The sequence below is a fragment of the Festucalex cinctus genome, chromosome 1 (assembly GCF_051991245.1).
Source record: "Festucalex cinctus isolate MCC-2025b chromosome 1, RoL_Fcin_1.0, whole genome shotgun sequence".
NCBI lineage: Eukaryota > Metazoa > Chordata > Actinopteri > Syngnathiformes > Syngnathidae > Festucalex > Festucalex cinctus.
Genome location: NC_135411.1, coordinates 55,713,767 through 55,856,266, shown reverse-complemented (window position 1 = coordinate 55,856,266; position 142,500 = coordinate 55,713,767). Strand labels below are relative to the sequence as shown.

The 142,500-nt window shown below is 42.9% G+C and overlaps 6 protein-coding genes and 1 long non-coding RNA gene across 12 annotated transcripts in view; 4 read left to right on the top strand and 3 right to left on the bottom strand.

Moving 5' to 3' along the window:
• Positions 1–31,377, bottom strand: part of cacnb1 (calcium channel, voltage-dependent, beta 1 subunit) — a 44,226-nt gene extending 12,849 nt beyond the window's left edge. Inside the window, exons 1-8 of one of the 2 annotated variants that reach the window (XM_077495682.1) lie at positions 31,105–31,377; positions 25,998–26,084; positions 12,926–13,045; positions 12,569–12,691; positions 12,360–12,496; positions 11,014–11,081; positions 9,198–9,358; positions 5,383–5,463 (exon numbers count right to left, since the gene is read on the bottom strand). In XM_077495682.1, the coding sequence (XP_077351808.1) occupies positions 5,383–5,463; positions 9,198–9,358; positions 11,014–11,081; positions 12,360–12,496; positions 12,569–12,691; positions 12,926–13,045; positions 25,998–26,084; positions 31,105–31,194 (867 nt within the window). In that variant the 5' untranslated portion in view covers positions 31,195–31,377. Of the gene's footprint in view, positions 1–5,382; positions 5,464–8,845; positions 8,875–9,197; positions 9,359–11,013; positions 11,082–12,359; positions 12,497–12,568; positions 12,692–12,925; positions 13,046–25,997; positions 26,085–31,104 lie in introns of both variants that reach the window. The other variant, XM_077495675.1, reaches the window with a different exon arrangement.
• LOC144001410 (uncharacterized) lies at positions 9,460–26,610 on the top strand. The gene is made up of 3 exons (XR_013278478.1): positions 9,460–9,576; positions 13,684–13,781; positions 25,961–26,610. It is a non-coding gene; the product is annotated as an uncharacterized LOC144001410 (long non-coding RNA).
• Positions 31,378–38,396: 7,019 nt separating the features above from the next.
• On the top strand, positions 38,397–40,325 carry rpl19 (ribosomal protein L19). Of its 2 annotated transcripts, none has more exons than XM_077495654.1 (6): positions 38,397–38,508; positions 38,838–38,944; positions 39,320–39,442; positions 39,523–39,643; positions 39,940–40,050; positions 40,135–40,325. In XM_077495654.1, exons 1-6 carry the CDS (start codon positions 38,504–38,506, stop codon positions 40,256–40,258), a joined length of 591 nt encoding a protein of 196 aa, XP_077351780.1. In that variant the 5' UTR covers positions 38,397–38,503; the 3' UTR covers positions 40,259–40,325. The 2 variants fall into 2 exon arrangements, with proteins under 2 accessions (XP_077351780.1, XP_077351790.1); XM_077495664.1 differs by lacking the exon at positions 38,397–38,508 and adding an exon at positions 38,526–38,720.
• Positions 40,326–45,766: 5,441 nt separating this feature from the next.
• On the top strand, positions 45,767–51,658 carry LOC144001369 (alpha-2,8-sialyltransferase 8E-like). Of its 4 annotated transcripts, none has more exons than XM_077495624.1 (6): positions 45,768–46,052; positions 46,520–46,588; positions 46,844–46,918; positions 47,288–47,399; positions 49,175–49,380; positions 50,925–51,658. In XM_077495624.1, the coding sequence occupies exons 1-6, from the start codon at positions 45,949–45,951 to the stop codon at positions 51,400–51,402; spliced, it is 1,044 nt and encodes a 347-aa protein (XP_077351750.1). In that variant the 5' UTR covers positions 45,768–45,948; the 3' UTR covers positions 51,403–51,658. The 4 variants fall into 4 exon arrangements, with proteins under 4 accessions (XP_077351769.1, XP_077351750.1, XP_077351758.1 ...); XM_077495615.1 differs by having other exon boundaries at positions 45,770–46,052; positions 47,288–47,432; XM_077495643.1 differs by lacking the exon at positions 46,844–46,918 and having other exon boundaries at positions 45,767–46,052.
• Positions 51,659–56,827: 5,169 nt separating this feature from the next.
• LOC144001361 (alpha-2,8-sialyltransferase 8E-like) lies at positions 56,828–70,045 on the top strand. Its single transcript, XM_077495603.1, has 6 exons — positions 56,828–57,244; positions 61,102–61,176; positions 61,275–61,349; positions 61,458–61,602; positions 65,421–65,626; positions 66,908–70,045. Exons 1-6 carry the CDS (start codon positions 57,081–57,083, stop codon positions 67,377–67,379), a joined length of 1,137 nt encoding a protein of 378 aa, XP_077351729.1. The 5' UTR covers positions 56,828–57,080; the 3' UTR covers positions 67,380–70,045.
• A 1,927-nt stretch (positions 70,046–71,972) lies between these two features.
• On the bottom strand, positions 71,973–138,037 carry gjc1 (gap junction protein gamma 1). Its single transcript, XM_077495591.1, has 2 exons — positions 137,362–138,037; positions 71,973–76,031 (listed from the first exon to the last, which is right to left on the bottom strand). The coding sequence occupies exon 2, from the start codon at positions 75,975–75,977 to the stop codon at positions 74,532–74,534; it is 1,446 nt and encodes a 481-aa protein (XP_077351717.1). The 5' UTR covers positions 75,978–76,031; positions 137,362–138,037; the 3' UTR covers positions 71,973–74,531.
• Positions 138,038–141,300: 3,263 nt separating this feature from the next.
• eftud2 (elongation factor Tu GTP binding domain containing 2) overlaps positions 141,301–142,500 on the bottom strand; it is a 23,132-nt gene continuing 21,932 nt past the window's right edge. The window contains exons 27-28 of the mRNA XM_077495568.1: positions 142,357–142,464; positions 141,301–141,600 (exon numbers count right to left, since the gene is read on the bottom strand). Of these exons, the coding sequence (XP_077351694.1) occupies positions 141,505–141,600; positions 142,357–142,464 (204 nt within the window). The 3' untranslated portion in view covers positions 141,301–141,504. The remainder of the gene's footprint in view (positions 141,601–142,356; positions 142,465–142,500) is intronic.

Here is a 142,500-nt window from a genome sequence, read left to right as displayed (position 1 = left end):
CCCGGCTTGACAACCAGGACCGGATCCAACAAGCCATGTTGTCGCAGATTGGGGAATTGACCAGCCAGGTCCACGAGCTGGTGAGCCTCTCACGGCGTCGAGCGCCAGCTCCCACCGGACAACTTCCTCATCCTGAGTTCCCCGTCCCGACCACGCCATTCACCGGGGTAGGATTAAGACTGGCCTCCCCAGAACGATACTCCGGTGAACCCGGGCGCTGTCAGACTTTCCTCACGGAGTGTGACATACATTTCGAACACTTACCACAGGCATTTCCCACAGCCCGGTCCCGAGTGGCCTTCATGGTGTCGCACCTGACTGGACGGGGTAAAACCTGGGCGACCGCGGAATGGGCCAGGGGTTCCTCGGTCTGTCAAAACTTACAGGACTTTCAAGTCGCCTTGCGCCAAGTCTTCGACCCCGAGAACAATGACCGAGAGAAGGCACAAGCTTTGAGCCGGCTCCAACAAGGCAAAGAACCTGTCAGCGATTACGCAATCCGCTTTCGAACGTTGGCAACGAACAGTGGCTGGAACGCCATAGCGCTACACGATCATTTCTTGAAAGGACTCTCACCTGCCATTCAAGAACTCCTGATTCCCGTAGAACTCCCCACGGACTTGGACGCTTTGATTTCCCTCGCGATCCGCACCGATCATCGTCGCCAGGAACTGGCTAAGATCGGCGGACTCCGAAGGAGAGAGGAACCCACCCCCTGGTCACGGCCACCGGAGGCAGGGAGGCCACAACCCATCCTCCCTCCCCGACTGGAACCAGGAGAGGTGGGTCTCGCCAGAGAGGAACCCATGCAACTTGGAAGGGCTCGGCTTATGCCCGAGGAGCGACAGCGCCACCGCCGAGAAGGCCGTTGCTTCTATTGTGGGGGCCTTGGCCACCTGGTGGGAACCTGCACCACGAAGGGTGGCTCACCGGTGAGTTCCTCGTCATCCCGACCCGCCAAGAACCACAGGCTCACGCAGATTCAGATAACCCACCACAATATCACTACAGATCTGCCAGCCCTCATCGACTCCGGTTCCGACGAGAGCCTCATGGACTGGGAGCTCGTAAGGCAAATACGAGCCTCCACCGAACCCCTTTCCTCGACCATCCAGGCTAGAGCGCTGAACGGCAAGGAACTCTTCAAGATCACTCACATCACTGAACCCCTGGGAGTCCGAATCGGACAGCACTCCGAGACTCTCCGCTTCCATGTTTTCCACGCTTCCTCCCCCACTTTGGTTCTGGGCCACCCTTGGTTGCGTCTACATAACCCCAGAATTGACTGGAACTTGGGAACCATTCTGGAGTGGGGAAAGGAATGCAACACTCACGGATTGGAACAACCCGCACCCCGGAACACCACAGCCCAGGTCCACCAGGTGACTCTCGCTCCACCAGCTCAAGAAGAATACCCTAACCTGCACACCGTTCCCTCCTGCTACCACCACCTGCGGGAGGTTTTCAGTAAGACCAAGACTATGACTCTTCCTCCACACCGACCGTATGACTGCCCGATTGACTTGATTCCCGGTTCAACCATCCCCAAGGGGAGACTGTACTCGGTCTCAGGACCCGAACGCCAGGCCATGAACAATTACATTGACGACTCCTTGAAAGCCGGCCTCATCCGACCGTCTTCCTCACCTGCTGGCGCAGGTTTTTTCTTCGTGAGTAAAAAGGATGGATCCCTACGCCCCTGCATTGATTACAGTCCCTTGAATGATATCACTGTTAAGAACCGGTACCCATTGCCCTTGATGTCCTCGGTGTTCGATCAGCTGCAACAAGCTAAGATCTTCACCAAGCTCGATCTCCGGGAACGCCTATCACCTCATTCGGATCCGTGAGGGAGATGAATGGAAGACAGGCTTCAACACTCCCCGGTGACATTACGAGTACCTGGTCATGCCTTTCGGTCTCACGAACGCTCCAGCCGTCTTCCAGGCCATGATAAATGAGGTACTCAAAGATTTCATTGACCACTTTGTATACGTATACTTGGACGATATCTTGATATACTCCCCTGACATAATGAGCCACCAAGATCACGTGAACCAAGTCCTGCAACGGCTTCTGGATCACCAATTGTACGTGAAGGCCGAGAAGAGCCTGTTCCACGTGGACACAATTTCCTTCTTGGGATTCGTCGTGTCGCCCGGGAGGGTGGAAATGGATCCAGACAAGGTCTGCGCCGTACGAGATTGGCCCACGCCGGACTCAAGGAAAAAAGTCCAACAATTCCTCGGATTCGCCAACTTTTACCGGCGGTTTATCAGAAACTTCAGCACCATTGCCGCCCCCCTGCACGCCTTGACCTCCCCACAGGTTCGATTTAGGTGGAACACGGAAGCCGAAAGAGCATTCAAGGACTTAAAAGCTCGCTTCACTAATGCCCCAATCCTCAGAGTTCCTGACCCCAAACGCCAGTTCGTGGTGGAGGTGGACGCCTCGAGTATTGGTATTGGGGCAGTTCTGTCCCAGCGTTGTCAAGAGGACGGCAAGACACATCCCTGCGCCTTCCTCTCACGAAAATTATCTAAAGCTGAACACAACTACTCGGTCGGTGATCGGGAGCTCCTAGCTGTAAAAGTGGCTCTCGAAGAGTGGAGAAACTGGTTGGAAGGAGCCGAACTCCCCTTCGTGATCTGGACCGACCACCGAAATCTGGAATACTTACGCCAGGCCAAAAGACTCAACCCTCGACAGGCCAGATGGTCTTTGTTTTTTAACCGCTTCGTATTCTCTCTGACCTACAGACCCGGCAGTAAGAATGTCAAGGCTGACGCTTTGTCAAGAATCCACGAGTCCGAGCCATTGGAAGCCGAGCCTGAGACCATTCTGCCCCGGGACTGCATAGTCGGGGCCATGAGATGGCAAATTGAGGACGACGTCAAGGAGGCACTACGGAACGTCACTCCTCCCACGTCATGCCCACCACGTCGACTCTTTGTGCCTGAGGAACTGAGGGCCCAGGTAATACACTGGGCCCACACTTCACGATTATTTTGCCATCCTGGAGTCCGCAGGACCATGTATGCTGTCGCCCGGAGATTCTGGTGGCCGGCAATGGAAACCACAATCAAGGACTACGTAGCTGCCTGTCCTACCTGTGCCCGCAACAAGACGTCCAATCAGTCCCGGATGGGTCTGCTCCAGCCACTACCAATCCCATCCAGACCATGGGCAGAAATATCAGTAGACTTCGTAACCGGACTGCCCCCATCTCACGGTAAAACCACAATCCTCACAGTTGTTGACAGATTCTCTAAAATGGTTCGCTTCATCCCACTAACCAAGCTCCCATCCGCCAAGACCACAGCAGATATCATGATTCATCACATTTTCCGGTTCTATGGTTTCCCATTACACATCGTCTCAGACCGTGGACCACAGTTCGTCTCCCGATTCTGGGCACAATTTTGTAAAGCCCTAGGTGCCAAAGCCAACCTGACTTCTGGGTACCATACTGAGGCCAATGGGCAGGCAGAACGGCTGAACCAGCAGCTCGAAACCGGTCTCCGATGCCTCGTCTCCCAGAACCCGACAACCTGGAGCAAGTATCTGGTATGGGTCGAGCTCGCACACAACTCTTTGCCCACATCTGCCACAGGTCTCACCCCGTTTAAATGCGTCCACGGCTACGATCCACCATTCTTCGCCGAACTGGAAGAGGAGGCAACGGTCACCTCGGTCCAGGCCATGATCCGTCGGTGCCACAAGGTCTGGTCGGCGGCCCGGACGGCGCTTCAACGCCAGGGAGACCGGGTGAAGAGGGCCGCCGACCGGAAAAGGAGACCGGCACCCGAATACCGCCCAGGCCAGCGGGTGTGGCTATCAGCCAAACACCTCAGACTCAAAGTACCATGTCCAAAGCTGGCCCCGCGATTTGTGGGGCCTTTTCCAGTAAACAAGGCCATAGGTCCTGCTGCAGTTCGTCTTCGCCTGCCAAGATCCCTCAAAGTCCATCCCACGTTCCATGTCAGCCAAGTAAAACCGGTCCACGAAAGCCCACTTGTGCCCTCCGAAACCGACCCACCCCCCCCGGAGATGATTGAAGGCGGCCTCGTTTACAAGGTCAGAAAACTTTTGGATGTTCGTAATCGGGGCCGCGGAAGACAGTATCTAGTAGACTGGGAGGGATACGGCCCGGAGGAAAGGCAATGGGTTACCTCCTGGTTCATCGTTGATCCCTCCCTCATTGACGACTTTTACGCTGAACACCCTGACATTCCTGGGCCGTCAAGAGCCGGCCGTTGAGGGGGGGGTACTGTCACGCCGCCACCGGCGTGGCGGTCCATGCTTTTATTTTTGTGTCCATGTTTCCTGTATTACTTTGAAATCCTAACTCTCCTCTCACCCCAGGTCACTTGCCCTTCCTGCCGCTCACTCATTACCGGTCCCCGCCCATGATTATCACCACCTGCCACCAATCAACCCACACAATAAAAGCCATCTGCATTCTCCCCTCCGTTGCCTAAGTGTCACAGTCAGTGCATGGAAGCGTCCCACAGTCCTCATGACCTCGTTCATGTTGCCTTGTGTTTTTGCCTTGTTTTTGTGCCTTTTCCTCCCCAGTGGAGCGCCTTTAGTTACCCCTTTTGCCTTGTGCCCTTTTTCCTCCCTAGCGGAGCGCCTTTTGTTGTCCCCAGTACCTTTTGCCTGTTTTTTTCCTCCCTAGTGGAGCGCTTTTTGTTCTCCACTTTCTTGATTCCCCGTTCTCCTCTCGGTTTGAGAGGAGACAGCTGTTGGCCGGAAATACACCTGTTGCCTTGGTGGCCTACCTTACTCCTGCGTCTGAGTCCTACCTTACCCCGCCTTGTCAATACCAATAACCGGGACATCGGACATGGACATAGGTCATTGGGACCAAGTACTTGGCACATTAGTCTAACATCAAAGTATCCCAATACATTCGTAGACCGATTCAAATGTGTAAAAAAGTATTGGGATGCATTTGTGTACAAAGTAACATACACAAGTCCTAATATATTTGCTCACATTTATACCGATTCAAATGAGTGCAAGTACTGGGCCACATAATGCGCTAATGCTAACATGGAGTCAACTTTTGGGGTGCATGGATGTTAGGCCCATACGAACGTGGACAAAAGTGTTATATATTAAACTGATACAAATTTGGACAAAAGTATTAGGAGACATGGTTGCTACATATGTGGACTAAATATTTGGACACATTCCGCCAAGTGAGAAGTGGAGTTAGTCCCAATTATTTTTCAGCTGTGGCAGCTTCCACGCTTGTGTGAAGATTTTCTTTTTATACAATTAGCGTCAATCAAATCTGGGCATTGTCTTAGTCGTGGCGGAATTCCTCATTTTGGCTATTATGTACGTAATGAAGTGTCCCGTGAGCATGCTCACCTCGTAGCCTTTGAGCGACGGTCCGACCAGGATGATGGGTCTCATAGAAGGAACCACGTCATAGGGAGGCACATGCTCCATCTGTGGGAAGGGACATCTTTTCATATACTCATAAAAGAGCCACATCCTTCACATATGAAAGCAGTCAAATCAATACATGGTACACTTCTATCATGATTTAGTAACTACTGTGAGTCACTTACACACACATTACTGGAACTTCTATTCCTCTCTCTGCTGTCTCACTTAATTAAAGTCTGCATAATTATCCCCAGTGTGTCAGGGGAGCTGGCTTTTTACACTCACTGGCCACAGCATAAGGTACATCCGCTAAAAGTAATCAGCTCCAATATAATCGTGGACATTGAACATTCATTTTCAGACATTTTTAGCATTCAAACCATATAGTATCTTACTATAATAACACAAATATGACTTTTAGACATTCTAACTTCTGCATTTATTGTCGTAGTATTTCCCAGCAATCCAGTGTACCGTTAAACTGTGAATATTTAGTTTGCACAAAATGTTCTGCTTATGCCCCCACTATTTTAAGTTGTGCTCCTGGTAAAATGAGAAAAATAATGCAACCTGATCTGGTCACAGAGCACATACACATAAACATCCATTCACACCCACAGATGAAGCAACCATGCATATTTTGGAATGTGGGAGTAAGCTGGATCAAGTGCAGAAAACTTATGCAAGCATTGGGAGAACATGCAAACACAAGCCACACAGGAAGGTCGGAGTCCAGATTGGAACTCTTAACTCCTAACTGGGAAGTGGATATGCTAAATGCCCATCCACTGTGCCACCTGTAGTAAACACATTGTTAGAGTAAAACCTCCCTCCCTCAACTTTTACTGTTATGTTGCTATGTGACATGTTTTTTTGCCCAGGTCGTACATGGTGCTCTCCCACAGGAGTATATTTTGGGAATAGTCCCCTACCCCACCCCTCTCTTTGTTCACCTTGCTTTTCTCTTTCTCATCTGTGAGGTCTCATTGTCAGGTGTCATTTTTATGTTCCTTGGACAGGTTGAACCTGTAAAATGTATTTCATTTTACACCTCCCATACACTTTGAATATATTGATTGAAACTTAGAAAATTGCAAGTATAAAATGGAACGCACGTCTCTGTACATACATGCGCCTTTAAGAGGCGGGGCTTGGTGTGTGTGTGTGTGTGTGTGTGTGTGTGTATTTGATTTCGGAAAGTCTCAGAGTGATTGTATGTGCTCATTATGTTTATGAATTGAAAACCCATTTAGAAATTACGAGTAGTCTAAAAAGCTGCAGGCTGCGAAAAGCGAACCACAAAATAATGAGGCAACACTGTCAAGACAGACTTTTTGATACAGTTACAATCTCAGTGATTTGCGCAAGTGTACCCGGGGGTTTTAAAAGGAACATATAAGCATGTTTGCACTCTGTGATGATGACACTGAAAAAAAATGGTTACATTGAGCCTGCAACACGTATACCCAATGCCCACGCATAGATGAGCCATGCTTTAAGCTTATTCTTACATTGTGACTCATGACAAGCATGATTCATCCATATAAGTGCTTTCCCTCTTCAAAAGTCCCTTTTCTTTTACGCACCACCACCCAGAATGGGGTGAAAACAATCCCTCCAGTATACATAGTGACGGCAAAAAAAATCCATATTCCCATCACGCCTCCTCTTTGTATTGAAATACATTTACATTATATTACATAAATCTCTTTCAGCCTCATTTGCATCCACACTGGCTATAAATACATATTTTAAAAGGCTCCTAATGGCTCTCGTCTGCTCGGGGCCCAGCGCTGGAGTGGTGTACATAACCGCGGTGTATTAATAGTGTTCGCACAGTGCACAGTGGACCGCATGGTGTCATGTACGGTGTACAGTAACGCCGTCCACTCCATCGGCGCGCTTACATGCATTTCGACTTCAGTGATCCGCTTTGGCATTGAAGAAAGAGCTTGCAGAATATCTGCTCCGTTATCGCTGCACCCTGACTCAAGTTTGCTAAATGATGATTACAGTATGTGTGTATAGTTTTATACAGCTCAGTCAGATATGCTAATAATATATATAGCTCAGGATTATCCCTTCCGCCATTCTGTGTGTTGTACAGAATAGTAATTAAGATTTTTGATTGGGTCTAATGGGGGCACGTGTGAAGCGTGCACCTGTGCACTCACTTTTCTGATGAGGTTAAATTCTTTTAACAGAAATGATTGCATTACATATTCATGTTCGTCAAAACTGGACACTTTCAATTCTAGAAATTCGGAATACATACATTTTATTTATTTATTTATTTATTTATTTTTTGTGGGGGGGGGGGCATATATATATAACGATCATAAGCTCTTGCCCTTGTATTGGATCTAATTTGAATTTACCTAATGTTGTGGCCACTTCAAAATGTTAATGCAGAGATATTTCTGTCCTGTTATTATGTTCAAACAGATCTGCCTGTGGAGCCTCCGTCTCCCACTTTGGTCACAAATGGAGATGAAGGCGAGATGGGATGCATCAATGGACGTGCACCTGCAGCGTCGCCATGGCGGCAAGAAGTCGCGAGGTGGTTGGCATTTGTCTGTGTTGGGATTGGGAATCACTCCCTAACCACTGAGTGAGTTTCTCATTTGGTTCTGCTCTGTGAATGTATGTCTTGAAAAGTAGTCAACAGCTAAGCTAACTAACTAACTAATGCAAAATATTTTCCATTCTTTGGGTATTGTTTAATTTTTCGCATGAAGTTGTGTGACCCTTAGAATTACAGTAACATATATGCAAATTTCCTTTAGTCTATTTAAAGGCGTTTCACATTATATGTTAGCATTAAAGCAAGAGGACTTTTAATAATGTAATGTTTGTTTGAATATTTCAGTGTTTTAAGCTACATTTTAGTAGCAGTTGTTTAAAGTTTTGTAATTACACTAGCGTTTATGCTAATTTCTATGAGCCAATGTATGGGGTTTTGCATTATATGTTAGCATTAAGCTAGCAAATGTTCATTACGATACAGTTTGTTTGAACATTTCAGTGTTTCAAAATACAATGTTTAATTATCTTTTATGTGTCACAGAACTGTACAAGTGAGAGAGTGAGAACAAAGGAGTATTTTAAAAAGTACTACATATTGTGTACAGCAGTGGTGTCCAAGTTCGGTCCTTGAGAGCCCCTATGCAGCCTGTTTTCCATGTTTCTCTCCACCAACACACCTGATTCATGATCAGGATCGTTAGCAGGCTTCTGCAAAGCTTGCTGATGAGCTCATCATTAGATTCAGCTGTGTTGAAGGATAGAGAGACCAAACTTGGGCACCACTGGTGTACAGTAATTTGGAATATTGGAATATTGGAATAATGAGTAATTCGCTAAAATGTCCCCATTTATTTTTTTTATCTCTCAAATAAGGCTGAAGATGTTAGTCTGGTTAGGAAAGGAAAAGCGCACTCACCGACTTCTGTTTCTGTTTAGCAGGCCCGCCTACGGAAGCATTCCACAGAACATGCCAGAAGACACACAAAAACACACACAAGAGCATGGTTAGTCATTGGCAGGTTAGAAATCGAGGGGAGGGAGTGTACCGCCACCGGGGGTACAGTTAATAGCGCCTTCCTATTAGAGTTTCAGGCAGCTGTGAGGTGTTAGTGGAGGCATCTTGGAAGCGTTATGGGCAGAGGGGAGATGGGGGGGCAAATGCAGGCAGGTGGGAGGAGGAAGGGAGGGAGGGGTGTTGGCCAAGGCGAGAAGCATCCCGGACCCCCCACGCCCCCCACTCCCACCCAAACTCCACTTCCTTGTGTTACCTTCTTAAAGAAAGGCAGCCGGTGCGTGTTGGCCTGAGGCGAGGTCACGCTGCCGGACATGCCCTTGGGGGAGCGAGGGTCCCCCTGCGATTCAGGGAGCTCCTCGGCATCCAGGTCCAGGGGGTCAACGTCATCGGTCACCGTGGGGTTGTCCACGTGTGCTGATTGGTATGGGGGCAGGGCGGTTGGGGGCGCGCAAAGGAAAAGAAGCGAAAGAGCAGAGACAGTGACAGAAATAAGGAAAAAGGGGGAAGATAGAAGACGAGATGTGAGATGCGTCAGGACGGAAGCGCCAAAGGAAAACGTGGAGATGACATTGACAGGAGTGTGAGGAAGAAAAGTGCAATGCTGCATGAATGCTGAGAGATGCTTGAAGAAGGTAATGAATCGACGACAACAAGCATTTCGGACACTGCACAGACTGAAAGCTAAAATCATTTCTAGTCATTTGTTCATGTGGTGTTGTTGAATATACATAAACAATTATCTGTTGAGGCGGCACGGTAGTCGAGTGGTTAGCACGTCCGCTTCCCAGTTCTGAGGTCTCCGGTTCGAGTCCAGGCTCGGACCTTCCTGGGTGGAGTTTGCATGTTCTCCCCGTGCCCGCGTGGGTCTTCTCCGGGTACTCCGGTCTCCTCCCACATTCCAAAGACATGCATGGCAGGTTAATTGGGCGCTCCGAATTGTCCCTAGGTATGCGTGTGAGTGTGGATGGTTGTTCGTCTCTGTGTGCCCTGCGATTGGTTGGCAACCAGTCCAGGGTGTCCCCCGCCTACTGCCCAGAGCCAGCTGAGATAGGCGCCAGCAGCCCCCGCGACCCTTGTGAGGAATAAGCGGTCAAGAAAATGGATGGATGGATGAATTATCTGTTGACGAGTTTCGAAAGGCCTGAGTGATGAATAGAATCTTGGTTGATGGAATTTGGCTGGCCAGGTTGAGGATACATTTTGATGGTTAGTTTCATAAACGTTTGTTTTGTGATTGTGCAGTCATAATTTGCAATAACATTGATGGATAGATGCTCACCTGATCGGAATGTCAAAGAAACAAATTGATTGATGACAATACCTCACCGTTTATAAAGCAACAGAACACGTTTGCGGCTGGAGGTAGTATCCAATTTCATGTTTTTGTTATGTTTGTGGTTATGTTGTCACGTAAGGTTGGAGGCAAAAATGTGCATAACCAATCACCTGTTCACTAGTGCAGTGGTTAGCACATAAAAGAGAAAAGCCTCATCTTTGCTGATAATCGTCTCCCCAGATGTTGAGATGTTTCTACCACGAAAAGTAATAGCTCACTCTTTCTAACTGAGCCTCGCATTTTGCTCTTTCATCAGGTTCCAATCTGCTGTGCCGCTATTACATACAATAAAAACGTGTGTCAGTAAAAAGATCGGGGGGGAAAAAATCCCAGAGGTGATTGTGAGTTCATACTAAAATATGTCATCAGTGCGCATAGAGTAAATGCAAAAGAATGAGTATTCTAACAATGGTTAATTGTGAATGCCTGTCTAAGAATTTGCACTATTAATGACATGTCAGTGTGGCAATAAAACAGCACAGGAGAGCCTTAATTAAGGCAACAAAAGCTGAGCAACGTGAACAGAAAACAGCGACAGGAGAAGGAAGATATCGAGGAATGGACGGGGGTGTTTGTGTCAGAACCACATGATTTAACACGGGCTGGGAAGATCTGTTTCCAGACAGAACCCCCCCCCCCCCCCCCCCCCAGAACACTTGACCAGGTGGTCCGCTTACTGATGCTGTGATTTGCCAGTATGCAAACATACACACATTTTCCTCAGTGCCCTCACCTGTGCCGGGTGGGGTCGGCCTCCGCGTTCCTGTGGCAACATCCAGGCTCGAGCTTCCTCCGGATTTACTAAGACAGAACAAAAGGACATACATTAGCGTTAGCATTTTTGGTGTTTTACAGACAGGCAAGTCTGAATTTAAAGCGGCATTGCCTTCAGTATAGTACCGCAATATGTTGGGCAGAGAGTCCAACTCGACAGCCAGTGGTGTGGCTGCTTTAAAGCATCTTGTGGTCACAGCGTGTAAAAGCAACATCCCGGGGGAATATATTCCTGACACCAGAGATTTTAGGCAGATATATTCTAGTTTCCAAGAAAATGTTGCGAATAAAATTAGTATTATCTTTAATCATAGCTATACTGACCACCTCGTTACCCATTTCTTGGGAGCTTTAACTCATCAGTATGTGTAGTTTGTTTTATTTTTATTTATTTATTTATTTTGTTATTTTTACCCAATGTTGGATCAAAATCTTGACCCTATGTGCTGGGTCAAATCCTCAACCTACTGTGCTAGGTCAGTGGTTCTCAAATGGGGGCATGTACCCCTGGGGGTACGTGAAGGCACTCCAAGGGGTATGTGAAATTTGAAAACATATATTTTTTTTTTATGTAAATATTTAAAAAGATATATATATGTTCTTAAAATGAATTTCATATTCAGTACAATTTCAGTGTCCTAAAAAAACAGTATCTCCCCCATACCAGAATAGTTTGACCCAACTTGTCATACGCCACCTAGAATAACCTGTCAATCATCCATCCATCCATTTTCTGAGCCACTTTTCCTCACAAGGGTTGTGAGGTTGCTGGAGCCTATCCCAGCTGGCTTCGGGCAGTAGGCGGGGTACACCCTGAACTGGTTGCAAACCAATTGCAGACCTGTCAATCACTTTAAAACGATTTCAAATTTAGTTTATTATTTATTTTTTAGAACAGAGCTTTACTATGATTTCAAAAGATGACACCTTATGTTGATAATGATCTGTATATGCACAAATCTTGATTGATTCTAAAGTTATTTATTTATTTATTCATTTATTTTGTTAACTCTTCTTATTTCCAAATAGTTCACGAGACTGAGTTTGAAAGTTTAATAAATCAGACAATGATGGCATAGCGCTCGGTTTAATTTTTTTTTTTTTGCGCTGGTTAGGGTGTACTTGGCTGAAAAACTATTTCTCATGGGGTACGTCACAGTTGAGAACCACTATGCTAGGTAACCCAAAATTGGCTCTGTGACTGTTCCTTTTAGACCCAGTACTGGATTAGCCACTACACCCAATGTGGTTTTTGGCAATATTTGTAATCATTCCAATTTATCTTGATGGTGTGCTAATGCTGACCTGGAGCTGAGTCGGTTCTGCCTCATCCTCTGCTCCTGTAGAAGCCGGGTGTTCTCCAGCTTGACCGGGCTGGGTATGAAGCCCACCTCGCAGCCCTCCTTCACCAGACGCCCGATCCACCAATCGTTGTTGTACTTCTGCACGCATAAAACAGCCAGCCAGCCAGGCATTATTAGACGATCACTCACCGCAGGATGGTGCAAACAAACCTCTTTGATGTGTAGGAAGTCTTTGGCTTCGAAGGATATGGCCATGCCCTGCACAGGAACGTCGTCGCTGGGGCCCGGGTTGTAGCCCACGTTTGTCCGCACGGCAAACGCAACTGGTTTGGTCTGGACAAGAATAAGAAGCATTCAACATTGACACAGACATACACAGAGCGGCTATAAGGTGGCAAAAGTACTAACACATTGTATGTTCTGTAAATGATATAAATTTCTCTTAACTCTATTGCAATTTTGTTACATCGTGCTGTCCTTAGTGAATGTTGAAAAAGTAACACACCTATTTCCACAAATGTAAAAAGTAGAAGCTGAGTAAAGATAAAAGTCAGGCGGACCACTGACCTTTGCTTTCTCGAGCGTGGCGAGGGCCTGCCTATCCGCCTCCTTCCTCAGGGCCTCGGGATCCTCCTCCAGGGACACGTCGGAGTCCGACGGCCGGCTCGTGTAGGAGTCGGCCGAGCCCTGGCGCGCAAGAAGAAGAGCGTGAGGGATACTGCGTGTGCTCTTTTGCATTTTGGCCTTATTTTCCAGTCTCCTGCCTACTTATATGTGGCCTACATCGGCGCTCATATTAAGAACTGAAAGCTGACTCACTGTAATTTGAGGTGCTTTGGCCACACAACAAAAGGTAGAGTCAACCATGCAGATAAGCCAGCAAGTATACACCATCACATAATGGCCCGAAGACTGGACACTACATTAGGTAGGCCTGCACACTCTGATGAAAGCCAATCCAAGAGCTGTATCAAAGAAGTGGCCTTAACAAAAGGTAATAATGCTAAGTTATGTAAGAGAAACAAAATATTAAAAACAAAACAAAAAAAACCTCTCAATATTATGAAGTGCAATTCAATTTATTTTTTAAAATCATACATACTCAGTGTTTGTGAACATAATGCTTGTTTAGTTAGGTGTACCTAATGGAGTGTCTTGTGAGGGCATCTTTTTCATGCACGGTAACTTGACTCCGCAGACACCCATCCCACCCCATACGTGTCGCCCCACTTCTGCTGTAGCGTGAACTTCTACTATGCTGTGTTTAAGAGTCAAAATTTATATAACCGCCGCTCATTGTTTTTTTTTTTTTCTTTTCATTTTAGGCCCCCAGTGCTTTGTAGGTGGTGCTGACAAGAGCGCCGACAGCAGAGTGCGCCAAGCAGAACAAGTGAGTCATGAGGTGTGGGCCTCCAAAATAGAGGTGAGAGTACGCAAAAGATGACATAAGCCATATGTAACCGCAATGAACAAATTCTCTGCCGGCAAGTCATCCACACGTGTCAGGTTTGAAACACCATCTTCAATGACCATAATGATGTTCCATTAGATCTGTGTTTTCATGTCTATACTGTGGCATTTTGAATTTCAAATTTAATTTGTGCAGTGACCAAGCTTGTACCTTAATCTGCACATCACCTTCCAGACTACAGAAAACAAAAAAACAATATCCACAATATCTAAATACCCCTGAGGGATGTTTAAGGCACTTTTTTAAGGTCTTTAAACACATCAAATGTATTGAGAGAGGGCAAGAATCGCATTGGATAATAAAAATGTACCGCTGGCATTTGGCCGAAACCTCATAAATCCCAATTTAGCAACTTTTTCAAAAATGTGGACACATGGGTGTCATTTTTCCAAATTACTGACCATTGTAAAGTGTTGAAAATAGCTTGCTCTCTTTGATGATGCAATGTTAACGGTTGAATAAACACGCTGTTTTTTGGATTTCGGAGGTACAAGGTTTTGGCCCGACGCCAGCGATATGCAATTCAACAATGTACCAATCCCTGGGTTTAGAGTAAACAAATCCCCTTTTTTCCCAAACTAACTTACTTAAATTATCTCACAATATGTATCAGTAATCAAGCCCAATAATACATTATAAAATGAACCTACACCCAATGCTTTCTGTCGGCGTCAAAGGCAGGATGATAGACGATTGAAACATTCATTAATCTCTCTTCAGAAAAAATCAGGTTGACCTTTAAAATTCAGAACGTAAACCACAATTGTGTGCAGATGTCTAGTGGTTAAAAGTGGATTTACACCCCAAAATAAAGCACACAGTTTTGTTATAACTAGACAATTAAATCCGCTAAATAGCAGGACTGCGTACCCGGAACCCACAACGCAGGTTGTTTACAGTATTCGTATACAATTGAAATGAATTTAAATGCCTTTGATCTGTCTTAACTAAAAAAAATAAAAAATAAAAAAAACACACACACACACACACACACACACACACACACACACACACACACACACACACAGAAAATATTACTGTATTGTAAAATATAAACATGAAAAAGCATAATAAAAGTTAATGTAAATAAATAAACTGGTTTTGTAAAGTGTAGTGAAGCCAAAAATAACACATGCTGTACAATGCAGTTTATTTCTTCACATTATCTTTTGTTTTGCAATGTTTGGATACTTATATTTACTGTGCTTGTTTTCTTTCTTAAAAACCTCACCCCAAAAATGAAGAACATTGGGGGAGGTGTGGGGTGACGGGTTGCAATGAATTAATGGCACTTTGATTCATGTCAATAGGGAAGATGAATGAATGTTTGGTCACAGTCCCAGAACGAATTCAACTGTATTTGGGACTGGGAACTGGAAAGAAACAAGCACCTGGCATGCTTTTGGGTGTGCATGTACTCGAAGTGTGGAATAGATTTCTGCATGAGTGTAAAAGCATTATTATTATAATGAGGAATGGGATCGGATTCCAAACATGTTATTCTACTGGCAGCTTTGAGGATTTGGTTACTGGATGCTTCGGGGATGCTGTAGGAGGCAAAAACAACAGTGTGTGTGTGTGTGAAGAGTGCTTTCGCATGTGTGTGTGTGTTTAATGTCCCGCACTGCCTTTCATGACTATCCTCGTCTCTCTTTGTGCAGTTCCCAACCAAACGACAAACAGCAGAGTGTTGATTCTGGCTCAGCCACCTGTCGCATTGTGGCGCTCCGCAGACTCGCATGTAGACACTCCCTGTTGCCGGGGCGACGGCACCCTTGCTAACTCCCAGTCTTTCCCACATATACACGCTTAGCCACTTCCTGTTGCATCTCGGTGCATGTAATGAGGATGGCACCAGCCGCCCCCGCTGAGCAGCTCTGACTCATCCTCTGGGAGCATCCCGACAACACGGGAAGTTCAACGCAGATTCGAATGGCTGACCTTGGACCAAAATAAAAGGCCCCGGGATGACGTCTGAAATAACTGGCAAATGTTTGAGTCATGCAGCTTGCTGAGTCGTGCAACACCAAAAAAGATAAAACAGGCCCATCCATCGATATTCTATAGCACTAACTTCAAGATCACTTCATTAAACACTGCCAGCCATTTTAGAGCATTCTTACTTTTTCAAGATCCAAAAGAAAGAACAGACTCTCAACTTTAACCAGGGAAAAAAATATTCTTCCATTTGCTATTCTTTAAAATCAAACAAAATGCAGCCTTTTCTCTTAACGGACTCAAACTGGGCTGATCTCATATCGAAATGTATTGCTGCCATCTACTGGTGGTTGTTTGTCACTTAAGTTGTTTCTTAGCTTGAAATTTCCAACGGAGCAGTCTTAGACCCTACCCCACCCATTCCCATTGAAAAATGTAAGTATACAGTAGGGATAGTAGGGTAGGGATTGGGTTAGCCTGCAAATAGTGAAAATATTAATAATTAAAATAAAAAATTAAGACCCCCCCCCACCACCACCACCCCTAAAAAATAAATAATAAATAAATAAATGATAAATATTCGTCCTCCTATGTCCCGCTCACAAAAAAAAAGAAAAAAAAAAGATATACTTAAAAATATTGGGGGTTGAACAGAAACACTAATCACATGCACAACTATGGACAATTTAGTCTTCAATGAACCTAATGTGCATGTTTTTGAGATATGTGATGAAGAAATGTAGCTGGAGAAATGAGAAACTCTATGGAGTACAAAACAACAAAAGCCTCCAGGAACTCAAAGTCAACCAATCAGACGTTTTTAAATCTTCTTCTCGTTCCCCCTTTCGTCATCTCACCCTCATGTCACCGGGCCTGTGTCTCTAATTTAGCCGCTTGCTTCACGTCGCATACAGCTCCCCGTTCAAAATAGCTGTGGGTCACGTGACAGCTGAGCTGCTTTGCCATTGGCCGCTGCCAGGCTTGAGACCCCCACGGTATCATAGTAACCACCTCAGCCGCATCCGTGTGGAGGAGGAGATGGGAAACTTGAGGATGGTTGTGGATGAATTTGAATGTGTTTGAAATAATCCATCACACCAAATCTGCTTTCATGGCCTCAACATTAACATAGTGGGAATATTCCAGAGAATGCTGAAAAGGGGAGGTGGTCTGTCAGACGAGTTGCATGCATTGTGATGCATTCACACCATCTTAGGAGTCATATTTAATAACTGAGGCTTTAGCTAGACTTATCAGAGAGAGCATGGTGGCAAATGGAATAGAGCTTTGACTAATGAGGGTCGAGAAACATCGTCACTGCACGAAATATGAATTCACGGTATCTACGGGCGCTGGAGAAACGACTTTCAGGGAAGAGGCAGAACGTCAACACTAAAGGTGGCTTAGAATATTGGATTGAAAGAATAAAGGGGACAAGATGGAGCAGTGCCAAGAAACCTCCAAAATCCACCCCTATAGATCCCTACATCAATAAATATTTGCTGCCTTCTTGTACAAAATATGTTACAGAGTTTGGTACCAAACAGTCTGCAAACTCGGGGTATAAAGCCAAGTGATTGGCCCATTTCTGGTCTGGACAAGCTCAAAAGATGGAAGACATTTTATCCAAGTCAAGAGCAGGTCTAAAGTCTTTTAGTCCATGTTTCAAGTCTTCGGGTAATTTGGTCCCAATCCATGCGATCCAGACCTAAATTTATTTAATCCAAGTCTCAAGATTTTTGGCCCGAGTCCAAGTTAAACACTTAAATCATAATTTATCCAGTCTCATGCTGCATTCAAGGAAGGTCGGAAGTCAGAAAAATCCAAGTTGAATTTTCCCAGTTCCAATCTCAAAGCGTTTGAGGTGAAAGTAAACAAACAAAAAACGGAGGATAGTGATAAATTGTTTTTTATTTTGGTCCTCAAAACTCATTTTGACGTCCAGCAAACTTGCCTTCATGCAATTTTGCTTCATTTATTGTATTTATCTTATTTCATAAGAAGCCATACAGTTCAATAGTTCACCGTATATTTTCATGCAGAAAAATAGTGGCATTCTGTCATGTACGTTGTGTTACGTGAAGTTATGTCCAATATTTAGGATCGAAGAAAGCTATCTAGTTTTATTCTCCAAACGGGTCGCCATTGTAGAGTGACGTCACATTGTAGTCCGTCGGTGAAGTCAGGGTACTTTTTTCCCCGACTTGACAAGTACGATTTCCGAGTTCAAGGGGGCATTTCCGTACACACTTCCTGGTTTGAAAAGTTTGGAAAAGTCCGGCTTCTGACCATCCTCGAATGCAGCATTACTCCTGAGGTCAAAGTTGAAGGTCTTCTGGCACTACATAAAGTGCAAGCCATTTTTCTGAGGGTAACATCCAAAACATGCTGGACTGGTACCCTCGAGGAGCAGAGTTGGTGACCATTGGTCTAAAGCAAGTCCTAAGACAACAAGTCCAAGTTAAAAACATTTGATCAAAATGTAACATAATTGAGTCCAATCAATGTAATTTGTCTTAAAGACAAGCCTTAAGTCAGTTAGTCCAGGTTGTTCAGCTTTTGGTCTTACTGTCATACAGTAAGTCAATTGGCCCAAGTCTAATGTAACTATCAGGTCATTTAAAGCTCCAGTTTTAAGTTTGAAATCAACTATCAATATTAAAAGGCATGCAATCAAAGTCTGGAACAGTCATTTAGTCAGAGTCTAATGATTTTTGGTCCAAATCTCAAGCAACTCAATGACAAATTGATGTTAGTCTTCTTTCATTCTGTTTTTCCTGTAGACTACAATACAAGTGAATGCTAACAGTGAGGCAAATGATGCATACTTTTAACACAAGACACTGTCGTCCATAGAGCTGCTGCTGATGATAGCAACTGAACGCATACACCCACGTAGGGTAATTTGCTGCTGTGATATTCAAGAGCGAAGAATTCTAAAGTAAGACAAACTGAATGACCTCTTTGTTTTGTGCTTACAAGTGGTCCGAAAGACAAGACTGGAGTGCATGCATGCCACACAGGGGAAACAAAGCAACTGACAAAAACAAGTCATATCGAAAACACAAGGAGAGCGGCTGCGAGCAGCCATCTTTATTTGCTCTGTCACAGTGGTGCCATGGCAACCAAGTCTGAAGGGTGTGGAGCTCATTGGAGATGCGAGTCGTGCATTCAAGTTTGTTTCTTTTTTTCATGACAATGCTATAAATATGAAAACATAATTTCACTGGAAACTTCTTTACAAACTAAATTAATTAATCCCCCCAAAAATATTGCATTAATCATGTATTAACGCAGATTAATCCCACTATTAATTTTGAGCGCAGCTGATCCTTTAGTTGACAGCAGATGGTTACGTTAAAGATATCACAGGTTGTGTTTTCGAGCAATAAACATAACTACATACATTTAGTAATGCATTTAATAAATGTTTGCGTATGACATTCAGAATATTTGTTCATGTCAACTATCGACATCCTCATAACATTAAATGTCAAAAGAATTAACACAACAGGTGAGCTTTAAATTTGGCGAGCAAGAATGTTGATAAAAAGCCTTTTTAATTAAGTGATTAATTGTAATTAATCAAAATTCTAAGATGTGATTAATCTGATTTAAAAAATTTATCCTATTACAAACATCTACTGTATACCATATAATGTTTAAAAGCTGTATCTGAAAGGCAAATAAGGTAACAAAAATATTACAAACAGATCTTGGAATGATGCAGTATACTGTAGTTGTACACCACAGAAAAAACACAATAATATTAGTATTTTGAAATGAATACCTCTCTAACCGTGTCCATAAAAACTGAGCATTATTTCTTCTGTAAAGACAAAATTTTGGATGCAACTACAGTATCTCAGAAAAAGCCTTACAGATGTAAAGAATTCATAAAGCAAATACATTGTATAAAGCCAAGTGCAAACACATAATGAAAGCACAATAGAAAGTTATTAAAGTTAATGTTAGATGTAAAAGTGCAATTTTGGGAGAATTTCATTCATGTTTTAAAGCAAGTATGACATAAACTGAAGCTGAAACATCGGATTTCGAAATTAAATCAATTGCTATGAAAAGACATTTATCAAGTATATTTTTTGTAATTCAAGATTTGGAGGAAAGTAATATTAAATTGCATATACTGAGCTCAAAATAATTGTGTTACTAAAATAAATATTGACCATTCCAGTCTATGACTATAAATTCAATGTAAAATGAATAATTGAATCGGTTTAGTTTCTGCTGCTTTTACTACTTTGTGCACAAAAGACTGAAGCTGCCCCCCAAAAAACATCAACGTCCACATTGGTTGGATCAATGCATTCATAAAGTGGAAAGTCTCCCCTTGAAATGGCCACAGTGCAGTGCCGAAAAGCTGACTGGTCAGCGCGCATAGCACTAGACACAACCAGTGCGACTGGAAGTCTAAATTAAAAACACAGAGCCGTCCCAGCAGCTGTGGTCCACCCAAAATGGAATTACAAAGCAAGCCGCTGACCCAGAGTTACGGTGCTATTAGGACACAGGGGGCAAATTCATATTTCCAACCCCAGTTGCTACATATCAGAGCAAAAAAAAAAGGCACCCATCAAGACCTACGCTGTATTCCAACAAAAGGCCGCAGAAAATTCAACAACATTCTTCTTACCACGGCGGGCCGCTGAATCCGCTCAGTCCTCTCCATGCCTCCTTTGCCACGCTCTCCTCACCACGGCCGACCCAGGGGGGGCAGTGCCGGAGTCCACAGACCTTGTGTGTGTGTGAAGTGGCAACTAGTGTGTGTGTGTTAGCTTGACAAGTGTACATGAGCAGTGAAATCCAGAAAAGAGTGCAGTGTGTGTGAGAAAACCAGGAGACGCTCTCTTAACCTCCAGCCCACTCTCCCGTATACCTCCACAACCCAAAGGAACGTGAACCTTGTGTAAAGGAAGGGAACCGGAGCCAGCGGGACGGGGTCGGGTTGCAGGACTTGTGCTACATTTGCAAACTGGAGAAATATATTTAGCCGCGGTCCCGGCAGGAACAGGGACGTAAGTGCGCTGAGGCCAAGGAGGAGGCTTGGTATGCAGCCGTCAGCCATCCAATGCCCCAGCTGACGTGGGGTGGGATGGGGCAGCGCCCAGGGAAACCCCCCTCCCCTCTGCAGCTCACTCACTCACTCATTCTGCTTCTGATGGTCTCTTATGGACGCACAGAACCCTGTCCAGGACCACTTTGAAACAACTGGCTGCAGACAAATTCCACAAATTAGAGACCAAAGACCACTGATTCCCCATTCTAAAAATCAGTTGATCTAATTAATTTTTTTTGGTCACAATTCACAGTCACCTGTTACAACTCCAAAGTCATATGGCTCAAGTCTTGAGTCTTTAGTTACAAGTTGTAAATCCAAGCCATTTACCATAGTCCCAAGTGTGCCCCAAGCATTTAAAGCAGGTCTTAACTAGGGGTGCACCAGATTCCAGATTCTGGCCAACCACCGATCCTCGATCTTTAAAAAGTGACCAACCGATCCAGATTTATGATGATCCTGATTTTTTTCATAACCAACAGCATACACCTTCAATGTTCTAATCTTGTTTTATTGTAAAAAATAAAAATAAAATTGAACAGCACTTGTGAAACAATACAACAGGTTGTTTTAATCACACAAATTCAAATCAAAAAGAAAAGCTTATTAGTCATCTTATAGCAGAAGAGGACAGTGGCTGAGGTTATCAGACCTCTGCGGAGGGAAATGAGATCGGTGGCCAATATCGGTTTTATTTTAAGAGATCGGCCGCTCTCCGATCCCCCAAAATTAGGGAAATCATCTCGGGTAAAAAGTAATTTTGTCTAAAGTCATTATAGTCCCAATCTAAACCTTACTCTGAATTTCTTGATCAAGTCTTCAGCCATTAAACTTAAGTCAAAAGTCATTTTGTCCATGTCTACGATAGGTCTTAAGTCAAGAAATCCAAATTCCAGATCAAATTAAAAGTCATTTGTTTAAAGCAAGACATAATTGTTCAATTCCAAATCCTAAATCATCTGGACCAAAACATCAGGTCAATAGCCGTTTTGTCCAGGTCTAAACCTCGCTCAGATTCCAAATCCATTTTTTTTAACAAGTCTAGAGCAAATCTTAAATTTTTTGGCCCAAATTTAAAGCATATCTTAAGTTATTAGGCCCAAGTCCAAAATGTAACGCAAGTAACAAGTCGTTTATCAGATGTAAAGCGAATCATCTAATTAAATGTAAATCTACGACTCAAATTTTGTTTAATTTGGTTCAAGTCAGACTCAAGTCTTCAGTCAAGTTGTCCAAGTCCAAAACGTTTTGGGTGGGGTCTTTAAAATCAAATATCACCTGGTCCATATACACATATATATATATATATATATATATATATATATATATATATATATATATATATATATAATCCAACTCGGATTCTAAATCAATTTAATCTAAAACCCGTCCTTTCATTAGTTAAGTTTGGGGCCATTGTGTCCACTAGAGGGCAACACGTGACCCAATCAGCAGCCACCCGTAACTGATGACAGCACAGTCAGCAGGCGAGGGCGAAAGAATGGAGATCTACCAGTTGGTCTCACTTTGCAGCAAATGGGGCTCTGCTGGGATTCATGTGTCACCACTGGACAAACCTCTGGAAAAGTGAATCTCAAACTGGATCCTCTCTTCACAGCTATGTTGTTGATGTTAGCAGTACATGTCAGCTAGCCTAGCAATGATAAATATGCCATTTCATCAATAATTGGGTTGGAATGTTGAAAACATAAATAACTCCTATGAATGTTTAACTGGTGTTGCGCAATATCTGGAAAACTGTTGGTGTGTCCTCTGTATGTGCTTAAATGACACTCCATTGAACTGTCAGCTGTCAATCAAATACCACTATGTCTAAAATCTTTTTTATGTTTAATATATCTGCTTAAAGCCTCTGACAGCTGTAATTACATCTCACCGAGACTTAGCAGAGCTTTCCACTCCACAGCGAGAAGTGCTAGCCATCAGCTAGCTTTCAAGCTAGCAGGCTTCACGAGCTGACGCCACAGACAGGTGGCGGGCTCGACCGTTGCATCACTTCCTTGTTTGGTATTGTGCGTCCACATACACTACAAATACAAACACATACACCACAAAAAAAAAAAGAAAAAAAAAATGTCCACATACACTAATAGAGACAATTCAGAGAAAGTCAACCATTTAACACAGCGCCACATGCCTTTAAGTCTGTGGTTCACATCTAAGCGCATATTTCCTGCTAATTAATATAGTTATATACCAATGTTGTCTGCAACACAAAATACATAACAGTTGGGAATTTAAATGATGACACCAAGCTGTCCTATAAATTGTGGCATCCAGGAAATGAGCATTTCCGGGTGTCGGCATAGCTAGCTAGCCAACTACATGCAGTTGCAGTAGAAATTATTGTAGTGGGGAAGGGCGACTCATGCTGATTGCCCAAATGTGTCACTGGGCCACGTTTTTGCTATGACAAACAAACACACCCAAAAATCTGGCAGTCTTTGAACGTTCTCAGCAATTATCTTAAAACGTGTAATTACAAACAAATCTCTGAATTCACTGTAGGGTCTTGTAGTAAAATAAGTCTTAGTCCTAAATGAATGTGAATGTTTTGATACTATCATCAGTGTATCAGTAGTACAAAATCACATCCCCTCGCACCCGCAGTATGTCATTGCCCAGGAAAGCGCAGCACGCATCAGCAGCATGCGTGGCAGACAGTCATCTTCATCATGTTTTTGTTGAACTTGACGCGCGAACGAGGCTACGCAAACACGTAGGCCGCGGTGGCGCCCACGCACGAAAACAGAGCGCCATCGAAGCACCGTCTCCCTCGCATCTCCATCCCACTGTGGCTGCGCACGCGGGGAGATTCAGTGGCCTGGTTGCCATAGAAACCAAGCCCCGGTGTACCAGCCAGATCCGCCGACGGTTGATTGTGCGTGTGTGCGTGTTTGAATGAGTATGCTCTTGCATAGGTGTGTGAGAGACTATACAGTGAATCCTATACGGGGCCTGGCTTTGAGCAAAAAGAAATGAAATATGGAGTGAATGTATATGGTGTCTACAAGCTTGGTGGTTGTGTTTTCCATATGAAAAGACAGGAAGTTGAGTGCATGCCAAAAGCAACAGGTCCCACTATAAACCAGAATGAAAGATATGAACAACTCACAACTCTCACATGTCATTTGATCCAAGTCTTCAGTCATTATTAGTTTGGGGCCTAAAGCTCACATGAAGTCACTCACTCTAAGACTATAACAATATCCAAGTAAATTACGTAGTCCAAATTACTCCAGGTCTAAAATGTTTGTTCAATCAAAGTGTAAGCCCAACCGGAATTCCAAGGCCTTTGGGCAATGTATTATCAAATTCCAACTAACTTACTCTAAGTATAGCAGTCGCAAAAATCACCTAATCAAAGTCTAACACCAAAGTTTACAACATTTAATTCTAGTCCCAAACAAGTCTGAAGTAATTTGTCCAAAGTAATTTCATCCAAGCCTAAAATCATCCGCTAAATGAGTCCAAATGGAAAGCAAGATTAGAATAATCTGGTCCAAGTTTGAAAGTAATCTAAGCTCCAATTGACTTCAATTCATATAAAACATCTATAGAGCCTTACAGTCATGTGGTCTAAGTCTAAAGGAAGTCTGTAGCCGTTGCATCAAGTCTGATGAATCAAGAAACGTCGTCTGAAGTGCAGCCAAGTCCAAATTCAGAATAATGCAGTCAGAGTAAAGCATGTAAAAAATAATTCTAAAGTCAACATCAGTTCCAAGTAATACAAAAATAAAAAAATAGTACAAAGTTATGCTATCCTAGTTAAAAAGAATTCCAGAGTCCTTTTGACAATGTTGTTAGTCCTCTGTACTAAAGAAGATTCATTTAGTCTAAGTCTTAAGGAAGTCTGTGGTCATGAGCAAAGTTTAAAAAAGCTTTGCCCCAGTCTAAAGCAAATGCAAAGTTTTTGTCTTGAAATCCTAGTGAATGACACTTGTGTAAACTAAAAAACTTTTGCACTTATTGAGCCTACCTGAACAAATAGTATAGTGTGCTCGCTCTGTAAGCAGCAAGTCCCTGGTTTGAAACCAGTCCAGGTTTTTTTTCCCCCAGCTTCTTTCCTCTTTCTTCTTCTCTCTCCTCCATGATTTCTTGTGGCAAGGAGGCGTTTTGTTTCAAATGTTTATTGAAGAATTGGCTTGCGTCAAGTTGCATGGCGTACTCAGGAGTGCTCAAACGCATTGCTCCAACAGCAGACTGCAGTCTGCTCGCCGGGGGCGCGGCAATCAAACGGGGAGAGGTGGGGTTTTACCAAACCGGGAGTTTTACTTCCGTGTTGCAAAAATAACTAGCAAAACATCTAATATTTCATTAAAAAATTACATCGCCATAGTGTCAAAGGTAAGATTTAATCAGTATATGCCTATAGATAACTTTTGGAAGGGCTTAAAATACCGTGGTGTAATCCGTTTAAAGTCTAAAGCTAATGTAAATTTATATTGGTACCAGCCAGGTCAATTATTCCAAGTCAAAAGTAGGTTTCATATCATATGGTCCATGTTTAAATCCATCACAGGCTCAAAATAAACCACATCCATAGCATTAGTACCAAATTCTACATCGGATTTTTTCTGATCCTTGATCCCAAGTCTGAAGCAGTGAATCTTGAGTTACTGGGTCAAGTCAATTAAGTCTCAAGACAGTCTAAAGTCATTTAGGCCAAGTAGGATGAAGACCCAAGTGAAAAAAAACAACATATGTAATCCAAGTCTAAAGCCAAACTTTGTTCGAGCTCATTTGTTCCAAATCTATTGCAAGATCCAAGTCATTTAGTCCTAAATAAGTAATTGGTCATTCTATCAAAATCTAATCCAAGTCTACGCTCATCTGGTCTTGGTCGGAGGTCCTAAGTAATTTGCTCAAAGTCTGAATTAATGGGCACGACATTTGATCCAAGTCAAGAGAAAGTCTTAAATCGTCCAGTTTTTGTTTCGTCACGATGCTCTCACTACTTTGTCTCTAGTCTTGAGTGATTTGAGGAAACATTCACAGATTAAGATCAGCTTTATAACAGACAAAGTTGCAGTTTTTACTGTCGTTACATTTGTGCAACCACTATTATTTAACCCTGTGATGTGATTCTCAACAGGATAAGGGTCCAAGTAGCCAAGCAGCTTGAATGTAACCTGTCGGACGAAGCTGTTGGACGTGGTGTCGGACGAGGTGCTTCCATCGGAGCGTTTGAAGCGGCTCTTCCTCTTGGCGTACTTGCCCTGCGGAAAGCGAGAAGGGTGGGTGTGAGTTTGAAAGAAAAAGAAAAGTTTGCCTCCACACAGTCATTTATCTTAACAGATCGTTTTAAAAGCCCCGGCCGCTGTACTCGATGGAGTCGTGGATAAGGCGACATTAGCCTGAGAGGGAACACACGCGCACACAGTTCACGAGCAGCCAAGGCAACTCCTCATTTTTCATGTTCTCTTGCAACCCTCTAATCAGATTGGCGGACCCCTGCCAAATGGGTTCTATCCGGGTTGGGCAGAGGCCGCTCATTACATTAGAAGAAGCCCACCCTGCTCACATCGCCATGGTTACGCAATGCCGACTAATCACGTTTGCGGTGAGACGGCCTGTTCTTCTTCCCGTGTGAAGAGAGAGAAGAGCCGTTGCATCAGAACAAAACCACCTTTGCATTACACACACCGGACACTTTATTAGATACACCAGCGCAATCAAACCACACCTTATAAATGGCTCTCGGCGTGATGCAGTGCTCTTCTAGTACATGACAATCACAATTATAAGCATATTGGACAAAGAATACACCACTGACAGGGTCAGCTAAAAAAAAAAAAAAAAAAAAAAAAAAAAAAAAAAAAAAGAAGATCATCATTATGTTTAACTTGGCAGGTGTGCCTGATGAAATGTCCAGTGGGTGCACATTACTTGCCATTACATCAGGGCAGAATAGCAGGATTGCACGTACTTTACTTGTTCAGTTGATATAAAGAATTGCATTGATTTATTGCACATGTAATAATACTCCAGACCAGTGGGTGGCAGAAGTCTGTATTCATCGTTGATAAAATGCAGTCTGTACCTAGATGCCAGACTACTGACTTCTATAAGTCAAGTCAAGTCAAGTTAAGTCATCTTTATTTATATCGCGCTTTCAAACAGCTTAGCTGTCACAAAGCGCTTTACAGAAACACAACAAAACTAACATAACATAAAAGATTAGCAATACAGCAATACATTGTGAAATACAAAGCAAAGTTATTATTTGTTTGCACCTTTTTGGCGTTAACAAATGCATGTGGGTGCAGGTTGTATACACCGCAGAGGCAATGCAGCGATGGGGCGGCTCCTTTTCAGTGGAGAGGGGAAGAAAAAAAAAAAGGGCAGGCAAATGCCAGCAACAGGAAGCGCAGGGGGCTTCTTGTTGGTAAATGTCCCACCAGATTAAAAGGAGTGTATAATTAAAGAGGAAGCAAGCAGGGGTGTTTATTCAAGTGGAAGCCTGGTGGGACAAACTTCATTTCCTGGACTCGGGTGATATCTTCAAATCGATTAGATTAGTTGCATCACAGTTAGCTGTAATTCCTACAGTTTTGGTTGTCTCGATGAGTATCACAAAACAGTTGCGTCAAACTTTAGAGATGCATCGTCCTCCGGCGACCTGAATGAAGCTAAGTGGAGTAGTTGCTCCTTTATAATCCAAATGTTGCCCGGTGATCTTCAAAAGATCAAAGGCAACAACATTTTTGGTTTCTTGGCTACGTTTACACTGCAGGTCTTAATGCTCGATTCCGAATTTTTTGTGAAATCCGATTTTTTTGAGCAAGCGTTCACATTGCCTATTAATTGTGCCCTCAGTTTGTCTTCTGTGTGAACGTTATGCATCCGCATGACCCGCATGCGCAGAAGAAGATAAAATATCACTCACAATGGTGTGTTTGCGGAAGTAAATGAGTATGGTCCAGCGTGTCAGGGCCACGGACATTATAAGTCCGTCGTCGGGCATCATATTTCGTGAAAATGAGGAGAGCCTATTCGAGCTCCTCATCTCAGGGAGACCTCTCCTTTGTTTATCCCCTAACAATGATGTCACGTCATTGCCGCGCATAATAAATGGGCCGTCTGCGTGGCTATATTAATATCACCACAAATGTCAGCTTTAGGTTTCATGTTTCAAGTGGGATTAAATTAATATAAAGCCGCAACTGTTACTTGAAACAACTTTGCCGATTCGCGAACGTCTCCCAAGTAATGCTCCCGCCCGAGCGGACGCCACGGTGCGCATATTGTGGACTTTTAATGACGTAGAGGTCGGATATATGCGACCTGGCCGTTCAGACTGCGGTCGCATCGCAAACATTCGGATATGTATCCGATCTAGGACCACATATGAAAGTGACCCAGGTCGGATATGAAAAAAAAAAATCGGAATTGAGCCGTTCAGACTGACATAAAAAAGTCAAATACAGGTCGCATTTGGGCAAAAAAAATCCGATCTGGGTCACTTTTCCTGCAGTGTAAACGTACCCTTAGACACATCAGACACAAGATGCTGACGTAGCTTAAAACACTCGCCTCTTTAAACATCCTTTCCTGTTAAAAAGATTGGAAACGCCATTAATATGATCCAGACTCCCTAAGAAAACAAAAATCATTGTGTTGTGTATTTTAAGGAAAACAAGCACTCCATAATATTGTACTCCATAAAACAGTGTGATGACAGATTTTAAAGAAAGATCGCGTTTTTAAGACATCGTACATTGAGACATGTCTTCTCCTCTCAGATCGTCAGTAGAGCACTAATATTAGTCATTCTTCAGAGGATAAAAAATGACAGTGAGTAGTGTTATATTGTCTATGTACATGTGTTACTGCACCATTTGTGTTCAATCTGTTGCTTATAGGATCATAGCACCGCAACATAGATGGTATTTGGGATTAGCATTAAACTTGACAGAAAGCCTAAGCTATGTGGTTTTTAGGGTGAAGTACTACTGTACATAAGGTTCCATTCTCTTTTTGTTTACAATGACAGTAAACTTCAACTCGGGAGTGGCAATAGACAATTTTGAAAAACTCTTAAATGGAAACATTCGGAACTCAAGGCACCACTCTACACATATTTTGCATCTTTATGTGTCAAAAAAACAAACAAACAAACAGGTGCACTATTAGGTTTTAGTGACCTCAGCCTGGCTGACATTACTGGAGTCAAAGGTGGAGCTTGAGTAAATATTTTGTTAGTTGCAAGTTGGGACTCAAGTTCAAATTTTCAAGTTCAAATTTCCTGGAACATGGAAAAGTTTGAGGGGGCAGCGAGGATGAGGAGGATGGCAGGAGTGGGAGTGAAAGCACGGTTGGTTAGCGCTGGTTTCTCTTCCTGCGTGTGGAGAGACAATGAGTGTGCTCAGCGTGGGTGTGTTTGTTCCACTTTTTCACCAACAACAAAAAATACAGTGCTGTGTTGTGTTATGCTCCGTTCCAACACTCAATTCCCCCCCCACAAAAGAAAAGCACGGCCTAGTTGTGGCTGCCATGAAGTGACACCATGGAGAAGTGAGGAATATCAATTAATACTCACAATGATTGAAGCAAATACCAAATCAAAACACACTCACCTGCCACAATATTATGTATGCCTGCACAATCTAAAGCATGGGTCTCCATGCAAGTCAGGTCCTCGCGAGCCCCTATTTGACCTGCTTTTCATTTTCCCTTACAGCACAGCTGGATCAAATGATCAGCTCATTAGCAAGCTCTGCAGAAGCCTGATAACGATCCTGTTTATGTGATTCAGGTGTGTTGGAAGAGGGAGACTTGGAAAACAGGCTGGATAGGGGATGTCAAGGACCGGACTTGGGGACCCCTGATCTAAAGTAATTTAATTTGAGAAATAATACAATTAAATGAGGTTAAATGAGACATGATGTTATTTTCACAAACACGTTTTACTGTATTTGTATGCACTGCATAGATACATATGAATATAAATATAAATAACTAATATATAATAAATATGTAAATGTATGCTGTTTAAAATATATATTTTTTAATAGGTGGGTGTGACAATCAGTGGTACTTTAACTTAACTTTAAATAAATGTTTCAAAATATTTTCGACATTTTTCTTTTTTATGCATCCAACAGAGCTGCTTACCTCGTATCAGTCGAACCCCATTTTTCTCCATAAAAATTAAGGCCTAACCAATTAATTGGCCAGTTGATTTCATGATCACGTTTTTTTGTTGTTGTTTTGTTTTTTTTTCATATTAACAATTAAAACATGCAACAAAGACTTTCAAACACCATCCCCAAAGAAAAAAGAAATTGGCTTAAAAAGTTAAATACTTTTGTATTATCTATAAAATTGTAAAACAGTCAGGTTTTTTTGCTTGTAATCCATACATTTATTGTTGTTTATGGTGAGGGTAAAAAAAACACACATTTTAATCATCATATATATTTTTAATCAATTGATCGTTTTTGCTCTGTAAAAATAAGAAAACATTTATTTTATCATTCCAAATTGTTATTGTTTACTTACGTTTTTGTTTCTTTACTTTTGTATTAAAATATTTTATTTTGCTGTTTCAGTGTTCTACTATTTTTAAAGATTGAAAATAAGTATGTGTTCTTTGACAAAAAAAACATACAGTAAAAACAATACTGTTATTATTAATTATTTCTCCTAGTTGACCTTGTAACTAAACATGTTGATTCCAGCATTAGAAACAACATACAAAGAATAAATTACAATTTAAACTTAAATTACAACTTGAAATGTGAGCCTGATCACCTTTGGACGGCTCAGTAGATTGTGCAGGCCTACCCAATGAAGTGGCATCCACGTCTTTAAGATTGTAATGATTTTCTTTACAATAACGTGTTCTTATGTGCCTCCTACTTTCTGTAGACATGATATTGTGTATGTAAAGGCGTGGCTTTGCATCGCATCCAATAGACATCCTTGTATCGTTTATCACCCCGCTCTGTCCACAAACGCTGATTATCAACCACCAATTAGCCTACCATCTGCTCACATGCAAAAACACAATCATGTACTATAATATATGGAATGAAATTTGAAGTTAATTCTCAAATTGGAAAGCGTTCTCGTTGGCGAATCGGCTCATTCAAAGCAAATGTGCAAGTGGCAAACAACCTGTTAATCGTTTTTTGAAAACACACGCAACATTAAATTTGCTGCCAGAAAACGGTTGCAGTCTATTTGTCGTGTCTTTTTTCAACTTTTTCTTTCTTAATCCTCTCTTGTTCTTACCTGTGATTGAGGATGGGGGTCGAACATGTCCATTTGGATCTCCTGGGTCGAGGTGGAAGGCGTCCTGGACATACTACTTTTCTGTACCATTGATTTAACTTTTGGCCCTTTTCAAAGAATGTCTTTTAGGCGGGGAGATGTTTTACGTCGGTGTCCACGTACTCATCTTTGTCTTGTCAGTAGGGCTTGTCTCGCTGATGCTCAGTGGAATGGCAACAGCTGCCTTGCTGCGAGACAACCGACGAGAGCGGAGGAAGGAAGCACCGTGCTGCCAACTTAGCGGAAAACTAACTATAAACATCCGGTTGTAGCCTTCAAAATAAATGAAAGGCGCTTAATGTGCGAGTGACTAGTCCTGTTTTAGCCTTCCTTACAGTGTATTTATCATCATCATTATCATCATCATTATCATCATCATCATCATCATTATTATTATTATTATTATTATTATTATTAGCAGTAGCAGTAGCAGTAGTAGTAGTAGTAGTATGCATTTTATGTGTGCGTTATGAATTCATCTTTCTATGAATATGTCATCCCCTAAACAGGAATTTGCGGGGAGGTTTTTTTTCAACTAAAAATAAACATATTCAAATAAATTTTGTAATCTTTGGACTTATAGACCCTTCCAGTGTGACGTCACGTTAGTGCGCCCCTAGCGGTGATGGTCAGCGCGTCAATTCGAGTGAATTAGAAAACAATCAGTGTGCGCTAGAAAATAGGTCAAACAGTTGATAAATCAGCTACCAATGCTATGGTGAACTTGTGCGCGGCCGACGGATGCTCTAATAGCTCAAACAGAGATGAGATCATTCTTTCGGCTGCCGGCAGTGATTCTAAACCAGGCGGAAGACAGAAAAAGACTCGCACGGTGCTAGCACAGTGGCTAGTGTGAAAGTACGACGCAACTTTTTTTTTTTTTTCTTTTTTTTTTTCAGCTAGCAGCTTCAAACAACTGGATTCAATGATTCGCATTATTGTAGTGTCCTACTCGAGACATTTTTTTTGTTTGTTTTTTGTTTTGTTTTGTTTTTTGTGACACTTGACATATTTCCTTTATCTTTTAACGAAAATGCTCGCCGAAAATCAAGCTCTCTACATTCATTTGTTATGGGATGTTTGCCTTCCAGGAGGCACCGCGGACGTACAGCAAGACGAATTTATCCGGACACAAACGATTTCATGAATAACATTTTACACCAGTAACCCGTGCCAACCAAAAGATAAATAGAACATACCTTTGCTGCTACGAGACAAACATTGTTGTGTTGAACGCAGCCAACATCCTTAAACCATCCAGACACAAAATAGTTCTAAGAATCCAGGCTCTTGAAGGCGTCAAAGTCCTCCCATGTGTAGGCACTCTTCTTCACAATGAGATCATTTATAATATTGTGATATGTTATTTGACGGAACGTTGTGGCTTGCTTTGAGAAGGCCGATGGTGAAAGTAGATACGGATCTTTCCCTCCAACCAACTCCAGCTTTTGCCGATACCGGCTAAGAACGGCTGGTTCTAAGTGTGTCGCAGTAACTATGGACGTTTTTTTGGTACATTTGTCATGTTTAGACGAATCATTCACCAAAAACGCTGCTCCATTCGTGTCTTTCTACGGTTTGTTTGTCCATCAGGGTAAGCGGTTGCTAAGCATTCTGGGTAAAGTGACGTCAGCTGGAAGGGTCTATTGGGGTTTTGGTGCTGGGTGGGGCCTAACCCCCGTTTTTTGAGGAAAATACTGACTACTAACTAGAGCAGGGTTCCCCAATTCCGGTCCTCGAGGGCCGCAATCCTGCAGGTTTTCCATTTTTCCGCCTGCCAACGCACCTAATTCATATAATGAGCTCATCAGTGTGCCTGATAACGATCCTTATCTTGAATATCAGGTGTGTTGAAAAATTGAAAACTTGCAGGACTCCGGCCCCCGAGGAACGGAATTGGGGAATTCTGAACTAGAGGCTTATCCCCGTTTTTTCAAGAATGTTTTTCTTCCCACCATCAACCCAAGAGAGCCCTAAAAAAAAAATAGTAGGTGACTCATTTGTATGCTTTTATTTTAAAGGCCTGGAGTTCTAACTTCCCTGTGTGTTTGTGTACTTTGATATTGTTTCTCTATCCAGCTGGGAGCTTTAACACCCCCGCCCTGCTGGATAGAGCTCATCGAATGATGGGGGAGGCCACACCCACCCACAAAAAGTAGCTTGAAACCTCGTAATAACATTAACATTATATTAATATATACGGTACATGCAGGGCGGCACGGTAGTCGAGTGGTTAGCACGTCCGCTTCCCAGTTCTGAGGTCTCCGGTTCGAGTCCAGTCTCGGACCTTCCTGGGTGGAGTTTGCATGTTCTCCCCGTGCCCGCGTGGGTCTTCTCCGGATACTCTGGTCTCCTCCCACATTCCAAAGACATGCATGGCAGGTTAATCGGGCGCTCCGAATTGTCCCTAGGTGTGCGTGTGAGTGTGGATGGTTGTTCGTCTCTGTGTGCCCTGCGATTGGCTGGCAACCAGTTCAGGGTGTCCCCCGCCTACTGCCCAGAGCCAGCTGAGATAGGCGCCAGCAGCCCCCGTGACCCTTGTGAGGAATAAGCGGTCAGGAAAATGGATGGATGGATGGTACATGCAGCTAAACATATATAGTGGATATGAAACGGGGTTCCTGAATGTTACATTTTGCAACAATTGATTAATTTAGGAGAAATAAGCGGTCAAGAAAATGGATGGATGGATGGATGATTACTTTAGGTGACGATCCTATATGTAAGTGGCCACAATATTAGGTAGGCTATACCTGCACCATTTCATCCTTAGTTATTTTTTTAAGCATTTGAGTTGTATATGTAGGCTATTATAAAGTGCTATATAAATAAAGTTGAGTTGACTTATCCATATTACAATATAGTGGTTGCCTTATATTAAGAGTTTGGTTCATTGATTCTGTAACCATACTCAAAACTCAAAACAAATAGAATTAAATATTTTTTTTGTCACACTGAATCTACTGAATTGGCATTGTAGCGCTCCTTTTGGTGAGCCCACCTTGGCTGCCTTGGCAGTGTAAGACAGATGGATATAGTATACTGTTCAATACAGTTCATTGAGATGTCTTAACTCATTGCTCAGATCATCAGGCCAGCACTAATAATAGTCGTTTTCCTTAAATTTAAATTTATGACTATTTGTGAGGTCTGGTATATTGTCTGGCTGCCTGCCGTTGCTGCATCATATATAGCTGTTATAAAGTACAAGGTGTAAATGTCTCTGCTTTTTGTTTATTTTGACAGTAAACTTCAGCTGGGTGTTGCAATAATCAGCTGGAAGCCTCTTTTTTGAATAATTGTTCACTCATCTTCCGTGCTGACAAAATGTGGCTTGGTATTTTGAAGAATTGCGATATTCTTGCCGCAGCGTTTGCAGAACTTGCCCAAGCTACCCTTCATAGATGTACACTAGATTTAATATTGTGCTTGACTATGCTACATAAAATATGAATGTGATATCCTAAAGAGAGACTTTTCTGGTATCCTTTTGGGACCTCTGAGCGAGACTCAGCACATTTGTTGCCAAGTCCCTTGTTGGAATTGTTTTTTTGTTTTTGTTTAATTAGCATTATCATAATTAATATTTTATCATTTTCCTGTTTAGATTGCAGTTCTATTTAACAAAACTTCCCTTCTGCTAGATTTCTCCTTCAAACTTGTCACATTTCTAATGATCTATACTTATGATGAATTATTGCAATTTGGAGGATGGGAAAACAAGCCTGTCTCCTATTTTAAGGAACAATTTTACCACTGTGCATGATGCCATGGCAACTGCAATGGCTAATAGATTATATCACAGGCATCTCATATTTGTACATAGGATAACCTGATGGTCTGGATAAAGCATGAACATTTTGGTGAAAAGAATTAACTTACAGGCCTGTAGAAGAAATGGAAGCAGGAAATAAAAGTACAGTACATGAACATTAAAGTCATGTAATGTTAATGCTTATTAAAAAAGAAGGAAGAGGTTCCCTTTTGCAAAGTTTGCTTTAAACACTAGTACCCAGACTTACTGGATGCCATTGCCTAAATAGACTGCAGAAGAAATGGAAACTGGAGTACCTACAGGGTAGCAGTTTAACATCATTTAATGAAAAGTATTCTGGTGGGGGGGGCGGCACGGTGGTTGCCTGGTTAGCACGTCCGCCTCCCAGTTCTGAGGACTCGGGTTCAAGTTTAGGCTCCGGCCTTCCTGGGTGAAGTTTGCATGTTCTCCCCGTGCCGGCATGGGTCTTCTCCAGGTTCTCCAGTCTCCTCCCACATTCCAAAGACATGCATGGCAGGTTAATTGGGCGCTCCGAATTGTCCCTAGGTGTGCTTGTGAGTGTGGATGGTTGTTCGTCTCTGTGTGCCCTGCGATTGGCTGGCAACCAGTCCAGGGTGTCCCCCGCCTACTGCCCGAAGCCGGCTGGGATAGGCTCCATCATCCCCGCGACACTTGTGAGGAATAAGTGGTTAAGAAAATGGATGGATGGATATTCTGGTGGGATGCCGCTGCATAAACAGGCTGCAGAAATAAAATTAAAAGTAAGTAAAAGTACAAGCAGTGGTCATGTAATGCTAATGCTAAAAAAGAGAGAACAAAGTAGCGGAACCCTTTAAAAAAAAAAAAAAAATTGTGTCGTTAGTAGAAAGCAATCTTACTTTGTTGTATGGGCAATGCTGCTGCCTACACGGGCAGTGGAATTAAATTAAATTAACAGGCTGTAAGTAACTGGAAACGTGGATAGAGCAAAGTAGGGATGTCATTTAGTAAATATTGTTGTAAGTAAATATTATCTGCAGGTCTGCAAACAGTTGGGATGCTGCAGCCAAGAAGGTCTGTGTAGGAAGAAATGAAAACAGGTATTAAAAGTACATTGGGCTTGCCTCGAAGTTTAGATGGAGCAAAGTAGCAGTACACTTTTTATATTACCAACAGCTACACAGGTTGATGGAAAGAAAAGTAAATGTAAAAAAGTAACCGGAAGGGAACATATATGTACATGTAGCAGTTAAAGGTGAATTTAGTTGTTTCGCCACATTTTGATCAGGTGTTTATAGCTATATACCATATCCTGTGCAGATATTAAACGGACTAGCATCTTATCTTTGCAGAGAGATTATGATGGCGATATTGTCGGTTACCTGAGGTGAAGTAGTGCATGCATGCACCCACACTGCTGGCGCGTGCACTGTTGCCGTGGCAACGGCCTGCTACTGCTGGCGAGCTACGACTGTAGAGCAAACATATGCGGTAGAATGAGGAGCATCGTGTATACTCTATAACTGCAGTAGTTATGGGGCACAGGGATCACGGCTTGCGCGAATAGCAAAAATACATGATGACAACCCACTCCAAAAGGGTTAATTAAACTCCTGAACTCACTTCAAAATAGGTCCTTGACGTAAAGATTGCACAAGATGTTGGTAAATCACTACTTTTGTCAAAATAAAACTCCTCAACTATCTTCAACGTAGTTCCTTAACATCAACTGATGCATGATGTCAACAGTCATCCTTGCTTTTGCCGGAGCACAAAAACAGCGAGCAGGTGAGTTTTTCATCACATAACGTAGGATAGGTTACAACATACAAAGAAAATATGCAAAAATGTGAATGCCAATCAGCAAATAGGTGGAAGTTTACACTGGTCTTACGTTGGGTGAAGATTATGTATTCACATATTATGGTGTTAAATATACTATAAATAACAGTAACTGTTGTGATGCAAGAAAACGGAATTGATTCTGATTAAGAAAACGAGGTTTTGTAAGAAATCTCTTGTGGTATACTCATTTAATATACTGAATACTGTTGGTTTTTAAAAACCTACACTTTGATTTCTATGCAATGACGAGAATCTTGTCTCATCTGTGGTAGATGTTGAGATTAATCAGATTTCATTTATTTTTCAATTGAGACATTGGTTACGCTAGCGGTGGAACAGGTTTTGAATTGAATGATATTTGAACAGGGGTGTGTAAATTTTTTATTATTTTTTTTTTTTAATCCACTGTAGCTTCTCTTCCCGTTTTGTAAATAGTTTTATTAATAACTGTTGAGCGTATTGTAGTCAGCGGAAGAAAACAACAACAACAACAACTTCAGTTTTTTTCTGCATTTGTTTTTTTTTTTTCAGCGAACCCCCCCATGTTTCTGAATATTTTTCTCTGTTATTTCAGAATAATTTGTTTCTGTTTTTCAGTGAGCACAATACGCTGCCTTAGTCCTGAACTCTATGCTCTTGTGTAAATAAAACAAAACAAAACACGTGTTTGGGAGTGAAATGCAAAGTATTAAACGCTTTTGGGTTTAAATGTGAATTGTCAATTAAAAACTTTTTCTGTCATAAAATGGTCAAACAAAGAGGCTAAAAAAAAGGAAGGAGGCTAAAAGGAACCCCTTCTGTCATGACAAGTTTGTGTCCCAAAAAAACTACACAATTAACAGTTTCGGTATAAAATAAAATTACATTGTCAAGATCGTATAAAGAGAGGTTGATATGAGGTCTTGATTTAGACGTCTAAATCTGGTCAAAATATAAACCTCCGTAATCGTCCGGATTTGGTCAAAATAGAGTTGAAATGAGAACCTCATTTAGACGTCTAAATCAAGTCTAAATATGAACTACACTTACATGATCAATTGCTGCTTAAATCGTAGTAATTCAACATTTTGCCATCATTTATACAACCTACAGTTATTTTTTATGTTTAATAGTTAATATTTACTTGATTAATTGTATCGTCTAGATTTGGGCTAAAATATAGACCAATTATAGCTGGGCTAATTTCGGTCTAAACTTAGACTTGACGTCTAATAGACGTCTATGGCTCAGTGGGTATTAAATTTCTAACTTTTCCATGCGTTAATATCATTCAAAAATATGCTTCCTATTCAACTCAGGTTTAAACTACAGGTTTTCAACTACACCAAAAAAAATAAATAAATAAAAATCACGCAAGGTTCAAGCCAGGTAATCAGGTCGACCGTCCTTATCGATGAGGTGTCCCGTATTTATTTTTCAAGGAGTTGGCAACCCTAGCCATTGCCCTCGTGTGGTACAAGAGTAAACTACACCCTTACGACCCACAATGCACCGTTAGGAATGTGGTCGTAACCATTTTGATACGAAGGGGAGTCTCTTACAGATATTTTTAAGTAATATGAGTGTATCTATCATAAAAAAACTAAAAATGTATTTCTGTTGGGTCTGCTTAGACGTAGAAATGACTAAACTAGCCAGTACTGGTGTTACATTTAATCGGTCTTCCACAAAAGCTTTTCATGGATAGAGATGGACTTTCCTCCATAATGGTACATTCTTGCCAGTTGCCGAAATCTGCCTTTTTCTATCGAAGTAGCAGCCATGAGGTAGGATAGCCGCCGATAGAAGACAATTTTCATAATCAAATTGTCCTAAAGGGCATTTGACACAACGTGCTTCTTAATTGAAACATAATGTGTTACATTTAAATTACATGAGTTGTAATCCGCCCTCCAAATACTGCCGTGGCGTGTTTTATCGGGGCTTCGTGTCACACGATGTAGTCGAGTTAGAGGCCATGTTGCCAGCCCGGCTAACGGTTAGCAACATCAACAATTACCCGGAGCTCGAAGTCCACGTTAGAAATCCAACAATGTTTCTAATGCTAGATGTGTGTTTACCATGTTAAATTGTTTGGTGTGTTTGTATCATGTAGCATGCTCAGGCTCCAGAAGAGGCTCGCCGCCAGCGTGCTACGCTGTGGCAAGAAGAAGGTCTGGCTTGACCCAAACGAGACCAACGAGATCGCCAATGCTAATTCCCGTAAGTGGACCCGAAATGTCCTAACAAAAACACTGCTGTTTTCTATGGAAGCGCAATCTATTATTCAAGTTATGTTTAGCTGACCTTTTTGTTGTTATGCATCTCCGAGTTTTAAATATGTCATTTGCTTTTACTTTTTATTGAAAGGGGGAAAAATAATTTGGAATAAAAAATCTTGTGTGTCCGTAGTATTTTATTTTTTTATTTTTTTACATCGAAATTGGCCACTTCATCCACACAGATACATGCAATAGTTCTTGATTAGTGAGTGCAAGAGCGAATACATTTCCAGGCTTTCGCCCAGCGTTTTACTAGCCCGGCGGCCCCCATTCACTTGCAACTCCTCACTCGTCTTTCTTATGTTGTTTCTTCAAGGCCAGCAGGTGCGCAAGCTGGTGAAGGATGGTCTCATTATCCGCAAGCCTGTCACGGTCCACTCCAGGGCCCGCTGCCGCAAGAACACGCTGGCGCGTCGCAAGGGCAGACACATGGGCGTCGGTAGGTGCCGTGCATTGCCCGCTGCAGCTGGGAATTTGCACCAGGCCATTTTGTCCCATGTTTTGCCTTCCTGTCCACAGGCAAGAGAAAGGGTACCGCCAACGCCCGCATGCCCGAGAAGCTGATGTGGATGCGCCGCATGAGGATCCTGCGTCGCCTGCTGCGCCGCTACAGGGAGTCCAAGAAGATCGACAGGCACATGTAAGAACAGGCTTCGTGACAATAGTATTTAGCCACCCACAAGAAGTGAAACTCAACAATAGAGGATTTTTAAAAAAAATGTTTCCTCTTCCACAGACTTCAAGCAAATTTAAACCTGCATATTTGAACACCCTAAGACAAAAATGTATTGAAAGTACTTTACGGTGGTGCTGTGGGCTCTAAAATACCCTCTAGATCTCCGTTAGGATAATACAGTGGGATGGGATAATACAGTGGATGTGTAGCAAATTAATTCTAACAATAATTCTGGGTCCCCCCCCCCCCTTCCCCCCAAGGTACCACAGCCTATACTTGAGGGCAAAGGGTAACGTGTTCAAGAACAAGCGCATCCTCATGGAGCACATTCACAAGCTGAAGGCCGACAAAGCTCGCAAGAAGCTCCTGGCGTACGTCTGCAGCCTCACTTTGACGTCATTCTCACCAGCTTACCTGAAATTCACCAGTTACACCCCCCCCCCAATTTTTTGCAGTGATCAAGCCGAGGCCCGCCGTAACAAGACCAAGGAGGCCCGCAAGCGCCGAGAGGAACGTCTCCAGGCCAAGAAGGAGGAAATCATCAAGAACCTGTCCAAGGAGGATGAGGGCAAAAAGTAATCGGGCCTTGCCGTCTCCCGCCTATACGTGTGTGGATCGCTGAAAATAAAAAAAAGTGTACATAAGACACCCTTTGTCTGCTTGACTCAACGCAACTTTAAAAAAAAAAAAAAAAAAAAAAAAAAAGTTAGACAAGTGAGGGATATTTATTACTGAAAGAGGACAGGCGTTGGTACAGTATGTGATATCTGCTTACATACCTCAACAAGTAGTTTTATAAGTATTGTCTCATACTAGATCATATCTAGTTGAAAATGCTGTGAACTAAAAAAAACTTTAAAATTTATTAATGGGATTCTCCCCCCCCAATCCCCCCCCCCCGCCCCCCCCCCACACTGTTTTAGACCTTAAAGCCAAGGCACAATTTTTATATACAGAAAAATCTCACGGCACAGGAACAAACCAAAATGTCTCAAGATTAATTATACACTGTAATTTTCCAGAACCACAAACATTTCTGAAGTAAGGACCTGACCATTTATTTTAAAGCTTTATGACCCAACATTTGCCATATTCAAACCAGTCCCTCTACTCTTCATGTAATTTTAACAGGTGTGTAGTGACTGCATCTGCAAGTGCCATTATGCATTCCTCATCTACTGTATGTATGCATGAACAGCATTTTTTTTTTTTAAATAAAATAGTCAATGCTTATTATACTAGCAAACTAGTTAAAATATGACATTTATAAAACAGTCCCATGATACCGACCCCGCGCTCGCGGATTCTGTCAGTTTTGTCCAGCTACATTTGGTTATGCGGCACCGCCTCTTAGATGTCATTCCACTGTTGGCCACTAGATGGCAGCACACTTGTCTAACGTGAGCTAAATTCATCAGCTTGTCAAACAAAAACGAGATTTGTTTACTGTAAAGACAAAGAGGTTATGGTAGACTGATACCTACACTGGTTTTACAATATTTTTGTTCTTTTCTGTTGCTCTTACTCGGTCTAAATTTTGTTTGTAGTATTTTAAGTGTTTTTAAATACCTAAAATAAGTACTGTGAATGCTGTAAAAACATACCTATGGAATATTTAAATAGGGTACTCTATATCAAAGATTTCACTCGCGGGGGTGGTTTGGAACATAATCCCCACATTATATGTGTAACATTATCTTACTATAATGTTTGTATTTCTGTGTGGGCGGGGATATGACTGAATTGACACAACAAATATTACAAGACTCTTTATAATGTGAATGGTCAGTGGGCCGGGTTAAAGAAAATGGACAGGCAGGGCTCCAGACTGGTATTTTGCTCCTAAAATTTGAGACCGTGCAAGTAAATTTTCCATTGTTTTGCTCCTGTCAGACCTATACGTTTATAATGGAAAAAAAATAAAATAAATATGTGTGTATATATATATATATATATATATATATATATATGTATATATACATATAAGTAATGTATAAGTATATATATATAAGTAATATATAAGTATACTATTCTTCTGCTCCACACCTCAGCCCATTCATCAGTATTGAAAATGACTGGATTGAATATTTACTGCACAAGTGTGCCCCCATATTTACTTGGGCCACTGTGCTGCTAGTTTAAAAAAAAAAAAAAAAAGTCTGGAGCCCTGGCAGGCCATATAAGCCCGCCCCTTGTATAGATAAATGGGTGACATGTATTTGTCATGATCAAAATAAATCAATATTACACTTGAAAGCAGAGGAAGTTCCCCCACGTGCGAAATGGCACGTGAAACCTTGTTTTGCTGCTTGCACTGTGTCTCGCCTGACTTCCTGTTTCTTGATGCCACAGAAAACAACTTCCTCTTTCTTCTCTCATACACGCACACACACGCACACAATGATGGAGGGGGAAGTGGGTGATGGTTTTCTTACCTTTCTTTCTGTTTGTCCATTCCACAAAGTTCTTCTCCATGATGTCACAGACCCACAAAAGCAAGCACACTTCCTGTCAAGAAGAGCAAATAGGGAGGTTCTGTGTCACTTGCACAGACACAAGACACTTCTGTCAACTGTACGACTATTTATTTCTAACTATAACTTTCTCGTGACGTTACGACTATCTCGTAACTCTCAGACTTTAAGAGTAAATTTTCAATATATGCTCTCCAAAGTCTATGGAATAAGATGGTGTGTTGGAGAGCCGCAGGGATCAATTTTAGGCCTACCTTCGAATGTTTCAGATTTACTATTATTACAGACTATTGTATCTTTGGATCTGTCCAAATACAGGACTGTCTCAGAAAATTAGAATGATGTGTATAAGTCCATTATTTTCTGTAATGCAATTAAATAATCAAAAATGCCATACTTTCTGGATTCATTACAAATCAACTGAAATATTGCAAGCCTTTTATTGTTTTAATATTGCTGATTATGGCATTCTTTTACTTGGTCTGAGGAAATATAATATTTTGAGATAGGATATTTGGCTGAAAATGCCATAATCAGCAATATTAAAACTATAAAAGGCTTGCAATATTTCAGTTAATTTGTAATGAATCCAGAATGTATGGCATTTTGCTTATGTAATTGCATTACAGAAAATAATGGATTTTATCACAATATTCTAATTTTCTGAGACAGTCCTGTACATTGATACTTCGAGCTAATTGCGCGATGTGGCAACATGCACGCCCACCAAACATTTGTTTTGACCGATCACGGCAAGGGATGAAAATGTTGTTGTCATAGGTAAAAAACAAGCACAAACATCTTTACCAGCTAAAAATGCACAAGGTGTCTGTCTCTGTTCTTCGTTCAACCGTACGTTATTCTACGAGAACAGAATGGATTGCATTTGTCCACTGGTGTCACCATATCTGGTTTGTTTGATTCCTACAGCCTCAGCTCTTCTTGCTTTCGTCACAGCCCCAAACACAATATTGCTTTGTGATGGGTCCAAACCACCAGTGGTTCGGATTGGTCAAAATCAGCGGGATCGGTACAAGAAGGATTCTCTGGAGTTTGTGAAGTTGTGAACTCACAAATACTGCGAGAATCAAGCATGAAGGCAAGGTTAGACAAATTCGACCTTTGGAAGATGCATTTTATGTATTTGGACCATCTGAATATATGACTAGATAGCCGATAGCCCATACACGTCCTTGCAAGCCGTTGAAGCGACAGGGCGGCCATCTTGCACCTTCCATCTTGCAAGCAGACTACTGTATAAACTATACGGTATAGGTATACGTACAGATTAGACATATACAGCTCGTAGGCAGTTAGTAGAGGGATGGTCACTATTTTTTAACAAGTAAAAAAAATGAAATAATTAACAAGTGCTGCTTTGAAGACCCCCTTTTTCGTTTATCACTCAGTTCCTTAGACCCAATATTAGATTTGCCAGAGGAATCTTTTGTTGAATTACAGTTAGAATTCTTTAATATAAAACGGGTGGCGAGATCCGGTCCTCGAGGGCCGCAGTCCTGCAGGTTTTGGATATTCCCCTTCTTCAACACAGCTGATTCATGATCTGCTCATCAGTAAGCTCTGCAGAAGCCTGATAACGAGCCTCTTAATTGATATCAGCTGCACTTCGAATAGGGAAATCTATAAAACCTGCAGGACTCCGGCCCTCGAGGACTGCAGTTTGCCACCCCTGAAATAAACATCATTAAAGGCCCGGTCTGTCGGTTTCACTCAGGAGGCACTTTTTAAATACAGGATTTAACTACTTCTCAATTTACAGATCTGGGCTTCTCTTAATGTCTGATGGTGATTTTGTCCTAAGCCCCCACCCCCCCAGCTTGTATTTTGCCATTTTGTGTTTGTTTTGTAAACAGCGGGGCGTTTCTGTGGAAAGACAGTGTTTACACCCCTCCATCCAATCGCAGAGCGGGGGGTGGGGGGTGGGGGGGCGTGTCGCAAACGTGGCCGGGCGAATTTATCGACTGGGTGACGTCACTCCCGCGGCAATTTGACAGCATGCACAGATTTTTTTCACTCACTCATTCACACATGTAAGCAAGCTTCTGTGAGTGAATGAGTGAAAAAAAAACTAAAAATCCGTGCGTGATGTCAAATTCCCGCGAGAGTGACGTCAAGCAGCCGACAAATTCTCCCTGCCCCGTTTGCGACATGTCACCCCCCGCTCTGCGATTGGCTGGAGGGGTGTAAACACTGTCTTTCCACAGAATCGTCCCGCTGTTTACAAAACAAACACAAAATGGCAAAATACAACCTAGGGGTGTTGGGGGGGGGGGGTTAGGACAAACTCACCACCAGACATTAAGAGAAGCCCAGATCTGTAAATTGAGAAGTAGTTTGTTTGTTTAAATCCTGTATTTAAAAAGTGCCTTTTCCTGAGTAAAACCGGCAGACTGGGCCTTTAAGCATTTAATGTCCATGTGTTTAAGGCAGTGTTCCTCAATTCCGGTCCTCAGGGCTCCCTAGCCAGCCTGTTTTCTATGTCTCCCAATTGCAACGCAGGTGAGGGTCGTTATCAGGCTTCTCCAGAGCTGGCTGATTAGCTTTCATTGGAATCAGCTGCATTGGGAATTGGGAGACATGGAAAACAGGCTGGCTAGGGGGCCATGAGGACCGGAATTGAGAAACACTGGTTTAAAGCAAGTTGTAAAATGTCAGAAGTCCTCTTGTTTATGTTTCACAAATCTAAAACATCATAAATCATGCTGTTTTGACTAAGTACTGTCTCAAATGTTCGCCAATTTCAATAGGATCATATGCCGAGAAACATTTCTTGGGAGGAGCAATATGGCGGCATCGAGGCTTCAAATGTCTTGGCCTATCGGCTATTCAGTCATCAGATTTGGACACTGTGTCTTTTTTTATTTTTATTTTTTTATTTTTTATTAGCTGTTTGTGAAATTCTTGCATTCTTGCACTAATGTTCACTACACTTAGGGTGACCAACTTTGTCCCATGTAGCGCAGGATACACTGCGATTGTATTAATGGAACACGTGAATTGAGCTTCAAATGCTCTGCATTCACGCGCTACATGACTGTGTCCCGCATAGCGCGTGTACTAACAGCGTTTGAAGCTCAATTCACGTGTCCTGATACTTCAAAGGATGTGTGTTTACGCGCTATGTGGTCACCCCAGTTGGTCACCCTAACTACACCATGTGCATCTCCTCGGGCCTGGGGTTGCCCCTGTCCATAAATCATATAGTGACGCCCCTGCTCTTCACCAAAACCTGTATGTTTGTGTTAGCTTGTGTGCGCTCCCACGAAGCGCTTTATAAATAGTTTGGTTGACCGATTGATTCACTACAAGAGTAATAGAATAATAATGTGGAAATTTTGCTCTGACAGCAACAATATAACAATTACTTTAATGATTTTTAAAAAAGAAAAAAAAAGACAGAAAGAAAATCACAGTTTTTTTTCCCCCCCCCCCAACATTTAATGAACATAGAAGATTAGTACAAATACCAGTCAATCCAATTTACCATGAATCCCAAAATAAACAAAATACAAATTGGACAAAACGAAAATAAAATAAAATAAAATTAGTTATAGCCTAACTTTTTAACTTGAACGTTGTCGCGTGACGTCATCTAATTACTCATCACGCAACAGCTGTGTGAGCTGCTCGCCCTTGCCGAGCTGGGTGCGTGTACGCGCGGCCTTGGGAAATTCACATGTCGAGATAAAACAACAACAACACCAAAAAACACCGCCTGTCCCTGACGCCTTCCAGTTAGGGCCGTGAAATCGGCTCTCGTCTTCTCCTTGCCTTATGGTAAAGATGGCTTCTTGTGGTGGCTCGTTCAAGACGATAACGCTGCTGTGTTTAGGTAGTCTGTTGTCCAGCGTCACCTGGTACTTGATCGACGAGCAGAGGTTTGTCCCGAGCGGGTTTCAAGTCAACAAAATACTGTAAACGTTTTCCTTCCTTTTTTTTTAATTTATTTATTTTTATTTTTTGCCTCTTTGGCACGCACCAAACCAACACATAGGCCACGTTGTACAAAAAAATGTTGCTTGAATATTGATTGTTTATTTACTTTTTAATCAAGTTGTCCAGCTATGGTTATTTACTTGCATGCTTGAATGAAAACGGTTTATTGCTCAAAATTGGTAAATAAATGGTGAATTGTTAGAAAGTAATCAATATTTCTTCCCCTTTCAATGTCATGACCCCCTCACACACCACAACTTTGCTGGAATTATTCGCAATTTTCTTCCAACTTGCAGGCTTTTGGACTTTGGAAGATGCACTAAACAAAGATGTTGATTTTACACTCCCACCCCCATCGGTGGTGGTGATTTGTGAGGCTTGTTCCTCTCTGACTTTTGTTTCCCCACAGTGGGCTGGCTTCACACAAACCACCTGCTCAGAGGAAAAGTTCCCCATCTGTGCTTTGTAAAGGCTGCAGGTGAGGCAAATTTCCCCAGTCATTCATTGAAGTTATTTCCCAGACCTTACTCTGTGTATCGCTTTTGGGCTGCAACGAATGATTATGGTGGAAATCAGAGAATATTTGCAGATGAGACAAGTCTGAAATTCTGAGGATTTGGGCAATTTTAAATTAAACAAGCTTTCTAAATGATACATTGATCAAAAATGATTATCCATTCATTTGATAATCGATTAATTGTTGCACATCTGGCTCGAACTGCATGTGTCACAGGGCACTGATTGACGACGTGTTGAAGCGTCACTCTCAAAAGTGGGAGAAGAACGAGGAGAACTATCGGAATTTCACGTAAGACAGACGTGTGCAAATGTATGTAAAAGTGAGCTGCATGCAAAACAGCGTCATGCTAACATCATGTGATGGATGTTAATTGGAGGTGCTCAACTGACTCTCGAACAGTCGTTCTCAAATCTTTCTCAGGTACTGCCATAAAAAAAAATAAAGAAATAAATCTTTTAAAATCATTAATTTTAATCATCAATTATTGCAAGTCACTATAACATAATGCAGTTTGACCCTTTATACTAAAAAGTGAACTACATCTGAAATGCACTTTTGTACTAATTTTTTTCAACTACCACTAAAGGAAGTCAGTACCACAAATGGTACTAGTTCCACACTTTGCTCCAGGATACCAACCCAAGTGTTTGTTGTCAGGTCCAGGCTGAGCAGCTCGTGTCGAGGGTTCGAGAAGGCCATCATCACGCAGGCCAACACGCCCGTGGGAACCAAAATCGTCTACGAAGCTGAATCGACCAAGACACTGCGGGTGACGCCAACCATCTTCAAAACATTCATCAAGGCACGTCGCGTTGTGCACATGATAGACGACTAACTTTCCTCACATCTCAACGACTTTATATCTCAAACTTTATGACCATTTCCTTGCAATGCAAGTTTTTTTTCTTGTAATTGTGACCTTGTTGGAACTTTGACTTTTTTTTTTTTTTTTTTTTTTGTAACTTAACATAATTAGGACTTTTCTCAACTTTCCATGTCATTCAGTAAACTTGAACTTTTTTTTTTGACTATGACTTCTCACAACCACATTTTTTTTGTAGTTCTATTTAAAAACAAAAAAAAAGCATTATGACTAACTTGAACATTTTCACTATTTTACAATCACCTTTTTTTTAGGTCAATCTTTTTCTGGTTACGTCGCATCTTTATTCAGGTTTCTATTGAACTTTTCTCATGGCTTCTTATAACCTTAACAGTTTTCCCTCAACTTTTTCCTTGTAACCTTTTAGTAATCATAGGACGCAACTTTTTGACTTAAAACAAAAAACGAAAGATACAATATAATTGTCTTTCTATCAACTTTTTCCTGACTTTTTCTGAACTGAACCTTTCCTCATAACTATACAACTTTCTTAGTGTTAACGTTGTTGTTGCGTTCAGAGTTTTTCCATAACACCACTTTTACTCAACTTTTTAATAACATTACGACTTAATTTGATTGGTATTGATTTAATTGATGAGTTTTCTCATTTTATCTTTTCACATTACTTTGTGACTATCTCTTTTGTCATAACTAATTTTCACTTAATCTTCAAGGGGATGTCAACCAAAAATATGTTGTATGGGCCACCATAGTATAAACATGGTATTCTGATTAATATTGTATTTGTGGGAAGTTAGTTGAGCAGTAAACTCACCCTGTTTTGAACCATCTTGTGGTGTGGCCATTTTGCCACTTGATGCTGACTGAAAATGAAAAAAATTCCCTTTAAAAGGAATCCCGACTGTCATGACAAGTTTGCTCTATATTATTTATTTGGTTGTTACTAACATAACTATGAGATTAATTTTTCAAAAATAATTTCCAGTTTACGCCGCCATTGCTATTTACGTCGCAACACATTCTGTGCATAGTGACGTAGAATGGTGGTGGTTCTCTGCCGAGCAATGGGAAACGCCTATCAAAAAAGCAAGCGTGCAATGAGAAGAGTCACAGTCCCCCGTGCGGTGCTCTCGTCATTCAACAGACTCATTCAAGAGTTTTGATCGTCCCTTTTGGAACATAACATAGGCTTACCTTGCTTTTTTGATAGTCGTTTCACATCGCTCGGCAGAGAACCACCGCCATTCTAACGTCACTAGGCACGGAATGCGTTGCGACTTAAATAGCAATGGCGGCATAAACTGAAAATGATTTTCGAAAAATTAATCTCATAGTTATGTCCGTAACAACCAAATAATATAGAGCAAACTTGTCATGACAGCCAGAGTTCCTTTTAAGACTTTTCTCTCAATGTTTTTCTTGTAATATTGTGACTTTTTTTTTTTTCTCCAAACGTTACTATTCTCACTTTTATTTTTTAACTACTTTATTTCATAAAATTAAGCCTTTTCCTAGGTTTCTTTAACTTTTTTTTTTTTTTTTTTTCATACGTTAACTTTTTAGTAACATGCTGCTTTTCATTGTGATATTACGGCGTTTTTCTTGTAACGTTATCTTTTTTTCAATCTTTTTTAGCTTTATGCTCTTCGTCTGTGACTTCTGCCTTTTATGAAAACAAACCTGACCTTTTTGTTTTCCAGGAGCATCCATTCTCCAACAAGACATTTGACACCTGCGCCGTGGTGGGCAACGGTGGCATCCTGATGGACAGCGGCTGCGGAAAAATGATCGACTCTACTCGATTTGTGATGAGGTGCAATCTACCGCCTTTGAACAAAGAGTACAGCAAAGACGTTGGCTTCAGGACGGACCTCGTCACGGCCAACCCCAGCATCTTCAATGAAAAGTGAGCACAGCGACGAACTCTCTTTAACTGCGGTTTCTGCGAAAGCATTGCTACAATCAAGTCAAGTCAAGTTTATTTATATAGCCCTTAATTACGCAAAAGTCTCAAAGGGCATCACATGCCCACAGTTGACAAATAGCAACGACATTCCCTGTTCAAACCACAAAAGGGCAAGGAAAAACTTAAAAAAAAAAAAAAAAAAAAAAAAAAAAAGGGGGGGGGGGGGGGGAATGGGCGAGAAACCTTGAGAAGGGGCTGCAGATGTGGTAATCCACCTTCCAGCATGACCAGGCTGCAATAGATGCCGAATGGGCAACAATTTACTGTACATAATTTATGATACTTAACAATAAACATAGTAACTAGAATAGTGCAAAAGTCCATCGAGGAAGTTGAAGCATGTAAGAAGACGTCATCAAGGAAGTGGGTCATCATCCAAAACCAGCCCGGTCGATACAATGTCATCTCCGGTCTGCTACAATAATGTTCCTGTTCAAATTACATTGAAACCTCCAAGGTCGGATAGGAATTCAGTTATAATACAGAGGCAATTGTTTTTAAGTCACATTTTAACGTTCAAAAAGAGTCATAATTACTGTTCACCGTTGGAGAGCAAACAGACAGGGGTCTTCAACGCAAAACATTATTTATCTTTACCTTAATTAAAATTTGAATTCAATTAATTGTTCATATGGTATTGATCAGAGGTGGGTGGAGTAGCCAAAATTCTAATCAAAAGTAGCATTACTTCAAAATAATTACTCAAGTACAAGTTAAAAAGTAGTCATAAAAAAAATCACTCAAGTACAAATAAAGTATTTGCTGAAAAGAATATTCTAATATTGAGCAACTGCTTTAACATGAAGTCTGAATTATTATTGAAAACAATCTCATCAGACAGACAAATACATAAAATTATGTGCAACTGCTGGCATCTTCAAATTGTAAAAATAACTTTTTGCGCTCAAACGACAGTGCAAGCAGACATAGCCCAAGCATGCGCAATCCATTCACAAATTGTGGTGTCACGACCATAGGTGGCAGTAAAGCACCAAGACGTCATCTTTCAGTTGACTCTTTCGGGTTCTCATCATGCCTGCCAGTCTTCAACCAGGGTCGCATTTCTTGTGTATAAGAAATGCTCCCACACAGTCAATCAAGCGCTTACGTGAAAATACTGTAAATCTAATGTATGAATGGGTCAGCGGGTAACAACTCTAGTGTAGCCCAATATTGCGTAGTAAGAGCAGCGTTTCTTCTTCACACATCTACTCAAGTAAAAGTAAAAAATATTGTGTGCTGAAACTACTCAAGTAAATCTAACAGTAAATGTAACTCGTTACTACCCACCTCTGGTATTGAGCTGCCAGATGTGTTCTGATGTTGTAGTTCTATTTCCTGTTCTGTTACCGCCACTTAATCCCTTTACAAAATGGCAAATAGCAAAAGACTTTGATGGTCATCGATATTAGTGTTAGTCAGCAGCCACATTGCAAGCTTTGCGCTGTTGTGATGTTAATCCCACCTGCGGTTTTCCCTCACAGGTACAATTCTCTGTCGGGACGACGGCGGGGCGCCATGGAAAGACTTCAGAGCTACGGCAAGTCCCTCATTCTCCTTCCTGCCTTCTCTTTCGCCATGAACACGCAGGTGTCTCTGCGGGTGGCTTACACCCTGGAGGACTTTGGCAGCCCCTCTCACGCCGTCTTCTTCAACCCGGACTATCTGCGCAACCTGTCCCAGTTCTGGAACACCAACGGTCTCAAGTCCCGTCGACTCAGCACGGGCGTCATGATGGCCAGCCTGGCTCTGGAGGTGTGCTCCAACGTGCACCTGTACGGCTTCTGGCCCTTCAGCAACCACCCGCACGGGCTCTACGCCCTGACCAATCATTACTATGACGACACCAAGGCCAAGCGCTGGTTCCACGCCATGCCCGTGGAGTTTGACCTCCTGCTCAAGCTGCACAGTCAGGGGGTGCTCAGGCTTCATCTCGGGCGTTGTCTGACCGATAAAAGTTAGTCATGGAAATGGACAACTGATGTGACTCATTTACACTCAACAAAACAAAGAAGACGTTTGAGCCTTAAAGGTCATTTACAGTATTTATTACTTGGCATCAGCCAACTGGAGTCTGTAAATCATTCGGAGGCCTTTGAGTGGAATTGGTGTTTGTGACAGCAAATTACAATTCAATGATAGGCTATTGGGGCTGTTTTTAGATCAAAATGTAAGTAAATTAATGCAATGTAAAATAAAATGTGGAATTTCTCAGACAGTTGGACATTTTTTTTTATTTTTATTAATAAACAGAACTGGGGCTTCCATGATGCATTCAGACAAACTGAATCAAAAAAGATATTCTTAATATTTATTGACAACTGAGTGACTGCCTACATTGGTGAATTATCTTTTTGAAGACAGGAATTTGAATATATCTGAATAAATATTTGTAAATATACAAATCATTTCATTGGTGAATAGACATAAACCAAAATAGGCCTCATTTGGAGCCCTGAAGGATGCCATGCTCTCATTTTGAGAAAAACCCTGAAGGCGTCAGAGTTGAAGGCATTTGGTGTAAAAGAAACATCACAATTGGTACAGATTGGCCCTGAGTGATGCCCTTTAAAAAGGGGGGAAAAAAAATTAAAATGCCATAAACCTCCATTTAAGGTGAGCTCACTTGTTTTTCCTAGTCTTATTATCAATGTACAAATGTTAACTTGCACAATTGTATGTTTGCTAGGAATTTGAGAAATCCATGAAGAAAGCTGCTTCCTTTCATCTTCTTCATCTGCCCTATCAACAAAGGGTGAGTGCTTTTACTTTATTCTAGCTTAGGTTTCAATTTCAGTAAAGTCCCTCAACGCTGCTGTTTTTTTGTTGTTGTTTTTTTCTTTCTCTCACTACAGTGAACCCCAGAACCATGTTTATGGCTCAGCATTTATAAATTACCCTATTTTCACAATTTTGGAGCGTGACCCTGTCCTTTTATTAGCTGAAATATTCACCCATTTGCTATTTTTGCGCTTGGCCCAAAAACAAAATCGTTGTTTAGGCACCACCTTGATATGAAGGAAGTATGTTGGAGTGAGTTGAGGTGCTTCATATAGACACAAGTAATACATTGTCGCCCTGTGGGGGTAAATGAAGGCTTCAATTACTCAAATTTCATGATTTGTGGTCACTATCCCCTACTTTTTTTTCTTTTTTTTCTTTTTTTTTTTTTTTTAGTATATATATATATATATATATATATATATATATATACACACACACCACCCGACTATCTGTCCCTTTCTCTCTCTCTCTCTCTCTCTCTATTGTAACTGTAACCTGCCAGATGCCCTGTTTTTGGACTGCATCATCTCAGTCCCTCCTGCTATTTCCCAGAAAATTGCCAAAAGCTGTTTTGAGAATCTTTCGAGTGTTCCCCAGAGAGGCTGCCGGCCACTGGGAAGGACCAGAGTGCTGCAGCTGCCTGGTCACAATTGGGCTGCATGATGACTTGTGTATGATGCCTTTCTGGGGAAACAAACATAACATCCCGTTTTAATGGCCCAATTAGCTGGATGTGCTGACCCCGTGCTAATTTTAGACGATGGCTTCCATTTGCAGGCTATCAGGACAAGGATTTCAAAAGTCATCCTGACGCTCTGGTTAGTTGTATTTGTCCAGATGTTCGCATGTCTATGTGTCTTACAGCAGGACAGGAAGAGGAAAAAAGGTACGTTCACGGATATTACATCTGGAATATATTATAGACAGTATGACTTCATCCTTCTTGAGTCTCCTTAGTATTTCACCTTCTCAACAGACTGTTTGGCTCATTTAACGTGTACGCTACTTTGTTTGGAATTTGGTTGATCTGAGTAATTGACCTTTTCAGGGCCACAACATCATTAGTACGAGATTGTCACCACCTTTTCAACATTTTTCTTGTATATTTACAACTTGTTTTCTTAAAGGGGAAGTTGATCCAAATAAGTGTTTACAGCAAATGTTGTATGTCGCACCAATAGTCTAAACATGGTATTTGGATTATTATTGCGTTTGTAGAATATCATCTTAATGAGTTTAGCAGCAAAATCCACCTGTTTTTATCCAGCTCAAAGGGGTGGCCATTTTGCCACTTGTCGACTGAAAATGACGACATAGTTGCTCATGACTCGGGTCACAAAACAAGGGAGCCGTGATTGGTTCTTCGCCGTTAACTTTACAACTTTTTTTTTTCTTCATAACACTACAACTTCTTCTCCTATCTTCATGACTTTTCTTTCCCCTTGGGAATATTTTTTATTTTCTCGCTCTCTCGCTGTAGCTCTCTTGCACAATCACATGCTTTAAATTTCAAGACGGGTAACTTACTGGCTTTGTCAAAAATATTGCCGGTTTAGCGATATTGTTCTGAGCAGCCAGGACACAGGCATGTGTTTTTCTCTTCTATGCTTGTTGTCAAATTGATACCATATTGTGTAGTATCGCACACCAGTTTGATATCTGGGTTTAAACAAATAGATTTGATTGAGTAGACACTTATGTAAACATATACTTGGTATGCCAGACCTTTGGGAACCCCTGGTTGACATGACAAAAGCTTTTTTAAGCCTAAAACACAATATAAAATGACACCACTATTGTTCCCATCTTGAAAGCAGTCATGCATGAAAGTTTAGGCTAGGCTAGGCAAGGCAAGTTTATTTGTATACCGCATTTCATACACAAAGCAATTCAATGTGCTTTATACACAAGGAAAGACATCACCTGTAAGCCTAAAAAAAACGCACAACATTCAGAGCAAAGAAGAGAGAACAAAAGTAGGCTACAAAATTTACTAGAAGAACATACATTGATAATGTTAAACAGCAAACTTGTGTAAGTGTAAGGATGTTTTAAAAAAACAACCAAGATTTAAAAATGTATAACAGACCTTAATCAAAGGTATGTAGATTAACCCCCCCCCCCCCCCCCCCCCCCCCCCCACACACACACACACACACACACCCACACACACATCCCCATGATCGTACCTACAGACACATTAAAAGAACTGCTGTCATTTGGGGACATTGATAAATACAGTTGTGTGTCATCTGCATAACTATGATAGTCAACATCGGTGTTCTGAAGCATTTGACCCAAAGGTAACATATACAGACTGAACAACAGGGATCCAAGGACTGACCCTTGAGGTACCCCACATGTCATGGCCTTTCGATCAGATTCAAAATTTCCAATGGTCACAAAGTAACTCCTTTTCTCCAAGTCGGACCTGAACCATTTAAGGACTGTTCCATTTAACCCCATCCAAGTTTCCAGCCTGTCCAACAGTATATTATGATCAATCATGTCAAATGCTGCACTGAGGTCCAACAAGACGAGCACCGATACCTTCCCTGCATCAGTGCTCAATCTTATATCGTTCAGTACTCTAATCAGAGCTGTTTCTGTACTGTGATGAGGTCGGAAACCTGACTGGAATTTATCCAAAAGTCCGTTTAAGCTCAAGAAATTGCCGAGTTGATTAAAAAACACTTTTCAACTATTTTGGTTATGAAGGGAAGGTTTGCGATTGGTCTATAATTTGCTAGCAGGGAGACATCCAGCGTTCTTTTTTTTTTTTTAGAATGGGCTTGACGGCGGCTACTTTCAGAGATTTAGGAAGTTCACCTGATTTAAGTGAGCAGTTGATTATTTGATGAATCGAATTGAACAGATTTGACAATAGTTTTGAAAAAGCCAGAAGGTATTGAGTCAAGACAGCTCATGTCATTTTGCTGCTTTGTGACTTGTACTTTTTCACTAAAGTAGCAGGCAAATTCATTGCATTTATCTGTTGAGAGGAGTTTCTGGCGCTGTTTGCTTTGAGGGATTTGTGAGTTTGTCAACCACGGCAAATAGAATTTGTGTATTGTTAAGGTTCTTACTAATAATTTCAGAAAAGTGTTGTTGTCTAGCTATTACTAGCTTTTTGTTACAATGACAAAGATATTGTCTGTACAGGTCAAAATGAACTTGGAGTTTAGTTTTTCTCCACTTTCGTTCCGCTTTTCTGCATTTGGATTTCAAAGTCATTATGTTGGTAGCATACCTGCAAGGTGTTTTAGGTCGGTTTTAATAGGAGCTACAGCACCCAGAACATTTGAGATTTTTTAGGTGAATTCATCCAGAAGTTCATCAACTGTCTCTGCATTGACAATTGGTGATGCAGCCATTAATTCCATAAACATATTGCTTATGTTCTCATTTATGTACCTTTTTTTCTAATAGAGACAGTGGTTGTTTGAACTTCTGGGATTGTTTGTACTTCAAAGAACACACAAATGTTCTGAAATAGCCAGAATGTTTGTCTCCAGTTGTGACCAGAACATTACTGATGGCATTTACTGAAATTCCTCGATGAATTAGCCTTTTTGTTTTGGAGGACTGTAAATGATTACAATGATGATCTTTGGATCCACTTTACCAAAAGACTGAGTCATTCAAATGAATTAAAGCCACCCAATACAATTTCTTTACACCAAAATAGTGATTTAAAAATAGCACCACCCTTTTTTTTTCTACTTTGACATTTGTTCATGAAACTAAAATCTGTCGCTGTTGCCTCATTCATAACAGTTAAGTACTTGAAGCATGCTGCTTGTACAACAGAGGGTAGGCAGCCTCTATCCAGTATGATGTCATCGTCCATCTATATACGTAGCTTTTATTGTCTCAATAGGGTGGCGGGTGAGCTGGAAAATTCCTAGTTGTGAATGTATCATTCACTGACAACTGCAATGAATCAATTCTGATTTGTATCACAAGGCAACACTGTCTCATATGCACTGAAATTTCCCCACCTTTCCGTCTATTTATGGACATGTTTTATTTTGCAGGTCTGTATGTTGCCCTAAAGCAGCACTCTCACTCACTCACAGTCAACATGACACACCAACCGTTGTCTGGTTCTGATTAGCTGCCTTCAGGTTTCTGTTATCATTTCAGCTCAAGTCACTCAAATTCTGCAGTCTGGAGGGTCAAATGGTTGGGAGAAGATGAGGGGTTGGGGTGCACCTATCTGCCATAAAGCACGCCCCCACTCACAAGTTTCGGAGTCTGTCAAGGTTGCACTTCCTCTTTTCTTATGCTTCATTTCCGCTCTTTTCCGTGAGAGAAGCTCCCCTACATCCCCTCCCCACGCCCCTCCCCTAACTAGTAGGGGGTGTTGCCGGGCTCCAATGAGGCGCTTCTGGGCCTCTCCAAACATGTGTCCCTGGAGGCTAATTAGGTCCAGGGCACTCGTGTTACTGCCTGCCTTCTTGTGCCAAAAGGGATAGAGGACAGAAGGGGAGGCTGTGTGGGTGGAGGATGGCTCAGGAAGGGGAGGGGGTAAGGCTGTAGGGAAGGGAGTGGAGAGGTTTTTTTTTTTTTTTTTTTTTTTTTTTTTTTTTTTTTTTTTTTTTTGAGGTGGAGTCCATGAGAAGCAGCAATTTTTAAGTTGTGGGGACGACGCTCAAGATTGTGATTTTTGTTTTTGTTCATCTCCAGTGAGGAAGACCCTATAAGGACCAACTTTGCATGAAAAGCTAAATCTGGGGGAGTAAAGTTTGGAGCTAAAGTAGACTAGAGAGAGTTTGAGAGTGAGCGAGAGAGAGAGTGACAGGGGAAGGGAGAGGGAGGTGCATCTGAGGCTGAAGTAGGAAATATGACAGCCCATGGACATTGGCCTAGAGGTGGTGCACTGGGCGATGGGTTCGCCAGCTGAAACGGGAGCAAGGCAGCAAAGCAGCATGGCCTCGGGCATGTCCTTCATGATCGCTTTGTTCTGCTTCGGCAGCTTGCTGTCCACCATCACCTGGTACATGGTTGACGACGAGAGGTACGTTTGCTTTGTCTCCTTTTCTAACATTCTAGAATCTTGAGGGCCACTGGCTCAAAATCTTGACATTTGTTGAGCTCTTGAAAAGGTTACAGGCCAGATATTCTGGAAGTCGCCAAACCAAAACCAACTAGTCCACTTTGTCATCTCGCTCACTGTTACCGAAAATCAGTGTAAACTAAGGATGTTCAATACCAGTATGAGTACAAGTATCAACTCTGAAGTAGTCACCGATACCAAGTACCAATACTACTAGTAGTTTTGGTGCACACAATTTTGCGCCCAAAAAACGAGAACCTATAATTGTAACAAAAGAATATCCCAGAATGTAGTGTTTTTCTATAAGATTGCTTGAAATTAATGGCATTTTTCTATTTTTCTCATTTCTAGTTCCTAATTGTAAAACTACAATACTGGTATCGGCTGCCGTTGTGAATACCGATACCTTGAAATAAGGCCGGGTATCACCCCGACACTGATACCTGGTATCGATACTCGCCCATCTTTATTGTATACTAAAAATATTTTCATACAAGTCTTCTTAGCCCCTGATTTTTAGTCCAAGTGCTGTAATGAGATTAGTACAGTGAAGTCTGAACGAACTTGTCAGACCATGTTGCTACACGACAATGGAAAGAGAAAACCTCCCCAGATTCGAGCGATATGACTGCAGAGGAAGGAATTTGCAGAATCCTTTTGAATGTTGCGAACATTGTGTCATATGAGGAAACATATTTTTTTTCCCATAGGCTTATAACCTTTCAACTTGTTCTCACCATGACTCCCTCCCGACATTTAAGACTCTTTTTCTTGGAATAATTCCATTTTGTTTAATCCTAATTTTACAACTCATTTCCTCCTAACGTTATGACTTCTTCTCCATTTCCCTTTGACTTTTTACAAAAGTTTTTCTTGGATCATTTGAGCTGTTTTCCTCCCAATCACACAAATATTTTGTAGCATTGTGAGATTTTTTTTCCCCTCACAACATTCTCTCACAATATTGGAGCAATTTCACATAACTTGACAACTCTTGCAACTTAATGACTTTTTTTCTCAAATGTAAAACTTTTTCTTTGAACTGTTTCCCCCCTTCCTAATGTTAAGAAAATCTCTCACCTTTCATTCATGCTCCCAATTTTGATTTTCTCATAAATTTACATTTTTCTGATACACATTAAAACTTCTCTTTTTTTTTTTTTTTTTTTTCAAAATAAAATTTTCTCTGAACATTTCTACTGTTTTCACAGAATTCTGTTTGTACCCCATAACATGGGTTTTATAAATTTTACTGCCAATGTTGTATCTTTTCTCATATTATAACTTTTTCTGACAACTTAAACATTTTCTTGTAACTTTCCAACTCCCCCCCCCGCAATTTTACATTATCTTATAACTTTGTGTCTACAACCCCCCCAATGTTATTGCTTAACAAGTGTTTTTTCTTCACTTTACACTCATAACCTTATCACATTTTACCCACTTTTCAAATGTTTTCTCGTGACATTACGACTTTTTTCCGTAACTTTTCATTCTTTCATTTCGACTTTTTGCCATATTGATATTTTTTTTCCATAAGCTTTAGATACGTTTTTGTTTGTTTTTTTTGTTTTTGTTTTTTTAATGAGAAAAGCCATAAGGTCATGACAAAAAAAAATATCTTAATAGGAGAAACTGAGAAACTGTCAAGTTATGAGAAAGTCATAACATTGCTTTTCTCATTAAAAAAAAAAAAAAACACTATCCTAACTTTACGTTTTTCTTTTAACTTTGAAGTTTTCTCCTAACAGTTCAAATTTTTCTTCATAACATTTTCTCAACATTAAGATCTTTTTTTTTCCTGGACCATTACAACACCACCCCATCCCCTATAACTTTTAGAAAAAAAAATATTTGCAACTTAATGACTTTTCTTGTAACAATGCAGCTTTGTCTCCCAACTGTTTTTTTTCTTGTAACATAACTCACTTTCCACAGCTATTTGCAAATGAAAATTTCTTTCTCTTGGCTTTTAACTTCATAACATTTTTTCATCAGAGCTTTCATAACAAAAGATATAACTTGCGTCATCTTGTTTTTAGATCTTCATGGCATTCACACATAACCTGTTTTGAGGACAGTTTGGAACTAAACGATATGATTTACAGTAATCTGTGTGATGACAACAAAAGTGATAAAGATCAATCTGAGCAGCACTCACTTTGATTTAAAAAAAAACAAAAAAAAACTACCGTGTGCAGGCAGTATAACCTGATATTACTGTAGCTTACTTCACACAATATGCGGACTATCAAGTGACTGTTTACACAGTGTATTGTATGCCAACCTAAAGCAGAGTTGCCAAAGTGGAATGTAATGTGATGCGTGTAAAACATGAGCAAAGGTGGAGGCTACGTTGAGTGTTTATTAAAATCGATGCAGATGAACTTTGAGCTCAGCCATAAAAGAAAGAATGCTGAAAGGTACAGCTTACTGCCTTCGCTAAAATTGCTACATCGATAACACAAAAAGCAAATGTCATGTCTAGGGTCACGCCAGGTTTAAGTTTGAGCTCATGACCTGTTAAGTTTGAGTTCATGACCGTCAACAGGTCAAGTGTCTGTTTTGAACTGATGTAACCATCATCTGGTTTCAACTGAGAAACGCTATGTGATGTTTCACCTGGTTTTATGCTATGTAATGTCATGAGCTTTGTGATGTCAATCTTTAATCCTTTACTTAGTCACAACTAATCAGATCGATTCACTGTCTGTTGTAGCGTTCTGAAAGGTGTTTGTGTTTGTCAGATTATTACTGCTGTTACCACTGCCTCTCTGTGCAACTCTTTGTTTCTCATCTAGTCAAGTTTGTTCTACGCCTCTCGATGTGAATAAATAGTTAAAATCTTAGTTGTGTCTGCGCTTTGGGATCCAACCTCCAGTACATGATAGCAAAGGTCAATATAGTGCACTCTATTGCATGTTAGTATAGTCGTAATAACAATATTGCTTATGTATTTAATAATAAATTTTTATTGTTTATTAATAAATACATGTTCAAATCAGTATGTACTTTGAAATGTATTAACTACAATTACTTAATGTTGAATGATGCTCTCAATTATTGATGGCATGCCATCTATTTGTTTATTTGCGAATGTTTTGATGTAATTGATCTTTTTGATGCAGTCTGTCCTGATTGAAACCACTTGTGGAGTGGGTGTGTTCAGTTTAATAATCAGGCTCTCCTGCACGCAGATGAGCCTGATGCAGTGTAGGTGCCATGAGCAGAAAAACACCTCTTGTCCTTTTCTCCCATGTTTTTCGATGCATGCAGTCTATGTCGAGTTTGAAATGAGTAGCCGCTGTGAAATGCCGCCCTGCTAACACTTAATAATCCTTAACTCTTTTTAGTCATTATTTTCAAATTCTCTTTAATTGTATCTTCTTTTTTCTTTCTATTCTATTGTTCTTTTTGTCTAGTTTTGATGATTTTCCTTATTAGCATTTAATAGTACATTACAATCACTGAAAGTCATTCTATAACATACATATATATTATATATTGCGTATATTTTTTTCTATTCTTAAAATAAACTGCATTCATGTGTACATTGTAATTATGTTTCTAATTGATGTATTGTATATGCACAGTATGTATTTAATGGGCATTTAAAACATTTTTTCCTTTATTAACCCTAAAATATTATAGAACACAAATTACTTTTACTTAAATACATTTACATTCATTAAAAACTGTAGTGTGTTCCTTTTTTTCTATAATTTATTAAGGATGGTTTTAAGAAAAACTATTTGAACAGTCAAAAAATAAAAAGTATTTCATTGGATTACGAGCAAAGATGTTTTGTGTTTCCACAGTGTGGTGGGCTCTTACAAACCGCCCCCTCAGAAGAAAAGTCCCCCTGAACCGTCTGCGTTTTGCAAAGGCTGCAGGTGAGTAGGGTGCATGCCCTCACACAAGTGTCCTCGTTGTTAGAATCAGGTTTTTCAACAAACTTCATTTGTGCTGGCCATGTTTGTGTTTGTCGCAGGGAACAGATTGCCAATGTGTTGAAGCGTCACTCTAAAAACTGGAAGAAGAATGTGGAGAACCACCAAGCTTTTACGTAAGGAAAACTGGTGGGAGGTAGAGAGGCAAAATGTGCTGTGCAAGCAAACTAAGCTAGCAACACGCAAAGCAGGCTAACGTGAAAAAAGGTTTTTCGGTCCCGCAGTGCCAAACTGAGCAGCTCATGTCGAGGGTTCGAGAAGGCCATCATCACGCAGCACAACACGCCTGTGGGAAGTAAGATTCAATACGATGGAGAAAGGAACAGGATCCTTCAGGTGACTCCGGCCACCTTTAAAACATTCATAAAGGTAAGCACACTTTTCTGAATTACTAAGTAATATACAGTGGACCCGCGCATATTCGCGGTTCACCACTAATGGAGTCACCTATTCATGGATTTGTTGCCAATATTTATTTAAAATCATAATTGATATATTTTTCTTTTTTGGTGGGGGAAGAAACTCGTTTTTTGTTGCAAATGTGTATTGGTTATTCAGTTTATCGTCATTCAATAATTGTCTTGGTTAAATGTTTTTATTATTGTTTTTTGCCATCATCGATGCAATTTAAGGGGAAGTCATGACAAAAAAAAATCTTTACAAATAGGTACCCCCACAGCTCACCTTATTTATGGCTTTAGTCATGTGACGTTCGTTATCTGATCTCTTAAGCACTTAATGTCATTTTCAGTCCACAGCAAGTGATAAAATGCCTGCCCCTTGACATGGATAAAAATGGGACGCCAACACAAAAAAATCCTGAAATCTGAAATCGCCGGTGTTAGATTAACACCAAGTATTAAATTTAACACTAGAAGTGTTTGTGTCCACACCAATGAGTGTAGCCTAAATCTGACACTTTCAAAGTGTTACTATCAAATCCACCCGTTTTTATCCATCTCAGGGGCGGCCATTTTGCCACTTGCTGTAGATGGAAAGGATCACAGTTGCTCAGGGTTCAGGTAAAGACCAATCACAGCTCAGCTTGTTGATGTCATATGACCAAACTCATAAAACAGGTGAGCTGGGGTTGATCTTTAGTTCCTTGCTACTATGCTACTATTTAATATTTAAGCAAAACAATTCAAATCAGACTTTTTCTACTTTGAAGAATCTCACTCTACTGAGTACAATACTAACCTTTGAGGTCTCAATGGGGTAACACAATATGGCTCTCTAACGCAACAGAGCGGTCAGCTGGGGTAGCCTCCTTTTAACGAGGTTTAAAGGAAATGTTCTGACCATAAATTGTAATCCGGACAATCACTTCATTTGTCAAACTGTTGAACATAATAGCTTCATCTTCTTAATTTCCAGTATTTATGGTTACAACACAAAGAAGGAAATTGGAAACCTTTTATTGTCCATTGAAGATTTATTTACGGGATGGCTGGCTAGATTCCTAAAAGCTATTGTTCTGATGATTTCAACACTATTTTGAATGCTTCTATGGATCAGCTTCCCCCTTCTCAGCAAAGTAAAGAACAGTAATACTTAAACGCAGATGCGTATATTTAGCCATTTTGGGAGGTGCTTCAGCACCCCCAAGGGGAACAAAATATTAGGAAATCCCCCTCTTTATCTACTTTTAAAACACGTCTTAAAACCCATCTGTATTCTTTGGCTTTTGGCGCACCATGATACTTAACATTGTTTGGTGTTTTGTGGTGTGTGCTGTATTTTGTGTTATGAATCTGATGTTCATTCTATTTATTTATCTATGTATTTATTTATTTATTTATTCACTCACCTACTTCTTATTAATTTACTGATGTAAACTTTATTTACTTGTATAAAAAAGTATACTCCCTTAAAATATTTGCTTTGTTCTTGTTTTTCCTTATCTAATTCTTTACTGCATGACCGATTTCTGTTTCATGTACAGCACGTTGTATACAGCAGTGCTTGTTTTAAAGTGCTTTATAAAGTTGAGTTGAGTATGTTTTTATAAAACATAGTACAGACAAGTATAGTCAAAAAACAAACATTCTTTACTAAGTTAATGTCTTAATATAGTAGATCTTGCGCATTTAATTTAAAAGGAAATTTCAAAAACAAGTCCGAGTTCCATTTTTGTTAATTCTCACTGCAAACTGTGGGGAGCTGGTTTACTCCAGAAACATGACTGTCAATGCGTATGTTAAAGAGCTGTTGTATCAAAAAGAGTACCTTTCCCAAGAAATTAGGGTTGGGATATGTTTATATTTTAAGTCATTTTCTCCTTTGCGTAACTTTGATTAGATTTGGTTTACTCACTGACTTCCCATGCAATATTTGGAGCGGGAAGTACCCCCAAACCACAACAAGCTACCTAACAAATACCCCCGCCCACTCTTCGTGGTAGAATCGCCTCTGCTTAACTGACTTTATAAAATTGCATCTGATAGACCTATCGAGAGAGAGAAGATTATTGATAGCAGATTGTATACTTAAAGCAATAAAACCGGCGCTAATCTAGATTTATGACTCATTTCCAATCGTTTAAATAAGGATAATGTTGATGCTCGCATCTGCCCAACGTTTTAACCTGATCACTAAACCATATGCAGATCTGTTAATATCTCTGCTGGTCTCCTATTCTGTCCTCACATTTACATGCTGGAAGCTTAACTGTTCATTGCTACAAAATATGGAAGTTCAAAATCAGATTAAGGAAATGATTTCATCCTACTGGTCTAAAGCAAACAAGGAAAACTCTTTTGGGCTTTGCTGGGAACTTCTCAAATATGAGATGGGGAAAATTCAACAGTCCAAGCCAGGAAAGAGTAGGAGTTGAAGATTATCTCTAGCATAAGCAATTTATCCAGTAATGACAATGACTCTCTAACAGAAGAGGAAAAAGAATGATGTCTCACAGATGAAACTTGATTTATATTGCCAAAAAGCAAAAGGAGCTTTCATTAAATCTCGTGCTAGAAGAGAGAAAGTAAAATTGTTATTACTACTTCAGCCTAGAAAACCATTATTCCACCAACCACAATAATATTATTAATAAGTTAAATATGGAACAATTACTGAAGATCAGCGCAAAGTTGCAGGCTTTTGTTCAAACGTTTATGAAGAGCTTTATAACTCGAAATGTAACCTTAACGGCTTCTGAGAATTTCATAAACTGCCTTTTGGCTAAAATGGTAAGTGAGGGAGAGAGAGTGTGTGTGTGTGTGTGTGCGTGTGTGTGTGTGTGTGTGGGGGGGGGGGGGGGGGGGGGGGGGGTGAGAGAGAGAGAGAGAGAGAGAGCTGTGATTGGCCTGTATCCCTGCAAGAAGTACAGGAAATGATAAATCCACTTAAAAACAACAAATCTCCAGGATTTGATGGGCTATCATCTCAGTTTTATAATTTTCTTGTTACTGAACTGACTCTATTTTTGCATAGTTTTTGTAGAATGTATTAATAATGTGAATGTTCTCCCCACTACTTCTACTCAAGCACTATGGATCTTAATTGCTAAACCATACACGGACAAATTGCTCTTATAATAATAATAATAATAATAATTAGCACCCGATTTGCCTACTTAACAATGATTAGAAATTTCTGGCACTTTCATTAGCCAGAAGATTTAAGGTTAGTTTTTGATTGATAGTTTTATGAGTTTGAGATATATTGCAAATAATGTGAGGCTAGTCTTAGATATTTTACATTATCCAGAAATGGTGAAGGACAGATGGTTCATGCTATTTTTAGATTTCTACAAAGCATTTGATACCATCAAAATTCATTCATTCTGCAGTCCCCTAATAAATTTGGTTTTTAAGGATAAATGATCTCAGCTATAAAAAGTTTGTACAACAATTAACAGGTGGTATGTCTCCCAGATTTAATGTTTGAAGAGGCATTAGATAAGGGTGCTCGGCTTCACCGTACCGCTTCCGGCTCAGCTGTTGGTTGCTCACATCAAATGGCATAAAAATTTTAGGTAGAGAATTTAGGATTACTGTAGTCAGCAGGCAGATGATGCAACACTTTTTTTTTTTTTTAAAGGGATGAAAACAAGCCTCTAATGTTATAAATACTAACTTTTCTCAGGCCTTTGGTTTCAGCTTGAATCAAAGTCTGAAATCGTGTCCATTAAGAACTATTTGAAAATTCATTCCATCCTCATCCTGATGTGCGTCAACTTTCAGGAGCATCCGTTTGGAAACATGACGTTTGACACGTGCGCCGTGGTCGGCAACGGAGGCATCCTGATGGACAGTGGTTGCGGAAAAACGATCGACTCGGCTCAGTACGTGATAAGGTGCAATCTGCCGCCTTTGAATGATGAATACAGCGAACATGTGGGAGTCAAGACGGACCTCGTCACAGCCAACCCCAGCATCCTCAGAGAAAAGTGAGCATGGCAACCAATCTTGTAACACACCTGCCAGACTGTAATGTCTGCCATATACTGAAGTAGGCATTATTAATACCAATGTCTTGTTATTGAACTGAACTTCGGTGGAACATCCGCTTCTGATTTGTTTGCTTTTCAGAACAGTTTCTTCACAGAGCAAACTCTTACCATCCTAAAACTTAGTAACTTTTACTCTGTACATTTTTAACCCTTGTTGAGGGTTAAAACACTTTTACCCCATATGGTCTAGTTTGTCCAAAATTTGGACACTTTGTAAGTGTGATAACTAAGTCATTTATGATTTTTATTTTTTTTAACTTTTGACCACGCAAAATGTTCCGTGGAATCAGAGCTATCAATACATATGTAGTATTTATTTATTTATTTATTTATGCATGCCCTCTGTGGTAGGGCTGTGCAATTAATAAAAATGTAATTACAATTTCAATTGTTACACTCCACAATTAAAAAATCAGCATAATCTGCAACAAAAACAATAGATTAATACTTTTGAGTCATTTAATTATATATATATATATATATATATTTGTACCTTTTTTTTATTTTAATGTAACTAATTTAATGAATCTTATTTGATTCAAAAGGAACTTGCAAAACTACTGTTTAAAAAAAGTCAATATTTTTTTACATTTAATCATTTTCTTGTTTGTACAAACAGACCATTTTTTTTTTTTTTTTACCAAATTAATCATCATTAATATTTTCTTCGTAATTGAACAATAAAAGCAATAGTGTACACTCAGCAAAACTATGATGTGTATAGAAAACATTTTGGTCAGAATTGTCCCTTTTGACCGCACGTGCGCACACACGTGTCACACACATAAATACAGAATGCAACAACACATGCTTCTTCAATGTAGCCATGCAACTGGCAATGATTAGTATAACTTCCAGATCTGTTATGTAAGTTAATTTCACTTTTATAATGTGACATATTTTCCAAATGGATCTCGATGGAAATCTCGTCGCATGAACACATCATGCTGAGGGTGTTATGGCCGTTCTCAGACTTCACTTCATGATGGGTATGTCAGAAATCTGGATGGGGAGAATTACGGGAGAATGTAGCCCTTAGTTGCTTGGTAAGTCATACAAGTCAGTAGTTAATAACTTATTAATAGCAGTAGCGTTTTCAGTGAATGGAAGCCTGTCATGATACTGTATTGGTGACCTTAACACGTCTGAGGAGCAGTGGGCACCTTTGTGATGTCGTCGGGACGAGACGTTAATCCCACCGGCTCTGTCCCCTCACAGGTATGAGTCTCTGATAGGACGGAGGCGGAGTTTTGCAGACAGACTCCAGAGTTACGGGAACGCCCTGATCCTCTTTCCCGCCTTCTCCTACGGCTTAAACACGGCGCTGTCAATGCGGGCGGCCTACACCATGGACGACTTTGCCAGCCCCACTCATCCCGTCTTCTTCAACCCGGACTACTTGCGCAACCTGTCCCGCTTCTGGAAAACCAACGGCCTCAAGTCCCGTCGACTCAGCACGGGCATCATGATGGCCAGCATGGCTCTGGAGGCATGCTCCAACGTGCACCTGTACGGCTTCTGGCCCTTCAGCAACCACCCGCACGGGCTCTACACGCTGACCAATCATTACTATGACGACAGGAAGGTCAATGCCAAGTTCCACGCCATGCCCGTGGAGTTTGACATGCTGCTTAAGCTGCACAGTCAGGGCGTGCTCAGGCTTCACCTCGGGGATTGTCCACCCAAATAAAAACTCTGACACATTTGCACTGCAGAAAAGAAACTAAACACTGAAGACTTTTTCAACCTTAAAACTTATTTATTACTGTATGTTGTCCAGCTTGAGTCTGGAGAGATTGTTTGGAAAAGCCATTCTGACACCTTTGAGGGTGTTGCCACAGTGCCTTTTGTCAGTCCAATGTACTGTAGCTTCCTGAAAATGTTTCATCTTTACACTTCCATTTTTTTCCAATTGGTACAATACAGTGGGGACTAAACCCGACTACAAAGAGCAAAAATCCATGAGTGATTGACACTATCATGCAAATGTTTTTATTTGGTGGGAGATTGCGTCCCAAAAAAACATAAGCAAGGGACTGGGTCAAAAAAACGGGGTTGCAACTTCCACCTATAACAGGGAAGAGCTTTCCCAAAGAAATTGCCACTGTCGAAGAGTTCCACTGCACTTAATTTATCACGTGACTGATAAACAATATTATGTAGTTTTTTTGTAACTGCATGTAACCGCCACTTACTGCAGTTCTGGGCTGGAAATATCATCCATCTTGTAATATGAAGGAGAAAAGTACATTCAAGGTGTCAGAAATGACAAAAGCTATATTTCAAATTGAGGTTGTTTTTTTTTGTGTTTTTTTAGGAACTAAGGGAAGTGGGGGGGGAAAAAAAGTCTGGCGAGTCGGGAGGTTACGACACCATTGCAATGTCCTTCTCAGCCAGGAAGTGTTGGATGCTCATGGCATTGTGAGCAGCCACAAGGTGTCCTGCCCCAACTTTTGACTCAAAGAAAATGATCTCTTTGTAGACATGTTGGTTGATGGTCTGGAGTACACGCAATGGGAAAACTTGTAGTTTTGTGATGCTAGTCCTACAAATTTTCTGACACCTCATGCAAACAAATGACTGTTAAGAAAATGATCTTGTTACTCATCTAGTTAAAGGTCCCATGCCACATTTTTTAATTTCCATGTAGGTGACCTTTTATCAAGTTTGCAAGATAGTTTGAGCTGGAAATCCCCAGAATGTCCTTTTTCAAGCTAATCTGGCATCTTGATTGGGTGGATTTCTCATTATTCGATATGTAAATATATATATAACCCATGTTCTCTTCAATATGAATATGGAAAACGTCCTTCTGATTGGTCGTTGACAATATCGCAGCATGTGGTGGCCATGTCAGGTCTCACCCAGACATGCCCCAAACAGCAAGCATTTGATTGTACTTTAATAACAATTACTCAACCATAGAAATACAAATTAAAGAGGAAGTGGGTTGCTAATTTCATACTAAAAGATGTTGTGGACGAAAATCAATAGGGAGGATTTTATATTGAGGCTCAGCTCCCGTTCAAAGAAACTAAAAGCGTTTTTGAGACACTGACTGCAAGTTTCACTATTTTATTTTATGTATATTATGAATTTTAAGTTTTGTTGTAAAACACCATAGATCTGTACTTTATTTTGTATGTACTGTATTTGTATAGCTGGGAAGCAGCTGTCGTTGTCTCACTCGCTAAATACATTTGCAAAGTAAAGGTGTCCAGACAGCAGAGTTCTGATTCCAAAATGTTGAAGAATTTCTCCCCAAACGAATTGAAGCCATTCATTCTTCAACTCTCCAAGGTTGGCAGGTGATGCACAGTTTTAGAAGGTGCACAGCTGTTCAGCCATTTTTTCTGCATTAAGCAAACTTGAAGCAAGCAGAGACTAGTTAAATGAGTCGCAGAATTAAATAAAAATAAAAAAATTGTGGAGAAAAAAAATGTTGATGGCATGGGACCAATGCTGACCTTTATGTAGCCTCATAAGTTGTCATAACATTATGCAAATATTTTTGTATTTGACATTGCGTGACATTGACATGTAACGTTAAGATTCTATTTTCATGAACTGAGCGACTTTTTCATTTGACCCTGTTTCATGTAAACATGCCTTTTTTATTGCATCAGTTCAATTTTTGGCTTCTTCTCATAATTTGCCACTTTTTGTCCTAAGGTCACATTGTCTCATAAATTTGCGAGTGTTTCTCTTTAATCCATGACGTTCATTCTAATGACTTTATTTTTTTTTTTTAAACGTTCTCATTACATTACAACTTTATGTTGCAAATATTCGACTTTTATAAAAACTGTTGGACATTTTTTTCCGCTAATTTTGTGCTTTTTCTTCCAAAATTTGACACTCATTCGAACTTCATCTAATTTTTCATGTAACATGACTGAAATAAGCAAATCTCAACATTTTCTTGCATGTTTAAGATTTTTCTCTGATATCTTCATAACTTCAACATTTTGTTCATAAAATGACTTATGTTTAACTTTTCCCAGAATGTTTACTACTTTTTCTGGTCATTCTTTGACCATTTTATTTGTTCTAATGTACTACTACACAAAGAGCCTTTTTTTTTTTTTAAATTCCAATTATACTTAATTGACTTAGGGCACATAACTGTGAATCGAGCACTTCAGGATTTCAGGTGAAAATTTGGGGTTTTGTTTTTCTTAAAATACTCATTGTATGGTTCCTATAATACAGTTTCAATGAATGTTGTTCAAGCCTGGCGCGCGCACGCACGCACACGCACACAAACTGGAGGTACGTGTTGCCAACAATAAGCAATAAATGAGCTAAAGTGCTGTACTGACTTGCTGACGCACAATAATAAAAAACTAAACTTGATGTGCTGACAATAAATTCTGTTTTCTTGAAGGCAATATCTGAGGGACTCAATTTTGCTAATATAAACATTTTTGTAACTGATTATAAAACTATTTATCTTGAAGTCTTTAAGTGTCATCATAAAACGTATCTACACAGGCAATTTAACACATTTATACAGTGATGTGTAAAAGTATTTGCCTCATTCCTGATTTGTTTTTATACATATTTATCACTAACTTGCCAACAAAGTAATGTAACAAAATATCAAGAAGAAGCTTCAATCATTTTCGTTGGCATTTTTCATTTATTTTTATTAAGAAAATAGGTCTTTTAACATGCATCTCAAATATACCCATTACAGAATGTAAAAAACAAAAAACAACAAAAACTTGCAAGTAAACTGAGTGACATGTAATTTTAAAGGCATAGGAAAAGCACACACATCTGTAACAATGACAAATCCATCTTATAGTTTTTTTTTTTAATCATTTATGTCATGAAAGGAAAGAATGCAGCCTTGCCACACGACAGCCCACATTGTTTGACTGGCAGAGTCTTCCGTGACAAACACCCCCTCCAATGACTTGAGTGTGTCAAATATGAGATCATCAGTATAAGCTGGGGAGGTTATTGCTTGGCGCCTCTCGTGTCTTGTGATAACCTGACTTCTGTACATTGTTGCTACAGAAGGGCAACAGGTGTGGGACCTGAAATATCACATTCTTGAGTGGACGCAACGCTGCCATAAATTCGGCATCAGCACGACAATGAGAATGCAAGCGCTGATGCTGGTCACTGTGGAAATACGAAGCTCGTTTTCACGGATGGGATGAATGGCCCTTCAGTGGATGATGGGCATTTTGCGTTCATTTGTGAAACTGTTTTGTTTTGTTTTTCCAGTTTTTTCCTAACCGTTTTCATGGTGAATAACGGTGAATCCTCAAAATTACCCAAAATGCCATGTCAAAATGTCACTTTACACTCACAAAACACAGCCCGAGAATTTGCTCTCCATGGTCACTTTGAACCAAAATTGGTGACTTATTCAATTTCAAGCATGGATTATTAAAGTCCCTGTAAAGTGAAAATAACGTCTTCCAAATTTGACACACCAAAAAGAAGTGCGATGTTAACAACACTGCCAAATTTGAACAATTCTAATAATTGTCAAGTATATATAATGAGGCATCAAAATTATGAAAATGGTAGCTTGAAAATATAAACCCAGTGTCGGTGTAAGATGTGATCGGGCTGCCAGATAGTATCGGGGTCGCCTAACGAACACGTCCCGCTACAGGATTGGCTGGAAATTATCCAGTTGACGCCAAACATTGGAAAGAGAATATTAAAGATGTAATTTAAATAACAAAATGTACAGACTGAAATTGTAAAAACGTAAATAAAACTAAGAATATAAACACAAATATATTGAATAAATAAAATAAGATTGACTAAATGATAAATACACAAAACAATTGTCTCAGATGTGACAAATATTGTCATTTTAGATTGTTAAAAATGTTCCTATTACCATTAAGATGGTTTTTAGTTATTATGATTTATTTGTGAACAGCTAAACAAGAAACCAAACCGAAGCTAACTTCGTTAGCGCTGCTGTACTGATGTCATCTATTTTCTTTTTCCCACTCTTAAAGTATCATGCTTTTATATGTTTAGGTTTATTTACATTTTTACAATTTGAATCCATAAATTCTGTTATTTTGAACAATTGTAAACGGGCAATTTCCAGACAATACTGTAATGTGACGTCATCTGCAGGCGACCCCGATACAATCTGGCAGTCCGAGCACATCTTACACCGACACAGGCTCGTCATGGAGAGCTGTAACAACGAGGCACTCTAAAGTGAACATGCCAGCTATGCCCTGTCTACATGCTGGTTGTCACCTAAGACCTTCCACCCAGGCATATAAAAAAATGACATACGCACACTCACACCCAACAACGAGGCACTCTTAGGTGGCCATATCAGAGGACTATCCGAAGAGATAACGTACAGTATTTACAGATTTTTCAGGTTGACATGTATCTGGTGTATTGTTTGTATAATCGCAGAATTCACTTTACAGGGTCGTTAAGACTTGTTTTGTTCTGATGAATTTAGTGTCGATCAGTGAAACTGGTGTAAGGGGCTAAATTTCTCTAACTTTCCATGTGGTGCGACTGGTTGAGTTTGGGAGGATACACACGCTTGGAAAATATTGGTGAGCTTTCAGGCATGTTACGGCCTCCAAAAAGGCAATTCACCCGTAGGTTTTGAACTCGCGAGCGTTCCGGAATGTACCTTCTTTGGAAAGGATTTAAACCATCACCTGCAACTCTCCATTCTTCTTTTGTTTTCTTCTATTCAAAGCAAGACTTAGAGTGTCGCCATCTCAGTTGGCGGGTGTATCCTATCACGGTTGGCTTCCTCTCATTTGCATTCGCCCAGGCGTTGAAGCTATGCAAACACAAGCTCGTTTGGGGGCATTCTGACGCCATGCGACACTCGGGCGGGTCCTCTCCAGTAACATCTACAATGCCTGACCCTTGCTGAAAGGTTCAACACAGACTTCAGGGTAGCCCCAAACGGTTCCTCAATTCCTTCGTTCTCTCTACATTTTATAAAACTAGACTGTCATTCCACTTTTTCTTTCATGTTTTACATCTGGAAGGCAATTTGAGACACAACGATCATAAATACCCACACAGTTAATTCCATTTTTAAAAGGTTTCTGCTCTTTTTGTATTATATATATAAAAAAAAAATGGGTTGGACAAAAAGCCGTTTGGTATAAAAACAGGCCCCCGCTTGTTGTTGTTGCCATTGTTTTAAATCCCAACACACACACACATTGTAGAAAAGGAAAGACAGATGACTTTTACAAAAGGTTGGTTTCAACGCAGGCGTTTGGGGTATAAGCATGGCCACGGCATTCCGTCTCTTGAAATCTTGGCACTGACAGTCACACAAAACAGTGTTTGGTCTCATTGTAGTTTTTTTTTCTTTTTTTTTTGAATGGCTTTAACCCCTCAGAGTTTCACATGATCTTTGACCAATAGGAAGACTTCAGCTCCATCCTTGGCAAACTGGCACTGCAATAAGCACAGCCTTCACCAGGGGGCAGTCAGCTGCCAGGCGTGAGAGAGAACAGAAACGTACGGAAAAGTATGCACCATGTTGTTTCAGGACATATGAGGAAAAGGAAACAATCGGCTCCCTTTGGAGCACTCATGTTGAAACAAACTCAGGCGCGCACACGAGACATAAACATTGTTCAATGCATACAAGGGGGAGACGGGACATTGATCCTCTCACTTGACAGGAAAAAAGTCACTGGCGTTGCTTTTATTGCATTTTAAAGGTAGCGTCATTGTTTCAATTGGGAGTCAAATCAGATTGGCATCTGGTTTGTGTTCTCACCGGACAATTTCCCCTTCAAAAAGGCAGACAATGAGGACAAACTTTAAAGGAGTTAGACGCAAAAGTGACTACAAGTTTGACAATATAGCCCAGACAAAAGTGTCAGCTGCATCGTCTCATACACAGTAAAAAAAATGTTGTCCAGCTCTCAGGATTATCTAAGGCAGGGGTTTTCAAACTTTTTGAGTCCAGGGATCCCTTGCAGGGTGCAAAAAATAAAAATAAACAAATTTGCGACCAACATCAACACAACGCTATCACAAACTCATATTCAATCTCTGATTTAGGACGATAAGAAACCGCTAACTAATTACGTCGTCATTGATACGGCAGAACTTAGTCTCCAACGTAAATGGCTACTGACTAGCAGCTAGCAGTTAGCATTATCAGCGAGTGCCTGGCTGGGTAGCTGTAAATGAGTTAGTCAGCTGGTAGCTGGTTTACTTAATTTCTTTTTCAATATTCTGGACCAAGGCTACTTTGAAATTCATTCTCCAGATTTAAAGGAAGGGAATGTAGATAAATAAAACTTGGTCATAATTTATCTTTTGCCCATTAAAAAAAGACAAACATTCAACTCGAAATGTCAAACAATAGCCGTTAGGAACGCAACTTTAAGCCAATAATACCTTGTTATTTTACACATGGACCATGTATAAAATAAGAGTGTTTCTGCCTCATATTGCACTTAAAGTTATGTTCCTAAATCTTAAATGGCTATATTAGACATTTTGAAATGATTTTTTTTAATTAAATGGGAAAAAGTGTTTTACAAGACACACGCAGGCACGGGGAGAACATGCAAACTTCACCCAGGAAGGCCAGAGCCTGGACTCGAACCCGAGTCCTCAGAACTGAGAGGCAGACGTGCTAACCAGTCACCCACCGTGCCATGTGCTGCGGGCCACTACAAAACTCACAGCTGGCCGCACATTGGTCTACCCTGCATTACGATTATGAGAGGGTCCTTGGAAAAATGTCTCCCCTGTAAGGGATTCCTGGACCCAAAAGGTTTAAGAAGCCCTGCTGTAAGGCACTGACGGTTTTCAGTGTGGTCTGTACACTGCATCCGCGTCTGGGTTAAATCCATACAGAGGGCTTTCCTTCTCCCGATTTGCTGCTGCTGCTGTTGCTGCTGCTGCCTCCGCCGCTGCTTCCTCCCCCCTTGCCGTGCTTGAGTCTGTGCTTGCGTTCCTTGTGAGGCTGAGTCTGGATAATGTTGCTCTGGGGTTTGTCGTCCTGGCTGTCTCCGAGCTGCTCCTCTGCGCGATGCTGCTGGCTGTAGGCCTGAATGGCGGCCTCCAGCTGGTCGTGGGCCTGCTGAATCATGTCCTTGTTGAGGGCCACGCGAGCCTCGCCTCCGGTGGGGAAGTTGTCTTCGTTGCTGCCGAACTGCTGCTGCTCCTCCTGAGCAATGTTTGCCCGGTTCTGCTTGCACGCCATCTTGGCGTTGCTCAGGTCGGTGTAGGGCATCTGCTCCGGTTTCACCACGATGTTGTAGCCGGGCGGCGCCGACGGCGTGTTCCAGGAGAAAGGGTAGCCGACGTAGTCGGCGGGTCCGTCGCCGCCCACGCCGCCTTCGGAACCCGCCTCTGGTCCCGTGCCCCCCACCGAGCCCTCGCCGCCCACGTTGGCGCCCAGCAAGCCCAACTGGTACTCGTCGTCCGGAGGCGGGCAGCGGCGACGGCGCAGGATGTCGCAGATGGAGCCAATACCCAAGTGCAGCATCTCCCAAACGTTGAGCGTCAAGCAAAGGACGGTGACGCCGTACATGATGCGCAGGAAGATGGTTTTCTCCGTGGGCCGCGACACGAAGCAGTCCACGCTGTGGGGGCAAGGCTTCCCAGAACACACGAAGACGGGCATCACGCGGAAGCCGTACAGCAGGTACTGACCCGTGAGGAAGCCCGCCTCCAGCACCGTGCGGGTCACCAGCTGCAGAACGTAAACTCGCATCAGCCCCTCGTCTCGGATGCGCGTGCGACCGTCGTGCCGGATCTTGGGTCTGGGCGTGGGTTGCAACGGATCGCGAGGCCTCTTGGGAGGCTCGATCTCCGGGACCTCGTAGATCATCGGGTCGTCCTCGCGATCCTCCTCGGTCTCCTCGATGCCCCGGTGCTGCCGCGCCCCAAAGCATATTTTCCTGGGCTTCCTGTGCGTGTAGCCCCCTCCTCCGGTGGTTCTCACTGCGGCGGCACCAGCTCCTCCCTTGGCTTCATCCAGTCGCGCAATCTTATTGACGGCGTAGCCCATGTACATGAGAGACGGCATGGCCACCAGGATGATCTGGAAGACCCAGAATCGGACGTGCGAAAGCGGGGCGAAAGCGTCGTAGCAGACGTTCTCGCAGCCTGGCTGCCCCGAGTTGCACACGAACTTGCTCTGCTCGTCGTAGTAGATGGACTCTCCCCCGACGGCCGTGAGGACGATCCGGAAGACGATGAGCACGGTGAGCCACAGCTTCCCCACGAAGGTGGAGTGGTTGTGGATCTCCTCCAGCAGCCGCGTGAGGAAGCTCCAGCTCATGGTGTCGCTGGACAGTGGGGCAGACAGTGTCCCTCTCTCACCTGCTCACAGACTCTGGCGGAGGGGGACAAGGACAGAAGGAGGAAGTAGGGAGAAAAAGGATGACAGCGTGAGTATACAATGACATGTTCCAAAAACACTTGAAAAACCTCCATCCATTTTCTAAGAGAGCTGGAGTCTCTCCCAGCTGATTACACCTTGGATGGATCACCAGTTGTTCAGAGGACACATAAAGAGACAGACAACCATTCATACAATCATGTAGTGGGAATTGAACTCACACCATCTGCACAAGTGTTACGTAGATTAACAGTACTGAAGTGTTAAATCGAACACTAGGAAAGTGTTTATGTGTCCACACCAATGAGTGTAAATGACAATTTTCAAAGTGTTACTTTTTTTTTTACACTTTAACCAGTGTTACTTAAACTCTGTATAGTGTTATAAAAAAAATAAAAAAAAATTTAAAAAAATACACTGGTATAACTACACGAGTAGTGTTGAAAGTACTCTACACTAGTGTCAGTGTTCAACATTTCATTGTGCCAAACTACACTTGGGTCTGGTGTTTAAATACTTATGAGTGTAGTGCACTAAGCATCAGTGTTAAAAATTTAACTCAAACTACACTTTACTTTGCTAAATGGTACTTCATTTATATAGCGTTTTTTTTCCTTACAAGGGCTTCAAAGCACTTCACATGAGCAATTGGGTGTTCAGTATCGTGCTCAAGGATACTTTGACATAGTCACACTGGCCTGGGATCAAACCCACACTCTCAGGATCAGGAGATGACCACTGTGCCATTGATCCACGCCACCTCAACTGTATGTATCGTTATTGGAATGTCGACAGCACGCTGGAAAATTGGAAAGCGCCGCCAGAAATGAGGGTGTGGTCAATTTAACACTCAAGGTAGTGCTATTCAGGCTACATCCAACATCCACCCCAACACTCCAGGAAATTTACTCTGACAGTGGAACTTTTTATTGTGTTAAAATAACACTACTTACTGCATATTTGATCGAACACTGGAAATTTAACACTGACCGATTTGCAGTGCTTGCAGAAGTCAAACGAGTCAACCACTTGAGTGACCCACTTTGAACCATCCACATAAACTTTTCCCGTGAGCTGGAGCCTATCACAGTTGACTGGGTAAGGCGAGGTACAACCTGGTCCAGCTTCACGGCAATTAAGTGGGGAAGTAACTTAAGACAAATGCCTTGTTGTAGAAATTAAGAAGATTTTCAGGTGTATGTACTTCACTTGAGTATTTCATTTTCTGACAACTTTTTTTTTTCCCCCTTTTTTTTCCTTCATTTGAATACATATCTTCTTCTTTCTACTGCTCACTTTGGCAGAATAAGCTTGCTACTTTTTCAATCTCCACGGATGATGATGACTCAATGTAAAAAAGACATAAATAGTGAGATGTAAAGTCAACCGCGGTTGAACTCGTGAGTGATTGACTGAGATCACGGGGACTGAGAGGATGAAAAAAAAAACAAGGGCTTGGAGGACTGTGAGCCAGGAAGTACTCTAGATGATGGGAACAGATTCCCAATCCATGGCCACATTTAAGAGAGTTATTTAATGGTGTCAGCACGTCATATTGTCGGGAGCACAGCATGAAGATCAAACCGCTTGCTATCTCTCAACAACAAAATCTGACTTGTAAAGAGAGTTCTTTTCTATTTCTCAATACAGGTACTATTAAAGCTAGCGGTTAATAAAAGAGAGACACTATTTTGGCTAGAAGAGACATTTTTTCTTCCGTTGTGCCAAGTTATCAAAATGTGTATTACTACATAGGTGTTTTTGTTGTTGTTTTGTTTTATTTTCAACCCATACATGAAAATCATGTAATGTACGACATATTTGTGTAAACTTTGAGTATTATTTAAGTATTTTGAGGCCAAGCCGAGTGCCCTCTTTTTGGAAATCAAAATGTGGTTACACCCTATTTCTTTATATAAGTGAGAGTAAATCATCATTTTACACTTGATTACATTTCAGAGTCTGTATTTTTACTTCATTAAAGGAGTTGAATCAGTACTTTCATGAGAGTTGTTTTATGTAAGCATTTTTTATTTATTTTTTTAATGTAAGCATTTTCAATACACTTTTACTTAAGTATTAAGTACCGAGTGTAAGTACCGGTACTTATATGCCACTTTGCATGACATGGGATTGGGCAGACAACCACTCACACTTTCACTAAGTGAGCGTACCAATAGCAGCTAAAGATAAATGGTGAGTTTAGTTTTCTCACATTACTACAAAAGGTACTGCTCTTCTTTTTATGGTCTGTTAGAACCTCCACAAATATTATAGAGTTCATTTTAACACGTCCAGGCACCCTAAAGTGGCTGACAATCTGACAGGTCATTCCAGCCAAAAACATCATCCCGCCAAATCCTAGTTGGCTTTTTGGTGGTCATCCACCAACCAGATTTAAAAACACAAAAAAAATGTTTATTTTACTTAAATCCTACATGCCTAATAAATAGAAACAAAGTGTAGCTAAACAACACACATCGAGTACTATTGAAAGGAAGTAGCCAGCATACAAGATAGGATTAAAATGAGCACAGAACACAGTGTCTACTCATGTGTCAACATTTGCACAAACACACAACACTGAACAATAAAGTTAGCGCCAACATTAGCGCTAACCTAACACGAAAGCTGTCAGGGCCGCTTGAAACCACTGAAGATAAGGTTACTATGGCGACCATACCAGCACTCTGAGGGAAACCTTAACTCGGATGTAGCGGGTGATAACATATGAGTTTGACTCCTCTGGTTTAAGAGGTTAAGAGGTGAAGTTGTATTTCTGTCATTAAAAGCGGACCCCACCCCCCCACCCCCCCCACACACACACACACCCCCACACGCACACACACACCACAACCTTAATTTGATCTGTTGCTCCTTGCAGCAGCATTGAGAGCTCAGTGTCACTTTGAGGCTGCTGTCAAGTTGCCTCTTAAGGGAATTAAACACTGCCGGAAAGAGGATATCAGTATTATAAAATACCATCGCGCAGCAGAAAGAAGGAGACGGAATAATCCAAATTGGGAATTTCCTACCCCCAAACACACACACACACACACACACCCACACACACACTTTCTATCTTTTTTTGAAGAAATAAATCCTCTTAGTGAGCCTTCTTCTGTATGAGGTGCAGTTCTCAGGGTTGTATTAGTTTGAGAGGTAAACGTCATTGCGCTGTGCTGTTCTGTTCTGTTGTGAGCGGATATCTCAAAAGAGCGGGAAATGTCGACTATGTGGGTTACTTCACAGCTCCGGGGCTCTCCATCGAGACCAGCCAGATCAGCAGGTGGCAGACGTAAACCATCAAACCTGCATTAAAAGCCAAACAACTGGCAGCCCCCTTGGGGTGTCTTTGGAGGGGCGAAATATGACAGCGCCGCAAGACTTTGCTTTCCCCAACAGCGCACGGTTTATTGTCAGCGGCAATGCCAGGGAAAATCCCAGCCTGAATAGTGGCGGGGATTTAAAAAGGGTTTCCGAGGTCCACATCCTTAGCCAGCAGGTTGAGAGCTTAACAAAGTATTCAAGCAGGAAATATTCCGCTCAGAGCTCACAAAGGTTCGACCTCAAAGCATCAAAACAAAACATGTGGCTGAGGACTGTGAGGAATTAATGCTTGATATGGTATAATACATTCACAATGCAGTAAACCCCATAGGGGTTCCGGGTTAACTGTCCTGCTATTTTGCAACTTTTTTCATTTGATAAAGCTTAAATGGGGGTGGCATGGTGGTTGAGTGGTTAGCACGTTCGCCTCGCCAGAACTGAGGACTTGTAAAAAAAAAAAAATAAATAAATAAATTAAAAAACAAAACAAAACCTGGATTCGTTTCAAAATGTTTGCTTTGTTCTTGTTTATTGCAAAATTGATGTTTATGTTTATGTACAGCACTTTGTATACAGCAATGCCTGTTCTTAAAGCGCTTTATAGATAAAGTTGAGTTGAGTTGAGTTGAGTTGAGTTGAGTTGAGTTGAGTTGAGCAAGATCGAGTCCAGGCTCCGGCCTTCCTGGGTAGAGTTTGCATGTTCTCCCCGTGCCCGGGTCTTCTCCGGGTACTCCGGTCTCCTCCCACATTCCAAAGACATACTTGGCAGGTTAATTGGGCGCTTTGAATTGTCCCTAGGGGTGATTGTGAGTGTGGATGGTTGTTCGTCTCTGTGTGCCCTGCAATTGGCTGGCGACTAGTTCAGGGTGTACCTCGCCTACTGCCGGAAGCTGGCATAGGCTCCAGCACCCCCCACGGTCCTTGTGAGGAGCAAGCAGTTAAGAAAATTGATGGATGGATATTTATCTTTTTCTGCTTCATGTTTATTTTGGGTGTAATTCCACTGTTACCCACTAGATGGAAACAGACTATTTTTTTGACACTGCAAATTTGAAAGAAGAAGAATGAAAACAGGAAGCAATTTTGCTCAGCCAAGTTTTTCTCACATTTATTGAATCTCAAAATTTCTTCAATCCTGCTTTTTATGCCTACAGAAAGTACTATTACTGTGGATTCATTTGATCATGTACAACTTTTGGGCATGATAAGGTATTTAAAAAATATGCCTTGGGTATTTAAATATGGTATTCCAATATTGCAGAGATCATTTAATGTGATGATGGTCTGCTGATGGAGTCAAGCGTCTCAGTCAGTCACAGTAAGATGATGAGTTCAAATACCCATTGCTTAAATTGTTCTCAAACCATGCGTATCGATGCTAAACCGAAGCATGTCAATGGTGTATTGATTGTTAGCATTAAGCTAACTTGCTAAGCGGATGTTCCATTTGGTTGTGTTAAATACAAAAGGTTCTCTTTTGTTTTATGATTAATATGACATTAAACTTCATATGAGAGTGGCAACAAAAAGCTTGAAGCTCCATTTTTAAGGAAATTGCTCATCATTCTAAATCAATATTCCCCATTTCCAAGCCAGGTGTCTGGAATTCCCCACTTTTCTGGAATGCAACACTAGCTGAAGTCCTCTGTCTTATGTCCTCTCTTCCAGGCTGGATGGAGGAGGAAGCGGCAAGGGAATGTTTTCAAGAATGCTTGCGACGGTAGCGTGTGCATCCATCACCGTGACCGTATAAGGACACAGCCGGGACGGCGCTGGAAGGAAGATGTCAGGAATCGTTTACGTGTGCGCTCCCCCGGCTCGCACTGTGAGGACACGCTACAAGTTGTGAGTTGTGACACACACACGGTGAGTCCATACTGCTCTGTCATCGTCTTTACGTAACTCCTTGTGTTGTCCCTTTTACTGCAGGCCGCAAAAAGGTTAAATGGCTCTTTTGATGTGGCGCATCCCGTGTGTACAAAGCGACTGTTTGGAACGGCACAGAATGGCAGGCATTGGCGCTTTGATGTGTTTAAAATGGCTGCATTTTCAAATTATGCAAATCTTTCCTATATCCACTGTCACATTTGAAACAGTGACAAACACAGCGGGTGATTTACTTCCAACCTAATCTGTGTCATTCAAACACATTCTCCTACAAGGTCACTCCGAGGCCTCACTATTCTCTTCTCAGCCATAAAAACGAATTGTCCGGTTTTCAGCAATTGACTACCAGGGAAAAAAAATATTGGCCAATCACATTTATTTTGAAATTCCCCCACTTTGTAAAGTAATTGGAATGCTACAAAAGAAATATTTGGGGAAAAAAAACGTTTTTATTTTTTTTAAGCTATTATGTGTCCACTACAGTGGACGTCAGAACCCCATACAGGTGAAACTGTTGTCATGTTGCGTGTTTGCAGGCTGTGCTCTCACCCCGGGTTTACACCGGATGCGGTTGCGGTGCGGTTGCGGTGCGGTCCGGCGACGCTGACAAGGCGGGGTCAAGTAGGACTCAGACGCAGGCGTAAGGTAGGCCACCAAGGCAGCAGGTTTATTTCCGGCCAACAGTGGTCTCCTCTCAAACTGAGAGGAGAACAGGGAGGGGAAAAAGTGGAGAACAAAAAGCGCTCCACTAGGGAGGAAAAAACAGGCAAAAGGTACTGGGGACAACAGAAAGCGCTCCGCTAGGGAGGAAAAAGGGCACAAGGCAAAAGGGGTAACTAAAGGCGCTCCAAAAGGGAGGAAAAGGCACAAAAACAAGGCAACAACGCTAGGCAACATGAACGAGGACATAAGGACTGTGGACGCTTCCATGCACTGACGGTGACACTTCGGCAACGGAGGGGAGAATGCAGGTGGCTCTTATTGTGTGGGTTGATTGGTGGCAGGTGGTGATAATCATGGGCGGGGACCGGTAATGAGTGAGCGGCAGGAAGGGCAAGTGACCTGGGGTGAGAGGAGAGTTAGGATTTCAGAGTAAAACGGGAAACAGAGACACAAAAATAAAAGCATGAGCCGCCACGCCTGGTGGCGGCGTGACAGTACCCCCCCCTCAACGGCCGGCTCTTGACGGCCCAGGAATGTCAGGGTGATCCTCATAAAATTCATCAATTAACGAGGGATCCACGATGAACCGGGAGGGGACCCATTGCCTTTCCTCCGGGCCGTATCCCTCCCAGTCCACCAGGTATTGTCTTCCGCGGCCCCGATTACGAACATCCAAAAGTTTTCTAACCTTGTAAACGGGGCCGCCTTCAATCATCTCCGGGGGGGGTGGGTCGGGTTCGGAGGGCACCAGTGTGCTTTCATGAACAGGCTTGACTTGGCTGACGTGGAATGTAGGATGAACTCTGAGGGATCGTGGCAGACGGAGTCGAACGGCGGCAGGTCCTATGGACTTGGTTACTGGAAAAGGCCCCACAAATCGCGGGGCCAACTTTGGACATGGTACCTTGAGCCTGAGGTGTTTGGCTGATAGCCAAACTCGCTGGCCTGGACGGTATTCTGGAGCCGGTCTCCTCTTCCGGTCGGCGGCCCTCTTTACCCGGTCTCCCTGGCGTTGAAGCGCCGTCCGGGCCGCCGACCAGACCTTGTGGCACCGACGGATCATGGCTTTGACCGAGGGGACAGTTACCTCCTCTTCCAGTTCGGCGAAGAATGGGGGATCGTAGCCATGGACACACTTGAACGGGGTGAGACCTGTGGCAGATGTGGGCAAAGAGTTGTGCGCGAGCTCGACCCATACTAGATACTTGCTCCAGGTTGTCGGGTTCTGGGAGACGAGGCATCGGAGACCGGTTTCGAGCTGCTGGTTCAGCCGTTCTGCCTGCCCATTGGCCTCAGGATGGTACCCAGAAGTCAGGTTGGCTTTGGCACCTAGGGCTTTGCAAAATTGAGTCCAAAATCGGGAGACGAACTGTGGTCCACGGTCGGAAACGATGTGTAAGGGGAAACCATAGAACCTGAATATGTGGTGGATCATGATGTCGGCTGTGGTCTTGGCGGATGGGAGCTTGGTTAATGGGATGAAACGAACCATCTTAGAGAATCTGTCGACGACTGTGAGGATTGTGGTTTTACCATGGGATGGTGGTAGTCCGGTCACAAAATCCACTGAAATTTCCGCCCATGGTCTGGATGGAATTGGTAGTGGCTGGAGTAGACCCATCCGGGACTGGTTTGACGTCTTGTTGCGGGCACAGGTAGGACAAGCAGCTACGTAGTCCTTGATTGTGGTCTCCATTGCCGGCCACCAGAATCTCCGGGCGACAGCATAGACGGTCCTGCGAACTCCAGGGTGGCAAAATAATCGTGAAGTATGGGCCCAGTGTATTACCTGGGCCCTCAGTTCCTCAGGCACAAAGAGTCGGCGTGGTGGGCATGACGTGGGGGGAGTGACGTTCCGTAGTGCCTCTTTGACGTCGTCCTCAATTTGCCACCTCATGGCCCCGACTATGCAGTCCCGGGGCAGAATGGTCTCAGGCTCGGCTTCCAGTGGTTCGGACTCGTGAATTCTTGATAAAGCGTCAGCCTTGATGTTCTTACTGCCGGGTCTGTAGGTCAGAGAGAAAACGAAGCGGTTAAAAAACAAAGACCATCTGGCCTGTCGAGGGTTGAGTCTTTTGGCCTGGCGTAAGTATTCCAGATTTCGGTGGTCGGTCCAAATCACGAAGGGGAGTTCGGCGCCTTCCAGCCAGTGTCTCCATTCTTCGAGAGCCACCTTCACAGCTAGGAGCTCCCGATCACCGACCGAGTAGTTGCGTTCCGCTTTTGATAATTTTCGTGAGAGGAAAGCGCAGGGATGTGTCTTGCCGTCCTCTTGACAACGCTGGGACAGGACTGCCCCAATACCAATACTCGAGGCGTCCACCTCCACCACGAACTGGCGCTTGGGGTCAGGGACTCTGAGGATAGGGGCATTAGTGAAGCGAGCTTTTAAGTCCTTGAATGCCCCTTCAGCTTCCGTGTTCCACCTAAATCGAACTTGCGGGGAGGTCAAGGCGTGCAGGGGGGCAGCAATGGTGCTGAAGTTTCTGATAAATCGCCGGTAGAAGTTGGCGAATCCGAGGAATTGTTGTACCTTCTTTCGTGAGTCCGGCGTGGGCCAATCCCGCACGGCGCTGACCTTGTCCGCTTCCATCTCCACTTTTCCGGGTGACACGACGAATCCCAAGAAGGAGATGGAGTTGACGTGGAACAGGCTCTTTTCTGCCTTCACGTAAAGCTGGTGATCCAGCAGGCGTTGCAAGACTCGGTCCACGTGGCTTCGATGGCTTGCTTGGTCAGGAGAGTAGATTAGGATATCATCCAGGTAGACATACACAAAGTGGTCGATGAAATCTTTGAGTACTTCGTTAATCATGGCCTGGAAGACTGCGGGAGCGTTCGTGAGGCCGAAAGGCATGACCAGGTACTCGTAATGTCCCCGGGGAGTGTTAAAACCAGTCTTCCATTCATCTCCCTCGCGGATCCGGATGAGGTGATAGGCGTTGCGGAGATCGAGCTTCGTGAAGATTCTAGCTTGTTGCAGCTGGTCAAACACAGAGGACATCAATGGCAAGGGGTACCGGTTCTTAACAGTGATGTCATTCAGGGGACTGTAATCAATGCATGGGCGTAGGGATCCATCCTTTTTACTCACGAAGAAAAAACCTGCGCCTGCAGGTGAGGAAGACGGTCGGATGAGGCCGGCCTTCAAGGAGTCGTCAATATAATTGTTCATGGCTTGGCGTTCGGGTCCTGAGACCGAGTACAGTCTCCCCTTGGGGATGGTTGATCCGGGGATCAGGTCAATCGGGCAGTCATACGGTCGATGGGGAGGAAGAGTCATGGCCTTGGTTTTGCTGAAAACCTCCCGCAGGTGGTGGTAGCAGGAGGGAACGGTGTGCAGGTTCGGGTATTCCTCTTGAGCGGACGAGGCGAGGGACACCTGGTGAACCTGGGCTGTGGTGTTCCGGGGTGCGGGTTGTTCCAATCTGTGAGTCATGCAGTCCTTTCCCCACTCCAGAATGACTCCAGAGTTCCAGTCGATTCTGGGATTATGTAGACGCAGCCAAGGGTGACCCAGAACCAAAGTGGGGGAGGCAGAATGGAACACATGGAAGCGAAGGGTCTCGAGGTGCTGTCCGATGTGCACTTCCAGAGGTTCAGTGATGTGGGTGATTCTGAAAAGTTCCTTGCCGTTCAGCGCTCGAGCCTGGATGGTTGACAGAAGTGGCTCGGTGGAGACTCGTAGTTGCCTCACGAGCTCCCAGTCCATGAGGCTCTCGTCGGAACCGGAATCGATGAGGGCTGACAGATTTGTGGTGACATTGTGGTGGTTTATCTGCATTTGCGTGAGCCTGTGGTTCTTGGCGGGTCGGGGTGACGGAGGACTCACCGGTGACCCGCTCTTCGTGGTGCAGGATCCCACTAGGTGGCCAAGACCACCACAATAGAAGCATCGGCCCTCTCGGCGGCGGCGCTGTCGCTCCTCGGGCGTTAGCCGGGCCCTTCCCAGTTGCATGGGTTCCTCTCTGGCGAAGTCCACCTCTCCTGGTTCAGGTCGGGAAGGAAGGATGGGTTGCGGCCTTCCGGGCCCCGGTGGTCGTGACCAGGGGGTGGGTTCCTCCCTCCTTCGGAGTCCGCCGATCTTAGCCAGTTCCCGGCGACGATGATCGGTGCGGATGGTGAGGGAAATCAAGGCGTCCAAGTCCGCGGGGAGATCTACGGGAACCAGAAGCTCTTGAATGGCGGGTGAGAGTCCTTTCAGAAAATGGTCGTGAAGTGCGATGGCGTTCCAGCCACTGCTCGTTGCCAACGTTCGAAAGCGAACTGCATAGTCGCTGACAGATTCGTTGCCTTGCTGAAGTCGGCTCAGTGCTCGTGCCTTCTCTCGGTCATTGTTTTCTGGATCAAAGACTTGGCGCAAAGCGATTCGAAAGTCCTGTACGCTTTGGCAGACCGAGGAACCCCTGGCCCATTCCGCGGTCGCCCAGGTTTTGGCCCGTCCCGTCAGGTGAGACAACATGAAGGCCACTCGGGATCGGGCTGTGGGAAATGCCTGTGGTAACTGTTCAAAATGAATGTCACATTCTGTGAGGAAAGTCTGACAGCGTCCGGGTTCACCGGAGTATCGTTCTGGGGAGGCCAGTCTCAATCCTACCCCGGTGAATGGCGTGGTCGGTACAGAGAACTCAGGGTGAGGAATCTGTCCAGTGGGAGCTGGCGCTCGACGCCGTGAAAGGCCTACCAGCTCGTGGACCTGGCTGGTCAATTCCTCCATCCGGGACAGCATGGTCTGTTGGGTCCGGTCCTGGTTGTTGAGCCGGGCCTCCTGGCTCTGCAGTGCGGCCTCGACCATGCCTGCTGGGTCCATGCTGGCCGAAGTGTACTGACAAGGCGGGGTCAAGTAGGACTCAGACGCAGGCGTAAGGTAGGCCACCAAGGCAGCAGGTTTATTTCCGGCCAACAGTGGTCTCCTCTCAAACTGAGAGGAGAACAGGGAGGGGAAAAAGTGGAGAACAAAAAGCGCTCCACTAGGGAGGAAAAAACAGGCAAAAGGTACTGGGGACAACAGAAAGCGCTCCGCTAGGGAGGAAAAAGGGCACAAGGCAAAAGGGGTAACTAAAGGCGCTCCAAAAGGGAGGAAAAGGCACAAAAACAAGGCAACAACGCTAGGCAACATGAACGAGGACATAAGGACTGTGGACGCTTCCATGCACTGACGGTGACACTTCGGCAACGGAGGGGAGAATGCAGGTGGCTTTTATTGTGTGGGTTGATTGGTGGCAGGTGGTGATAATCATGGGCGGGGACCGGTAATGAGTGAGCGGCAGGAAGGGCAAGTGACCTGGGGTGAGAGGAGAGTTAGGATTTCAGAGTAAAACGGGAAACAGAGACACAAAAATAAAAGCATGAGCCGCCACGCCTGGTGGCGGCGTGACAGACGCAAGCAATTAGATTCCATTCATTCGAATGGTGCAGTTTACACCGCTTGCGGGTGCGTTGCGTGTCGACTGGACAAGGATAGACCTATTTTCTATTTTTGCCGGACGCCGCAGCGGTAGGCCTCCGGCAAATGGCAAGCTAGCACAAAACACATCGAGCGGGACAGGAAGACAGGCAGTTTCAAAATAAATTTCCGGTTACCTTTCAGAATAAAACACTCGCCAGCTCCTATTTCGCAAGTTTTTCAGCAAACCGTGACGTGGGCGTCGCCGGGCCATGTGCTCATTCACGGTTTAGAAACCAGCGAACATGGACGAGGAGAGGTTTATATTGGAGGTGGAAAACCACAAAATAATATATGACACGGCACATCCTTTTTATAAGGACTGTAATGTATTGTGAGTTTGATGTTCGCGATTGCTTGTTGTGCCCGTCTCGCTTGCCGTACTGAGCGGCAGCCGGACGCGGAAGACAGAAATAAAGAGTGGACCCGCACTGACCCGACTCTCGTTATTAATATACTTTACAAGGACAACCAAAAAAAGGATGCTGCATGGAATCTCATAGCAGAAGAAGAAGAAAAGGTTAAATCAAAAGAAGTCCACCTCTCTTTCTGCTTCTCTGTTGAGCACAGACTTTCTGTATGTTTGTCATTGTGAAATGCCACATGATCGCGCGCGCGCGGTCCCGCGAGACACGTTGGGAAGTGGGCGGCGACGGAGCTGCCGGACCGCAGCTGTGCGGAGCCGGTGTGGATTGACCAAAAAATTGACCCGTTCGGAGCACGCAACCGCACCGCAACCGCATCCGGTGAAAACCCGGGGTCAGTGGTTGTTTTTGTGATTGCAGCTGCCTGTCCTGTGGGCACCTGGCCTGATTGCCGCACCTGTACCTCATGAGTCCTGATTAGTCAAGTTATATAGACCTTGTCATTGTACAAATGTTTTGTTTGTCGAACTAAATCTCTTGCAGGCCCCTCTCGCCCAAGCTAGTTATGACTTTGTGTTTTCGATTCTCGCCTTGTTCTTTGGATTCTCGATTTCACCTGCCGGTTGGTATTGATATTGTCTTCTGATTCTTACCCATTTTTGCTGAAGCACTTTAAGTTATACTTCTTGCCTTTTGCAAGCTTGTTTAATTTCCGCATCTCGGTGTGCGTTTTTTGTTGTTACTCGACATGTTTTTGGTCTGGTTACATGTTTGTGTTTTTGTATTTTTGGTGTGCCTGTGTACAATAAATATTGTGAACTCTGACTCGTGCATCTGCGCTTCTGGAATCCACTCCACCCTTGAGAACTGAACTTGTTGGCAAACAGCTAGTCTAACAGAAATATCAGTTTACATGAGAAAGGGTTCAACATAAACTTCATGTTATGTGCCGTGAGGCAAAGCAAGGCCAGGACCCAGGATGCAGAGTGAGAGACAAAGTCCACAGTTTATTGTTCACAAAAGTATCAACAGAAAATCACCTTGCTCAGGGAAAAAGTTCTAGAAAACAAAGTAGCAACCAAAAATCACCTTGTTCAGGGATGAAGAAACACTAAAGCGCAAAGTAGCAACATAAAACACTAGGGACCAAAGTAGCAACATAAAGAGCCGTCTTAATAGACCGGTAGAACGAGAAACAAAAACCACTACAAGCCGGAGACCAGGGACTAGAACACAACACGGGTGTGGCAGGAGGAGACAAGCAAACGTAGCAGGTATAGCAAGGGAATGTTCCGGCACAGAACCAAAGGAGGGGCTGGTTAAATAGGTTGTTGGCTCATCAGGCTGATGAGCCTCAGGTGTGGGAGCAGGCCTCTGCCTGCGAGGTTGGCGCCGCCTCCTGCCACACTCTGGAACTGCTAGAGAGACAACAGAACCATCACAGTACCCCCCCCCTAACGAACGCCACCCGGCGTTCGACCAGGCTTATCAGGGTTACGGGCATAGAACTCACGCAGCAGTTGCGGGTCCAAAATGAGGGCACGTGAGATCCAGGAGCGGTCCTCCGGGCCGTACCCCTCCCAGTCGACGAGATACTGGAACCCCCTGCCCCGCCTGCGGACATCAAGGATGCGATTCACGGTATATGCAGGGTGTCCATCAACGATCCGGGGAGGAGGTGGCGGTGGGGCGGGTGGCTGGAGGGGGCTATCCACGACCGGTTTCAGAAGAGACACGTGGAAAACGGGGTGGATCCTGAGGGATGACGGGAGCCGGAGTCGGACAGCATTCGGGTTGATGATCTTGTCAATGGGAAAAGGGCCAATGAAGCGTGGAGCCATTTTGCGGGAGTCCACTTGAAGGGGCAGGTCACGTGCGGAAAGCCAGACACGCTGTCCCACTTGGTAGTCGGGGGCTGGGGTTCTCCTCCGGTCAGCCAGGCGTCGGTTGCGCTCCGCTGTCCTGGACAGCGCTGCTCGAGCCTCCCTCCAGACTCGTCTGGCACGGCGGAAGTGGGCATGGATGGACGGGACGGCAACCTCGGACTCCTGGCTGGGAAACAGAGGGGGTTGGTAGCCCGAGGTCACCTTAAATGGGGACATGCCTGTGGCAGTGCTGATCAGTGTGTTATGCGCGTATTCCACCCATGGGAGGTGCGCGGACCAGGAGGCAGGAAGGCGTGAGGCTACGCAGCGCAGAGCTGTTTCCAGGTCTTGATTTGCACGCTCCGTCTGACCGTTGGTTTGGGGGTGGTAGCCGGAGGAGAGACTGGGAGAGATCCCTAGTGCCCGACAGAAAGCCTTCCAGACTTGAGAGGTGAATTGTGGACCCCTGTCCGACACGATGTCTGTGGGGATTCCGTGGAGCCTGAATACATGTTGGACCAATAGGTTAGCAGTCTCCAAGGCGGTGGGGAGTTTTGGGAGGGGGACATAATGAACTGACTTGGAGAATCTGTCGACGATGGTAAGGATTGTGTCATTGCCCTCGGATGGGGGAAGTCCCGTGACGAAATCCACCGCGATATGCGACCATGGCCGAGAGGGGATGGGCAAGGGGCGTAATAGGCCTGCCGGGGCTTGATGAGAAGGTTTATTGCGGGCGCAAACTGAGCATGACGCAACAAAAGCCCGAACATCGGCAGCCATGGTTGGCCACCAGAAGCGCTGTTGGATCAGGGAGAGTGTCCGGTGGATCCCAGGGTGGCAAGCGATTCTTGAGGTATGCCCCCAGAGGAGCACAGGAGTCTTGGCGGCAGGTGGCACGAACAGTTTCCCTGGAGGACATTCATTTGGAACTGGTTGGTTGTCAAGTGCCTCCTGAACTTTCTTCTCCACTCGCCACCGCATCGCCCCGACCACACACTCAGGGGAGAGGATCGTGCTTGAGTCCCTCTCTTCCTCTCCAGAGGCGAACTGCCGGGAGAGGGCGTCAGGTTTCAGGTTTCGGGAGCCGGGGCGGTAGGTGAGGGTGAAGTTGAAGCGTCCGAGGAAGAGAGCCCAACGAGCTTGACGAGAGTTCAGTCGTTTGGCGGTGCGAAGATAGGACAAGTTCTTGTGGTCCGTCCAAACAATGAAGGGATGAGTTGCACCCTCCAGCCAATGCCGCCATTCTTGGAGGGCTAGGACCACTGCCAGGAGTTCGCGGTTGCCCACATCATAGTTGCGCTCCGCCGGGGAAAGCCGGCGGGAGAAGTAAGCACAGGGGTGTAGTTTTTGGTCCGCAGGCAGGCGCTGAGAGAGGACGGCCCCCACTCCTGAATCTGACGCATCCACCTCTACCACAAACTGCTGCTCGGGATCTGGGTGGGCGAGAACAGGGGCATTAACAAAGAGTTCTTTCAGATGGTTAAAAGCACATTGAGCATCACCAGACCACACGAAGCGAAGTTTGTTTGAGGTCAAACACGTGAGAGGAGCAGCTATACTACTATAGTTTCGGATAAATCTCCTATAGAAGTTAGCGAACCCAAGGAAACGTTGCAGCTGCTTCCGATTGGTAGGCAGAGGCCAATTTTTAACCGCTTCGATTTTAGAGGGATCGGCCCTGAGCCGCCCCTTTTCTATCACATAGCCCAGGAAATTAACAGTGGAAACATGAAATTCACATTTCTCAACTTTAACATACAGTTTGTTTTCTAGTAACCTCCGCAGGACATCTCTTACGTGCCCCACATGCTCTTCATGTGATCGAGAAAAGATGAGAATATCGTCTAGATATGCAAAAACATTCTTATCGAGCAGGTCTCTGAGTACATCATTCACAAATGACTGGAATGTTGCTGGAGCGTTTGTGAGCCCAAAGGGCATGACCAAATACTCAAAATGTCCCAAATGGGTATTGAAGGCAGTTTTCCACTCGTCGCCGTCGCGTATCCTTACCAGGTGGTAGGCGTTTCGGAGGTCCAATTTGGTGAACACCATTGCATTGTGGAGAGGGCTGAATGCAGCGTCCAGGAGCGGCAGAGGGTACTTGTTTTTAACTGTGATGGTGTTTAAGCCAGTGTAGTCAATGCAAGGACGCAGAGTTTTATCCTTCTTTTCCACAAAGAAAAACCCTGCGCCTAATGGAGATGAAGACGGTCTTATAAGTCCTGCAGCTAATGAGTCGGTGATGTATTTTTCCATTGCTTCCCGTTCGGGTTTGGTTAAGTTGTATAGTCTGTGTGTTGGGAGTGGAGCCCCAGGGAGCAGTTCTATAACACAGTCATAGGGTCTATGTGGGGGAAGGGAGCACGCCAAGTCCTTTCTGAAAACTGCCTTTAAATCGTGGTATTCACTGGGGACGTTACTTAGGTCAATATCTTTTGAGTAGTGGGGAGAGTTAGGACCCCTGGCAGGTAGGGCTGACTTTAGACAGTGGGCATGGCAATAGTTGCTCCAGTTCCGAATTGTGCCTGTGGACCAGTCTATGTGGGGGTTATGCAGCTTCAACCAGGGAATCCCTAGAATTGCGGTGTTGAGGGGGGAGGAAATCACATAGAACTCAATTACTTCATGATGGTTACTAGAGAGTGTCAGTTTAATGGGTGTGGTTCTGTGTGTAACCCTTTCTAGAAGCCTCCCGTCGACTGCAAGAACTTTCTTGGGGGAGGTCAGTGGAGTCAGGGAAAGATTGTTGTTTTTAACATAGTCAATGTCTATGAAGTTGTCATCGGCTCCGGAGTCTATCAGCACCTGGACAGGTAACGAGCAAAGTGTCGTGTGAATCATACCTGGTACCTGTATTTGGGAGGACGAGGGGGAAGATATTCGGCTCACCAGTGCCTCCCTTCCTACTGGTGAGCCCCGGCTTTTGGCAACTCGGGGCAGCTTGCCAAGAAGTGGCCACCCTGGCCGCAGTACAGGCACAGTCGGCTCCTCATGCGTCGCTGTCGTTCGACAGGGGTGAGTCGAGCCCTGCCCAACTCCATGGGCTCGTCGCGAGGTGTCGTGCTGGAATGCAGTTCAGGAGCGGTGCTCGGAGATGAGGCGGTGGAGTTCCCCATGACGGTTGAGCTGGACGGTGAGAAAGTTGACGAGCGACGAGCCATGTCCATCTTCCTCTCCCGCCGTCTCTCCCTGAGCCGATTGTCCATCCGTGTTGCTAATGTAATAAGGTCATTTAGTGAGTTACATTCATCCCTTAAAGCCAACTCATCCTTTATCTCCCCAGCGAGCCCCTTTTGAAAAATTGTTTGTAGCTCAGAGTCCCCCCATCCGCTACTGGCTGCCAGAACCTGGAAAGTTAATGCATACTGAGAGACCGAGTGGCTACCTTGACGCAGATCCAGCAACTGGCCAACTGCTTCCTTGCCTCGCACCGGGTGATCAAAAATGCGTTTCATTTCTCCGGTAAACTGTTCATAATCATTTAGCACTGCCGATCCTTGTTCTGTGATTGCCAAGGCCCAAGCGGCCGCTTGTCCTGATAACAGACTCATAATGAAAGCGATTTTTGACTGGGCAGTAGCATAAGTACTGGGTTGCTGGTTAAACACTAATCTACATTGTAGCAAAAACTGAGCACATGTGCCTAAGTCTCCAGAATACCTAGCAGGAATCGGAATAAATGGCTCTCTGGGAGAAGACGGCTGGGAGGCTGGAGGGGTTGCCGCCGATGGAGAGGGCGAGCAACCAGAGGAGCTGGACGACGGCAGTTGGTGACTCATGGCTGCCATCTGCTTGTTCAGCTGGTCCACACTGGTGGTGAGTTGCTGTAGATGGTCCATCACTTGTTGCAGGGTTGATTGGTGGTGTCCAACAAGTGCTCCTTGTGCCGAAAGCGCACTCCTTAAGCGCTCTGACTCTGCTGGGTCCATTATGGCCGGAACATTCTGTTATGTGCCGTGAGGCAAAGCAAGGCCAGGACCCAGGATGCAGAGTGAGAGACAAAGTCCACAGTTTATTGTTCACAAAAGTATCAACAGAAAATCACCTTGCTCAGGGAAAAAGTTCTAGAAAACAAAGTAGCAACCAAAAATCACCTTGTTCAGGGATGAAGAAACACTAAAGCGCAAAGTAGCAACATAAAACACTAGGGACCAAAGTAGCAACATAAAGAGCCGTCTTAATAGACCGGTAGAACGAGAAACAAAAACCACTACAAGCCGGAGACCAGGGACTAGAACACAACACGGGTGTGGCAGGAGGAGACAAGCAAACGTAGCAGGTATAGCAAGGGAATGTTCCGGCACAGAACCAAAGGAGGGGCTGGTTAAATAGGTTGTTGGCTCATCAGGCTGATGAGCCTCAGGTGTGGGAGCAGGCCTCTGCCTGCGAGGTTGGCGCCGCCTCCTGCCACACTCTGGAACTGCTAGAGAGACAACAGAACCATCACACTTCACTGTCTATTATCTCTTACTTTGTTTACCTTTTTTGTCTTTTGATACTTCCAAAATTGGAAACATGAAGGAAAACCTTGCATTTTGTGCACCACATTTTACTAGGGATCTCCCGATCACATTTTTTTGCACCCAAGTCACCTGATTTTGAGGTTCTGCCGATTCCGAGTCCTGATCTGATTCCTCTGTAAAGTATTGAGGGGGAAAAAAGTGCTTGCAATTTTCTTTTTTTCCTTTTTAACAAAACCATCCCAATAATTTTGGGGGGTGCCATCAGAAGTGCACAAAATAATATCCATTGTCTGAACCGCTCTTCCTCACAAGGGTCGTGCGGGTTGCTGGAGCCTATCCGGCTTCGGGCAGTAGGCGGGGTACACCCTGAACTGGTTGCCAGCCAATTACAGGGCACAAGGAGATAAACAACCACTCACACATACATGCACACCTAGGGACAATTTGGAGCGCCCAATCAACCTGCTCTGCATGTCTTTGGAATGTGGGAGGAGACCGGAGTACCCGGAGAAGACCCACGCAGGCATGGGGAGAACATGCAAACTCCACCCAGGAAGGTCAGAGCCTGGACTCGATCTTGCGTCCTCAGTAGTGGGAGGCGGAAGTGCTAACCACTCTCTCCCGTGCCGCCCACACAAAATAAAAAATAAAAAAAGTTTTTTGTTTGGTAATATGTTTACCTCTGGATGATTTTGTTGCTTTGTAGCCCCTAAAATAATAATTTAAAAAAAAAAATGCCAAAAATGAAAACCCTGATCATTTTCTCCTGATACTGATCAGCTGAAAATGACATGATCGGGACTCGGTTTCCGATCACGTGATCGGGACATCCCTACATTTTACTGTTGTTGCCAGATCTTCAACACCTTGACACATGTTTCGTCCACCATCTGTAGAAGATGGATGGCACCATAGCGTCTCAGAGCTGCATTTGGCTTTGGTTTCAATTTTTGAAATTGGTGATGTCATCTTCACTGTCATTTGTGATTCCTGCTTGTGTTTGAGCAATTAACTCTTCACCAAGAAGACATTTGAAGTAAAGGAATTTCTGTGTTTTCTTCACTGATTGATTGATTGCCTGGTCAACAAAAAGGGAAAGCTGCACGCACTGTCCATTTTGTAGGGTGAAAGGCCATCCTGTAGAAACTCAAGTCCACACCATCCATATAGGTGTGACACTCGGCAATTGCCAATGACCTTGACACTTTTTGTCTTGGACCATCTTTGCATTCTGACCTTCAATCCCATCGGCAGATGATGCCATGACCACAGACTTATTGTCCAACCACTTTATGACAGCAAGTTCAGGTGTGCGCCATCTCACCGCCATCTCTGATGACCCCCTTTATTTATAAGGGCTGATCCATTATGATCCTGCAGTTCTTTGGAACCCTATTATTCATGAGGGTTCCAGTCCCTGTCAGCCTTTCGTCATCAGGGTGTCTCGGATGCTCATTGCTGTAAAGTACTGGTCAAAGAACAGGTGGGTGTCTTGGGTAAACTAAAACAAACCTTCATATAGTATACTGTATTTTTTGGGGGGGATATTTCACTTTGGTATTGGATTTGTGAGATTGAAAGCAGCTCTATAGGGTATATGCTACAGAAGAAGCGGGACGTGATTTTGCACATCAGTTTGTTTCCGGTCCGGGTTGCGAATGCGCAACCGAGGGGCACAAACTCGGAAGCACAAGTATTTTTCACGCAGCCCACGCGTCGCAAACCGAACCCGGAACAAACTGATGTGCAAAATCATGTCCCGCCTCTTCCGTGGTATAAACCCCATAAAGGTTGGGAAGCACTGCCTTAGACGAGTATACTGGGAGGTGTTGTAGGACCTCCTAACCAAAGGAGGCGCTGCATCCATTCATGCTCACCTGCTGTTCTGAAAACTACATACAACCTGGCACTTTGCTTTCACATCCTATTTACGTCTGCGGGAGCTTGTGGGGGCAGTCGGCGGCTAAAGAAGCTGACTCAGCGCGTCAAGTTAGCGGCGGAGTGAGTCAGCAACATAACAGTAACAAAACACAACGCAACAGCGACTGTGTTACTCTCATACCAATGTGAACATCAATTTGGTGGACACTGTCACTGACTTTGGATGCACACACAGGTTGTCGCCAGGTCAGCGTGGACATACGGAGGCGGACACTGGAGGTTCCTGAGGGCTTCTTCGCTGTACTGAGTCACCATGACAATGCAGAGAGCAACGAGGAGAGCATGGGCACGGGTTGTCGTTGGTTCACGGGCCATCCAGTTTATTTTGCTCAGGATGACACCGAAACGACATGACAGATGTGTCCCTTACTTTGTGAAGTGGTGGCCCATGGGTCAAGGAAGAGGCCAGAGTGGTTCAGAGTTTTATTTCGTCACATAGAGTCCACTTGCATTGGGTCAAGTGTGGATAGATGAAGCAAGCGGTGAAAACATCACACTACGCCACCTACAGAACTGGAGTATTTCCTGTTTACGCGTGTCGGTGTGTCCATACCATATTGAATATATGTATATATATAATTTTTGTTGAATGAGTTGCAAAGTGATTAAAAAAATCTTGTTGCCTGTAAACTGTCTAGTTAAATATTTCATATGCCTGCCAGGGTCTATTACATGCAGATGCATGTACATATATACAGTATGCGCGTTGTCGTTATGATTTGACGGGCGGCAGAGGGGCAGCGTGGATAATAGAGGCGGTGCAAATGGTTTTTAAAAAGCTCTAATGAGACCGTGTTAGGCTAACGGCTTCATTAGCCTCTGCTTGAACTTGACTCGGGCATGCAAAGCGAATATGACAAAATGTTTAATAAGCTATTAGGAACAACAATTGGTTCATGTTCAAATGCGTTCATGTTCACTTCCTGCTCTCTTATTTGTTTGTTCGTTTGTTTATTCCTCTCTTGCGTGCACATTAGCCGGACACTTCATTAGGTACACCTGCACATTCAAATGACACCAAAAGCAAATTGTGTCGTTATGAAGATAACAATGTACCAAATATATTTATTCCCGTGAAAATGCTATAAAGGTTTTTATTTCTGGCAGATCAGGGGTGTCAAACTCATTTTTGTTGCAAGCCACATTGTAGTTATTGTTTTATTCAGAGGGCCATTATGACTGTTAAACCAAATGTATGATCACATCATATTTCATATGCAAAACAAATTTAAGAATAACTAGTTTTGAAATCATCCATCCATCCATTTCCTTTACCGCTTACTCTTCACAAGGGTTGCATGGGGTTGCTGGAGCCTATCCCAGCTGGCTTCGGGCAACCACCCTGAACTGGTTGCCAGCCAGTCGCAGAGTTTTGACATCAGAGGCCAGTAAAAACTATGTATTTATTTTTGTTGTTGTTGTTGTTGTTGTTGTTGTTCAATGATAACAAAAAAATATTACAATGTCTCAAAACTCTCAATGTTTTGTGAAGACAATTTGCAATTTTGGTATTTTAGCAAGAAACATGAAGTCAATAAACATATTTTGCTGTTGTAGGCCAACATGAAATGATGTAGCGGGCCGGATCTGGCCCATGGGCCTTGAGTTTGACACCACCATGGTAGCTGATGTAGTCTAAACAGTAAACACTATTAAGTAAAAGCATATTAGTTTTAATTTAAATCAAAAACTGTAAAATGTAAATATGTCTAATAATTTGTTTAAAATTATTTTTGGGGGAATCTAAGTTGAAAAATACAAATGGCTATAATTAAATTAAATGACAAAAACTTTTTGAAAAAAGTACAAATTCAAATATTTTGATAATTTATTTAAAAATGATGCAAATAAAAATCACCGTGAACTGGTTGCCAGCCAATCGCAGCGCACACACAGACAAACAAACATGCACACTCACAATCACACCTAGGGACAATTTAGAGTGTTCAATTAACCGGCCACGATTGTCTTGAGTGTTCAGTTAACCTACCATGCATGTTTATTTATATAGTAATTCAATTAAATATGGTAAATATTCAAATATGTTTGAAAATACATTTGAAAAATGTGCAAAAAACAAAACAAAACAATATAATCTAATAAAAAATAAATTAGTATAATTTAAATGCAACTTATTTTTGAAAAACCTTACCATGAAATAATCATATGAATATTCAAATATAATTCTAAAATAATTTATTTAATTTATTTAGAAATAATTATAGCAGACAAAAGCTAAAATTAAAAAATCCAGTTTTTTTTTACTATTATTATTATTATTATTATTATTATTATTATTATTATTATTATTATTATTAAACAAAGTGGAGGAAGCAGCACACAGGTTGTTTCAGCAATATTATCTGCTTAACTAATGAAGGACAGAGAGTCTATTTATTACTATGATGTACTTTTTAAAATTGGTTCATGTGATGAGGGAAAGCCTCAAGCGCCAATAAGGGAAACATTCATTTTGTTTTAGAGTCGGTGAGCGACTTATAGATGGAGTCATCTGTCATGTGGCTAAACCACAATAATATTCTCATAAAAGTGTCATGTCAAAAGAAGATGAAGAAGCGTGTCATTGCAAAGGCAGCAGCCGTTTTGTGTGAGGAACACGCCGATTAATATTTACTACACATCGTTGATTGATTATTAGGCCTTTAATGAATCAGCCTGAAGGAAATGATGCACTGCACCAGCCATTATATTAGGTACTATATCAAAAAGACTGCCTCAGACAGGAGCATGCAAAGTAGGGTGGAGGGGTGCATCCGCTAAAGGAAGTTATCTCCTCTCACCCGCCCACTTTTATTACATTTACAGACACCTGTGGATTAACCAGAAAAAGCTTTCACCCAAGTCAAATGTTAAGGGTAGCAAAGCAATTTTGTATTTCAGTCCGACTACACAAATCAACTTGAACTGCTCCAAGTTGGTCAGCAAAAAAACAAAAACAACATCCAGAAAACACTTACATGACGACAAACATCTGAACTCAGAACACTGTTTATTTTTCCCTCTTGAAGTGAGTGCAAACATGTGCAAAGACTTCAAGTTATCGTCGTTGATCACCATTACACATCCATTAAGCCTCATCAGCTGAATGTACAAAAAAGGGATGATGGAGGGACGCCAGCGATGAAAGCACAAACAAATGTCAAATTCCACAGAAATGAGCCGCCTCGCCGTTGGGGTCCTGTACAACGAAAAGCATGCGTGTACTTTTCTAAGAGATGAGGAAGGCGCACGTGAGCGTGGTAGGAAAGTCAAAGTTGCCTCATTAACGCTGTCCGAAGGCAAAGCATCTCCATATGTTGCAGGGAGGGGGGAGGAAGGGGTTGCAGCATCTGTGCCTTGGACTCCGCAAAACTTGACATGAAAAGTTCTCCACGAGCCACAAGAAGAAGCAAAGCAGGATACTCACTTACTCCCTACTCATCCCCCTCCTCCTCCTCTTCCCTCGCCATCGTTCACCCTTCGAGACAACGATCGCTGGTGGTGCGCCCGTCTGAGTGCGAGCTCGTACCGTGTGAGAAAGGTGGCGGGATGAGGAGGCGGCAGAGTGTCTTGTGGCACTCAACAATCGACACTGGCTTACTCCCATCAACCCCCAAAGTGGGTCACGGCTGGGCTTAGAGGAGGCGGGATGGGTGAAGTAAGGGTAGGGGGCTTTTTGCCTTGGCGGAGGGTCAAAGGGAGACCAAATACAAATGCCAGATCTTATCGTTTATAACAACATCCATTATGAAATGGGGCCTTGAGATGGGAGTGACCTGGCTTATGAGTTTGGAAAACCACAACAGCACAACAGCATGCAATGGCCAGGATGAACGGCCATTTTTGATGCCCCTGAAAATAATTTTGTCAACAGGGATGTGCGGACGAAGGTTATAACACAGCGCCATGCTGGTTCAACATGCGCATTCATCTATTATCAATCGCCAACATTCATGCTGCTCACACCTCCGATCTCCGCCCATAGATTAGCATGTAGCATTTTTAGCATGGTGCTTGCTACTTCCTGCAAAGAGTCATATCAGGACACCAGTTGGAAAAGTCTTCAGAAAGGTCCTTCTTGACTTAAATGCTTTATGTCAAGCGTCCAGTCCAGTGAGCGCTAACCCATAATCCCCCTCTTCACTTTGAAACCTCCCACCCTTCCCCCGCTCCTCGACTGCTAATCATGCAGAGCCTCGAACAATAAGAGATGTTCGTTTGATTTGCGCTAAATCCACGCACTAGCGCTGGTGGCTCAAATTAGGGCGACGCGCTATCTCCGCCCAGCTCCTTATTTCCTTCCGCCTTTCACACATTCTGGCCCAGGCAATCCTCTTTAACTTCATCTGGTGTCACTCAAAGTCCACAAGCGCCGGCACATGTTGAAGCAATTTGCGGGGACTTCGGTCCGTGTGAAGTGTTGATGAAGATGATTTGCTTCTCAGATTTGACGTTTGTGATACGTCTCTGCGCTAATAACCTTCCATAATCTGATGGCCTCGCCTCCTTTTGATGTGGCTCAATCTGCTTTAGAGGCCTGCTGTGATGATGACTTTATTTGCCGCAAGTGATGAAAGACATCCTAATCGAATTTCATCTTTTCCAAATTTCAAAACTCTATTTGCAATGAATTCTTTCACCGGTCTGGTAGAGTTCACTGGCATCGACGCTGTGCGTCTTTTAAATGTACAAAAAATATACACATTTGCATTTTGACTTTGCGGCCGCTGCAGCGCAAATCCAATTTCTCACTCTGACTCGTTAGATCTCAAAGTTCACCGCAAGTTTTTCCCGCAGAAGGGCTGTTGAGTTCCGCCAGGCTGCAGCCCAGCAGATCTCTTTTATTTACATATTTTATTTGGTATTTTTAAAAGAATTGTACAGATACAATGTTCAATATTTTTTATGTAATTTCTATTCATTTTAATGGTAAAGAAAAAAAGTAGTGTCACCCCTAGTTGTCCTGGAAACGAAAGCCATACACCGCCGTCCCCTGGAAACAGGTTGAGTTTAGCGAGGCTAGAAAACAACAATAGGATGTAAGTAATATTTGATCCTTGATATTTTAATGAAAGCACATCACAGATACAGTATGTTCTTGAAATGTCTTTCTTTATGCTATTTAATAATCATGCAATAAATGCAGAGTATGTCTCCTTCAATATGAAATAATATGAAGAGGGAAAATACTGAATTCAAGGACGTGCTGAATGTTGGATTTTCCATTACATTCCGATTACTGATCAATCCAATTTAGTTTAAAAAAAAAAATGAAAAGCTGGTAAAAGTGCAACTTATGTGATTTCATTCACGGTGGGTCTCTTAATATCATGCACACACTTTAACTCATTCTTTTCACAAAAGCGTTTTTTTTTTGTTTTTTGTTTTTTGACATTCATCCACTTTTAAAGCACAGTGTGTAAATTGAGGTCGTCTGACACTCACATTCAAGTGTTCATTCACCATCAGCTCACCTGCACTGCCCGAATTATTTTTGGGTGATATTTCCAATATTTTGATACTAATTAATGTATTAAAGTCCATTAAAGTGCAAAGTATTAAAGTGCAAATAATTAATCTTGTAAGTAATGTCAACAACCTAACCGCGCTGTGTAGCTGTGTCTAACAAATGCAGTTACAAGGGCTTTATTCACATAACTTGACTAAACTAAAAACAACGAGAATACATAGAGAATCCTGACATGCCAAGCCCCCCTTGGGCAGCGGGGAAGCACAGCGAAACAGTGAGCAATAATCTGGAGAACACACACATTTCTCAGACCCTTTAATAAACAGTCTACCAATCTCATTGGTTGTGGCTAGACATGTGAGTACTAGTACTGACATGGAATTCTCTGATTGGCTGTTAACCCAGTAATTACAGATATTTCCTGACATCAACAAACATCATATAGCATAAAAGATCCTTGACATCTTATAGTCCGGACATCATATAGCCTAAAACTAGTTGAAACTGGATGCTGGTACATCAATACCAAAACAGACACGTAACGGATCGTAAACTCTGGCGCACAGTCATGAACTCCACTCAAACTTAACCCAGGCGTGACCCCAGACATGAGACAAGACCCACAAGACCCAAACATTACTCCTGCATGACTCGAGTCATGACAGAGGCACTTATTTGCTAATGTAAGCACACATTGAGTTCCATCCATCCATCCATTTTCTTGACCGCTTATTCCTCACAAGGGTCGCGGGACACATTGAGTTCCTCCACATATTGACTCGGTTCACAAGCATATTACGTTCCCTTTCATCTGACCATTAGCGTGGATTTGAAACGTAGAAGGGCCAAAACATGCCTTGTGAAAATTAAACTGCACTAAAAAACAAGCCACCAGAGGGTGCTTGAACAGCACAAATGGAAATCAACCTGCCATTTTTTTTTTTTAACAGATGTGCTGCTTTGTGACATGATGACAACCATATATTGTGTGAGTTTTAATATCTCAATATCATGATATTGCCATTATTGTGACATCCTTAGTCACTGGGCGTAAGTTTAAGTGAGAAATTAGTGTATATATATTTTTATATTTAAGGCTCATTTTAACACGCAAGTTTTTGGTATCGGATGACTTTGAGCAGGTGTTCCTAATATATTGGCTGTTGGACATGCTCAACTGGGTCCTAAAGTGTGTTTTGAACACAAATGAAGGAGAATATCCCCTTTGTATGTGTGTGAGTGCGTTTGTGTTGGAGTGAGTCAGAATGAGATGTTCCGTGTCGTGTCTTGTGCCAAGTGCATGTGTGCCCGCATGTGCAGGAGCACCTTTGCCTTTGGTGACAGCTTCGGAGGTCAGAAGGAGTGTGTATGTGTGTGTGTATTTTATTCATATTATTCACATTCTGCAGGAAAGCGGCCCAGTCTCTTCCTCTACGCGTCTGTTGGGCGCCCGAGGCCTCCGTTGCTGCCCAATATGGCACACCTGGATGTGCACTGGCGCCCGTTCCGTGTCTCCCGCGAGCCCGTTAGCATGCTATTAATAGCCGGCAAATCACACGAAAGCTCCATTCACCTTGGTGACTCGACACGAGCGGCGGCACGGACAAGGATTAGCGACGACTTCATTCACCAAGGATGAAATAATCCCAAATATGCATAATTAGCACCTGCCTCCCTATCACAGTGTATGCGGTGAAATTGCATATGGGGGATTAGAGCGGGATTAGAGCTTGCACGTTTGGATTTGTGCTGCTTTTCGGAGAGGCTGTGCATTTTTTTACGACACACCACATGTTTATTAGCCAACTTGTTTTATGGTGTTGTGTTTATGGACGCGTTAATTGCTGTAAACTGCAAACAATGGAAATGGGATTGCCGATAAAAAAAAAAGTTGAGGGAGTTTATTTGTGCTGCGCTCTTGGAGATAACTCGCATTTTTGCAATGAGAATGTCTGCTATCGCTAAAAATAAAACAGCAGTTGAGAACTAACAGTTGTAGAGGAGCACGCTGTATCTCAATGGACACATGTTTTTTGGTCATTATGTCATCATATGAAAATATATTGCTAAAGTAATGACATTTTTGGAAAGCCCTCATTCCTGGCTTTAATTTGACGTGTGACTCAATATGGTTTGTTGCACAAACATTTTTGACCTTGTTATCAGTTCAATTTGACCTTGGAAAAGCAAGTCAAAGTCATAATATTTAACCAGGAATATGGACTTAGACTGTTATTAGCTGGCCTAAAAGGCTTTTGTTTAAAACAAAACAAAACAAAACTCTGACGGAAGTATGCGCAGCCTCATTTTTATTTTTCAATAAAACTTTGTCATCCGTGCATTGCATTTCAGGCGCTACGTTCACAGTTGGAATTTGCATTGTCGTGCAAGCTGGCCTTGCAAACGTGCGTGTTTGCACATTTGTGATGCTAATGTGGACTTTAAATTATTCCTGCTGAACACTTCTGGTCAAATTCTGGCGACTTAGAAGAATTCCCGTTCCAGAAAGCAACGGGAGCTTGGCGTGCTGCGTTCACTGACCAGCCCCTTCCCCCGGCACCCCTACCGTGTGTCGGTGAGAGACTTGACTAACCCACTTATGCAGCTGCATTTGCATCCAGGGAATTGAAGCGTAAGATTTAAATGGCATCAGTCTTGCTATTAAAGCAAAGCATCAGACAAACAGGGAGGTGCAGCTCACTCTCTCTGCGCATGCGTGTGCATGTGTGTGTGCGTGAAGCAGCTGCAGCTCTCTGCCTCGATCCACACTGTAGGGGCCATTCTGCTGTCTAAAAGAGCGATGATGAGAGATGACTTAGCGGATTGTGCACAGGCACATGCGTGCGTGCACCACACGTGCACACAAACGCGGCGTGGTTTGAATCACAGAGCCACGCCCCCTCCCTTACAACACTGGAGACAATATGCGCACCTCCATTAAAGGCCTCTCTATACTCGCGCGTTTGCTTGGGCAACAACTGCCACTGTGTGTCACACTGCACACACGTCACAAAATCTTGCCATGTGTAGATGGTTGGCAGAGAAGGAAAAACCAGGTCAAAAAAATTAAAAACCCTGCCAGAGTTTGGCTTTAGCCACAGGTGCTTCTCGTAATGGCCTCATTTACCTGCCGGTTGAGTGCAAGCAACTGTAGCTAAAGCTGTGGCAGGGTTTTTACTTTCTGGACCTGGATTTCACATCTGTTATGGTTGGGCGTAGCATCGCGTGTGATTGGTCTGTTTACTCACCTGCTGTGATGACTGGTGTTAATTTTGTCTGCCATTTTTTAATTTAGTCTCAGTTTTAGTCCAATTTCAGCCACACTTGCTAGTTTTTATTCACAGTTAGTCAACCTCATCCTACTCTTATTTAATAAATTTTTAGCCAACTATAAATGGAGCATTTTAGTCTTTATTTTAGTCCAAGAAATTGTAATTTAGTTTTGTTTGTCTAGTTTTAGTCAGATGGCTGAACTGGTTAGCACGTTCACCTCCCAGTGCTGAGGATGCAAGATTGAGTCCAGGCTCCGGCCTTCCTGGGTGGAGTTTGCATGTTCTCCCCATGTCTGCGTGGGTCTTCTCCGGGTACTACGGTCTCCTCCCACATTCTAAAGACATGCATAGCAGGTGGATCGGGCGTTCAGAATTGTCCCTTGGTGTGCTTGTGAGTGTGGATGGTTGTTCGTCTCTGTGTGCCCTGCGATTGGCTGGCAACCAGTCCAGGGTGTCCCCCGCCTACTGCCTGTGACCGGCTGGGATAGGCTCCAGCATCCCCGCGACAGTTGAAGAAATCAGCGGTTAAGAAAATGGATGGATGGATGGATGGATGGATGGATGGATGGATAGTATTAGTCAACAAAAACTTTTAGTCTAGTTTTAGTCAGGAAAACCATTTTATAGTACCCCCTTTTTTTTGTCAGCAGATTATATTGAACCTTTTCTGATCTAAACCTATTTCACATCAAATTTTGTTTTTGATGAAAAACAACTTCACAAACACAATTACAGTATATCAACAAGTGGCTACTATGGCTCCATGCTATGAGCTAGTAAGTTACAGTAGCATGAAAAAGTATCTGAACCTTTTGGAATTTCTCACATTTCTGCCTAAAATCACCATCAAACGTGATCTGATCTTTGTCAAAATCACACAGATGAAACAACAGTGTCTGCTTTAACTAAAACCACCCAAACATTTACAGGTTTTCATATTTTAACAAGGATAGCATGCAAACAATGACAGAAGGGGGAGGAATAAGTAATTGAACCCTCTGCCTAAGGATACTTAAAGAGCAATTGAAACCAATTTTTACCAAACAATTTAAGTCAGGTGTGTGCCCAATCACTGATGAGTGGCTTAAAGCTTCCCTGCCCACTATAAAACACACACCTGGTTAGAATTGTCTTGATGAGAAGCATTGTCTGATGTGCACCATGACTCGCTCAAAAGAGCTGTCGGAAGACCTGCTATCAAGAATTGTTGGTTTGTATAAAACTGGCAAAGGATACAAAACCATCTCTAAAAGTCTGGATGTTCATCAATCAACAGTCAGCGAAGTTGTGTACAAATGGAGAGAGTTTGGCACTGTTGCTTCCCTCCCAAGGAGTGGCCGGCCACCAAAGATGACGCCAAGAGTTCAGCGCAGACCACTCAGAGAGGTAAAAAAGAACCCTAGAGTGTCTGCTAAAGACTTACAGAAATCACTGGCACAGTCCAAAATCGCTGTGTATGCATCAACTATATGTAAAACATTGGCCAAGAATGGTGTTCGTGGGAGGACTCCACGGAGGAAGCCACTGCTGTCTAAAAAAAACATTGTGGCTTGTTTAATGTTCGCAAAAAGGCACTTGGGCACTCTACAGAAGTTTTGGCAAAATATTTTGTGGACTGATGAAGCCAAAGTTGAATTGTTTGGGAGGAACACACAACGTCATGTGTGGAGGAAAAATGGAACAGCTCACCAACATCAACACCTCATCCCCACCGTGAAGCATGGTGGAGGGTGCATCATGGTTTGGGGCTGTTTTGCTTCCTCAGGGCCTGGACAACTTGCAATCATTCATGGAAAAATGAATTCAAAAGTTTATCAGGATGTTTTGCAGGAAAACCTGAGGCCGTCTGTCAGACAGTTGAAGCTAAAAAGAGGATGGATGCTGCAACAAGACAATGATCCAAAACACAGAAGCAAATCGACTTCAAAATGGTTTCAGAAGAACAAAATACAGGTTCTGGAGTGGCCAAGTCAAAGTCCAGACTTGAACCCCATTGAGATGCTGTGGCGTGACCTCAAGACAGCGATTCATGCCAGACATCCCAGGAATCTGACTGAACTACAGCAGTTTTGTAAAGAAGAATGGGCCAAGATCAGTCCTGATCGATGTGCCAGACTGATCTGCAGCTACAGGAAGCGTCCGGTTGAAGTTATTGCTGCCAAAGGGGGGCCACAAAATATTAAATGTGATGGTTCAGTTACTTATTCTTCCCCCCTTCTGTCATTGTTTGCATGCTATCCTTGTTAAAATATGAAAACCTGTAAATGTTTGGGTGGTTTTAGTTAAAGCAGACACTGTTGTTTCATCTGTGTGATTTTGACAAAGATCAGATCACGTTTGATGGTGATTTTAGGCAGAAATGTGAGAAATTCCAAAAGGTTCAGATACTTTTTCATGCCACTGTAGCTAGCATTAGTTAGCAGTAGCATTAACATTATTGTTGGAAAGTTATAGCCGTTGGATTCATATTAAGTTATAACTATATGGTTTTTTTTTTTTTTTAACCTTTTACCATGAATAAGTAAATAAGCTCCTGTCTGTCCCATGTGTTTATGCTGTGTGTCACATGACAGTGTCACAGACGTGACAGATTAGCAGAGACAAGATTTTAAAAAATCATATTTTCATCTCGTTTTTGTTCATAAATTAAAATGTCCATAGATTTTAATCCATTTTAATTTTCGTTTCGTCTTCATTAGTCGACGAATATGCATATTGATTTAGTCCCAGTTATTGTTTATTAATGAGGGTTTTAGTCTAGTCTAGTCTAGTTTTAGTCCAGTGAAAGATGTGTGTTGACGAAATTATTTTTGTTTTGTTTTTGTTGACGAAATTAGCACAAGTGATGACGTACTCAACTTTCCCCGGATAGTTTCCGCAATGCCACCATTTTTAAAATAGAAAACAATGGATCCGGTGGAAGAGAAATACACTTAATATATTAAATTGGTGAGTTCACCATTGCTTACACGACTTTCACTTAGTGGCCGTATATACTGACACACTGCCGTCACTGCCTTCTTCATCTATTTGGCAATAAAATTAAATGAATGATCCGGTCATCAAGGTTGATTAATTGTAGCAAACAAAGTTTCACAGTCTCCTTTTTTTTTTTTTGCTTTGTTCCTTTTTCCGGAAAGAAACTAAAAATGACTTCCAGAATTGGCTATAAAATGCAGAGCATCCTCCCCAATACCAGCCGTAGCGACATCCCCAACTTGGAGTGAAAGTGCAGCACAATTTCAAAACGTGTGTGGGTTGTGCACGACTTTAGTCACCACCGGCGCGGCACTTCCGCAGTGACGTCCGCAAGTATTGAGGCCTTAAGGCTCTGCGTGTGTGCGTTTTGATGCGCAGTCATGTGTGTCCGTGTCAAAGCGGACTGAGGTTCTGACGAGAAGAGCGCAGCATGTCAGCCTCAACGTGAGTTAGCATTAGCATAGGAGATAGAACTGGGATTTCCAAGCAGTGGCGCGTGGGGGGTGCGCGTAAGGTACACAAAATGTATGGCACCACTGCAAATTAGTTGACTACTGATAGCTGGTATCTTATTAACCGCTTGTGGACAGGGGTTGGTTCCGTCCAATGGTCTGTGAACAACCACACAACAGACACTCATGAGAAGTGTTTATTACGTTCACTCGCAGATGAGCTAGCAAATGAATGAGCTAGCAAACTCGTCCCACTGCGGCAGTTACCCATTACTTTAGCACCTCACTCACTGTTGTTCTGTGTGTTTTCCCACATAAGAGACACACTTACGAGAAAGTTAAGTGTTTATTAAACACAGCGGCACATGCTTTTCAGCATGCAGCTGATGACACTTTAGCACATACTGTATGAACAAACATATTTTACTGACGTGTGTAGCGATAATTGGGTCGTCTTTTGGACGAATTAATAATCTGGACGTTACAGAGGTAAATTATATTTACCTCGATAACCTCTAGGGGCACCACGTTGGTTTTGCTTTGGGTTAACAGGAGCAACCAACGACCAAAATCCTTCTTTCATCAGTCATTTATAATCTAAAGTCGCCACACTCAATATTCAGTGGTTCGTTGTACTAACAAAAGAATAATAATCCACTCGGAAACACGGATGACTTAGGCGGAATAGAGTTGATAAAACATACATTTATTCACGATTGCTACACTACAGAATCAAAACACTGCCTATCTAACTATTCTACCGTCAGAAGAGAAATAAAATAAAGTGAATGAAAATAAGGAAGGAATGCGAATGAATAAGGAAATTGGGAAAAGAGAAATTTGACCTGCCAGATTTGTGATATGTTTCAAACGTAAGTGGCACACAGTGGATACGCCGAGCTAGAAATCAAACGCACACTTATGAGAATCGTTTGCGTCGAAGCGAGCAAAAGGGTCTTGTGAAAAAGGGGGAAAAATAGTCAATGTTCGTTCCAAAAGGAAAGAAAATTAAAAAAAAGGGGGTTATTCCACAGGTGAGCAAGGGAGCCGCTCGGGGGCTGACGTAGTTGCGCGGCTCGTCCCTTGATTGGTCGGCGACTCGGCGAGGTTGGTTCTGCCGGACAGCTGTCCGACTCCAGGTGTTGGAGCTCGGTCCGCTACGCGCCTGCGTACGGGGAAGGCCAGCCGTTGGAGGTGAGCTAGCACCGCGGCGGGGCGCCACCGAATAGTAGGTGGTGCGGAGCGGCTTAGGTGCACAACCTTGAGTCCGGCGGTACGTAGCAAGTGTACCCCGGGGCCGCTGAGCTCGCTGCTGGCGGGCAATCACCGATGGTGAAGAGAAAAAAAAAAAAGAAAAAAAGGGAGTAAAAGAGACTTTAGTCAGCGTTGCAAGTTGCACCTGCTTTGGCGTGGCGGGGAGCGAGTGGCTCCTCTCGTGGCAACTGTTGCTGCCAGAAAAAAGGGGCCACGTGTTTAGCAAGTTTCTTGGAACAAAGAGTTCAAGCAGGCTGGGGAACTTGCAGGCCGTTAGCCTGAGGATGATGATGTTGGAAGAGAGTTTTTTTGGAGAGAGTTTTTGGAAGAGGAAGAGGCAAGAGAGCGAGCGAGGGGGTCCCCTCGTCTTTTTAAAGTCTATGGGCGGGGCTTCAGTAGGTGGTGGCACACCCTTCTGTTTGCTCGCGCAGACTTTAAAAAAAAATTATTAAAGGGATTAATAATTTGGCATTAAATTTGGTCAGTCTGGCAAATCAGTTTTCCCACACAACCCGTTTAACACACATCGTAATTAATGCATCATAAACTAACTTGTGAGGTAACTTCTACTTGAGCCTAATCTGACTGAACTGAAAGATATTGATTACTTTCCTCATGGAGTACAAATGAAATAGGACGTTCATACACACAAAGATATAACATGAATCATTCGTAGTTCAGTTATCTGTCAAGAATTATCATGGTATAAATGTGTAAAAATGGTTACTTATATGAATTGTCACTTAGGATAGTTCCAAGTTTCACCACTTGACGGTGGTGTTGCTCCATCTAGGGCCCCCCCTGGAAGGGTGGCGCCAGAGAGTCCCCCCTGGTTGATGAGAAACTTCATAAACATTCCTTTGATCAGTCGTTTGTATATTCCAAATCATTAGAGCCATTTGTTCGGGCTCCGAGAAGACGGGCTTGAATACACTCCTTCGGCAGACGCATAAATTCCTTTGTCACCTGGTCAGCGGCTTCAAAAGAGCTTTGTTGGTGGTTGTGTGACCACCTGCAGAGCTAACCAAGCTTAGATCCTGTCTGGGCAGTGGGATATTTATGCGACTGCAGAGAATTTGCTTTAGAAGAAGCAAACAAAAAAAAAAAAATAGAGGGTAGACTGGGCCATAGGCAATAGTTGTTACACGTGTAAGTCGGCTTCAGCGGATATAAATACAATCATAAAGCTGGAAGGTGGGCTCTGTTTTTCATGACTTTAGAGTTTTATATTATATATGTATGGTGATATTTTTTTTTCATTGAAATTTGGCAAGCTTGATAACAATACTCATCTGTGTTGCGTTATATTTTTGTGTCCCTCCACAGGGTCTTTGATTTTACCTATTTTTATTAGTCACCCCTTGCTATGTTCACGTGTGGCAATTTCACTGTATCACAGATTTTTGAATCATCATATATGTAAATTTTTATCACAGATTTTTTTGCTCTAGACATGCTGTAATTTATTGCGGAACTTTGCAATGACAATTTTTCTACAAGACCATTAATGCATACTCAATTAGCAATAAGTGTGAGCCAGGAGGAAACAACCCATGCACGCTAAATTAGAACTTCTACTAGAAATTCACACAGAAGCCGATTGCCTTAAGCCACTTTAGTTTTTTACACATGCTAAAACTGAACATGTTAAGTAGTAAAAATTTACATTCTTAATTACGTAACAGGCAGAGAATGTCCAAATTTTGGGATTTTATTATTATTATTATTATTATTATTATTATTATTATTATTAATTTATTTATTTATTTAAGCAGATTGGTCCTGTTGAGATTAAAAATCTCTTTTTCAAGACAAACCTGTACAAGAAAGGCAACATCAAAAGAGCACAAAGTTACAGACATACATCCGGGGGTGCCGGAGCCTATCCCAGCTGGCTATGGGCAGTAGGCGGGGTACACCCTGAACTGGTTGCCAGCCAGTTGCAGGGCACACAGAGACCAACAACCATCCACACTCACAAGCACACCTAGGGACAATTTGGAACTCCCAATTAACCTGCCATGCATGTCTTTGGAATGTGGGAGGAGACCGGAGTACCCGGAGAAGACCCACGCGGGCACGGGGAGAACATGCAAACTCCACCCAGGAAGGGGGGAGCCCGGACTCAATCTTGCGTCCTCAGTACTGGGAGGCGGACAGGCTAACTCGTCTGCCACTGTGCCGCCCTGGTAAAGTATACATTGTTAACTAATTTAATATAAAAACTGAATTGGAATCACTCCACAGTTGGTCAAGGACAGACACAGCCGCTGGTGCACCTCCAATCATTTTATTGAATAAAATGAAAGAAAGCAAACACGTAATAAGTTGACTCTGATGTCATTCAACAGGCTAGGACTTGCCTGGCCTTACAGCTACAGTAAACACAATCAAAGTCGCAGATACTACAGAATAAAGTGTAAGGATGGTGACCCCAAGTGAACAAAATAATACCCAGACCTCATATGCATATTTTTTTGTTGTTATGCATAAAGTTTCAAAACAGAAATATTAAAAATGTACATACATGTCTGGGTTAAGTGACGAACTACTGTATTTTTAAAAATTTTGTAACATGTTTTGAGCATGTTTGCACAAATTAACATCCATCCATCCATTTTCTTGACCGCTTACTCCTCACAAGGGTCGCGGGGGGTGCTGGCGCCTATCTCAGCTGGCTCTGGGCAGCAGGCAGGGGACACCCTGGACTGGTTGCCAGCCAATCGCAGGGCACACAGAGACAAACAACCATCCACACTCACACGCACACCTAGGGACAATTCGGAGCACCGAATTCACCTGCCTTGCATGTCTTTGGAATGTGGGAGGAGACTGGAGTACCCGGAGAAGACCCACACAGTCATGGGGAGAACATGCAAACTCCACCCAGGAAGGCCGGAGCCTGGACTCGAACCGGAGTCCTCAGAACTGGGAGGCGACGTGCTAACTACTCGACCGCCACAAACCACAAATTAACATGATGTTTTCAAAAAAAATATTTTTATATTTATTTATTTATTTATTTATTTATTTATTTATTTATTTTGTCAAGGGTGTGGAGATGTGAGAGGGTGCGCCGCCGCTGTCGGGATGTCAAAGGGAGTGCATGGCTGGCTTGAAAAGTTTGTCTGGCATAGAAACACACAGACGCACACGCACACACACAAACATGGACATGTCTAATGAGACGAGCGAGTGCATCCACGGCCGGTTGGAGGCCTCTGTGCTCACACGAGGCTCTCATGCAACGTCCCATTCATGAGGCTAACAGGGCTCATCACAAGGCTGCTATTACAACATCTGCTCGCTAGTATCCCCCCACCAAACCATCACGATCCCCCTCGTATCTCCTCGTACTCCCACCCCCAACCAATCCACTCACCCCATCGCTAACTGCCGCTCTGGCGTTCCCCAACCCCCATGCAGCGCTTCCTCCGCATCCGAGCCATCCATCAAGGACGCTTTTACACCTCGTGTGCACTTCCTGTCACTGAGGCTGAATTATGTTTGGTGTCAGCCAGCGTTAGAGGTCACATATGCTCTCACCCGCGAGCCATAATTCCCGATTTTCGATATTGATAATACATATTGTCTATGGAGCCGCTGTGTTAAGAAGCTTAGACGTTTGGATTTGGATTTTCCTCACTCCTTATCAGCTGAGACTTCATAAGGACTTTTCTCGTTAGCCTTGTTTGGCTTTGGGCCGTTTCTATGCTTTCATTACAGGGGGTGAAATTATGTTGGATTTAACTTGAAATACATGATGAATATTAATGTGGATGGCGGACACAGTGAAAATCTGTCACCCTTCCAGCCAGTGCTGGCCTCTTTGTACTTGAATGTAGCAGGTGGTATTGAAAAAGTATGCAGTATTGTGACAAATGAGTGTCAGGGACAACTTCTTTACTTATTGATATATTATATAATATTGAAATAATGACCCAAAAATGATTCACTCCCCAGACTTAAACCCTATCGAGCATGCATTTCACCTGCTAAAGATGCTGACAGCGCCACAAAGCAGCAAGCGGTGCTTTTAATACAAGTGGTGAAATTGTGTTGAATTTAACAATGTATGTGAAGACTATTAAAATGCATCGTGGCTATATGGGAATTCACGGGAAGTCGCCCTTCAAGCCAATGCTGATACAAATGAAGGTGAAAATGTGTTACCATGCATGAGTATCAGGTATATTTTGACTTGAGGCTTCTTCTCTGTCAGACGTCTACCAGGGTCAATGAATGATAGATTGAGGCACAAAACAGACAGAATGACGCCGTTGTCGTCCTCTCTGCTCTGTACAGCTTAATGGCGCTCTAAACGCTTCCTCTCGGTCATCTTTCTCGCAACTGTTACTATAACAACCATGTTCTTGACACAAATCCATTGCCATGTGTGGTAAATCAATTTTGCTGTGCATGAAATTTGATGACACACAAAAACAAAGGACATTTTTGCTATAATTGTAGTCTTAGTATGAAATTTGATGACAAAGACAAAAACGATAGACATTTTTGCTGTAATTATAGTCTTAGTTACTTTTTTTAAACCATAAAATGTAGTTTCAATTAGTTATAATTTTTTTAAAACTATTCTTGTTTTTATTTTATTTTGTCAACAAAAATTATTTTCAAATTTTGTTTTGGTTCTGATTTTTTTTTTCTCTTGTTCATTAAAATAAAATTCAAAATGATAAATTAACACCTGGCTTGACATAATGACCTAAACACACTAAAAAATGAAAGAAAAAAAAAATTAGAGCTGTCAAACGATTACATTTTTTTAATCAGATTAATCACATCTTAAAATTTTGATTAATCACGATTAATCGCTTAATTAAAAGGGCTTTTTATCAACATTGTTTGACCGCCAAATTTAAAATGCACCTCTTGTGTTAATTTTTTCGGCATTTGATGTTAAGAGGACGTCTCATCCTCCTCTTTTTCTAATCAATTAATTACTTGCATAATTTAATGTGGAAAAAATATGACCCCAATAGTTTGACATGAGCAAATATTCTGAATGTCACACGCAAACATTTATGAAATGCTTCACCTTAATGCATGTTACGTTCATTGTTTAAACAAAACCTGTGCTACCTTTAACGTAGCCATCTTGTGTCAAGCTAAAGGATCATCTGCGGTCAAAATTAATAGTGCGATTAATCTGCGTTAATACATGATTAATGCGATAATTTTTTGTGATTAATTAATTAGTTCACGCTTTAACTTTGACAGCACTAAAAATAAATAAATTAAATAAATAAATAAATCATTCATTCATTAGGAGCAAGTCATTATTTATATCTACGTCAAAGGTTTAAAACTTGCCAATCTCCATACTTGAACCCTATGAAGAGTGCATTTTACTCATAGGTCGAGATGGCCGCAAAGGAGTACAAGAGGTGAAATTAATGATGTATTTAATTTAAACGGCATGCGGCCCTTATTAACACATTCCCTGCCAGCCCAGCAAAAATGCATTATTTGACGTCTTTTTCCGTCAATGGCAGTCAATGACTTAAGATGAGATGTAACCAAAATTGATGGATTTTTAAGCAACATTTGGAGGATGCTGCAATATAATCACAAAATATATTGGCACATTGTGTTTAACACATTCACTGCCAGCCCAGCAAAAATGCATGATTTGACGTCTTTTTCCGTCAATGGCAGTCAATTAGTTAAGTATGAGCAAAATCTTTCACACTTGGAAGTCATTGCTGGACTCTTTCTGATTTAATAGCAGATGATGAAACAAAAGCTTGAAAAAAAGGAAATATAATATGTTTGGTAAACTGTGATAATGACATTAACAAACCAACAAAGGATTTTATCAGGGTCAAGAAGTGGAAGGTTTTAGTCAGGCCAAGACAATCTCCAGATTGAAACCCATAGAGCAGGGGTGTCCAAACTTTTTCATTTGAGGGCCACATACAGAAAATCAGAAGGACGCAAGGGCCACATCATGTTATGAAGAGAAATTGTGTTTAGTCCTAAAAATTGTACAAGTAATTTATTCGTGCTTTTGCATATTTAGATAAATGCTACAGTATATAAACCCATTTGTTTGTAATATGGCAGTAGGGTTATTATAGTTTTGGAATTTTTCATTTTAGTTAGTTTATATTAGTTTTCAGGGTGGTTCTGTTAGTTTTTTTTAGTAGTTTTAGTTCTTTAATAAATGCTTAGTTTTAGTTTGAATTTCAGTATTAGTCTTAGTTTTTTTTAATGTGTATTACTCGTGCGCAACATTTAAAAAACACCATGGGCGGGCGCGACGTCATTATTCCAGTTTATATCAAAATAAATCTACTAAAAGTCACATTTAAAATCATCCCCGAAGGCTCATGCATTAAATTAATTAGCAAAGAATAAAACGAAGGACATTTTTGCTGTAATTATAGTTTTATTTTAGTTAGTTTTGTAAACATGTAGTTTCAGTTAGTTTTCTTTCTTTTTTTTAAAGCATCTTCGTTTTTGTTTTATTTCGTTAACGAAATTGTTTTTTTATTTTAGTTTTTTCATTAGTTTTAGTTAACTAAAATAACCTTTAATAGCATCTGTGTTTCGATACCCTCCCTTCTTACTTTGACCATCTCCAAACATTTTTGTTTTTATTTTATTTGAACTGAGTCAAATGCCATTTTTAGCATATGTCGCGGGCCACTGAAAAATGGACGGCGGGCCGCACATGGCCCCCAGGCCGTAGTTTGGATACCTCTGCCATAGAGGATGTATTTCACCTGCGAAGAGGAGACTGACAGGAATAAACACCGCCAAAACAAACAAAAAGACTGAGATGAAAGCCTGGAAAGACATCATGCACAAATTTGCGATACAGAACCGCAATTTTGGATTATAAATGTGTAAGTAGTGCCAAACTCTAGTACTTGTAAAGTTTCTCTCTTAGAGGGCCTATTTGATCAGCATTCTATCATGATTGATAAATTGGAGTAATTTGCAAGGCCGATTTGTCTGAAGAGTCGACGCTACAAAAGCAGACCTGCGACACATTTAATCAAAGTTCCTAATAGAATATAAATCCCAATAACGTCCCCTCAGGGTTTAATACAACAGCATTAATGAGTGACTGATGAACAGCCGCCTCATTAGAGCGGGCGCCGGCTTAGCACCTGACAATTCACTTTCAGAAAAGCGCAACGTCCGGGGCCGCCCCAAGCTAGCGTGAAATTGGCACTTAGCGCACCGCTAATGTCTGGACGTGTATCGCGGTCGTGGCGACGAGTCAATCAATTAGAAGCACGCGTGGCTTCCTGCGGAGATTAATTAGGATTGCGCAATGAAATGTGGCTTCTGCCCCGCGGCGGCATCGCGCTATTTACGGCAGACATCTTGGAGGGACGACCGCTGATTTCCAGATGTCAGACCGCGTCCTTTGTTGCCAGAAGGACGTCAAGGAGAGAACGACTAGCTGACTTTATTTGGACATTCCACCAACAGGAAGTCGCTTGGCAGTAGTTGGTTAATAATTCTCAGACAATGTAGTATTGGTGTTATGGATGAGCGTCCTTTAGGGGTTGTTGGTTAGTCCACATGTGAGCATCTGATCAGATTTAAAAAATATTTAAAACTTTTTTGGGGAAAAACATTGGGTTACAAATAGAGCTGGCATTTATCCACCTTGGCTTTTCACACAGAACCCAGCCAACTAATACAAAGTTGCACAGACAATTAGGAATGTTGGCACACACACACGCATGCACACGCACACACACAGTGGCTCCATGTCCTATTAAGGTTCTTTTTGTCACCAACATGAATTCTTGATAATCTGCGGCTCCCAGAGGAAGTGAATAATTCAGTGAACATAAACAGTGACGCCCACCAGGGTGTCTGCTGCTGCGCTGCCTGCTGCTGCCCCGCCCACTTCCACTAAGTGATGCCGTTAGTAATTCACACCAATGCAGCCACAGTCTCAGTGGGACGCTCGGCTGTGCGCAAACGCTGAATGAAAGGCAGAGTGGAAAACAGATTGGATAAATGGTTTAAAAAAAAAAAAATAAGACTGTTAGTAAAAAAAATGTGCATTGCTATTGACAAGAGATAATTCAGTTTCCCTTGAATGTACAAAAATAATTGTTTTGAATTGATTTGACTTTACAGTGTTTTGACAATTATTTATAATAATTTTAAAAAATCCAGGCAGATACACAGTCAATAAAATCATGTGGTAAGTGTAATAATTATGGAAGGGCATTTGAGCAAATTTCTTTCAGCAACCGTGGGGAAAATAATTGAAAGCATCAATCCCCTAATTATCAAAAAATATTTTTTTTTAATAAATTAAAAATGTTTTATATTGATTTTATATTTTTTCTATTTAGTATTTTTAGCGGGTGGCACGGTGGGTGACTGGTTAGCACGTCTGCCTCCCAGTTCTGAGGACTCCGGTTCGAGTCTAGGCTTCGGCCTTCCTAGGTGGAGTTTGCATGTTCCCCTCGTGCCTGCGCTGGTCTTCTCCGGGTACTCCGGTCTCCTCCCACATTCCAAAGACATGCATGGCAGGTTAATTGGGCGCTCCGAATTGTGCTTGTGTGTATGGATGGTTGTTCGTCTCTGTGTGCCCTGCGATTGGCTGGCAACCAGTCCAGGGTGTCCCCCACCTACTGCCCAGAGCCAGCTGAGATAGGCGCCAGCACCCCCCGCGACCCTTGTGAGGAATGAGCTGTCAAGAAAATGGATGGATAGTATTTTTTAGCAATTTACCCTCTTTTCTCCTACTGTATTCAATGTGCTATTCAATGTTAGCGATGGAATTTTTCAATTAAAAAGCTGCCATTCAAAGATGTAACTAGTGCATAAAAGCAGGTCAAGTCTCTTTTGTGCTACACATATAAGCAAACGTTCCTTCTAGAACACTCCGAACTCCGCCCTGAGCCAGGGAGCCAGGCAGGGAGGTCATGTAGCATATATACGCTTCTTTTGCTCCAACTTGTAAACACCACAAATGTGCCAGCGTGGCACTGACCTTCTTTGTGCACTCACAAAAGCCACAGGGACACGGCTGGTTTACGCCAGGCCCGGCCGGCCTTGGGAGGTGATTATGTTTGTCGTGAGACACTTTTCATGTTCCGGTCATCAGCGTGCTCACCTCGCTCACTCAAGAGGATAAAGAGGAGTACTCGAGCCAAGGTTTATCCACCATGGATGCTCCTAGACCTTTAGTTTTGTGGTTTTCTTTACCTTTTTTAGGAGGGTGTTTATATTTTTCCACGTGTGTTTGGGAGGTTGATTTTTTTTTTTTTTTTTTTTTTTTTAAGCCATAATCTCAGAAGGTATGTTTGGTGCAAACACAACACACCACATCACCAGAACACAATTTTTAACAAATGATGCATGGCGTTGGCATGACTTTTGGAACTGGGGCCTAACACAAGTGACACGAAGCGAGGAGGTAGGACTCAGACGCAGAGTGACAGTTGGCCAACAAGGCTGCAGCTTTAATCAATTGAACCAAAAAACACCTCTCGAGGAGGGAAAAAAGGCAGAACAAAAAGAGCTCCAAACTGGAGATAAAACAAGGGCACTCAAAAACAGGGACAACTAAAGGCGCTCCGCTAGGGAGGAAAACAAGGGGCAAACTAAGGGCGCAAGACAAGGCAAGGCAAGGCAAGACATAGAACAAGGACTGTGAATCGAGGACTGTGAGGACGCTTCCATGCACTGAGATGTGACACTTCGGCACTGAGGGGAGGAATCAGGTGGCTTTTATGTCCGGGTTGATTGGGAACAGGTGGTGGTGATCATGGGCGTGGACCGGTAATCAGTGAGCTGCAGGAAGGGTAAGTGACCTGGGGTGAGATGAGAGTTAGTAATTTCAAAATAAAACAGGAACCTGACTGTGACAAATAAAAGCATGACCCGCCACTCTGGTGGCGGCGTGACAGTACCCCCCCCTCAACGGCCGGCTCTCGACGGCCCAGGAATCTTGGGGTGTTCATCATAAAAATCGTCGATGAGGGAGGGGTCTACAATGAATCGGGCGGGCACCCATTGCCGTTCTTCAGGCCCGTAACCCTCCCAGTCAACTAGGTACTGGTGTCCCCGGCCCCGCTTTCTGACGTCCAATAACTTTCTCACTTTATAGACCGGGCCCCCCTCCACCATCTCCGGAGGGGGCGGCGCGGGCTCGGGCGGGACCAGGGAACTGTCCTGGACAGGCTTGACCTGGCTCACGTGGAAGGTGGGGTGGGTGCGGAGGGATCGAGGTAGGCGAAGGCGCACGGCGGCAGGTCCTATAGTCTTCGCAATCGGGAATGGCCCCACGAATCTCGGGGAACAACTTTGGACAGGGAACCTTGAGGTGAAGATTCTTTGTCGCAAGCCATACCTTCTGCCCTGGCTGGTACTGTGGTGCGGCCCTCCTCCTCCGGTCAGCAGCTCTTTTTACCCTGTCGCCTTGACGTTGAAGTGCCAGTCGAGCTGCTGACCAGATACGGCGACATCGGCGGATTGTGGCGAGGACCGAGGGGACTGAGGCTTCCTCCTCCAGGTCCGCGAAGTACGGCGGATCGTATCCGTGCACGCACTTAAAAGGCGTAATTCCTGTGGCAGAGGTAGGTAAAGAGTTATGTGCTAATTCAACCCAGACCAAGTTTTTACTCCATGAGGATGGATTTTGGGAGACCAAGCATCGCAGCCCGGTCTCCAGCTGCTGGTTGAGTCTCTCGGCTTGTCCATTGGCTTCTGGGTGGTAGCCTGAGGTCAAGTTCGCCTTGGCCCCTATGGCTCTGCAAAACTCTTTCCAGAAACGAGAGACGAACTGGGGCCCGCGGTCGGACACAATGTGCCGCGGGAATCCATGGGTTCGGAATACCTGGTCAATCATGGTATCTGCTGTTTTCTTGGCGGAGGGTAGTTTGGGTAATGGGATGAATCGGACCATCTTTGAGAAGCGATCAACAACTGTAAGTATTGTGGTTTTACCATTTGATGTGGGGAGTCCAGTGACAAAATCCATCGAGATTTCAGCCCAGGGTCTTGAGGGGATCGGCAGAGGCTGAAGGAGACCCATCCGGGGTTGATTCGACGACTTATTCCGAGCACAGACTGGGCAGTCCTTTACATATTCCTGTACCGAGGACTCCATAGACGGCCACCAGACTCTTCGAGCGACAGCGAACAGGGTCCTGCGAGTACCTGGATGACAAGACAGCCGTGAGGTGTGTGCCCAGTTGATCACCTGTGCTCTTAGGGTCTCTGGGACGAAAAGCCGCCGTGGTGGACACTCCTTCGGCGTGACTGTGTCCTGGAGTGCCTCCTTGACCTCCTCTTCTATTTGCCAGGACATGGTTCCTATTATGCAGTCTTTAGGCAGGATGGGTTCTGGTTCGATGGCTGTGGTTTCCGGGTCATGAATACGTGAGAGAGCGTCCGCTTTGACATTCTTGCTTCCGGGTCTGTAGGTCAGAGAAAAAGAAAATCTGTTAAAAAACAAGGACCACCTGGCCTGTCGGGGGTTTCGTCTTTTTGCTTGGCGCAGGTACTCCAGGTTGCGGTGATCTGTCCATATAATGAAAGGGTGTTCCGCGCCCTCCAGCCAGTGCCTCCACTCTTCTAGGGCGACCTTTACAGCCAGCAATTCTCGGTCTCCAACGCTGTAGTTGCGCTCGGCCTTTGAGAGTTTCCGAGACAAGAAGGCGCAGGGGTGCACTTTTCCATACTCTTGGTTCCTTTGGGATAGGACGGCCCCGATACCCAGATTGGAGGCATCCACCTCGACCACGAACTGGCGGGTAGGATCAGGGACTCTGAGTATCGGGGCCTCTGTGAATCGTCTCTTGAGCTCATTGAAAGCGGTGTTGGCTTCCGGGGTCCAGGTGAAGCGTTGCTGTGGAGAGGTCAAGGCATGGAGTGGAGCTGCGATGGAGCTGAAGTTGCGGATGAAGCGTCTGTAAAAGTTGGCGAATCCCAGGAATTGTTGCACCTTTTTCCTGGATACAGGTGTGGGCCAGTCCCTGACTGCGCTGACCTTCTCCGACTCCATCTCGACCTTGCCCGGGGATACAACGAATCCCAGAAATGAGATGGTGTCGGTGTGGAAAAAGCTCTTCTCAGCCTTTACATAGAGTTGATGGTCAAGCAGGCGTTTCAGGACTTGGGTAACGTGGTGCTGGTGGGTCTTCAAGTCCGGTGAGTAGATCAATATGTCGTCCAAATAAACATATACGAACTGGTCGATGAAGTCCTTGAGCACGTCGTTAATCATGGCCTGGAAAACCGCTGGCGCATTAGTGAGTCCAAAAGGCATGACTAAGTATTCGTAGTGGCCTCGGGGAGTATTGAAACCGGATTTCCACTCATCCCCTGCACGAATACGGACGAGATGATAGGCGTTGCGAAGATCTAATTTGGTGAACACCTTGGCTTGCTGGAGCTGGTCAAACACTGAGGACATCAGAGGCAGAGGATAACGGTTCTTGACTGTGATTTCATTCAGGGGGCTGTAGTCAATACAAGGGCGTAATGAGCCATCCTTCTTGCCCACAAAGAAAAACCCAGCTCCAGCTGGCGATGACGATGGCCGGATAAGTCCTGCTTTCAAAGACGTGTCGATGTACTCGTTCAAGGCCTTGCGTTCGGGGCCCGAAACCGAGTACAATCTCCTTTGGGAATGGAAGACCCAGGAATCAGCTCAATTGCACAGTCATAGGATCGATGTGGAGGAAGTGACATGGCCTTGGTTTTGCTGAACACCTCCCTGAGAGGATGATAGCAGGTGGGAACGGTGTTCAGGTCCGGGTATTCCTGGTCATTCACAAGAGTCACCTGTCGGACGGCAGCGGGAGGTGCCTCTGCCGCTGGCCGCTCCAACCCATGGTGTTCACAGTCCTTTCCCCAGTCCAGGACTTGCCCCGATCGCCAGTCGATGCGGGGGTTGTGCAACTGCAACCAGGGGTGTCCCAGGACCAGTGTGTGTGATGGGGAGCGGAAGACATGAAAACGAAGGAGTTCTCTGTGCTGCCCAATGTGAATCTCGAGTGGCTCTGTGACATGCGTGATGAGAAATAAGTCTTTCCCATTGAGCGCCCTGGCCCTCATATGGGTGGAAAGTGGCTCCGTGCCTGCCTGCAATTTTTCCACCAGACCCCAATCCATGAGGCTCTCGTCTGCTCCAGAGTCAATGAGAGCTAGCAAGTCTGTGGAAATGTCATTGCAGGAAATCGTGATGTGCGTGAGTTTTCGGTTCTTGACCTGTTTCCGAGTCTCAGAACCCACCGGAGGGCCTCGCTTGGTAGGACAAGCTACCACCAAATGTCCTTTTTCTCCACAATAGTAGCATCGCCCCTCTTGACGACGTCGCTGGCGTTCCTGGTGAGTCAGTCGGGCGCGGTCAAGCTGCATTGGCTCCTCGCCACTCTCGCTGGGCCCCGCGGTGGATGACTGGGGAAGTGCCCCTTGTGGTGATTCCCTTGCTGTGGGGTGCCGAAAGAATCCGGAGCCGGTCCTTCGATGGTGTCCGCTGGTATACATGAGATCTCGCCTCCGGTGATCGGTGCGGATGGCCAGCGAGATCAACGAGTCCAAGTCGCTAGGTAAGTCCACGGGTAGTAGGAGTTCTTGCATAGCGGCGGAGAGCCCCTTCAAAAAATGATCAAAGAGGGCTGTCTCATTCCAGCCACTCTTGGCCGCTAGAGTTCTGAATCGGATCGCATAGTCATTAACCGATTCTCGGCCTTGTCTGAGGTTGTTTAGCTCTCGAGTCTTTTCCCGATCCATGTTGGTGGGATCGAAAACAAGACGAAGTGCCCTGCTAAACCCGGCTGTAGTTGAGCAAGTCGGGGAGTGCCGTGCCCATTCCGCGGTGGCCCAGTCTCTGGCTCGTCCTGTCAGGTGGGAAATCATGAAGGCCACGCGGGAACGGTCTGTGGGAAAAGCCTGTGGTGAGAGTTCAAAGTGTAAGTCGCATTCGGTCAGGAATGCCTGACATTGTGCTTGGTCTCCCGGGGGAGCCAGTCTCAATCCAGCCCCGGTCAAGGCTGGAGTCGGGATCGGTGGTTCTGCGTTTTCTGGTTTCGTGACGGTCGGCGTGGAGTGTGGCAGGTGGCTCACCAGCTCCTGCACTTGTCCAGCAAGTTCCCCCATCCGGGTGGCCATGGCTTGCTGGACCTTCTCCTGGTGCGACATGCGAGTCTCTTGGGTCTGCAGCCAGATCTCCAACTTCTCCGCTGTGTCCATGCTGGCCGAAGTGTACTGACACGGAGCGAGGAGGTAGGACTCAGACGCAGAGTGACAGTTGGCCAACAAGGCTGCAGCTTTAATCAATTGAACCAAAAAACACCTCTCGAGGAGGGAAAAAAGGCAGAACAAAAAGAGCTCCAAACTGGAGATAAAACAAGGGCACTCAAAAACAGGGACAACTAAAGGCGCTCCGCTAGGGAGGAAAACAAGGGGCAAACTAAGGGCGCAAGACAAGGCAAGGCAAGACATAGAACAAGGACTGTGGATCAAGGACTGTGTGGACGCTTCCATGCACTGAGATGTGACACTTCGGCACTGAGGGGAGGAATCAGGTGGCTTTTATGTCCGGGTTGATTGGGAACAGGTGGTGGTGATCATGGGCGTGGACCGGTAATCAGTGAGCTGCAGGAAGGGTAAGTGACCTGGGGTGAGATGAGAGTTAGTAATTTCAAAATAAAACAGGAACCTGACTGTGACAAATAAAAGCATGACCCGCCACTCTGGTGGCGGCGTGACAACAAGGTGGAAAGAATTATGATCAGTTCAAAACAGCAGTCAGGGTAAAACACAAAACCTGCAGACTTCTGTCAGAGGGCAAAGAAAATGTCTCAAAAGCCTACAAGAACATCATAAAGGTATTTGGTGTAAATTGGATAAACTTGAAATGGTGGTAGGTGTGTGCAATTGGTTAATTCTGAACACAGCCACATACCAGTTTTAAGAGGGTGTGCACATTTATACAACCACATTATTTAATTGGTTTATTTTTACTTCCCCTCTCGTAAAGATTTTTTTTTAATTTTTTTTAATTTAATTGAGCTGTATAAGTTATTAGCCACATTGGCAATTGAAAAAGTACCATACATATGCACACACTGTTTGTATACCCTAGACTCATATATGAATATGTTTCTTACACAGAAGAACAAGCACATGAGTTTTCTTTACATCCACACATGAACATAAATTGTTGCTCCAAATGATTTTTTTCCTTTCACCGGGGTTGAGACTTCTCAGACATGTCGTAGTAAAAAGCCACGTGAGTGATGGTTACGTTCCATTTATTGGCTTCACTTTCAGGCCCTTCCCAATGAAAATGGTGACTACTCATTTATTAGCATTAGCCACCAATTTATCCCTCCTGCCACATGGCCACGCCGGCAAAAAGATACAGTATAGTCAGTGTTCGGGTGGGCCCGCCGTCTTCCATGAATTACTTCACAGAGACCTGCATCACCGCTGAACGCTTTCTTTTTGGATTCCTAAGAGATCAAAAGGCAAGCAGCCAGCGAGCGGGAAAAGATTAAAACGGAGAAGCAAAGCCGGTGCCAACATTAACAATTGATTCTACGTCGCCGCCAAGCTCAGCAGATGGCAAGCGAATGGAAACGGAAGCGAACGATCGAATTTGAGAGAGCACAACGCACACAGGAGAAGAAGGGTGCCGAAAGGAAGGCCGCCAAAGGTGCCAATATGTCACAGCCTACGGTTCCCGTGCAACTTTAATCATCCCACTCAGATGACACATTTGTTGTGTGAAAGAAAATATGATTTTTACTCAGATACAGGGTATGATTTGAGGGCCCAACGCGAACCCAGTAAACGGACCCTGCACATCCATGTACTGCACTAGCAGGAGCTTTAAAGTACCACAACATGGATGTTATTTAGCATTAGCAATGCATTAAGCTAGCAGACTGAAAGGTTAAGATATGTGGTTGTTTAAATACACAAAGTGTAATTTGTTTGTTTTATGATTAGTTTGACAGTAATCTTCAACAGAGAGTAAACAGCTTGAAGTCTCTTTTTGAATACCCCCCCCCTGTGCATGTGAATAAAGTATAAAACAATAGAAGCTTCAAACCGAACAAAACTTTACCAATCAGTTTTTGAGACGTTTGGGGACCCCCGGAAATCTGTGCTCCCTAGTCAATTTCTTGTGTTTGCCAGTAAATCCTCCCAAATGTAATGCAAACACCACAACATGTGTGACTAAGATCATCACAGAGGTTTTTAAGGACAAACTTTTATTTATTTTTCAGTATATGAATGAATGTCGCCTGGAGGAACAAGGCTCTTTAAACTCTGGATAAATCCATTCCGGCCTGAGGAAAAAATCCTTAAAGCGTGTTTACAGCAAGTGCTTCATGAAATGCGCCCCGGCACACTCTCCAGACACCACAGCCTGCTTATGTTAGTCAGCTGTTATCTCAGGGTTGCACTAAGACAGCCTAAAACATCTTCATAGGAGGGGGTACGAGCTAAAGAAATTAAAATATACTGTATATATTAAAGGGATTTAAAAAAGTAAATAAATAAAAAAAATATAATTTAGAACATCCAAAAATTCAAAAGAAGATCGACCAAACCTTGCGAACGTGGAGGTTAATAAAAATGGAATGGAGAGTGCGGGTGGTGGTATGCATGGTGAGCAAAGACCAAATAAATATAAGGTGGGGTCTTCCCACTAAGTGTCTTATAGATAAACATGGACCAGTGGATTTGTCTGTGTGCGTGAAGCGAGGGACAAACAGGTTGCCAAGAACTGGAGATACGTAATGATACCGTTGAGACATAGAAATAGAAAAGCGTATCATTTGCATCACGCATGCACCACCAGGCCCAACACAACAATATGCATAAAGAAGCTATTTCAAGTGAGGCCTTAAGCACGCATATGTCAAGTTCATCCTTTGCTCCTTTCTGGGTTTTTTTTTTGTTTTTTTAGCTTTGTTTTGCTTTGCGCATAAAGTCTCATATTATTATTATTATTATTGTTCGCCCGCCGGCTCGCACGAGAGCATCTGCGCGCGCGCCCCCCGGCGGCCCTTTTGTCCGAGCCATCGCACTAGGGTGGGCCGCGGCTTGCATCGTCTTGATGCTCCGTGGCCACGGAAGAGCGTTCATGTATGAACGTTACTTTGTTTAGCTATGACTGCGGGACAAAAGAGAGGCGAAGAAGAAGAGGAAGGGGAGGAGGGTTGTCCTGGGAGACGAGGCGCATGCCGATGATGCAACAGTCCAAAGACAAATGAAGCAACAGGCCACTTGTCAAAGCAGCGTTTCGAGTTTTTGCGCTTTGGCTTACGGACCCGATTGGCTGCTAGTTAATCATCAAGTGAGGGTCTGCTCTTTTCTATACAGTTTGTTTCAGAGGCCAAAATTGATTATTATCACTTCTTTTCATTCATAGTATGTATTTGACTTTACAACAAAGAGAAAAATCAGGGGGGAAGAATGTCTGCTTGTATGTTTTGATTTTTGACCGTCACTATCTTTGACTTATATTGTAATGTGTTAATGTGGAAAGAAGTTTTTTTTTTTAATCTGCAAAAATCGACAAACAAACAAACACAAATCAGCCATTATTTTGCCCAGCTAATATAGCTGACATTTTTCTATTTTCGTAAGTCTATAGCGTCAAAGCGCAGGCTAACAGTGCGCATGGATGAATGGGGTGTTTTGCGCCGTTGTGGGTTAGAACCACGGTTATTATAGTTGGGGAATTTTTCATTTTAGTTAGTTTTGATTTCATTTTCAGGGCGGTTCTCTTAGTTTTTATTAGTTTTAGTTATTTAATAAATGCTTCGTTCTAGTAAGATTTAGTTAGTGTCGGTATTAGTTTTAGTTGTTTGTATTAATGTGAATTACTTGTGCGCAATATTTAAAAAACACCATGGGGTGCTTTTCTATTGGCTGCTGCTAAATGACGTCACTTTCGTGTGACATACTTTCAAACGTCCTTATTTTGGTTAACATCAAAATAAATCTACCGTACTTAAAATCACATTTAAAATCATCCCCAAAGGCTCATGCATTAAATGAATTACCAAATACTGAAACGAAGGACATTTTTGCTAAAATTATAGTTAGTTTCAGTTAGTTTTCATTTTTTTAAAATCATTTTCGTTTTTATTTTATTTCGTGAATGAAATTGTCTTTTGAATTTTAGTTTTAGTTTTTTGGTTAGTTTTATTTAACTAAAATAACCTTGGTTAGAACACAGCCAACTAAGGCCAGTCGAAGCGGCTCGCCTCATTCCCATTCAAATCAGGGTTGTGGAAGCGCACAGAAGAAATTGACGTGGTTGGGCAATTGGAGACCGTCTTTCACCGCCAATCGTCGTAGGTCTGTGTGTGACACCCCCTCCCCCCCAGTTGTGAAGCGCAGTCAAGCTATTAACCCGTACGCCATATCTTATTTTGAAATGACTTGGTCAGAACCAAGAAAAGCCCAAAACGGGTCACAATACTGCCTACGGGTTAAAATATTTTTAAGATAATGATCATTTGTGAAATTAATTGATTTCTTCACTGATTCAGAGGGATTGTCTCACGTGGTTGTCATATTTATGAATGAAATATGAATACATACAAAAACACTTCCACTGAGCACTGAAACTGTCAGCCTGTGCCTTGATCAAATCCATCAAAATCGCATTCACACCACCTGCGCCAACAGTGCTTTTTGCAAGTATAAAATCTAGTCTAATTTTTGTGACTGAACTGCAAAATGCACCAGGGGGCGGCGCAGCCACGTTTGTTGAAACACCCAAACATGATAGACTACGAGGGCTGGACTCGCACACACAAAAATAAATTGACCTTGGCATTTTGTCTTGGGCCCACTGACCCGGCCTAACACATGTAGTTCTGCCACTGATGTTTATTGATGATGTTTCACTTTGCTATCTATATTCGAAATGGATTAACTGACTGGTGGGTCTTAATTGTGGGCCAGTCTCTTGTGGTAAAATGGAGGAAAATAAAAATAATCATTTAAAAGCACTGCTTCTGCCCCAAAAGAGGCCGGCCCACCGGGCGTCTGTCCTGTATGCCAGATGGTCAGTCCAGCCTTCATGAAAATTTGCCCTTTTTATTTTTAATTTTTTTATTTATTTTTTATTTTTTACATCAAATGCAAATAGGAAAATAGGGCCCACAATATGACATCATTCATATGAAGGGGGGGAATTATATTTTTAGCAAAAAATTTGCAATATGAGAGCAAAACGTTTGTCAAGAACAAAAAGTAAAGAATGTAAAACTGTTGACTCAACTTGAACATCCAGCATATAATTATTTAAAGCGAAACATGTTTGCATGCACTTGCCCTTTTCACGACGTTGAAGGGAGATTTCCAACAAAGACGCGTAAACATACGTCAGAGTTAGCGCATGCTGTATATGGAAGAGGGGACAAAAATAACCCCAGTGCACACTTGTGTGCGTGTTCGTGTGTGTGCTTATGCATGCGTCCTTGCTATTTTTATGGGTGCAACCCCCCTTGTAGACGCTCCATTGAGCAGAATTAGCCAGACATGTAAAGAGCTGCCGGCATTTACAGTGACGCCGCACGTGTGTCGCACATCCAGCCAATTAGGAAGCCCTGACGCCGTAAACAGTCCAGTGTTTACGTTGGGCTGAATAAATGGCGCGTGACCCAGAAATAGAGGTTGTGACCTTTCGGAGTGAGGAGAAGCAGAGAGAGGCGTTTGGGGGTGGGGGTTTTGCGTTATGGGTCTGACACGGAGCTGATGAAATGGGAGTAATGTGTGCATTCGCTAGCAGTGACTCACCACTGCACGAGCTGCAAAAACAGCCCAAAATTGTTCTCTGTCCGCATGGAAAGTCCACATTCCGTGCGTTTGTGCACTCGGTGTGTGGCTACTTTGGTGTGACTGCGTGCACCCACGTGAGTGCACACCCACAACTCCTGTGTTGAGGTGACGCGCCGGCAAGGCGGTGACAAGGTGTCGGCCCCGCGGCCTTTGAATGCGACTGCTCGGTTCCGCCAGCAAGATGACGGTGAGCGAGGAGGACGGCAAAGATAACTCCCGCCCATCCTCCACATGTGGACCAATCGGGTGGAAGCACTTGGCATCTGATTTTCAGACCCGCCCCCCAGAATGCATCCTGCTAGCAGCACCTGGTCGCAGCAGCATGTTGTTGCTATTTTGTAATGTAAAAACGTTTGCACTGAGTCATTGCGCTGACAATTTGACCCCCTGAGAGCATTAAAACTGCCATAAATTGTATTATGGGGACATTAAAGCAGGTGTAAAAATGTTACGAGCGTCTTTAACGAGTGTTGTAGAATGTGTTATACAGTGTTATACTTTGATATTAAATTTTGTTTAATTTTTAAACAAAATTATTCCACCTACGCTATGAGAGAAACATCCATCAGATTTGTGGACTTCTTAACGATAGTGCCTCTGTGCTGTCGATTGACTGTTTACCAACAATGTTAATATTTTCAACCAGAAGTAAGTTACATATTATCACCCTCTTAAAATAATTACTGAAGTCATTATTTGAAAAAAAAATAAAAATAATTATATATATATATATATATATATATATATATATATATATATATATATATATATATATATATATATATACATATATATATATATATATATATATATATATATATATATATATATATATATATATATATATGCCCAAAGCCAGCTGAGATAGGCTCCAGCACCCCCCGCGATTTTTTTTTTCTTTGCCTAAATCATCTCCTCATAATTAAAATGATTCTTTTTTTTTTGCGTTTCCTGAAAAGTCAGAAAAAATGACTTAGGCGATTATTTTAAGAAGGCAAGGATATGTACAAGTCAAGTCTCAAGTGTCATCTTCAGTTTTCATTCAAGTCCAAATGATTGCTCGCTGATTTTGGAAAAAATAATAAATACAAAAAATAAAAAATAATAATTATGAATATTTTTGATTGATGTTGAAAACACAATTTTTCGTTGATTTCATCCATCCATCCGTTTTCTTGACAGCTCATTCCTCACAAGGGTCGCGGGGGGTGCTGGTGCCTATCCCAGCCGGCTTTGGGCAGTAGGCGGGGTACACCATGGACTGGTTGCCAGCCAATCGCAGTGCACACAGAGACGAACAACCATCCACACTCACACGCACACCTAGGGACAATTCGGAGCGCCCAATTAACCTGCCATGCATGTCTTTGGAATGTGGGAGGAGCCCGGAGTACCCGGAGAAGACCCACGCGGGCACGGGGAGAACATGCAAAGGCCGGAGCCTGGACTCGAACCCGAGTCCTCAGAACTGGGAGGCGGACGTGCTAACCACTCGATCACCGTGACGCCCTCATTGATTTCAGAACTTCACATTTATTTTACTACCAAAGTGAAATTTTAAATGTAATTTGAAAGAACAACTACAAAATAAATTAGTATCAAAGTAAATTAATAAGAGATTAAAATAATATCAATTAAAAAAAATAAATAAATATGTGTCTTGGCCTCTTAGGTGTGGTGCCATATATGCATGGAGATACACGCTCACATTCCAGATAAAAAGAGTAGAAGAAGAAAGTTGTGATTGAACTTTATTAATATAATTCATTTTTACACAGATTAGAGAGAATATGTGTCTTTGAGTATTTCCATTTTACCTGTCTGCATGTCTTACTACAGTATTTGTGTGTGAATATTTGATATTTGAAGGAATATCACTCCAGAAATTCTATGCTAATATTCAATTAGCCTGTCAATGGGATTTTGCATTGACTGCTAGCATTAGCACGTTTTCTACCCATGAGCAACAAGGTGCATTCAGGGTACTTTCACAACATAGGAATTTCCAAAAGCCCACAGAACGGTTTGGCACATGAGTCATTTTTCTTTGATTATAATGCTTTACTGTTTGTGACAAGATAAGCTCGAAATCACAATTAAATCTCGATTCATCGCCCAACCCTAGTCCCATGTTGCTGTGGCAAAAATCAAGCAAGCCAAGTCATTACTTGGGATAAGCAAGTCATAAGTCAAGTCTTCCGATCTTGCGCAGTCACGACATATATTAACGGCGGTCTGCTGACTGCGGAGCAAATAAAGTTCATTGTCGTCTCTGCTCGGCCCTGAATGAAAGACCTCACTCATGCTCGCCTGTCACGTTGTGGTCCCACCCCCCTCGAACCCCCCAAGGGGAAGTGGCATAAGACCTGTCACCCCGTATCACGGCGATGGCCCGAGCCAGTATGTAAATGTGTCAGCGCGCGCCGACTCACGAGTTGGATATATCGCTTTGAATATGCGTGTTCGACAATGACTGGAGCGTAAACACGGGCTTGACTGCATCCGGCACGGGCGTGTGCGTGTGCTGCGTCTGTACTGTACGTCTGAGTCCATCCCGCGTTAACGTTACAGTGACATTCCCGGTGGGAAGGTGCCTGCCGCGCAACTGCTTTCATTTGGTCTTCATGAGCGAAGCCTAGGTGACACGCCGCCTCATCGGCACGCACGCCACATTTTAACGTCAGCGTGAAACGGGTTAGCAAGTCAGATTTCCGCTCAGGCTGCGAGAGGTCATGGGCTTTCCAATTACGGCTGACCCTGAAAGCTTTCATTTTAGCTTCAACCTTATATTCCCAATTGGTACCTCACACCAGAAAAACAGTGAGGAAGGTCCGATATCGATCCTGACTTGGTATCGATAATATCGATATTCGGATCGATCCGCCCACCTCTAACATCCACCAAACCAACAATTCTGCTGCCCATGCTGTGCCTGTTTAAAAGTCGCCATATAATCCGAGAGAACAACCCTAGTGTACGTCATGGCTGAAAACACACCCGCTTGCAAGGGGTTATGGCCACCCGCGGTGGCCTCATTTCCCTCTCGAGTCATCTTTAGTCACAGACGATCAAACGGAGGACTTCATAATGATCAACTTTATAAGAACAGAACTGCCACCTACTTGAAAGTGATGTCAGGACAGCCCCCAGTAGTTTTACTTTCATAACAACGTTAGGCTGCTAATTTAGCACATTTCATCCTCTAGATGAAACTCGCGTGCCAGATTATTTGTTTATACCAGAAATAGTCCCCACCACAAACCTCCCTTCTTGAACTGCACTTAAATAAATTTTTCATGTTTACTTTTTAGATGTAGCATCTTTACTAGGATCATTACATTTTATTTACCTCTGTGGATGAAAACATAACAGAATAAAGACAAGTGACTCGACGTGGCGACCCTTGGATGGCCACATCGTATGATTCCAAACAATCACTTTAGGCCCCGAAAGTGGGCGCCTGTTTACAGCGTGACCTCTTCACGGCTGTTGAGGTGGTTAACCGGCCAGAAGCGTCGAGCGCCGTCCCCTCGGCTGACGCTCTAATGTGGCGCGCAGCAACTGGCAAACCCAAAAAGGCAGAGCGACGCGCAGTCGGAGGGAATCCAGACTCGTTGGCAGGAATCGAGACGCCGTTTCCCCTCAGCAAGTCGCGCTCGGAGGATTAACGCTGGCTGCGTGCGCACGTCTGCCAAAGCAGATATAAACATAATACCTTGATATTGCACATTGCTTGACACCCTGTTTAAATATATACGGGAAACGCGTATACAGCAGCAGGAGCAACGCCGGCGCCTCGCCAACTGCTCCTTTAGGGATGTTGGCATTGTTAAATATTGACAGTTTGCGCTAACTTACCGACACTGTTATTGTACCTTCTGTTTTAGCCGTAACTTAGCTAACGTTAACCTCAAAGTTTTCCAAATTCAAAATCAAGGTAACTAATTTTTAAGATCAAAAATGAAAAAAATGTACGTGCTAGAAATAAAATACAGAAAAGTATTTCAATAGGTGAAAAAAAAAACGTACCACTAAATTTTGTGTGCATTATCAAATTTTGTTTTTAAATCAACAAAATTTGGAGATACAGTAAACCCCCTCCACAGCCACTTCCATGTTCACGGTCATGCTATTTTGTGCTTTTATTTATTTTTTATTTTTTTTTAAGCAGTTAATAACCATTTTAAGGTCATTCATATTGCATGTAATTTCACTGTCAACCACTAGAAGACAGCACACTTATTTAATTTTGATTGTGTACATTTGAAACAAGAACGAAATAGGAAGTCTTTAGGCACATCTTAGCTTTTATGAAATATTATTGAACGACATCCAATGTAATCCAGCTTTTTACTCCTACAGAAAGTGTGAGATAAGTTTGGACGAAACAGGATTTGTTTACTGAACAGTTTTGTGCTTGCACTCTCTCAATAGCCTTTGCGTTTAAATGTGACTGCATTCAAAGGTGTGACCTTTTAAATATTGTTATAAATGCTATAACTAGGGCAGGGGTGGCCAGGTTCGGTCCTCAAGAGCCGCTATCCAGCCTGTTTTCCATGTTTCTTGCCACTAACACACCTGATTCATGATCAGGATCGTTATCAGGCTTCTGCAAAGCTTGCTGATGAGCTGATCATTAGATTCAGCTGTGCTGAAGGAGGGAGACAGGCTGGATCGCGGCTCTCGAGGACCGAACTTGGCCACCGCTGAACTAGGGGATTAAAATAAAATAGAAAAAACTTTGAACATACATCTTTTTCGTTAGACATCTATACATGAGGTATATCATTATCATCTTCAGAAGGAACACCTGCCACTACCACACGAAGTGCTGTGATTGGTGTGTTTTGACCCTCCGCTGGCTGCTTGCGACACATTCGCATCTGCCAAGAAACAGGAAGTGCATTCACTGCCCTGAACGATTGCGAATAGACGTCTTTGAAACGTGTCTTTGACTTTAAAAAGCCTCCCGCAGGCGTTGCGCTGGGCAGCTACCATCACTGCAAAAGCCTGATTAATTGCATGTGATTAACTTTTTTTTTTTAATATAACCAATTACACTGTAAATTTGATGCTTGGAATAATGCGGGGACATTTTTAACGAACAAATTAGAAAAGCAGAAGTAGCATTAATGAAGATGGTCCCCGACTTCGCTCCATACAAGATTTAGTCGCCATGCGTTATGCACTAAGGTTACACCTAAGTCTAATGGGCCTTCAGCTTGACAGAGTGTCATTAATTGCGCACCGTCCCCCAAGAGTATCATTCAGGCTTTTAACCATCAGAGAAATAAACGTGGTATTGATTCTCATAAATAGCCACAACTTAAGACCTCCATAAAGACCTGTAAGTAACTTCAAGTCATGATGGATGGTGGGTTTTTTTTGTTTTTTTTTTCACAGACCATATTTCCTCTAATAGCATTTACTCTAATAGATGCCCTGCTCCAATTAATTGCAGAGTCCACAATTTTATGATTTCCAGATGTCAATCTTGGTTGTATTAGTGTGCATCCCAAACACACAATCACGCACCCACACCAAGGCTGTAACTGAGGAGAAAGTTTGAACAGGCGCACTTTGGCTTCAGCCGTGGTACTGCCACACATAATCTTCCCCTCATCGCTCTTCAGCGCAGGTGTCCAATCCTCCCCTCACCCGCATTTCCTCTTTCCCTTCCTCCTCCTCCTCACAATTGCTGGTGCAGAAGTTGTAACAAGGTGGGCAGGTCATCAGCCAATGCAAATGGAGCACTTTGCAGGAATGGTTAATACGATAAATGTGTTGGAAGACCGAGGAAGTTGAGCATAGGTATGTATGTCCTCTATGAAGTAATCATGAGTGGAGGTGAGTATGAGCTCCCTACTGCGGGATAAATACATTGCATCTGTATGTCGGGGGAGAATTAGGCCCATAGTTTTGTATGTATGTGCTCCCTACTGTACAATCAGGTTGTAATGATGAGTGGAAGTGGCGTATGTATGTGCTCCATGGCTTACAGAATGATGAGTGGAGCTATACATGCACAATGTATATGTGTTCTATGTCATCTGATGAGTAGGAGTATGTACATACCTGTATGGACTCCAAGCTATATAAGTGGAGGTATTTGCGCTCCATGTCATAATAATAGTGGAGATATCTTACGTATGCGCACCATACCGTACAGTGTACAGTATGAGTGAAAGTATGTACTGTCTCTACTACATGCACTCATAATGAGTGGAGGTATGAATGCACTCCATGCCTTATAATGTGAGGAGTTATGTAGGCCTATGTTCACTTCACTGCCGTGATGAGTGGTGTATATACACTCTCTATACTGTACAATTCGTGGATGTATGTATGTATGCACACCACGTTGTAATGACAAGTGGAAGTGCAGTATATACTGTATGTGCTCCATGACTTAGGATGAGTGGAATTATGTATGCACTCCATGTTGTTATGATGTGTGAAGGTATGTTTGTCTTTTGATTCGAAGAATGTATTTGGACCATGCATTATCTTATGTATGCACTCCATGGAGCTATGCATTATATGCATACCATACTGTGTGATGAATGGAGATATGTATGCACTCTTTACTCTATGATAAGTGGAATTATGCATATATTCCATATTTTGACAATGTGTGAAGGTACTGTATGTATGTAATGTATAACTTTCCCTATGATAATGTATGCACTCCTATTCATAATGATGAGTGGAGGTATGTAGGCATTCCATGCCATATAATGAGCAGAGGTATCCATGTGCTTCATGCCAGGAATGGGCGGAAGTAGGTACAGTATGTGCACTCCATGCTGTAATGATGAGCGGAGGCACGTATGCTCTCCATGCTGAATGTAAACGCATCACATCCATATGTGTGCAGCGTAAAGGTCCCATTGCATTTCTGCAACAAATGTAATAGCTAACGCTCATTTTGTGCAGCATTGAGGAGGAAAGTCCTCCTATTCGAGCCCACGGATGATAATTCAAAAGCATCCAGCGTGTCATCACGCTGAGCACTGCCAGGTGCAGGTCGCTCCCCCGGTTAACTGCCCTGAATGATGGTGGGGTGAAGAAGGCAGCAGGGGGATGGGGCGATATGGGCTTCATAAAGGGATGAGGTGATGCAGCTTAGTGAATGAAGCTCGGACACAACATTAGACACAGCTAACATGAGAACCAAAACATTAAAAAAAAAAAAGAAAAGAAAAAAAATCAATCATACTTAGTTTTGAGTGGCAATATCAGATATATTAATCTTAAAGAATGTTTTAAATTGTGCTGGTGTTAACACTGGCAGCATTAAACAAACACATTCCCAATATATATTTCCACTTACAAATATTTGTATTCTTTATTGCTCTCAAGCTGCTGCGCCTGCCTGAACTAAAATTCTCATATAGTTTAAAAACCATTGATGTATTGTAAATAGTCAATGCAATCCCTGCAAATAAACGATAACAAAATGCATTTCGAAATATTAGTTTTTCATATTTACCCAAACATCAGCAAAATCCATTTTCCTCATTTTTATTGGGGCTGCTGTGCCACTGGAGTCCTGATACTTTGAAAACCACCACGAGTTTCCATGCAGGTTTACACACTGCATCAGACTAAGAAAAGTTTCTATTCTGAATTATTGATTCACAAAATTATTTGCTGTGCTCTATACCTCTCTAAACTGAGCATTTCAAAAGTACATTTTTTCTACATTATATAGCCTAATTGTACATGCAACCTTCAGGTGCATGTTTTTAAATTTAAAGGTGGTAAAATGACGTTTGGCTGAACAACTGCCTGGCGTTGCGTGTGCACGAGCCCCAATTAAGACGCGCGCGCCCAGAAGAAGAAGTCACTGGCATTCATTATTTGTGTGTAAATGTCACGTGAAACAATTCCCCGTAGAAATTCCATTGAAATAAAAATCTGCCATACACATATGCAATCATTTGTGTGCTCGCCCTGCTGTCAAAAGGCGCGTGCACGTCCACCCCAAAGTGGGCTTGGGGGCAGGGTGAGGGGGCTATCACACGTTCTGAACAAAAAATGGAGATTGTAATATGATAGCGCAAGAATAATTTTCTTCCAAAATGAATAGCAAATGTTTGCTTACCGCTGTGCGAGTCTGTGAAGATGCTTTAGGATTCAAGAAGAAGCCAGGAGGAGGACGACGAGGTTTTTGGACTTGGCTCAGTCCAAACTTGAAGATCTGCCGGACTTTCTCTGCTAGTCTTTAATTGTTATTCTTTCATTTCTCCCCTCTTCTTCTTTCCTCACACCGCCACTCTTCTTTTGTCCATGTCAGCCTTCCTTGACACAATGTGGTCACTATGTGGTCTGCTGCGTAAAAGCGGTGCCACGATCCCAGCGGGCCCGTTCCGTCACAGCGCTGCCGGATGATGGTGATGATGTTCGGGTCATGTTGACGCTGTCAACCGAACCTTCTTGCGTGTATTTATTTTTGTTCCGAAGGAGGACCCACCTCTCGCTGCGACTACAGCCGAAATGGGCGCTCACGAGTCGGTCATATGCTTCGATCAGGCTCGCTCACATGGCTCCTCCTGTATTGTCTTCCCCGCTCCACATCCTCCGCGGATCACCGACTCGCCGATCTGTTGATCACCGGAGAGCAGCGCTCGGTTTCCGGGGAGGGGATGGGCTGAGAAGCGGGGTGGTAGAGGTGGGGGTCTTCGGTTCTGTTTCTGGAGATTCCTCCGCGTGGAAGTACGGCAGCCGAACCCGTGGTCGGCTCTTGAGTGACAGCTGAGGAGGGTCGGGCGGTGGGGGTCTCGTAGGCATGCGCGCGCGGCTCGGTGCGAACGAGCATGGCGCGTGCGCATCTGTGACCGCGCGCGCTCCCGATGGGTCAGCATCTGTTTAATAAAGGAACAGAGGCCAGGAAATTATTATATTAGGAAATTATTTGAGTAAGTGTTGGATGGATGGATGGATGGATGGATGGATAGAGGATAGACAGACAGACAGACACTAAAAGTACATTTATTAAATATGATTACATTTTGGTGTATTCAGGGAGAATGTTTTTGTTTTTAGGTTTTGCAGGCTTTTTGGAGATTTTCGGGAGAGTGGGGATTTTGCGGGGGTGATGTTTTAGGGGGATTTTGGAAAAATTGGGCTGGCTTCCGGAGCTCTTGGGGATTTTTTTTTTTTTTTTTTTTCAGCATTTTGAAGGTTTTCAGGAGATTGCCTTATTTTGGGAGATCCTTCGGGTTTGGGGGGGGTTTGGGAAGATTCTGAGGGGGCTTTAAGAGTTGAAGGGGATTTTGATCTGGATTACTTTTTAAAATTGATATAGGAAGTGGCATTACCACTTAATTGCTCATGTATGTATTGCTGGTTCATCATTTCCTGCCTCACTCAGCGGGTGACGATGAGACTGAGTCTGAGATTCTGTCAGTGGAGAATGATTCAGGATTTGAGGGGTGCTGCGGGGGCAGGGAGTCACGTGGTGACATTTTGTCTTTTTTTTTTCCCAAGCATTGACCTTAACGGACCTCAACTTGTCACACGGGAACAACTAAACACAGACAACCTAATATACAATCACAGGAAACTTAATTAGGTGCAGGCCTACATACTGGAGTAATAAAAAAGCGGTTTCTGTCGGAAAACCGGTTTTGATTTAAAAGGTGTGCGTGCAACCAAATCGTTCCGTTTTAAAATGTCCTTGAGTCGAATCACATACGATGTATCAAGATATTAAACCATAATTGGAGAGATGCACACCCCTAATATATAAACATAAACATGAGTTCCAATTTAAAACCTACGTAAAAGCTGAATGGAGAGGTAAAAGGTGCAAAGAAAAGAGACTGAGGTGGTTAAGAGCAGATGAATCCCGGACAAAGGGGTCCATCTTGGCCCTGAACACACCATAAGAATCTCTCTGTGTCTTTCTCCGCCATGGTCTATATTTAGCACCGCATGGGACCACAGATTGTAACAAGTGCTCGGGGGCCCTTCAGTGTTCAGACCGGCAAGAACCGCCGCCATCCGTCTCGTGGCCCGCGGCCGGGAAGGGTCCACGACTCACGCCAGAGTGCTGGAGGAGGACGAGTGACGGGGTCATGCACGTCAGCTAAAGTCAGCCTTTTTCCGTCAAGGTGAAGGAGTCTTGAAGACGTAGTGCTGCCTTGAGATATGAGTTTCATTTGTTTCATGACTACACTCAAAACTCAAGGCACGTGTTGCAAATCAACTTTTCCCATTGAAATTAATGATAATAACATCTGTCCCCCCCCCCCCCAAAAAATTTGTTTTTTTTTAAATTGTATTGTGTATTTTATTGAGGAAAAAAATAAAATATAGAGTAATGATTCAAGATTCAACAGAAATATTCTCATCAGTAGAGCAATAGTATTAGTTGTTCTTTGAGTAAGAATATATATCTGTTTTGTGATCTGTTTCATAGCACCCCAGCATAGGAGCTATTGAGTACTGTAGGGTTTTCTCCGGGTACTCTGGTTTCCTCCCACATTTCAAAAACATGCATGCTAAGTTATTTGAACGCACTAAATTATCCCCAGGTGTGATTGTGATTGCGTGTGAATGGTTGTTCATCTATTGTGCCCTGCGATTGGCTGGCAACTGCAGTTCAGGGTGTACCAACAAAAAGTTCATGAGATGGCAAGACATAATTCAAGTTTTTATTAACAACTAAATCCACTGTGGTAAGTTGGGGAATCATAAACTGACTTTTTTTTTTTTTTTTGTCTTTTCAAATAAACTTCTGCCTGTAAAATAGGTTTTGCACTTGGCTTGGCCCCATGGTGGCTAAATTAGTTTTCATATTAAAAGTAGTTTATGATTGATGAGTGTGACTGCTAAATAAGCCACCATGCATGGGGACAATGAAAGCGTGGCCAGCCCGATGGTACTAAGAATGCTTTTATTTTGAAGGTCAAGCTTTTGACAGGATGTGCTATGCACGTTGCCTGAATGTTGCCGAGAAAACTGGGCTTGTTACTGCCTTGAGTTGCATTGTGAAATACATGATATCCTTGCTGTCAAACTAATTTAACACAAAATACTTTAGATGAACACACATTGACTCTGGTCAATGAATTGCCGAGTCGGGGTTTTTGTAAAAACAAAAACAAAAACCGAGCAACTGGAAATATAGAAAAAACATTTTTTGGGGTGGAAGTGGCATATCTACCTTCTTATTCTTTGAAAATGTCACTTCAGCCATATTCTGTCCTCACAATCTCCATCACCTACAGCCCAGTGGGAGATGTAGGGTGTCATGTTGGTGGGGTGTATTGTCAGTGTGAAGCCAGTCCGACACCCTCTCAAGTCCTGCGAAGTTGTCTAGACAAGTCTATCCATCAGCATCACGTGTGGGCAGATGATATCAAGTCTTTAGTAGACATCCCACTTAAGTGGACAGTTGCTCTGTAGCTTGCATTTTCAAGGGACTCCAAACAAACCATCAATATTTATATGTACATTGCAAGTGGTGTCGCTTCAATGTCTTCACTGCCATGTTGAATCAGTCTCTTATTCTCTTTCCAACTTTGACGTGGTCCCCGCCTGCCTCCATTCATTCGTCAGCCTGTCCATCAGTCACGGCCCACACAGTGTCGCGAGCAGACATGCCGATCACCGCAAGCGTCGCCGCGGACGCGACCCCGTGCCGCTTGGTCGAAAAGTTTTTGGCCGGATAGGAGCTGCTGACCAGCTTCCATCGCCAAATGGTTGAAGTTTCTCCACGTTTTTCCAGCCATGCTTAATGGACGGACATCTTAGTACCTAATTAAATGACATTTGCTATGTACGAGTTGTACAGTTGAATTCAGATCAGATCTAGATCGCAAATAGGAACTTCAATGTGCTTTGACGATCATTTGTGTCATTTTGATTTCGATTGTGTGATTGTGAGCTATCATTTGGCAGCAGGTCTTGCTCCATTTCTCCTGTGGGGTTTACTGTCATATCATTCATACACATGTAAGTTCAACAAACCAGTATCAAGATGGGGATTTTCTTGAGGAGCCGGGGACAAAAATGAAACAAAGATCAAGTACAAAGATTATTTTTTTTATTCAAATCAACAGCATATTCTAGAAAAGGGTTTTCAGGTGTTTTGGTGTATTCTACAACAACAATTTTGTACATTAAAAAAAATAAAAGGAGGTACAAAATAGGAACCATGATGAATGCATATTTACCAGGATGCACATGGACTTGTGGATGTTAAAGAAACAACTGAGTTTTAGCTGCACTGTAGTTGCACTCACATGGGATAATTCAGCACCACGTCCTGTTTGGCCAGCTCCAACAACATAGGATCGTCGAAAAACTTGCTGATGCTTACGTCCTCGCTCAAACCCTGCCACACAAACAATACAGGCTATGGGTTGTCAAGAGGAATAAAAGCAAATGGTGAATGTGGTGATGTAATAGTAGCAAATGTTTTTTCCATTGGATTTTAAGGTACAAAATATGGGTCTAAAGATAAATGAATCATTCAATCATCAAGCATGCATTTGTCAGTGAGATACAGGAAACTTATCATTTATGGATTTATTTCAATTTTCACTTTAGAAAAATGATGCCGACACTGGGAACGCCCTCCACTATTTATTTAAAAAAATATTATTTAAATAAATAAATGATGTTGACATTTTTAAAAACTTTATTTACAGGAGAAAACTTTAGTAAACTATTTACTTGCTTAGTTTTTAATTTAGCTTTACACATGCTGATGACCCTGGAAATTCAATGCAATTTTTTTATCATTTTTAAATAAAACTGTCAATTCTTTATGTTTCAAATTAAATGGAAAAAGTGTTATTATTATTATTATTATTAGTTTTATTCTTATTCTTATTATTATTTTAATTTGACACTAATATTTTCTCTTTTGCAACCAGTCCAGGGTGCCCCCCGCCTACTGCCCAGAGCCACCTGAGATAGGCTCCAGCACCCCAGCACGACCCTTGTGAGGAATAAGTGAGAAAATGGATGGATGGATGGATTTTCTCTTTTACTCCAAATGCTTGAAATTTCGGTTATCAGTCTTGACTACTAATAATCGTTATTGGTATTGACCTTGAAAAGAACATATTGGTCTACCACTCCTCACCTTGCGCCGTCGGGTCTTGATCATGAATTCTCTGGCCAGGTGGGGGGCTGGCTGAGGTTCCAGTGGCCTTATCACGATGCTCTTGTCCAGTGGATCGCCAGGAACAATCTGGGAAACATATCATTTATTTTAATAGGCAGGGTT

Coding starts and splice junctions, on each gene's coding strand:
- gjc1 (XM_077495591.1), bottom strand. CDS start 75,977: ATGAGCTGGAGCTTCCTCACGCGGCTGCTGGAGGAGATCCACAACCAC.
- LOC144001369 (XM_077495615.1), top strand. CDS start 45,949: ATGGTAAAGATGGCTTCTTGTGGTGGCTCGTTCAAGACGATAACGCTG. Junction 46,053..46,519: donor TACTTGATCGACGAGCAGAG/GTTTGTCCCGAG, acceptor GTTTCCCCACAG/TGGGCTGGCTTCACACAAAC. Junction 46,919..47,287: donor GAGAACTATCGGAATTTCAC/GTAAGACAGACG, acceptor GTTTGTTGTCAG/GTCCAGGCTGAGCAGCTCGT.
- rpl19 (XM_077495654.1), top strand. Junction 38,945..39,319: donor GATCGCCAATGCTAATTCCC/GTAAGTGGACCC, acceptor TGTTTCTTCAAG/GCCAGCAGGTGCGCAAGCTG. Junction 40,051..40,134: donor GCTCGCAAGAAGCTCCTGGC/GTACGTCTGCAG, acceptor AATTTTTTGCAG/TGATCAAGCCGAGGCCCGCC.
- LOC144001361 (XM_077495603.1), top strand. CDS start 57,081: ATGGACATTGGCCTAGAGGTGGTGCACTGGGCGATGGGTTCGCCAGCT. Junction 57,245..61,101: donor TACATGGTTGACGACGAGAG/GTACGTTTGCTT, acceptor GTGTTTCCACAG/TGTGGTGGGCTCTTACAAAC. Junction 61,177..61,274: donor GCGTTTTGCAAAGGCTGCAG/GTGAGTAGGGTG, acceptor TGTTTGTCGCAG/GGAACAGATTGCCAATGTGT.